Source organism: Lithobates pipiens, unplaced genomic scaffold (assembly GCF_037356315.1).
Source record: "Lithobates pipiens isolate NorthernLeopardFrog02 unplaced genomic scaffold, aLitPip1_a1.2 Scaffold_1, whole genome shotgun sequence".
Lineage (NCBI taxonomy): Eukaryota > Metazoa > Chordata > Amphibia > Anura > Ranidae > Lithobates > Lithobates pipiens.
Window position 1 is genome coordinate 154,595,228 of NW_027507685.1, and position 144,179 is coordinate 154,739,406.

A 144,179-nucleotide genomic window follows, 5' to 3' on the forward strand; every position below is an offset into this window, starting at 1 on the left:
GATCAACATGTTCAAATATATAAGGGGTCCATATAGTGAACTTGGTGTTGAGTTATTCTCTGTACGGTCAACCCAGAGGACATGTGGCACTCTTTACATCTAGAGGAAAAGAGATTTCATCTTCAAATACGGAAAGGTTTCTTCACAGTAAGAGCTGTGAAAATGTGGAATAGACTCCCGCAAAAGGTGGTTCTGGCCAGCTTACATATACATAATATAACTGGGTACTAACATTTATAGGTAAAGTTGATCCAGGCAGAATCCGATTGCCTCTCGGGGGATCAGGAAGGAATTTATTCCCCTGCTGTAGCAAATTGGAGCATGCTCTGCTGGGTTTTTTTTTTTTTTGCCTTCCTCTGGATCAACTGTGGGCATAAAATTGGGTATATTGGATTGTATGATATTTTTTTATTTTTTATTTATTTATTGTTTTTAAGGTTGAACTGGATGGACTTGTGTCTTTTTTTAACCTGACTAACTATGTATGTCATCCGTCGGCTCAGCATAGATCAACGAAGTGGTCTCCCGCTGAGCAAACGGAGCCTGTCAAAAATAGACATTATGTGTGAAAGGGGCCTAAGGCTGGCCATACATTATACAATTTTCCTTTTAGATTTACCAAAACCATCTAATATGAAGTTAAACTTAAACACTATCAATTTGTATGCAATCAAGCAGGCCCTTGCACTACGTAGTTGAAGGTAAATCTAAAGGAAATTGAAACAGAAAATTGTATAATGTATGGCCAGCTTTAGAGTGAGTCTACGTCTCCACTCTTTCTGGGTTGTAATTGGCTGGCTGTCATTTGTCTTATTTAAGGAGGAGAGGTGCACTTTTAGCTTCACAATGATAGCCAAGTGACAACTTATTGCTGGTTCAAAGCAACCTGAAGAAACTGAAATCTGCAGTTGAATATGTTATTTAAAAACATAGATGGCATATCATTCTGCTTATGCTTAGTGTTGTAGAGATTACAATGGCACAATGTTAAAAATGGCAACTATTACTCTGCTGGCAGAGAGATTAAAAGTCACATAGTAAAAATCAGACAGGAGGACTGAAGCCAATCTCATCAACACCAAACAAAATGGAACACGTGCAATAATGTACCTTCAAACAAAATGGAACGTTTTACTATGGGAGCCCATAGTGATTCATTCTTTTTTCCTTGAACAAGCGGGTTGAAGAAAGTGACTCAATTTATCCATCCACACATTCAATGTGGATGGGGTAATCCTCCCGCTGTGCCTTTGTATTCTGACTGAGGGGAGACTTCCCTTAACATCAGAATACACTGATCCGCATTGGCGGCACCGATCGAGCATCAAAAAATCAACAGGGTGGTTGTAGTCGATTGGTAGATCAATTTCTGTACAACCGCTCTGCCCATACATGGATCGAAATTCGGCCGGTCCCTGCTAAACCAGCAGAATTTTGATCCATTTATGGCCAGCCTAAAGCCTTGTACACACAATCTGATTTTCATCCGTGAACTGTGATGACAGACTGTTAAAACCCGACCGTAAGTACGCTCCATCAGACATTTGTTAGCCAACTTTCCGCCAACAAATGTTGGATGACAGGCTAGTAGATTTTCAGCGGACAGCGGTCTCAGATTTTCGTATTATGTGTACACAATTCCGTCACACAAAAGTCAAAAGTACAAACACGCCTGATTGGAATCAATGCTCACCAAACATGACATTAGCAGAAGGTGCCCAAAGGGTGGCGCCCAAGAGCTGAAATTCCAAGTAGTACGTCACTACGTTCGTGTTTGTTGGCCATCAACTGTGTACCGTTTGTATGCAAGACAAGTTCACGGCACGCGCCTGTCTGACGCAAGTCTGATCATGTGTATAAGGCTTTAGATCTCATCCGCTCATGAATGTTAATGGGACAAGTGTGGCTATTTTTCATGGCCGCAGTTGCAGATGTGAGCTTGTCCTAACCATTTCAATACCATGACTTGTAAGACACGTCCTTGGCATTAAAAGGGTACAGCATTTTTACTACTAGAGAGGAATATGCAAACAGTCCGTATCCATAGCGTGGTCACAGTGCTACTTTAAAGCTTATCATGCACATGGCAACAAGCTCACATCTGAGTGGTCCCCTGTTTACTGCTCAGTGTACCTCTGGCTGTGTAGTACATCAGGTTTCTCCTCCTTATTTATACCACATTCAGGGCTTTTTTTACTCAGAGAATAGGTACAGGAACTCCCCCCGTCTGAGTTCCCCCTTGTCTCCGCCCCCTACCCACCTCGAAGCACCGTCCCTTGATTTCACCCCCTGCCCGCCTCCCAGTACTGCCCCAAGTATCATTTGCTAAATAGTTTCTATGAAATTTGGAATGCACTGGAGCCAGCAACAATAGATCCCACCCTAGTAATAATAGATCCTCCCAAGCAACAATAGATTCCCCTCCCACCAATAATAGGCCCTACCCCAACAACAATAGGTCCTCCCAAGCAACAAAAATTCCCCTGCCAGCAACAATAGACCCCACCCCAGCAACAATAGTTCTCCACACAACAATGGACCCCCCACACAGAAACAATGGACCATCCACAACAAAATAACACCCTCAGCAACAAAAGATCCACCCCAGCAACATTAGACCTCCCCAGCAGCATTAACAGGTCTCCCAACGGTCAGCATTAATAGACCCTCCAGCAGCCAGCGACAATAGACCTATCCCCACAAGCAATAATAGACCCTCACACAAAAAACAGATTGCCACCAGTGATCATAAATCTCCCAGCAGACAGCATCAATAGACCCTCCAGCACACCCCTTGCTATAACATACATTTGGTGCTGGAGGTGCCGGAACTGCGTTCCCCCACGTTCCCACTGAAAAAAAGCCCTGACCACATTAGGAGAACAACTGAAACTGCCCAGCTCATTGTCTTCTTATTTGTGATGTGCGTGTCAGTCTGTGATCGTTTTTTCCCCCAAATATGGTAATGGCAAATGGTTCCCCTGTATAACCCCAATTCTATTCTATTTTTTTCTTTAGTAATATTGCCTATACTTCCTACCAAAAAAAAATAATATCTGTTGTCAGGTTGTCACAAAATCCTTCACTGTATCTTTAATTCCTGATGAGCTCATTTATTGTACGTCTATCAAAATTATATCAGAATGGGCTTGCTGCCAGATGTGGAAGATATTCCTGGTAATGCACTTTGTTTGGGTAGTCTGTCCTGTTGACTTATTGATAGCCGGTCCTAAAAGAAGAACACATACATTCATGGTATCTTTTTCTGTATTCAGACTCTCACTAAATGACAGGTTACAATAATAGCTGTAAATACAATAGACTCCGTGCGCCACCACAAAAAACTAAAAAAAGAAAAGAAAAATGCAGAAAAATAATAAACACTAATATTGAGAGGCTGCAGCATACATCAATAATGTGTTACCCACACCCAAGACAACAATTAATACAAAAATGTGTATTGCGCTACTCTCCAATGTACAGTATATATGTAACCGTGCCTATGTACTTTACAATAAATCACTAAATATGCATAATCCTTTTAAAGGAGTTGTAAAGTCTTCTGAAAAACCTTTGGTGCTGCAGCTGCTCCAACCAGAGCCCCCCTTTTTCTTACCTGAACCCGATCGTTCCATCGATAAACAGGAGCCCAGAAGCTCCAGCCGCTGTCTCGGGTCCTCATTGGATAGATTGAGAGCAGCGGTATCCATTGGCTCCCGCTGCTTTCAATCAAATCCAGTGACATGGGAGCCTGAGGTGGGGCTGAGTCCTGCTGTCTGTGTCAATGGATGTAGCAGCAGGACTCGGGAGCGCGCCTGCACATGTGCACCCATGGAAATTGGCTCTCCATGGGGGCACTCCCCAAAGAGGAGGAGCCAGGAGTGCCGCCGGGGGACCCCAGAAACAGAGTATTTGGTCCGCTCTTTGCAAAACCCTTGCACAGAGCAGGTAATGCAGGCCATACATGGTCGAATTTCGAACAAATTTTATTTTCAAAATCAGAAAGTTTGTTTTTTGTGATCCGATGATGCCACTATTGATTTTTGAAATTCGGCCGACCAAGCCTTCAATTTCACCTCATGTTGTTACAGAAAAGAATTTTCGTGACCGGGAATCTTCTTTTCTCTCCGTAAATTTTCTTTTCTTATTACATTTCTCGCACGATTCTCCCATCATTGATTAGAATATCGTTCGTTTTTCCAAAAATTTTCCAGCATGTCAGATTTCTCAAATTTGATTTCCGCATGAAAATCGACTGCTGCTGCAGCCCACTAATGGTGCGAAATTTATACGAAAATTCTTATGCCGGCCATACACGCTTCAAATTTCGAAAATTGTATCTAAGAATTTTCGTATGAATTTCGCACCATTAGTGGACTGCAGCAACAGCCGATTTTCGTGCGGAAATCAAATTTGAGGAATCGGACATGTTGGAATTTTTTTGAAAAATGAACGATATTCTAATCAATGATGGGAGAATCGTGTGAGAATTGTAATCAGAAAAGAAAAATTACAGAGAGAAAAGAAGATTCCCGGTCACGAAAATTATTTTCTGTAGCACCATGAAGTGAATTGAAGGCTTGGTCGGCCGAATTTTGAAAATCAATGGTGGCATCATCGGATCACAAAAAAAAAAACTTTCTGATTTTGAAAAGAAAATTCATTTGAAATTCGACCATGTATGGCCTGTATTAGATACCATTTTCGAAAGAAAATTCTTTCGAAATTCGAACCGTGTATGGCCGGCATTAGTATGACATGTTTGTTATATTTTTTTTTTAAAAGGAACCTTTACAGTCACTTTTTAATTAATATAGAAATGCCTATAATAAATCATCACAAACAAAAAAATTATAAAAATGAATAAATGTCCAATCAAAAAGTTAATTAACAATCTCCGTGCTTAATAAATTCAACTCCTCCATGCTCCACCTGAAGAATGTGTAAAACTCCACAAAACTCCAATCCACAATATAGCACACTCACAGATTCATTTGGAGTCTGAGACTTTTTACCAGCATTGAGAAAACACTCCCTTACGGTTTCGGCTCTGGACCAAAAGTGACGTCACCTGGCTCCGCCCTACACATTACATAACTGCCCACATGGCTTAAACAGGTTTTCTCAATGCTGGTAAAGAGTCTGTGAGCATGCTATATTGCAGATTGTAATTTTAAGTAAATGGTACTGCGCTACTCAAATATATGAGCAGAAGGATGCTGATGAGTTAAAGGGGACCTGTTGGTGATTTAAAGGGAACCTACTCTCTCCTTTACTCAATAGATTAGAGACACCTCCAGATGATGTAATAAGGTGCTTTGTGACCTGTATTTCTATATATATATATATATATATATATATATATATATATATATATATATGTAGGTCCACTATTCAGGTGAGTGGGTCTTCTTACTGCTGGTGGAGTTTTGCACATTCTTCAGGTGAAGCACAGAGTTGAATTTTATTAAGCATGGAGATTGGTAATTAACCTTTTGATTGGACTTTCATTCATTTTTTTTAAATTTTTTTATTTGTGAGGACTTATTTTATGCACCTTTATATTAATTAATGGGATTATGCATGTTTAGTCTGTACAGTACATTGGCACAGTATATAGCCATGGTTATATAAGTTGGAGAGTAGCACAATACACATTTTTGTATTGTTATAACAATTACTGCTACTGTATGTTTACCCTGCGGCTTAAAGCTTTTTGGGGTACAAATTATTCCATAACTGTTTATTTATAATTATACACATGGACTTGGGCAACTAATAGGAAGGTCATATATGGGGTCTTACCTTTCCAGTGCCTGGATATGCTTGTATAGGCCCAAGTCTTGTGGTTCTAGAAAGCATTCCAATTCTGCTGATTACCCCGTCAGAGGTGTCTTGTCTCGGTACTAGTCCCAGATCTCCTATCCGGTAATGAGGAATGACACCCGGGCCTTTCAACGTGGGTGACACAAGATGCCTAGAAGAAACTGCCATGTGTTTACAATCAATGTTCCTATAATGTGTATGAAATACCATCTTTACAGTGAGACCCAGAAAAAGGAATACAACACATGTTTTTAATAAGTGCATGACTCTTAGAAATTCATTCAGCAAAAACGTCAATCAGAGGCAGACCTACAGATCATGAAGCTCTTGCAGATTTGAAATGTCAAAGGTGTTCACTTCAGGATCAGCATCAAAGGGATGCAACTGGGCTTTAAAATCTTTCAGAGCAGCTTGTTTATTGCCTTCTCTTGATGATATACTATACCATGTTGTCCTGAGTCCGGTATGTGGCTTAGTTTAGCTCTACTAACAAGCTGCTTCCACATAGTCAAATCTCGTATTCCGTTTTGGGTTAGTAAACCCAAAATCCCACTGAAAAAAACGTGTTTTCTCGCAGGTTTCCATGACATCAGAGAGGGGCGGGGTCACCCGCTCGTCACTGGGGAAGCCTGAGTTTCCCCTTGCATCAGAGGGGGCGGACCTGAAGGGCCTGGTAATTGAATTTGGGGGAACCCCACGCTTTTTTTTTATCAACGACTTTCAATGACTGTTCTCTTTATTACCGGGGGGGGGGGGGGGGGCAATTCATTACAGCCGCGAGTGCTTTTAAATTACTTTTTTTCCTGCAGAAATTACACTTTGTGCAAGGACAGTTCTAAGCATGGGAAACATGCGCCCCTTTACAGGCATACTATGCACACCCCCCAGGTACAAAATTGAAAGGAATATTACACTTTTATTGTTTCACTTTAAGCATTATTAAAATCGAACGGCAGTTTTTAAAACTCTTTTTTCGCATTGATACATGTCCCCTGGGGCAAGACCCAGGTCCCCAAACACTTTTTAGGACAATAACTTGCATATAAGCCTTTAAAATTAGCACTTTATATTTCTCCCATAGACTTTTACAGGGTGTTCCCCGACTTTTCTAATTTACCGCGACCACCCCAAATTGTTCGCTGTTCGGTCAACAGGCGAACAGGCAATGTTCGAGTCGAACATGAGTTTGACTTGAACTCGAAGCTCATCCCTACTCATAGCCAAGGAGCATATTGAGGATAGGAATGCGCTTATTTTAATAAATTGTACCTGTTGACTTTAGATGTAATGTGAAGGTCCGTAGATTGGTTATCTCTGCTCTGGAAGTCATCTAAGGCTGGACCAAGGCCTAATGTGGCCGCACTGTTGAGTAGCACCAAGAGTTTCTCCAAAAGTTGGTTTTGTGTTACTAATAATGTCGCTTCTGTGTCCTCCCCCTCAATTTTGGGTGTCTCCTGCATAGACATACAGTAAATAGTGAAAATTTGTAAGAATGAAAACCTTTATATCATGCCACCTTTATATCATACCTTGTAACCTTTCCTGGACTGCTGTTATAATTATTACAGCACAGCCACAGGTAATGAAATACGGAGAAATATTATACCAGACTTTAGACTCAAGGGTTGCATGTAACCCCAATATATGTGCTATGCAGCTCCCAGGACGTGACAGGGATGCCAGCAGAGGGACAGTGAGCTTCCAGCAAGGCACTCTCTCATTGACTACCAACCAATCTGCTCTTAGTTGTACACTCCTGCTTCCTTAGATTGCAGCTGCTAGTGAGAAGTGAGAAGCTAGTGAGCCTGTCAGTAGGCTTCTCCACAACCATAAGGAACAGAATGGTACTCACATACTCTGTAAATAATTCAAATTTTCCCAAGTCTGCATATTCTGCAACCCCAGTAAAGCCTCATCTACATGATCTAAGCAGTTTAGAGGAACAGTGCACTATAACATCTATAAGGCAATTTATTGGATCATTCAAAGCTAAGTAGTTACAGTGCCTTGAAAAAGTATTCATACCCCTTGACATTTTCCACATTTTGTCATGTTACAACCAAAAACGTAATTATGTATTTTATTGGGATTTTATGTGATAGACCAACACAAATGCCGTGTACACACGATCAGACTATCTGGTGGACTTGGTCCGCCGGATAGTCTGATTGTGTGTACTCTGCATTTGTGTGTGGGCTCCGGCGGACTTTTTTTCCCCAAAAGTACGGCAGACTTAGAAAGTAGTTTTGACTCAATAATTGTCCGCTGGACTGCGAGTCCGGCCGTCTGTGCGCTAGTCCGCCGGACTTTTGAAATGAACGGACTTTACCGCACACGGAGAAAAGTCAGTTCATTTTGAACGTGGCTCCAGGTAGACGGGACTAGTGAGGGAGGTCAATATCGCCACCTCCATGGGCGAGATTGACACGTCGCTGGCCCGTCACCTGGTATGGACTTAAAGGGGAAGCCCTACGCCGAAAAAACAGCATGGGGGTCCCCCCCAAGGTCCATATCAGACCCTTATCCGAACATGCAGCCTGGCCGGTCAGGAAAGGGGGTGGGGACGGGCGAGCGCCCCCCCCCCTCCTGAGCCGTACCAGGCCACGTGCCCTCAACATGGGGGGGGTGCTTTGGGGAAGGGGGGCCCCACCCCAAAGCACCTTCTCCCCATGTTGATGAGGACAAGGGCCTCTTCCAGACAACCCTGGCCCTTGGTTGTTTAATAAGGGGCCCCCAGATATCGGCCCCCCACCCTGTGTGAATGAGTATAGGGGTAGAATGTACCCCTACCCATTCACCTGGTGAAAAAAATGTAAATAAAACACAACACAAGGTTTCAAAATAATTTATTGCACAGCTCCGGGAGTCTTCTTCCGTCTTGGGGGGTCTTCCCACCGGACTCCTCCGCTATCTTCTGCTAGCTCTTTTACTACCGGAGGAGCCCGGCTTTCTTCTTCGTCGTCGCCCGGGGGTCTTCTTCCAACTTCGGGGGTCTTGTCCCCCTCTTCGGTTCTTCTTGCTGGGCCTCCGATTGCTTCCTTTAGCTCTTTTACTAGCGGTGGCCCGGTCTTCTGTCGCTGCCGCCTTTTCTTCTCTTCCTCTTCTTCTGCATCCTCTGGGACTGTGACATCATAAGGGGCGGGAATATCACCTGGTGTCCCCGCCCATTGTCCTTATATAAGTCGCCGCACACCGCGTCCCTGTCATTGCGGCCAGAGAGAGCGTTGATTCATCTCAAGGAAGAAGAAGGAGAAGAAAAGAAGGTGGCGGCGGCGACAGAAGACCGGGCCACCACTAGTAAAAGAGCTGGAAGGAGCGGAGGCTCGGCAAGAAGAATCGAAGAGGGGGACAAGACCCCCGAAGTCGGAAGAAGACCCCCGGGCGGCGATGAAGAAGAAAGCCGGGCTCCTCCGCTAGTAAAAGAGCTAGCAGAAGATAGCGGAGAAGTCCGGCAGGAAGAGCCCCCAAGATCGAAGATGAAGAAGAGTTGTGCAATAAATTATTTTGAAACCTTGTGTTGTGTTTTATTTACATTTCTTTCACCAGGTGAATGGGTAGGGGTACATTGTACCCCAATACTCATTCACATAGGGTGGGGGGCCGGTATCTGTGGGCCCCTTATTAAAGGGGGCACCCGGATTCCGATAAGCCCCCCGCCCACAGACCACTACAACCAACGGCCATGGTTGTCGGGAAGAGGCCCTTGTCCTCATCAACATGGGGACAAGTGCTTTGGGGTGGGGGGGCCCATGTATGTTAAAGGCAGCAGAGAGGTCTAAAAGTAGGAGTATGGAGTAGTGCCCAGTTTTAGCAATTAGTAGGTCATTGGTGAGTGTTAGTAGGGCAGTTTCAGTAGAATGTTGTGGGTGGAAGTCAGACTGTAGGGGGTCGAGAAGGTTGTTGTCCATGAAGTAGCGACTCATTTGGTCATGGACAAGGCGTTCCATGAGCTTGGAGGCAAACGGGAGCAGGGAAATGGGTCTTAAGTTGTTCAAACAGGTGGGGTCTAGTGAGGGTTTTTTGAGTATGGGGGTAACCAGTGCATGTTTGTGCAGGGAAGGAAAGGTGCCGTAGGAGAATAAAAAAAGAAAGAAAGGTGCTGGAGGAGAGGGAGAGGTTGAAGATGTGGGTTAGGGAGTTGAGGATAAAGGGGGAAGGTGGTAGCTGTAATTGTGAGGGGACAGGGTCCAGGGAACAGGTAGTGAGATGGGCCATGGAGAGGAGTTTATAAACTTCATCTGTGGTAACTGGGCAAAAAGAGGAGAGTATTGAGCGTGGTGTTGGACCTATTGTGTTGGGTAGGGGAGGAAGTTGAATGCTGGAACTCTCCTTGTGAATTGTGTTGATTTTGGTATTGAAATGGTTGGCAATCTGTTGAGCGGTAAGCAAGTTGGTGGGTGGGGGCAGTGGGGGGTGAAGTAAGGAGTTAAGGGTAGAAAAGAGTTGACGAGGTTTGAATGAGAGGGTTTTGATGAGAGTGTTGTAATAGGTTTGTTTAGCAGTGTGGAGGCAGAAGTTGTATTTGAGAAGGGCAGATTTGTAGAGGGTAAAGTCTTGCAGGGACTTGGATTTACACCACGCTCTCTCAAGAGCACGGCTGTGTCTCTTGAGATTTCAGGTGTCGTCTGTTTGCCAGGGTTGTGGCAGACGGGGCTTTGTTCTGTGTGCAGAAAGAGGAGCAAGTACGTCTAGGGAGGATGACAGCGTGTTGTTGTAGATGGAAGTGGTTAGGTCTGGGCAGGACAGGGGTGCGATTTTGTCATAAAGGCCATCAGTAGCAGAGTGAAGAAGGGAAGGTCTGAAGTTGCGAAGGTTTATTAGGTTTGAAGTTGCGGGTATATTAATATCGAATGACACCTCTTTATACTGTATATAAACATATAAGGATGGATCAAGTGTTTTTACAGCTGTCATTTCATATATTACAGAGAACTATTAAGAAAGGCGCAGGTAGGGATGCAGCTAAACTACAACATAATCATGCATGTAGATGTGCTTTTGGGGTGTAGGATTAAGTATATTAAAACATCCATAGGGCTAAAGATATCCATGGCAGCTCCTCAATGAGACTGAAGTAAACACCAGAGGGTGCCAACTAAGTGCAGTATATAAGAATGGACTTTATTAAAAATTGTCACTTGTGACTTCTAATAAAGTCCTTTCTTATATACTGCACTTAGTTGGCGTCCTTTGCCATAATGTAGTCAGCTTACTCTGAAAATTCATACCATAAGCACATCCTTCAGAGACGAGGCAGCCTCCCTCAAGATACTCTCCACTGTTTGCCTTGTTTTCTTCTCATTTTCCAGCTCACCAATCACCTTGTCCTTCTCTGCAATCAGTCTGTGCACCTCTTCTTCCAGATGGACCATTCTCTGTCTAGAGGGAAGGCACCATCATTTTATTGACAATAATATATTAATGATGGGAAAAGTAACTACTGTATGGCCTGGAAGGAAATTGTATTTCAGTCTGGTACTCTTCCTTTCTTTTTTGAAACTACCGACCTCTCTGAGGCTGTCTTCTATACCAAGACATTCTTTGTCACACATCCCAAGAACAAGAGTTTGTTATTACGGCATTTCGTCCCTAACCTTGGTCCATTTGGGGCTACTGTAAAAATGTTTCCAGTATCCGAGTTTCAGAAGGTTTGGCCAAAGCAACCCTTTGTGCCCCCACCTACACTGCTGCTGCTTTGTTTAAGTTATAGGTTCTGTAACTCACAGTGTAATCCAACACTTCCTTCTGCCCACAGTTGGGGTTATTGAGTACATTCCCATCATTTCCAACTTAAAATTACCAATATTCAAGAAGTGTACTCCATAGAGTTCATAAAACTCACATCGTCTGTCCAGGACAGGCTAGCAGCTAAAGGAGACTATACTTATTTTGTATTGGTAAATTAGTAAATTCTTCATTTGAGAAGGCCTCTGTTTAACTTAAAATCCATACAAAACAGCAAGGAAGGTCAATCATTCAGCTATATGATATAAGCTGCAGCTATTTAGCGCAAAAGTCAAAAGTAAATGGGAACTGGATCTTAATAAAATGTTTGCTATGAAGTCCTCCATATGTACCTGCATTCAGGAGACTAATCACAAGTTGCTCACCCAATGGTACTGTACCCCATCAGTGTTGCATCAATACTTCCCTGAGACCTTGGATTGATGCTGGAGATGCCGGGAGGAACGAGGACACTTTTGTACATATTTTGGTCCTGCCTGAAGATAGACCATTACTGGAAAGAGGTGCGGAGATTCACTCAACAATTTACAGACTTCCCACTCCCTCCTCCATTGCACCCCTATCCCTGTTAGGACGTACAAGAAGTTAGTCCAAACCCTGCATTGCTCTACGATGGAAAGACCAAAAACCCCCTTCTATCTTGTTGTGCCTCAACAAGATGGAGGAAATCAACCAGCTGGAAGATTTAGTTCTTACTGCACAGAATCGTCTGGAACAATATACCAAAATATGGTTCTACTGGAACATGTTCATGTACTCTGATGAGGGCAAGGCCCTACTGGAAACCTGTTCTGAGGGTTGACTTCTTTCTGTTCTTCCTTTCAACATGTGCTCCAAGCATAGCACTCTTCCCCTTCCCTCTTTTTTTTCCGTCTCCATGCCCTTTTTTGTAGCCTTCATGCTCTTCTAATTCTCTCTTCTTCCTCCCTGAAAATTGGATATCCGATTGAGCATGTACTGTGGTCAGTAACAGGCAGTATAGTAGTGCAGGAACGCTATTGATTACCACCTCGAACTCTAGGGATACTCTTTCTCCAAGGGCCTATGCGGCTCATGGCCAATACTCAGGATCTAGACTCTTAAAGCTCCAGGCAAAGTTGTATATTATATAGAGCAGGGAAGAGCCACAACCTCTGTAAGGTTTTTATTGCTGAGTCTCCTTGGGAAAAGGTGTGTACATCCCATTGGGGAAATTTCCCTTCAATTTCTCTCCAGGAGATGCAAGAGAAAATAACAAAAAATCTCTACAAAGCCATTCTCTCATAGGTTCACACCTATGCAGTTTTCTTTTGATCTGTTTCTGTAGTGCTTTTTTCAGGTGAATTTTGTGTTTTTTGCACACGTGTTTTTGATGCATTTTTTGCCCGTTTGTGACTTTTTTATGCTTATTTTTTTGGTCAATTTGTTGGGTGGATTAAAAAAATGCAAAACACAGATAGCGGCAAAATCACTGTAAAAATGCACTACGTGCATGTCTGCAGCTTTTCCATTGAAGTCTATTGAAACAAAAATGCACTGTTTTGCTTTTTTAAAAAGTCCCTGACTCTTTCCAGAAACTCAGCAGCTGAAAAAAAGCATAGATGTGAATGTGTCCCATAGGAAACCTTGTTAAATGGACTGTAATGCGTTTCTGCAAAAATCAATTAAAGCGGGAGTCCACCGGGACTCCGCGTTTTTTTTTTTTTTTTTTAAAAGCCAGCAGCTACAAATACTGCAGCTGCTGACTTTTAAATAGTGACACTTACCTGTCCAGCGCGCCCGCGATGTCGGCACCCGAAGCCGATCGCTCGCTCGGCTGCCGGGTCCCGCCGCCATCTTGGGTATGGGAATCAGGAAATGGAGCCTTTCGGCTTCATTTCCCGGTTCCCTACTGCGCATGCGCGAGCCGCGCGGCGCAATCCGGACGGTCCCCGCTGCCTCTGGGAGCTGTGTGTTTCCCAGCAGGCAGCGGGGCACTTGCTGAAGGGGGCGGGGCATTGCGGAACGGGGGCGTAACCTACGCTCGTTCCGCAGACAGCTAGCCCGGAAGTGGGTGCAGTTACCTGGATTATCCAGGTAACTGCACCCCCCTCCCCCCTGAAAGGTGCCGATTGTGGCGCCGGAGGGGGGGAGGGATCAGATGAGCGGAGGTCCATTTTAGGGTGGACCTCCGCTTTAAATTAATGCATAGGCGTGAAATGAGCCTGAGACAGCTATCGACAGAACAGGTGTCCCTCATTGGAAGATTTACTTTACCTGTGACAACCTAAAAATGTTTGATTTTCCATTATATTTTGTACCAATGATAATGGTGACCGGGAAAAATAGAGAGGGTGAATGAAAACAGCAATTTAAACCTGAAGATGTTTCAACACATCCCAAGTCTATTCAACATTTAAAAGAATGTATGCTTTGCTATTTTTATTTATTTTACTTACCTTTTACAAAGGCTTCAGGCTGGTCATGTGATGCTGCAGGGCCCTCACAATCTTTCGCCAGTGCTCTGCGCTGAGTTGCGCTGGGTATTGTTCAACCCGCAAGACTGAGGAGGGCATCTTGTGGTGGAATAGAGGCACTAAGTGGGACAGTGCTGGACTGAAGGTGAGTATTGCAGATTGAGCTGCTTTTCTATTTATTTATTTTTTGCTAATTACCTATTATTATTATTATTATTAATAATAATAACAACATATATTTTTTACGCACTAGCTTATGTACCTCTACACCCTCTATTCCTTTGCACAATGCTGTCTGTATAAATTCTTACAGGAAGGGAGAGCAGATGCTAGACTTCACCTGTGTCCTGTTGCACCCTCTGTGTCTAATCCCTAGGTCGGGCCCTGGACTAGGTTGTACTGTTGTAGTACTTTAAGCCCCTGTACACACGGTCGGAGATTCTGCCAACCAAATCCGTCTGATTTTGTCCGTCGGATTTAGTCCGACGGATTGTGTCCGAAACTGTTGCATACACACGGTTGGACTAAGTTGTCGAAAAATCCGATCTTTCAGAACGTGATGACGTAATTTCGTTACGATGGGACTACATTCAGGCTAGTAGCCAATAGCTTTGATGTAGGAATTTGATCTGAGCATGCGTGGCACTTGGTCCGATCAAAATTCGCTACACATGATCGGAGTATGTCCGATCGAACCAGTTGGTCGGGAAATATTTCCAACATGTTGGAAAATTGGGTCCGACGGATATTCGGATGGAATCAGTCCGATGCATACCACACACAGTCGGATTATCCGACGACACGGTCCGATAGGACACATTCCGACGGATTCTCCGACCGTGTGTACAAGGGCTAAGATGTTGTGGATAATGGGGTATCATGGATGTATCATGTGATACCAATCACAGTTTTCCTTTTATTTTTTTCATTTTAATTAGAAAGATACATTTTTGGAATTTTATTGGTTGCTATGGGGAACGTCTTTGCCTTTGCCAACGCAATGGGTCTTTAGCGAAGCACCAAACATTCCTCATAAAAAGTCACCTGAGGGTTTCTGCCTCCTCCTGCAGGGTCTGATGGTATACGTGCAGCTCAAGTAGCTCCTGTTCCTTCTGGTTGGCTATGTCTAACATCGCCTGTTGTTGATGGCACTTTTCAGTTAACATGCGGATGACCTAGAATATAAAGCAGACATGGGAGAGAAGCAAAATTCTTATTTCAATACACATGCGTGGTGCCCCATCATTATGAATGGGCTGCCAATGCACCAAGCCTGATCAAAAATGCACTTTACCCTTTTTGGCAACATAGCATGGTGCACTTTTTTTTTCGTCATGCATTGCACTTCTTGTAGGGAGCATTGGAGTCTGTTTCACAATGAATGGCACCACAAATGCAGCAGGTGCATTGCTGTGTAATGTGGGAACAAGCAGTAACGCACATGGTAGGCATGGCCCACTGGAAACCTGCCCTGGGAAATACCATGCAGCCATCACTGGAGTGCTTGTGCTTGTAGACAGGAAGTGGCTGCAAAAAAAGCTGCAGGTAATCAGCAGCAATGAGAGACAGCAAATGATAAAATAAGGGGAAAAAAAGTAGTTTATTTTAAAAAAAACATTGTTTTTGATATTTTTAGATCTTCAGTTTTTATTAAAATTGATTCTGCCATGAAGGTCCTTGTTTAAGGAACCTTATGTTATGGGGGTCCCAGTTGTGCTCCTGAGTTGCCACCTATCACATGTACAGGCAGGTGCAGTCTATTTTCTCCACGGCAGGTGGCACTCAACCACAGCGGTATTAGAAAAGGAGAGGAAGTCAGAAGGAACCTAGTTCCTCTATGGCTTCTTGGGTCACAAGGGGGCAGCTATCCAATTGGATGCTGGTGTCCCATGTGACTGTGGTGGCCATCTTCAGTCAGGTAGAGTCTATTTACAGTGAGGGAAAAAAAGTATTTGACCCCTGCTGATTTTGTATGTTTGCCTACTGACAAAGAAATGATCCGGGTCTTCAGGGAGTTCCGTCGGAGATCAGGTGACGTCACGGACATCTACGTCACTGGACTCCTCTGGACCGGTGACGTTGAAGTTCTGATTGAAAGTAACGTGTATGGGGGAGGAGCTACACATGACGTCACCCGCTGCTGCCCTACGGAACTAACATAATTGCCCTACGGAACTAACACGATTAAGCAGTGAGCACTTAGATCTTTTCTTTCTACCCATGACCTGGCATCCTTGCTGAGATCTAAGGAGACGTGAGAGAAGGTTATGGTCCGTGTTAACCCTTTTGATACCCGCTTGCATGACCACCTGTTTGCACAGGGGTCCATGCCATAAGGTGAGAGTGATTAGTTAGACCAGAGGTGGAGGGATTGTCACGCTACTGTGGGAAAAAAATTACTTACTTCACTGCTACAGTTTGAATTTAAAACGTATTTGTCTGAACTGTGAAGTTAAGTCATGGATTGTGGAAAATCACTAGTGTTGGTGATTGTATATAGTGTATACCACATTTACCACTGGCTAATGCAGAGTTGCAATGCAAGGAGATCAGCTAAAAGTAGTTGGATCTGTATGTGCGTTATAATTAATCGAAATTAGTCGATTAATCGAACGCGAAAATTTTAATCGGTAACAGCCCGAATTTTTTTTTTCACTACTAATGGCAGCGATCTGTGATTTTTATCATGATTGTGACATTGCAGCGGACAGATCGGACCCTTTTGACACTATTTTGGGACCATTGACATTTATGAAGCGTTCAGTGCTAAAAAAAAAAGGCGCGCATTCTCCACAATGCCGGGAGCCTAGGCATTATATGACGCCCATTCGGAGGGAGGAAGGGTTTCTGCCGCCATCATTTTACTATACGGCGATAGGGAACTGGTTAAGGAGCCTGTCTATGTTTTTTTGTTTTTTTTTAGGGTGGACCTCTGCTTTAATGACTTGGAGAGGATCTGCAAAGAGGAGTGGGACAAAATCCCTCCTGAGATATCTGCAAACCTGGTGGCCAACTACAAGAAATGTCTGACCTGTGTGATTGACAACAAGGGTTTGGCCACCAAGTACTAAGTCATGTTTTGCGAAGGGGCCAAATAATAGTTTCACAAAAAATGCAAATCAATTTATAACTTTTTTGAAATGTGTTTTTCTGGATATTTTTGTTGTAATTCTGTCTCTCACTGTTAAAATAAACCTACCATTAAAATTATAGATCATTTCTTTGTCAGTGGGCAAATGTACAAAATCAGCAGAGGTTCAAATACTTTTTTCCATTACTGTAAGACCCTGGCTCCTGGGCTTGGTGCTCATTTCATGTTTGGCTACAGTAGGTACATGTAATCTGTCTGTCGGGGACATTGCTTAGCGACAGGAGAGGTTAGGAGAGGTCCTAAGGAGCAGGGAAGGTGTAGGGACATGCCAACCTACCTGGATGGATCCCCACTTGGGTATGGACATTCCACCCCTCAAGACAGATGCTGTTGGCAACCCTGGGACCTTCTGCTACTACTCTTTGCTGTTACATCCTGTGAATGCTCCTGGACGGGTTGCATTCCCTTCTGGCTTGTTGTATTTTGCCGAACTAATTACAATATATCTCTGTTCTCTGGACTCTGAATGCTTTCTGCTGCTGCACCTAACCACATGCCCATGTTGTGGGCAGCACAGTGGTGTAGTGGGCAGCACTCTCGCCTAGCAGCAAAAAGGGTCGCTGGTTCAAATCCCAACACTACCTGCCTGGAGTTTGCATGCTCTCCCTGTCCCCACGTGGGCCTCCCCCAGGCACCCCGGCCTCACCCCAAAGACATGCTGGTAGGCCAATTGGCCCCTGTCCAAAATTGGCCCTAGTATATGAATGGAGACCTTGGACTGGGAGCCCCCTTTGAGGGTAGGGACCAATGTGAGTGTACAATGTACAGGGATAGGGGCAATTGTAGACACTCACTCAGGTTGAACTGGATGGACTGGTGTGTTTATTCAACCTTACTAACTATGTAACTATGTCCATAATGAAGACTATGAGGGACACACATTGCCTAGGCATGGTTCATCTTTGTCATTATCAGGAAGCCGGTTCAATGCTAGTAGACTTGTCATGCTTCCTGATGGCCTGGCACAAGCAACAGATCAGCATCAGATCTGACAACACTTAGCCCCCGTACACACGGTTGGAGAATCCGTCGGAATGTGTCCTATCGGACCGTTTTGTCGGATAATCCGACTATGTGTGGTCTGCATCGGACTGTTTCCGTCAGAATATCCGTCGTACCAAATTTTCCAACTTGCTGGAAATATTTTCCGACAAACTGGTCCGATCGGACATACTCCGATCATGTGTAGAGAATTCCGATCGGACAAAGTGCCACACATGCTCAGATCAAATTCCTACACCAAAGCTATTGGCTACTAGCCTGAACGTAGTACCATCATAACGAAATAATGTCATCACGTTCTGAACGATTGGATTTTCCGACAACTTCGTCCGACCGTGTGTATGCAACAGTTTCAGACAAGATCCGTCGGACAAAATCCGATGGACAGAATCCGTCGGATTTGGTTGTCGGAATCTCCGACCGTGTGTACAAGGGCTTAGAGTATAGTGTATGTATAGCCCAAAATAGATTATTTTTAGTTTTAGATAGTGTAGTGAAGGGTTACATTTCCTATCAGTTTAAACAGTTTGCCTTCACGACCAATCATCTACAGATAATCACTGCATGTCTGATTACATGTGATGACCACAAATGGCTGCATGCGCTGTCCGCTTCTCATTGCTTTACATTGGGCTTCCTGTCTACAGCTGTCCCCTAAAATCCTGCTGAGGAAATCATAGCTGGCCCCTAAACGCACGCGTAAGTGGGCCCTATACTGTGATAATTCAGCGTCCATCTTCGATCGTTGTCTCTAGGATTACACTTCACACAAATGACTCCAGCACTGTTGAGGGTAATAAGTCACCTTTTGGTTGCTGAGACTTTTCTTCACCAGCTCCTTCTCATTCTCCTCCAGCACCACCAGCTGTTTGTGGAGTTCAGATTCTCGCTCTTTCAGAAGGTCGTTCTCATTGATCAGTTCCATGCTCTTATCTGACATCTTGGCCAGCTGGGAACCAATAGCCACATTCTCGCGGATCGCTCGCTTTGTAGTCTCTGCCATCTGGTTGTTGGACACCCGGCGGAATTCAGCTGCCACAGTATTCACCCGCTGGACCATTTCCTTCTTTAACCTGTAGGAAAAAAAATGTAACTTTGGAAACCTTAATGCTGGCCATACACTATATGAAAAATTGGCCAAACCATTTTTCGAAAAACGAACATTGGGGCGTGAGAGCAAACGATAGTGGCATCATGTAATGGCCAATAAATCGTTCAATGGAAATAAATGAATCCATTTTTTGTTTGTTTTTTTTACATATACCTAGTGCAGACAGTTTGAACGAGAAACACATTAACCTTTCAATTTATCGTTTGTTCGGCAGTAACATTTCTAAACTTTTTCCGCCACCCAATAGAGACTTGCTCCATCACGTCCAATGTTTAAAATTTGCCTGCATTGTTTGCACATTTTCTTGCACTAATTTTGCACGTTTTTTTTTGGATTTTCTAATTTTATTTAATTTTTCTGTGTTTCATCATTTTAGCACATTTATGCTTCATGTAGATGGTATTTTAATTTTTAATTTTTATTAATTTTATACTAATTTATGTAAAGCATCACTATCAGACCAGTTTATGCTACCACCGTGATATTTCATATATGTTTATTTATTATAGTTTGGCACCACAGTATACGTAATATACTTTAATATTCTTTTTTCACGACTAATCCACCAGCTATCACAATTAGTCTTCACCTATAGGTCTGTAAGAATTTATTTGCACGCGCACTTTAATAACTGCATATTGCCATTTAGATTAACACTTTAATAACTGCATATTGCTATTTAGATTAATAAGTTATATGGTTTGCTACATTGTAACCTGTTGCCATTGGCGTGCACTTTGAGTTTATTGTATTTTTATTTAATTTTCATTTAATTTTAAAATTTTGGGTTTTGAACCAGCACGCTGGAAAATATATATTACATACACTTTGGCCCAAAATTAGTCAGCACTTTAAGAATTATATATTGCCACACATGTGAAAATTGACCTATACAATACAATACATTTTTATACACCAACACACTACTAGTCCCCACATATAGGTATAAGCGCCATATCTATTACCCCCCTTTGTCTTTGCATCGTTCCACCCGTGGGTGGAAATCAATAGAGGCTGCTCTTACCTTTTAACTTTTCTTTTCTTTTCCTTTCTACATTCACTCTTAAGGATCCATAGCGCAACCCACCCCCCAGTTATACATTTCTAAACTTGTCCTTCGTTTTTTCAACTCAAAAATGATTATCGATTTTGTGCCCATTAACTGGCTGAAAAACAAACGCCCAAAATGACTGAATTTCGGACGATTTTTCATATAGTGTATGGCCAGCATTAGGCTGCATTCACACCCAAGCTTTTCAAAGTCATGCTTTTGCCACGATTTTGTTCAGGTCACCAATGTAAAAGGCAGAAAAATGCCTGTAATCTGTTCCAAAGACGCCAATGTTCTTTTTTGAGCTTAGGGCATTTTTCAAGCGTTTTGCATCAGGTGACAAAATGCTCACATGTGAACAGGTGCCATTAAAATGAATGGGACTTTACTTGGTGGGCATTTTTCAGGATGTTTTACAAGCGTTTTATGAGCTGAATACGCTCAGGTGTGAATGCAGCCTCACTGTGTCATGAATCCATACATAGAATGAGTGTTGTAACCATTATAGCGACCGGGTTGACCAACCAACCAACCTTCAACTAGAAGGGAAGTTCTACTAGTGGGACCAGCACCAAGAATGGCCACCAGCTACTATCCTTGGGATTTGTTTGTGCACCTGACAACAATGTCACTCCTGTGTAGACACTTACTAAGTGTCTACGCAGGACAGCTGTGACAGCTCCAATCTGGGCTCCTGGCTGTGACAGCTTAACTGTGGGCACCTGGCTGTCACAGCCAGGTGCCCACAGTTGAGCTGTCACACCCAGGAGCCTACACTTGAGCTGCCACAGCCAGGAGCCCAGAGTTGAGCTGCCACAGCCGGGAGCCCAGAGTTGAGCTGCCACAGCCGGGAGCCCAGAGTTTAGCTGTCACACCCGGGAGCCTACACTTGAGCTGTCACAGCCAGAAGCCCACAGTTAAGCTGTCACAGCCGGGAGCCCAGAGTTGAGCTGTCACAGCCGGGAGCCCAGAGTTGAGCTGTCACAGCCGGGAGCCCAGAGTTGAGCTGTCACAGCCGGGGGGCCCAGAGTTGACATGCCGGTGTTGGGGAAAAAAGTCAGAGGGAAGGAAGTGCTCATATGAGCACATCGCTGGATCCTAGGACATCTGGCCCCCGGGCCACAGTTTGGAAATCATTGGCCTAGGCGATCCAAGCGGGAGTTCTCTTCCCTTCCTCCCTGCAGTCTTCTGGGACATGTCACAGATCTCAGAAAACTGTGGGACCATTCAAAATGTGCAGCGTGACTCATGCTTGTGCAGTGGGTACTTGGCTGTGAAGTCACAAGTTGTCACAGCCAGGTGCCCAGAGATGAGCTGTCACAGCCAGGTGCCAACAGTTGAGCTGTCACACCCGGGAGCCTACACTTGAGCTGTCACAGCCGGGAGCCCAGAGTTGAGCTCTCACAGCCAGGAGCCCAGCTGAGCTGTCACAGCCAGGAGCCCAGTTGAGCTGTCACAGCCGGGAGCCCACAGTTGAGCTGTCACAGCCAGGTGCCCAGAGATGAACTGTCACAGCCAGGTGTCCACACTTGAGCTGTCACACCCGGGAGCCCAGAGTTGAGCTGCCACAGCTGGGATCCCAGAATTTAGCTGTCACAGCCGCAAGCCCAGAGTTGAGCTGTCACAGTCGGGAGGCCAAAGTTAAGCTGTCACAGCCGGGAGCCAAAAGTTGAGCTGTCACAGCCGGAAGCCCAGAGTTGAGCTGCCACAGCCGGGAGCCCAGAGTTTAGCTGTCACACCCGGGAGCCTACACTTGAGCTGTCACAGCCAGAAGCCCACAGTTAAGCTGTCACAGCCAGGAGCCCAGAGTTGAGCTGTCACAGCCGGGAGCCCAGAGTTGAGCTGTCACAGCCGGGAGCCCAGAGTTGAGCTGTCACAGCCGGGAGCCCAGAGTTGAGCTGTCACAGCCGGGAGCCCAGAGTTGAGCTGTCACAGCCGGGAGCCCAGAGTTGAGCTGTCACAGCCGGGAGCCCAGAGTTAAGCTGTCACAGCCGGGAGCCCAGAGTTGAGCTGTCACAGCCGGGAGCCCAGAGTTGAGCTGTCACAGCCGGGAGCCCAGAGTTGAGCTGTCACAGCCGGGAGCCCAGAGTTGAGCTGTCACAGCCGGGAGCCCAGAGTTGAGCTTTCACAGCCGGGAGCCCACAGTTGAGCTGTCACAGCGGGAAGCCCAGAGTTGAGCTGTCACAGCCGGGAGCCCACAGTTAAGCTGCCACAGCCGGGAGCCCAGAGTTGAGCTGTCACAGCCGGGAGCCCAGAGTTGAGCTGTCACAGCCGGGAGCCCAGTTGAGCTATCACAGCCGGGAGCCCAGTTGAGCTGTCACAGCCAGGTGCCCACAGTTGAGCTATCACACCCGGGAGCCTACACTTGAGCTGTCACAGCCGGGAGCCCAGAGTTGAGCTGCCACAGCCGGGAGCCCACAGTTGAGCTGCCACAGCCGGGAGCCCACAGTTGAGCTGCCACAGCCGGGAGCCCACAGTTGAGCTGTCACAGCTGGGAGCCCACAGTTGAGCTGTCACAGCTGGGAGATCACAGTTGAGCTGTCACAGCTGGGAGCCTACACTTGAGCTGACACAGCCGGGGGCACAGAGTTGAGCTGTCACAGCCGGGAGCCTACACTTGAGCTGACACAGCCGGGTGTCCACAGTTGATATGCTGGTGTTGGGGGAAAAAGTCAGAGGGAAGGAACTGCTCATGTGAGCACATCACTGGATCCTAGGACAGGTGAATGTTTACGAGGCAGCAGCTACAGTTTTTGTAGCTGCTGACTTTTAATAAACACAAATATGACCTAAGCTCCTCTTTAAAGCGGTTCTCCACCCAAAAGGGGAAGTTCCGGTAATCTGATCCCTCCCCCCCTCCGGTGCCACAATCAGCACCTTTCAGGGGGGAGGGGGGTGCAGTTACCTGGATAATCCAGGTAACTGCACCCACTTCTGGGACGGACCGCCGCAGATGCCCCGCTCCCCCCCCCCCATTGTGTTCTGGGAAACACACAGTTCCCAGGACACAGCGGGGACCAAAAGAGACGCGCAGCGCGACTCGTGCATGCGCAGTAGGGAACCGGGCAGTGAAGCCGCAACGCTTCACTTCCCGATTCCCTGACAGAGGATGGTGGCGGGTGCAGCAGAGAGACGAGCTATCGCTCGTCATCTGCCGCCGACATCGCTGGACCCTGGGACAGGTAAGTGTCCATTTATTAAAAGTCAGCAGCTGCAATATTAGTAGCTGCTGGCTTTTAATATTTTTTTTTTTAGGTGCAGAACCGCTTTAAGCTTTCACAATAAAACCTAGAAGCGAATTGGTTACCATGTACATCTGCACCAGATTCTGTGTGACCCAGTTTTACTAAATAACACCCCCCCCTCCCCCTTATCTTAAATAATTACATTTTGGGCAACAATTCACAAAAAGAATGTAATGGAACTTGAAAGAGTGCAGAGAAGAGCGACTAAACTAGGGAATGCTTGGAGGACCTCATCTATAAGGAAATGTTAGCTGAACAGAATGTGTTCCCATACGAGAAGAGAAGACTGGGGGAATATGATCACCTCATGTAAAAAACAGAAAGTGTCCATGATGTAAATTCAAAAGGAAAGTTGTTCACTTTAAAAAGATTGGATGACCTTTAATAACATTTGCCAAAACATCCCTATGCATTACAGCATCCTCAGTACATTATTAGGCTCCATGTTGTAAAACAATGTTTACTTTTAGCCCATGTTCAATTCGGACCGTTGTGACATGCTATTTCCGGCAACGGCACCGTCCAAGTAGTTCCTGCACTACTTTTGGCGACTTCGGGGGTGATTTGAATAGACATGAACCTGCATAAATGTCTGTCAAATCGCCCCCAAAGTTGGACTGAAATGCCAGTTTGAAATCACTTGCAAGATTTTTAACTGGCCCTTAGGGTGAGCGTGAGCTTCGAGTTTATTCCAGTGCTCTCCCCTTTCCATCATGTAGGAAATACTAAGCATTAGATGCACAGCCCATGGAAACTCACAAACCACTGCCCAGCTTCATTCCCTACCCACACATGTGCAGTCTACTCTCTTTCACTGAATGCTGAGCTGTGAGAGCATGGCTGAGTATTCTTTTAAGAGTTGCCAGGGCCGTGTATCCAAAACATGTTGCATCCTGCTAACTTCAGGACAGAGATAATTAATTAAGCATTCTTTTAGATACAAGAAGGGCTGCATAATAATGTATTGAGGAGGCTGGAATGCATGGGGATGTTTTTGACAAATATCATTAAAGGATGAACTAAACCTTAAAAGTAAATTCAAAAGACATACAGGCATTGTTTGTAATTGCAGGTAAAAAGGTTTAACATCCACTTATATGTCTGTATTGTTATTTGCATTGTACTGTTACATGATCGGCCCGCGTGGATACGCCCCGTGTGAAAGGAACCTTAGAAGTAATGAATACCTGTAAGTGCTGCACTATCACCTTAGTTACTATTGTGTACGTAACATAAAAAAAAATGTTAGGTTCCCTTTAAATGCTGGGGAAGGAAAGAAAAGAGCTCTTATCCTTTAGGCTGGGTTCACACTAGGGGTGCAACAGATCGTCACTGATCCGTGATCCAAATGGGTCACCCCGCTCAGATCAGCACACGCTCCGTGGTCACGGCCTTAGGAAAGGCCGCGGCTTCAGCCTAGCTCTGAAGCGGCGGCCATCTTTCTACACCCAGGCCGTTTACAATGTGACCGCTCCGTCAAATGACGGAGTGATCACTTGTAAACAAACCTGCGTCATGTCATGACGCCGGTTCCTCTCTCCCCTCTGTGTATTGATCTGTACAGTGGAGGGGGAGAGATCAGATGGATGCAGCGCTGTGGACTGGATCTGTAGTGCCCACATCGCTGCTCTTTGACAGCCTACTCTGCAGTACCCTGCCAATACCCAGCAATACCCTGCCAATACTCTGCCATACCCTGCCAATATTCTGCCATACCCTGCCAATACTCTGCCAATACCCTGCCAATACTCTGTCATACCCTGCCATACCCTGCCAATACTCTGACATACCCTGCCAATACTCTTACATACCCTGCCAATACTCTTACATACCCTGCCAATACTCTGCCAATACTCTGCCATACCCTGCCAATACTCTTACATACCCTGCCAATACTCTGTAATACTCTGCCATACCCAGCCATACTCTGCCATACCCAGCCAATACTCTGCCATACCCTGCCAATACTCTGCCATACACAGCCATACCCTGCCATACTCTGTAATACTCTGCCATACCCAGCCATACTCTGCCATACCCAACCATACTCTGCCATACCCAGCCATGCTCCGCAATACCCAGCCATGCTCCGCAATACCCAGCCATGCTCTGCAATACCCAGCCATGCTCTGCAATACCCAGCCATGCTCAGCAATACCCAGCCATGCTCAGCTGTACCCAGCCATGCTCAGCCAATATTACAGTGGGGGAGATTGTGGATATTACAGTGGGGACTATATGGCTGTGGAATTTTCACAGGTTTTTGCAAATTCAATTATTATTTGCTGATCCGAAAAATGATCCGATCCGTGACTCTGATCCGAAGAATGATCCGATCCGTGAGTTTTTTGATCCGTTGCACCCCTAGTTCACACTAGAGCATGGAGCGGCTCACAGCAGGGGGTCCAGTGCGTCTCCATTCACCAATTCAGGTCTGATTTCAGCCCAAATTATTTGCTGAATTCAGAGCTGAAACATACCAGAAGACGCACAAGAACACTGTGCAATTCTCATCGGAGCCACTCTGGAGATGTGTGAACCGGCTCCATAGAGAGACAGTCACAATCTCCTGTTGTGTGAATTGGATGGGGGTAAACCCCCAACCGATTTGCAATAGTGTGAACCCCACCTTAAACTATCAAGAGAATGAAGATCAGACAATTATTTGGGGAAACATAAGATGTGCACAAGGCAGAGGAATAATTCCTTATACCCCCAATAGGATACTTTCAATGAAATGAATTGACTTCACAGCGAGCCTAACCTGTCCTTATCCAGCACCGCCTTCTTCTCCAGACCGTACATCATTTGTTTGTGTTCTTCTTCCTGAGATCTTAACTTTTGTTCCAGCGCAGCAAATTTGGCCATCAGCTCCTCTTTCTGTACCCTGAACTCTTCCAAGGAAGCCAATTTACCAGCTGCAAACAAAGCACACCAGTCAGACATCAAGTTTACTTATGTCACAATTTGTCCCATGTGCAGAACTGCCATCTCACTTTATTGTGTTCATTTGCATAGTGCTGGCTCAACCTTTAGTCTCCACCCCTGAGGAGCTTACAGTATAATGCCTCTCCCACAGTCATAAAAAAAGCCCATCTTGCTTATAGTAAATCAGGTTATGACAGATTATTATTCCTTCATGGTTTCCAGAAAAATGAGTGACAAAGAAACAAAGGTAGGTGACTATATGTAGCTACAAGACTCGTATTCCCTGCATGAGCAAAGCAAAGATTCGCTTGAGGGCTAAAACATTAGCAGGGTGTCACTGTACAGCAATACTGTGTATTAGAAATGGTAGCCGGGGCCTAAGCTGTAGAGCGTTGACAATGTTTGAAATAACTGAAGCCCCTTAATAGAATGGATAAATCATATCAGCAATTACCATAAAACTAGATCCTGCAAGTAGATAGGCAACCAATGACCTTATACAGTGCCTTGAAAAAGTACTCATACCCCTTGCAATTTTTCACATTTTGTCATGTTACAACCAAAAACGTAAATGTATTTTATTGGGATTTTATGTGATAGACCAGGGCTCAAAATTTCAAGTCCTGAGCTACTGGCCAGGTCTCAAGGGTTACTCACCACCAGTTGCCCCACCCAACCCCTACCTTGCCCTGCTACTAATTCTGCCCCTAATCACACCTTCATAACTTGTGGCTCTCCTCTTCCTCAATGCTCTCTTCCACCAGGGAGATCACTGGGAGAACGGCTCCCGATCAACCCCACCCGGCGGCGGTGTTCGCCCTCCACTCCCAGGCAGCCCAGCTCGCAAGCCCTCATTTTCCACTCACAAAATGCGAGTGGAGAATTTAAGGGCTGTGATAGACCAACACAAAGGGGCACATAATTGTGAAGTCGAAGGAAAATAATAAATGGTTTTCAATTTTTTTTACAAATAAATATGTGAAAAGTGTGGTGTACATTTGTATGGCGCCCCCCCCGAGTCAATACTTTGTAGAACCTCCTTTCGCTGCCATTACAACTGCAAGTCTTTTTGTGGATGTCTCTACCAGCTTTGCACATCTAGAGAGTGATATTTTTGCCCATTCTACTTTGCAAAATAGCTCAAGCTCTGTCAGATTGGATGGAGAGAGTGTCTGTGAACAGCAATTTTCAAGTCTTGCCACAGATTCTCAATTGGATTTAGGTCTGGACTTTGACTGAGTCATTCTAACACATAAATATGCTTTGCTCTAAACCATTCCATTGTAGCTCTGGCTGTATGTTTAGGGTCGTTGTCCTGCTGGAAGGTGAACCTCCGCCCCAGACTCAATTCTTTTGCAGACAAATGCCGCATATACACGAGCGGAATTTTCGTCTGAAAAATCTTGGATGGTTTTTCCGACAGAATTACGCTCAAGCTTGGCATCTTCTTCCACATGTTTGCTGTGTCCCCCACATGGCTTCTCACAAACGGCAATGAGTCTGTGAGTATTGAGTATTCTTAGGAATAACTCACTCAAATCTGTCCAAACAAGAGTCTAGTAGACATCCCGGCTATTATAAAGTTTGAAACACAAAATCATAAATTCTAATATAATAAATAACTATAAATAATTATAACAAATAATATAATAAAATGTATTCAGTAATGTAATCAAATCAAAAACACTGAAATTTGCTCAGTTGCAGAATTGTCGCTGTCATTACTTTTAGTGTCTGATGACGAATTTCCCCACAAATCATTATCGCTCAATTCTGCGAGTGATTCTAATTTATTATTGCTATTTTCTATCTGGTCTAAAACTGCTTTTGACGTAAAAGGACATAAAGCATTAAAACTCTTACCCAGAAGCATGTTCTCTGAAGTAAGGCGGTCCATTTTCTCCTGGGACTCACTCCGTACCTGCCCCAGCTGGGCCTCGTAGGCTTCTTTCTCGGCATCTTTGGCCTCTTGTAGTCCAGTCAGCTGATCGTTGAGGTCAGCGATTTCATCAATACGCTGGTTGAGGGTTCTCTTGAGGAAAGACACAATCTCCTTCTTGTCACTGGAGAGTTGCTCGAACTGTGCCTGGAACTGGCTCTCCTTTGCACAAATTTCATCCCATTTGTTCTGATACCTGTGTATAAGACAATTGTAAGGCCACATTAACATGTGTGTGTGTCTGTCTGTGTGTGTATGTCTGCATTTGTGTGTGTGTATCCGTGTGTGTGTATGTCTGCATTTGTGTGTGTGTGTCCGCATGTGTGTTTGTCTGCATGTGTGTTTGTGTGTGTATGTCCTGCATTTGTGTGTTTGTGTATCTGCGTGTGTGTGTGTATGTCTAAAAAGTGTGTTTGTGTGTGCATGTCCTGCATTTGTGTGTGTGTGTGTGCGTATGTGTGTGTATGTCTGCATGTGTGTTTGTGTGTGTATGTCCTGCATTTGTGTGTATGTCTGCATGTGTGTTTGTGTGTGTGTTTGGATGTGTATGTCCTGTATGCGTGTGTGTCTGCATTTATGTGTGTGTGTGAGTCTGCATGTGTGTGTGTCTGCATGTATGTGTGTCTGCATGTGTGTTTCTTCCGGGTCTTCAGGGAGTTCCATCGGAGATCCGGTGACATCACGGACTTCGACGGCACCAGACTCCTCCCCCATTCCCCAAGTGCCTCCATCTGCCAACGAAGGGAAGGGGGGAGGACTCCGGTGATGTCAATGTGTGTGACGTCACCGGACAGCCTTGACAGCAATGGTAAATATGGATGTGGTTAACTGGGATCATTCAGTGAGCGAAGTGTAGGCAAATTTGATAACCTCCATTTTTAACATTGTTGTCCTTGGATGCGGATAAGCTGTGATATTTTTGCCGTGTGGATCGGCACTGGTGGAATAACTTGTGGATCTGGCTGTTTATCGTCTCTCTAATTGCCTTCAGATTTATTATTATTTGTTCTGTTGTTATTATTTATTTTATTCATTGTTTTTGCACTGCACTTATATCCATATTTACCATCGCTATTTGAATTCTGTGAAAATTCTTTAGTATCCAGCTTGCATAAGGGGGGTGTATTTTAGTTTAATTAAAAAAATGACTTACGTCAGTGCTACAGTTTGAATTGAAAATGCATTTGCGTGAACTGTGAAGTTAAGTCATGGATTGTGGAAATGAACTAGTGTCAGGTGATTGTATATAGTGTATACCACATTTACCACTGACTAATGCAGAGCTGCAATGCAAGGAGATCAGCTAAAAGTAGTTGGATCTGTATGCGTATCTGAAATTAGTCGATTAATCGATTAAAAAAAAAATTGATTAATCGAACATGAAAATTTGAATCAGTAACAGCCCTACAGATTAGGTAACGGAAGTGACGTTCCATCAGCTGAATCCTTACTGCGCATGCGCAGGTTTGCTAATCTGGCAGAACACCTGCAGTCATAAGGCGCCAGCGGACATCTTACTACACCCAGCGATGTCTTAAATTTCACAGTCGTTTTACTAATAAAGTGATAAATCAATATAGTATATTCAGATCTGTGATGCTGTTTTCATGTTACAAAGTGTAAAGGTTTAGCGCTGAGCAGTGTGGGGTGTACTAAGATGGCCTCCGCCACTTTCCTACTGCTGGCGTCCGGCTTCTTTCAAAATGTAACATTAAAAACAGCATCACAAATGTCAACACACTATATTTATTTCTATACGCTCACTTTATTGCTAAAATGACTGTGAAATTGAAGATGTAGTTGGGTGTAGTAAGATGTCCACTGCCGCTGTTCTATTAGATTACCGCAACCCATCAGAAAATGCAACAGAAGTGACATTCTCATACTTATTGCGCATGTGCAATGCATTCCAACATGCGTTCCGTGGCGCTATGCGTTCCAAATCCTCATGATCTGACGGGTAGCAGTAATCAGATAGAACACCCATCAGACATCTTACTACACCCAGCCATGTCTTGAATTTCAGAGTAATTTTAGCAATAAAGTGAGCTTATAGAAATAAATATAGTGTGTTCACATTTGTGATGCTGTTTGGATGTTACATTTTGAAAGAAGCTGGAGGCCAGCAATAGGAAGGTGGTGGAGGCCATGGTGATTCACCCCGCACTGCTCAGTGCTAAACCTTTAGCCCACGTTCACATCGGGCCGCTTTGGCATACTATTTGACATGTCAAGTCAGTGGTTATTGCCGGCAATGGCACCGTCCGAATTGGTGCGCCACCACACCGATTCCCAAAAGTAGTTCCTGCACTACTTTTGGCGACTTCCAGGGCAATTTAAATAGGCGTCTGTGCATGAGCCCGAACTGATGTCTGTCAAATCGCCCCCGAAGTCAGACTGCATTGCCGGTTAGAAAAAATGATACGTGTTCAGCATGAATTCTAACCCACATCAGTGTGAACCCGGGCTCAGCCTTTCAAAATGAAACATCCAAACAGCATCACAGATCAATAGACTATATTTATATATACATACGCTCACTTTATAGATAAAATTACTATGAAATTCAAGATGTAGCTGGGTGTAGTAAGATGTCTGCTGTTCAATCAGAATACCGCTACCCATCCAATCATGAAGTGCATGGAACGTGTCGCACCGCGGAGCGCATGGTGGAACGCATCGCACATGCGCAGCACATTTTTTTTCGGCGGAATGTAACTTCTGTTGCACAATCTGATGGGTATCGGTAATCTGATAGAATAACACCTTCTGATTTCAGGTATTCCGTCAGATTAGTGAACCCGCTACGCATGCGCAGCTGATGTAACGTCACCTCCGTTACCTAATCTGACAGGCCGCCAGTTCTGACAGAACACTGGTCCTTTTACACCACCAGGGCATGCTGGGAGTTGTAGTACATCTGAGACATGTAGTTCCTCTGATTCCAGTCATGCTGGAACCTGTAGTCCCCCCACAATCACCTCTCCAGGCGGCCTTCCAGGTCCCGGATCTGGAGTTGGTAGAACTCTTTGCTCTCCTCGGTGACGGGCTCCCCTCTGCTCCTCTCCTCCGCCTTCTTCTCCTTCTTCCCGGTCGCGCTCCCTTTCCCTTTCTTCTTCTTGGGCGCCATGGTACCTTCACCCACCGCTCCGCCGTCCACAGCGTCCCGCTGCTAGGCAACCACGGGGGGAGGAGGGGCCGCGGACGGACACACCTACTGGGATGGTAAAATGGGCGGGGTTTTTGTGAACCGAGTGCCATGCTGGCGTAGGCTCTTCCACGTGTAATGGGCGGGGATAGTGGAGTGATTGGAGGCGTGTGTGGGCGGGGCTCAGCTGTCCTCAGGGCTGTGCTGGGGATCAGTAGATGTCAGTGAGCTGCGATCATGTGTCACCTGTCATGTTTTATAATATATAATCGCTAGTGACACTGTCACTTCCTGTAGGGGGGAGGGGTGCTGGGTCATGGAGTTCCCATATTTTCTAGGGGTGTTGGCAAATGAGTCATGCATAGCTCCTAACTGTCACTGATTTCGAGGGACTGTCCCTGATTTGGAGCAATGACCCTCTTTCCTCCTCATTTGTCCCTCATTTTAGTCTGCTCTATTATAGATGTATATAAAATGCACTTTTTATCCAATTTCTAAATCTGTATTTTTCAATTTTAAAAGCCAATATAAAGGAACAGTAGTGGTAAAAAAAAAAATCACCTGTGGATTTAATTAACCTTTTTTTTGTTTTTTTTTTTCCCGTTTAAGGGGGCATGTCCTGTGCCTACATACATTTGCTAGTAGGTGTCCCTCATTCCCATCTTAAAATGTTGGGAGGTATGGAGCTCTGACAGCTGATTGGAGGGAAGAGACACAAACTCCGCCACACAGAAACAGAGCAGAGACTGTCAATCTGCTGGAGGTCCCTCCCCTGTCACCATTTTTCTCTTGGTGTCAGGAAAACTTGTCAGAAGTGATTCATGCTGATCGCAGAGAAAAGAAGCAGCAGACAGAAATTACACTCTGTATTCTAGATAGAGACAAGCACACACTATAGAGGGATATGCTTTGTTCATTTTTCATGTCTGAGGTTTACGACCACTAATGGATTTGAACACAATGCAGTGTTACGGATCTGTACGTCCGGTGTGTACGGACTCATAGGCCTCAAGCACACGGATGTTTATTAGCTGAAACATCTCAAGTGTAAAATCCTTAGCACTTTCCCACGCCTGGACAGTTGCATGCAATTCCCACGCCTGGACAGTTGCGTGCAATTCCCACGCCTGGGGAGCTGCGTGCAATTCCCACGCCTGGGGAGCTGCGTGCAATTCCCACGCCTGGGGAGCTGCGTGCAATTCCCACGCCTGGGGAGCTGCGTGCAATTCCCAAGCCTGGGGAGCTGCGTGCAATTCCCACGCCTGGGGAGCTGCGTGCAATTCCCACGCCTGGGGAGCTGCGTGCAATTCCCACGCCTGGGGAGCTGCGTGCAATTCCCACGCCTGGGGAGCTGCGTGCAATTCCCACGCCTGGGGAGCTGCGTGCAATTCCCACGCCTGGGGAGCTGCAGGTTTTGAGTTTCAACCACCAATACAATTTAAAAGCTGCACTCATTTACACATTGATGGCTTCTGCCTTGATCTTTACACCTGGATTATTCACTTGTATTGGCGGCTGTGCACAGCACCTGCGGCTTCCCGGTAACAGGAAATCACCAAGGATTTAACTTTTCATAATCTTTAAAGGATAAGTTCACCCTTGTTCTGTTACATGCTACCAAAGAGGCAGGTGCAGCTAGCCACTTTGCCACTAGGTGGCTCAATTACTCTGGGAATTGACATTGGGTGTTATGCCCTCTTTTGGGTAGAATCCTCCAATCAGTGATGTCAAGGGTGAGTCAGCACCCAAATACAGTTAGGCTTGGTAGGGAGGGAAACAGTAGACTTGGGGCATGGAAGTCATACACCCCACATCTGTGAGAATGCAATCTACACACGTGGGCCCTAGACAGGGCAGGAGGCCCAGTGGAGTGGGCCTGTATGCAGGAGAAACCAGCTGTAGACATTCTGCCCCTGAAGGAGGTGGGGTAGGGTTGCCACCTTTTCTTCAAGCCAAACCCGAACACTTTAGCGGCACAGGGCACATTTGTTTTCGTCGTATACACAATAGGATTATAAAAGACCTGGGACACCTTTGGGTGCCCCAAGGAGAGTGGTAATGCAGCTCGCTGTGGCAAACAGTGGGTGTAGCCAAACTGCTCTTTCTGACATCATGGCACCCGCCCCCCCAGTTATGCCAAACCTGCCCCCAGACAGCGGCCTGCAGCTCCCGAATGGCAACAGATTTTTGTGTGACTACAGTGGAACCTTGGTTAACGAGTAACGTGGTTAACGAGCGTTTTGAAAGGCGGGGGGCGCCAGGGACAATCGGAACAGTTTGGAACTGTTCGGAGCCATTTGGAAATGCTCTGAATCACTCAGAAATAGTCGGAAACACTCAGTTCCTGAGCCTTTCCAAGGCTTTCCGAGCTCAGCCGACTTGTCCCCGAGTATATCCGGCACCCCCCCCCACCTCTGGCCACATGCGGTATTGCATGCAATAAAAGTCAATGCGGAACGAATTATCTTCATTTCCATTGACTTCTATGGGGAAACTTGCTTTGATATGCAAGTGCTTTGGAATACAAGCATTCTCCTGGAGCGGGTTATGCTCGTAATCCAAGGTTTCTAAGTTACTTGGGCAGCCACAGCCCAGTCTAAATAATGTGTCCGGGTTTCAGGCAGACTGAAACCCAGACACAAGATTCCAAACTCGAACTGTCCGGGTAAATCCTGGACAGGTGGCAACCCTAAGGTGGGGGCTGGGGCGGATTGCCAAAATATCTATTTCATTGGAGATCATTTTTTGAGGCTGCTTCCCAGGAGAGATGTACCCAGCAAGGAGGTGTCTACAGAGGACACAGTCCTGTGAGTACTTATGACCCTGTGCAGAGGAGAGACTGAAGGGAGATGGCTGTGAGTTGCTGCACATGCTTTCACCTGAGACTCATGCGGGTCGTCCACTTTATGTGATATACTGTGTATGTTAAGGCAATGGTCATCAACCCTGTCCTCAGGGCCCAGGTTTTATGTATTACATTGGGGAGATGTAGACTAGAATAGTGCAATCACTGAGGAAGCAAATGATATCATCTGTGATGTATTTCCGGTATCTTGCAAACCTGGCCTGGGCCCTGAGGACAGGGTTGATGACCACTGTGGTAAGGGACTATGGATTGTATGTCCTTGTAATGTGACTGTTTTTCGATTCCCTGAACAACACCAGTAAAGTGCAGGGAAGTTATTTATTGTCGACATTCCTTCTTCGGATATAAAGGTTTATGGCCTGGCATATTATGAGGAGGCCTATGGCAATGAGCAGGGCACAAGATGGTGGAGGGGTGGGTGGGCCTCAACAGGTGGCATTGTGCTTGGGCACCGAAACTAGGTAACCACAAAGCCACTCTTACAACCTGTCCACACCCCCCAACCCCTTAACACAAGTGGCTGCATTTGGTGGGCACAATGGCTGCATTTGATGGGCACAGTGATGCTGCAATTGATGGGGGGGGGTTCAGTGTTTTTAGTTTGTTTGGGCCCCCTCAAAATTTTTGAGCACCAGCCACCACTGTTGCACCTGCAATCTTTCAGAAAACAAACCAAAACCCCCCTACTGTAATAGAAGTCTATGGGAAAGCAAGGGTTACCTGCAGGAAAAGCGCAGTACACCTGCACTGTGGCCAAACCTCAGTGGATTGGTATGAAAGCCGCCTAAATTCAAAATGAAGCTTAAAGTGGAGGGCCACCCTGAAAAACAAAAATACATTAAAATTTAGAAAAAAAAATCCGAAAAAAAAATAAAAAAATAATTATTTTTTAACTTACCAGAAATGCCTGTTGCTAGGCACATCGTCCTAATCTGCCTCTTCCTCCTCCGCGGTGATCTTCTGTCTTCTCTCCTCCGTGCGGCGTCTTCTGGGTAATGGGTCACACAGTTCCCAGAACACAGCGCGCCCCATTCACAAAGCGCTGCGCGACACGCGCATGCGCAGTAGGAAACGGGCAGTAAAGCCGCAAGGCTCCACTGCCTGTTTCCCTTAGCTAAAATGGCGGCGCCGGGACCCGAGAGCCGAGGGACGGGTAAGCCTCGGGCGGCCGACATCGCGGGCGCCCTGGACAGGTAAGTGTGCTTATTAAAAGTCAGCAGCTACAGTGTTTGCAGCTGCTGACTTTTAAAATTTTTTTTTTAAAACCGGCCCTCCTCTTTAAACTGCAAAAGGGGAAGAAAATGGAAACTCTGTTTCAATCAGATTTCAGCTGTAATTGAACAAAATAAAACATTGCTGGTTGTCACAGGCTAAATCATAAATGGAAGTCATTTGAATTCAAGTAAAATACTATGTTTAGATTAAATGGTGCGTTTGGGGTCAGTTTAAAATGAAATAAACATAGAATTCTACTTTAACGCCGGGTTCATCAGTGCAGTGCGGTTTTTTTAAGACGCTTTTTTTTACGTGCGCTGCCCTTAAACACTAAGGCCGCGTACACACGCGCGGACTGTTCGCCCAACTTTGTCCGTCCAACAGTTTCGGCAAACAGTCCGCTCAAAATTAGCATGGACGGACATGGCCACACACGACGAACGAACAGTTTGCTGAAACCGTGCGCGATGACGTGAACGGCACGTACGATGGGACGAAAAATACGACGTCTTATACACTGCATTATAACTTTCGGCGTGAAAATCCTTTCTGAGCATGCGCGCAACTTTGTTTGACGAACAAGCCTACACACGAGCGGACTGTTCGCTGAAACAAGGTTTCAGCGGACAGTTTTACGGAATTTCCGAAAAACCTTGTTCGTCAAACTGTCCGCTGAAACTGTCCGCTGAAAGCCCACACACGAGCGGACTGTCCGCCCAAACACTGTTCAGCGGACAAAGTTGGGCGAACAGTCCGCGCGTGTGTACGCGGCCTCATAGAACATGTTTTATGAAATCATATAAAAGGAGCGACATTGCAGTACTTTGATGGGCTTTCATGAAAATGCGCATTTACTAGAATTTTATGGCAGTGCACCTAAAAATGCTCATAAAAAAGTGACACAGAAAACCGCACTGCGTTGATGTGAACGGGGGGCATAAGACCCAGAGCAGAGCAAGCAGCATCTGTGCCCTTGTCATTCCTTTTATTATCACTAGATGGAGCCCAACCTATTTTTATAATGTCATGCATATACAGACTCCGGTGTTTATTTACTAAAGGCAAATCCACTTTGCACTACAAGTGCACTTGGGAGTGCAGTCGCTGTAGATCCGAGGGGGACATGCAAAGAAAATAAAAAACAGCATTTTAGCTTGCACACGATTGGATGATAAAATCAGCAGAGCTTCCCCTCATTTCAGATCTTCCCCTCAGATCTGCAGCGACTGCACTTCCAAGTGCACTTGAAGTGCAAAGTGAATTTACCTTTAGTAAATAACCCCCATGTGTCATAGCCTATGGCCTCATCCATACCGGACGTCCAAAAGCTGCTTTTACAGCTGTTTGAGGATTAATTTTGCCCTTAAATGCCCCTCTTTTTTAGCCTGTGTCTCCCATGCAGACATTCAGAGGTTGATTATAAAAAAAAACACATAACTCAGAAGAGGAGCATTTGGGAGGAAAAAAGCCAAACACACATAAACGCTAGACGCGTTTAGGAGCGTTAATGCATTCTAATGGTGAGAATAAATGTAATATAATGGTCAATAGAACGGATTAACGCCAAACATGCACATGCAAAACGCAGCTTTAGGCACATTATTAAAGCTGCGTTTACCTCTCCCGAAGGAACAAAGGAATCCAAGAGAGGAATAAAAACCATCCTGTGTGCATGAGGCCTATATGTTAAGCTACTAAACCTCCAGGTGCATGAGGCCATAGAAAACTGCACTGCGTTCAGGTCCATACGCTATACGATTAAAAATACCACATGCAAGGTCCCCAATGAGCGAACATTTCAACTCACATTAAACAATCATGGCCCCCTGTTGTCACCATCTGGAGAAATGATATGCAGCCATCATTGCAGAGGATATAGGCAGGAAGAGACTGCAGGAGATCCGCATTACTGGCTCAGCTGGTCGGTGTTAGAAACCAAGGCGTCCAGCAGGGACACGCTATCTCTCACATCTGTAATTTCAGATGGCAGCATAGCCTGGAGCTCTACAAGGGCTGGTTTACAGGTGTGGCTAATATTGTTGCCCCTCTTAAAAGCAATCCGCAGTCACACTTGGGGGGGGGGGGGGGGGGAGTCCAATCTTCCACCATTTCATTTTATGCCACAAAGCAGCTGCAGCACGTGTACAGCCTTGAGCAGCTGCATGCGGCTCGATCGCCTGATTTTACTACCTCCTGACCATCCATGTGAACAAGCAAGATACCACAGAGCACTCTGCCATCAGGCCCCATTCACATCTGATTGACACGCCTAAGTACATTTCCTTGTACGTTTGCACATGACAGCATCACATGAATGGGTTGCACTATGCGCGGAAAACACACCAAAGTAGCTCCTGCACCTTTTTTGGGTGGTGAACCTTGTGAATTTTTGTTTCTGCAGGTTTGGCAAGCTTCTCAAGTGCTATAGACACCCCAAAATCCTGAGAGCCATTTATGTAAATACTGACCACAATTTGCAAAGCTCTGGTCCACCCCCATCTAATTTTTCTATTGGTTGTTGAGTATAAAAAAACACTCCCTGGACCAATAGTAAGGAGCTAAAGCTTGTATAGCACCTTCTAGTGTGTGTTAGAGGTGAGTGTAGGCAAACCATACCCTGACTCACATTTAAGCTGCTGAGTCTCAATTAGGTCAGGGTTTATTAACGATCAGGGCTGGGTGACTGATCTTGTCAGCTCTCTGGTGCCTTCCCCTGGTCTAGAAGGTTGGAGAATGTTCTAGAACTAGAATGGTGGGGGTTGGAAGCGTTGCCTTGAATATTTATGAGGCCTCAGCCAATCCCCAGAGTTCACCTCATAAAGAGACATGGGCCATACCAGCAGGGGTAGTCACTTGGAAGATGGAGATGCAGTGTTGAGGAGACTGTCAGGGGCCCTGATGGGTACCCCTAGCCTACGAGGGGGTGTCCAGCCTTGGGTCTGGGCTCGGATGCTGGAAGGATCCTTCCAAAAACACAAAGGGAGAAGGCTTTCCTGGAGGCACAGGAGCAAGAGAGGACAGAGTGAGTAGATCAACACAGTTGGGGACTAACAAAGAGGGGAGACTACCACATGTAGACAGATTCCCTTGAAGACAGTGGTGCACTTAAAGTGATTGTAAAGGCAGAAGAATTCTATGCATTCAGATAAAAAGCCTTCTGTGTGCAGCAGCCCCCCCTCAGCCCCCTTAATACTTACCTGGGTTTCATCTAGATCCAGCGATGTTGCTTGAGAGACTTAGCCATCCAGGTTGGCTGAGACACAGCAGAGGCACCATTGGCTCCTGCTGCTGTCAATCAAAATCAGTTAGCCAATCAGGAGAGAGAGAGGGCAGGGCCAAACCGCGGCTCTGTGTCTGAATGAACCCACAGAGCTGCAGCTCGGTTCAGGTGCCCCCATAGCAAGCTGCTTGCTGTGGGGGCACTTAGTAGGAGGGAGGGACCAAGAGCACAGAAGAGGGACCCGAGAAGAGGAGGATCTGGGCTGCTTTATGCAAAACCAACTGCACAGAGGAGGTAAGTATAACATGTTTGCTATTTTTAAATGAAAAACATGACTTTAGTATCACTTTAAGTCTTCAATCCTTTCCTGAGAGATCTCCTGGGAGTCAGCCGAGTAGGCTAATGAAAGATACAGCTGCAGCCAGGTGGGCTGGCAGGACCTGAAGTGGTGGTTCTGGGATCAGTGACCACAAAGGAAGTAGAAGGAAAAGTTACTTGCTGTGTCACTCCACATGTGCTACTGTCAAGGGACTTTGAGTTCCTGCCTGTAAAGGGCTGCTGCTGAACTGACATAGAGACTGTCCAGTTGCCCCAGGAGTAAACCAGCAGAGCATGAGCTGAGAAAGGCCAAGGGTGTGCAGGAGGAAAGTGAAGAGGAGACTGTATAAAGCAAGTGGGCATCCCATAACCTCCCATCCCTATCCAAGTTATTAACCCCCTAATAACAAAAAATAAAACAAAGCTATGGACCGTTTTCAGACTCTGTAATTTGGAAGGATTCTGTGTGCCTGGCTGTGAAGAAGCGGGGGATCCCTTTAATCTGCAGCTCCTATGTGGGGTGTGCTACACTTGTATTTGCATAATTGGGCTCTTGGATTTTGGGGCCCATGGGGCATGATTAAAAACACTGCAGGTCAACTTACTGCATATAGGGGGGCTCAAATGTAGTCCCAACAAGGGCCAAACATGTTTTTTTTTTCCCCTCAAATGTTATACTAAAGAAAGTTACCTGACACCGCAAACATGTTATAGGAATTTATGGAGACATGCTTTAACAGATAGTCATAGACTGCAAACACGTTACATGAGACTGCTAAAGATCACTGCTATTACAGTCCCTTTACAGATCAATACTTTCACTTCTTAACTGCTTTACTTTTCAACCTCTAAAAAGTATTTGGGCCATATTTGTTGCATCAGGATCCATTTAACCACTTCAGCCCAGAAGGTTTTACCCCCTTAATGACCAGGCCATTTTTTGCGATACTGCACTGCGTTATTGTAACTGACAATTGCGCGGTTGTGCAACGCTGTACCCAAATAAAATTGATGTCCTTTTTTCCCCACAAATGAACCTTTGTTTTGGTGGTATTTGATCACCTCTGTGGTTTTTATTTTTTCGCTATAAACAACAAAAAAGGAGAGGCAATTTTTTTACTTCCTGCTATAAAGCATACCCAATAAAATAATTGAAAAAAATCAAGTCTTCATCAGTTTAGGCCAGTATGTATTCTGCTACATATTTTTGGTAAAAAAAAAATCCCAATAAGCGTATATTGATTGGTTTGTGCAAAAGTTATCGTGTCTACAAACAATGGGATATTTTTATGGAATTTATTTTTTTACTAGTAATGGCTGCTATCAGCAATTTTAATCGGGACTGCAACATTGCAGAACACACACTGGACACTTGACACTTTTTTGTGGAGCAGTGACACTAATACAGTGATCAGGGCTAAAAATATGCACTTTCACTGTACTAATGACAATGGCTGGGAAGGGGTTAACATCAGGGGCGATCAAAGGGTAAAGTGTGTCCCTAGGGGGTGCTTGCTAACTGTTGGGAGGTTACTCTGACTGGGTGAAGACAGAGAATGGTGTTCCTTAGCAGGAACACAAGATCTCCATCTTCTCCCCATCAAAATGGCGATCTGCCTTGTTTACATAGGCAGATGGCTGTTCTGCCTCTTTATGATCATGAGTGGCCAGCAGACATCGGGCACCCGTGATGAGATCACTCGAACGTTCGCCCCCCCCCCCCCTCCTTCCCCCATTTCAGAAAATGCAGCGCTCTCCACGTATGCGCAGTAGGAAAGGCTTCACTGCCTGTTTCCCTTACTGCAAAATGGAGGAGGCAGCACCCGAGAGCCAATGGAAAGATGGAGAGCTGCGCTGCCAACATCGCTGGATTCCAGGACAGGCCAGTGTCCTAATATTAAAAGTCAGCAGCTGCAGTATTTGTAGAACTCCATTTTAACCAAGAGTACTTTTGACATCTAGTGGCAGAAAAGAAATGGAACATCTCTGGATTGAAGGCAGTTATTGAAGCAAAAACTTCAATTATCTGATCTGCATGCTTGTTCTGAATCTCAGAAAGTACTGAAGTCACTGGATTACCATGACAGCCTGGGAACACAACCAGCATCTTATGTGACACCAAATGATCCATCTTGGGAGTCACAAGAGAGGGTGACTACATTCCTCCAGTACACACAGTGGGACCATGGAGAACAAAGACAACCACCCACTAACAGGACATCAGATCACAGCAGCAAAAAAAATTGAATATGGAGATCTGGAGGCTGAGAGCGATCGAAGGAACGTTTCTGAGTTAGGAATACATACTTGCATAGAATTTTTATTTTTTTAACCATAGTTTAAAGAGGAAGTAAACCCTTCCAAACAACTTGGACCTATAGGTAAGCCTAGATTAAGGCTTACCTGTAGGTCCAAGCAATATCTCCTAAACCTATATGGTTTAGGAGATATTTGCCCGAAAATGGGCACCGCTGTCTACGGCGCATGCGCCGTAGACAGCGGCGCGCATGCGCACTAAATGCGGCAAATCCAAGAATGGATTTGCCAAATTTGTCGACTCCCGTGCGCATGCGCGGGAGTGACGTCATCGCGGCTTCGCCGAGTGGCAGCGGCGGAGCTGCGAGACGCGACTCCCGTGCGCATGCGCGGGAGTGACGTCATCGCGGCTTCGCCGCTGTCATTGGTCAGAGCTGCGAGACGCCACCAGCAAGATGGACGCGGCGGACTACAGGGATCAGCGGCGACTTCGCTGGCTCCTGTGTCAGGTAAGTGACACATAATGAGCTACTATGCGATGCATAGTAGTCCATTATGCTTTACCTTTGCAGGGAAAAAAAAGAGGAAGTAAACCCATCAGGGTTTACTTCCTCTTTAAAGTCACTTTATAGTTAGCAATGGCAGCGATATACTTCTCACAGGCTTCCTTTAGATGGACACAGTGCTATTGAAGCATTATTACCATTCATCATTGTCAGAATCACACTTCTCACACCCGGCCTGTCTGCCTCTCTGCATGGCCTCCCAATTATTGAACCTTTCCCGTCTGCCCTTGCCATCTCTGTGGACAAATATTGCTCCATATCCAAATATCTTATCTCTCTTTAATTAATGCATAATTAATGTAAAGCCTAATTAACAGTTGTCACAGCAGGGCACTTTATGGGCAGTGGGGTTCCCAAGGAGCCTGCCACTCTGTTCTTTCCTCTTCCATCATTATTGTTATAATTGAAGCCAGCAGATGGTACATTCAGGGTTGCTGGGTCACATGTACATGGCTTTAAAATGTTTGGCTCTAGGTACACAACTCTTAAAGTGTTTGTTACCCTAAAAAAAAGAAAAGAAAAAAAATCCTGTTTCTTTAAAGCATGTTATACAGCGTAGTGCTTGTGCTATGTAATTTGGCCCCCTGTATCGCCTGAAATACCTGTCTGACCCTGCCTGGTTCTACTCTCCCCCCCTGTAAACTGACCACGGTGTATCATGTCTGCTGAGTCCTGACACAGTGTTCAGTTTACGTGATTCTGTCATCTGCAGCTCTCCTGTCCTCCTCTGTCCTCTCTCCTCCCTCCCTGCTTGTCAGCTCCTGTGTCAGTGCCGTCCCCTCCCCTCCTGCTGCTGAAGTTATGAAAAAAAAGTTTTATACCATCCTCTGTGTTTAATAGTCCTATGGGCCCCTGTGTCTGTGCTTTATAAAAATAAGCCGTTCTTTACCTGTTTTCAGAGGGCTTCTGGTTGTCTCTCCTTCTCTCCCCCTGACTGACGAGCTGTCAGACAGGGAGAGCAGAGAGGCGGTGGGTCACGTGAGCGCCGAGAGGCGCAATGAAAACAGGTAAAGAACAGCTTATTTTTATAAAATGCAGACACAGGGGCACACAGGATTATTAAACCAGGGCTCGACAAAACCCGGTCGCCAGGTCGCATTGGCGACTAGAAATAGCGACCTCGCGCCTGGGGCAGCACAGCTGGGGGTATCCTGTGTCTGTGGACCCCCCCCAGCGTGATCGCGTCGGGCCGTTCCGCCGGCGGCCGAAAAATTTAGGCCGCGGCTTTGAGGCCTTCTGCGGTCCTATGATTCCTTATGGAATCTGGCGCCCTCTTGTGGTCGCCGTTGGTATGACAAACCAGCAATGTTAATGAAGATTCCTCTGCCTGTATTATATTACCTGCCTCTTCTTGCCTTTATTTAGAACCCCCTAAACATTATATATATTTTTTATTCTAACACCCTAGAGAATAAAATGGTGGTTGTTGCAATACTGTCTGTCACACTGTATTTGTGCAGCGGACTTACAAGCGCACTTTTGTTGGGAAAAATAATTTAGTTAATAAAAAAATAAGACAACAGTAAAGTTAGCCCAATTATTTTTTATATTGTGAAAGATAATGTTACGCCGAGTAAATTGATACCCAACATGTCACGCTTCAAAATTGCACCTGCTCATGGAATGGCGACAAACTTTTACCCTTTAAAATCTGCATAGGCGACGTTTAAAAAAATTCTACAGGTTGCACGTTTTGAGTTACAGAGGAGGTCTGGGGTAGAATTATTGCTCTCGCTCTACCGATCACGGCGCTACCTCCTATGTGTGGTTCGAACACAGATTTTATATGCGGGCAGGACAGGGCGCGTTTAAAAATTATTATTTTTTCTGCTTTATTTTAACTTTTTTTTTTTCCACTGTTCTTTTAAAAAAAATGTTGTGTCACTTTTTTATTCTTATTACAAGGAATGTAAAAATCCCTTGTAATAGAAAAAGCATGACAGGTCCTCTTAAATATGAGATCTGGGGTCAGAGAGACCTCGGATCTCATATTTACACTAAAATGCAATTGAAAAAAAAATTGTCATTTGAAAAAAAAAAAATAAAATGTCCCTCTAAGAGCTATGGGCAATGACTTGGAGACGGGGGGGGGGCTGCGACGGCGCTGCTATCTTCCCCTCACTCGTCTCCATGTCAGGCCAGGGACAGGTCCGGATCGTCGTCACGGACCTGGCTCCTAACTTTTTAAGCTGGCTCCTAGATTCCAAGCAAATTTGTCAACCCCTGTATTAAACACAGAGGATGGTATAAATTGCATATAGTGGCATAACAACCACTTTAAAGAATCACCCGTGTAATAATCCCTGAGCCCTGGTTCACACTGAATGCGACTTTAAAATGGCACTTCTCCACTTCGAAGCTGCAGTTCAGTGCGATTTCATGTGCAACTTGCCTAAAATCTGTGCAACTTCATGCAAAGATGTCTATGCAAGTCGCACCTGAAATAGCCAAAAATGGTGCAGGAAAACTTTATATCAAATCAATGTGGCACCGCAAACTCAGACTTTCACTGATTTGAACAGTTCCATTACCAACAATAGGGTACTTGTCATGCAATTTGGAACTGTCAAATCGCATGACAAGTCATACCTGTGTGAATGGGGGATAAGTCATCATGTATTAACCACTTCAGCCCCGGAGGATTTTACCTCCTTCCTTACCAGAGCATTTTTTTTTTGCAATTTGGCACTGCGTCACTTTAACTGACAATTGCGCGATCATGCAACGTTGCACCCAAACAAAATTGATGTCCTTTTTTTCCCACAAATAGAGCTTTATTTTGGTGGTATTTGATCACCTCTGCGGTTTTTATTTTTTGCGCTATAAACAAAAGAAGAGCGACAATTTTGAAAAAAAAAAACAGGCAGGGAAGGGGTTAACACTAGGGGGCGCTGTAGGGGTTATGTTCCCTGGGAGTGATTCTAACTGTGGGGGGAGGGGACTCACAAGGGGAGGAGACCGATCAGTGTTTCTCTGTACTGAAAACACACCATCGGTCTCCTCTCCACTGACAGGATGTGAGTGGAGAGGAGAGTGTGTGTGTTTACATACACAGATCCACGGTCCTGCTGTGTTCCCGAGCAACCACGGGTACACGGCAGACATTGGGGGCGCCACGCACGCGCATCAAGTCCCTAGCGATGTCGCGTGCACACGCGCCCCCTAGACGGCCGGGAATGAGAGGACATCATATGATGCCTGCCCAGAATGGGAGATCCCATCTGCGGGCGTCATATTACAATACGCCGGTGCTGAAGTGGTTAAAGAATTCCAGGTATAGATTTTTCACATAGTTATATTGGCCCAGGTTGGATCACATGACTGTATATACCATACCTGGCAGATGCCCCTGGAAGCCAGAAATTACTGAAGTTCACACCGTTACTTTGGTGATCTCCACTTGGTTCCGAGTCCCGAGCTGAGCGGCTGTCCTGCTGCGTTCTAAACACAGGAGGTCGGCTGTTCAGCATGGGCACCTTTCAGAGAATGCTTTGCATTTTCTCAATGAATGCAAAGCATTCTCTGATTGGACGAAGTGGAGAGTGTGACGTCACTGCCCGGCCTCTCCACCACATCCAATCAGAGAAGACTTTGCATTCCTTCAGGAAGCAAGTGGAGATCATGGAAGTAATGGTGTCTACTTCAGTAATTTCCAGCTTCCAGAGGCATCAGCCAGGTATGGTGTATACTAGAGCTGCACGATTAATCCGTAAGAATCAAGATTGCGGTTCTTTCCCCCTCGCAATCTTAAAGCGGAGTTCCGCTTAAAAAATAAATAAAATAAAAATTCAGCAGCTACAGATACTGTAGCTGCTGACTTTTAATATATGGACACTTACCTGTCCAGGAAGTCCACAATGTCAGCACCCCAGCCAATCTTCAGACCGGCTCACGGGTGCTGCCACCGCCATTCCTGGTAAAGGAACCAGGCAGTGAAGATTTTTGGCTTCACTCCTGGATCCCTACTGCACATCCAGGAGTCACGCTGCGTGTTCTGATTGGTCCCTGCTGTCTTCTGGGACCCGTGTGTCTCCCAGAAGACAGCGGGGGAAAGGAGGATTTGCTGGACATTGCACAATGTGTGGCGATTTTCTCCGGAAGTGAGAGCAAATGCCTGGATTTGCTGAAGGGTGCCAAATGTGACACCGGAGGGGGGGAGGATTCAGAACAGTGAAGGTTCCATGTTTCTGGGTGGAACTCTGCTTTAACAAAGCATTTCCCCCAATTATATGCTCAAGTCCACAGCTGTCAAAAAAACAAAAACAAACAGGCAGTCTGCCAAGTTTCACAACATTCCTCAGCTGCTGAGCTAACTATAGACATTTGTTGTTTAGATCAAAGGAATGAACTTCAGTCTGTAAATGAGGGAAGTTTAACCACCTAAAGTCTAAACCTTTTTCAGACACTTGTTGGTTTCAAGTTAAAATCATTATTTTTTGCTAGTAAAATTACTTGGAACCCCAAAACATTATATATTTTTTAGCAGAGACCCTAGAGAATAAAATGGTGGTAGTTGCAATATTTTATGTCACGCTGTATTTGTGCAGCAATCTTTCAAATGCAATTTTTTGGGAAACAAAAACACTTTAATGAATAAAAAATAAACAGTGAAGTCAGCCCAATTTTTTTTGTATAATGTGAAAGATGAGGTTATGCCTCGAGAATTGTGATCTTTAATCTAAGCAAAAAAATTAATGATTCTCATTTTTCCCAGAATCGTGCAGCTCAAGTGTATACATAGTTATGTTATCCAAGCCGGACCAATATGACTACAGTATGTATAAAAATATCTATACCAGGAATTACTATTACAACAGAAAGATTCAACTGAACGCATGGTCTGTTCAATGAGGTCAAATCACCATACTATGGCATTCTAATACAATCCCATTTAGAGCCACACAAATGGCCATCAGAACACTGAGAATGATCTAAACTATGATATTTCAGAAACTGACACAACCAAAATTAAATGAAAAACTCTTAAGCCCCGTACACACGAGAGGACTTATGTCCGACAGACTTCCAAAGGAGTTCCGCCGGAGTTCCGCCGGAGTTCTGACAGACTTTTCGGCCGAAAGGGACTTGGCCACACACGATCACACTAAACTCCGACGGATTCGAACGTGATGACGTACGACCCGACTCGAATAAGGAAGTTCATAGCCAGTAGCCAATAGCTGCCCTAGCGTCGGTTTTAGTCCGTCGGAGTAGCATACACACGAGCGGATTTTTCGAAGGGGACTGGGTCCGGCAGAGTTCCGTCGGGAAAATTTGAAGCATGCTTCATTTCTAAAGTCCGCCAGACTTTTGCGAAGCTAAAGTCCGTTGCAGCCCACACACGATCGGATAGTCTGACGGACTCGGTCTGACGGACTTTGGATGTTGAAAAGTCCGCTCGTGTGTACGGGGCTTTAGGGTCCGTTCACACAGGGGCAACTCCGATCCGACTTCAGGTCGCCCCTAGTCGCCTCAGGTCGGACAACATTTAAAAAGCAATGTAAGTGAATGAGAGCCGTCTTAATGCACGCTACTGAAGTCGCTGCGACTTCAGAAAAGGTTCCTGTACTACTTGAATCCGACTTGTAGGCGACCGGTACCCATTGATTTCAATGGAGGTCGCCTCCAAGTCGGATCTCCGTTTATACGGAGGCGACTGACAGAATTATCAGCTCTCAAGAGGGCACTCCACGCCAAATTTATGAAAAAAATTTGGCGTGGGTTCCCCCTCTGAGAGCATACCAGGCCTTTAGGTCTGGTATGGATTCCAAGGGGAACTCCCTACGCCGAAAAAACGGCGTGGGGGTCCCCCCCAGATTCATACCAGACCCTTATCCGAGCACGCTACCCGGCCGGCCAGGAAAGGGGGTGGGGACGAGCGTGCGGGGCCGGTAGGGTGGGGGGCCGGTATCCGGGGAGGCCCCCTTATTAAAGGGGGCTCCCAGATTCCGATAAGCCCCTCGCCCGCAGACCCCGACAACCAACGGCCAGGGTTGTCGGGAAGAGGCCCTTGTCCTCATCAACATGGGGACAAGGTGCTTTGGGGTGGGGGGCCGCGCAGCCCCCCCTTCCCCAAGGCACCCCCCATGTTGAGGGCACGCGGCCTGGTATGGCTCAGGAGGGGGGGGGGCGCACGCTAGTCCCCACCCCCTTTCCTGGCCGGCCGGGTAGCGTGCTCGGATAAGGGTCTGGTATGAATCTGGGGGGATCCCCACGCCGTTTTTTCGGCGTAGGGGGTTCCCCTTAATATTCATACCAGACCTAAGGGCCTGGTATGCTCTCGGAGGGGGAACCCACGCCAAATTTTTTTCATAATTTGGCGTGGAGTTCCCTCGAGAGCTCATTCTCTGATTGGCCGCGGCAAAAGTCGCCTAGTCTGGGGCGACTTAAAGCCGTGTTGTAAGTCGCCCCAAGTCGTGTTCAGGTCGTGTCCAAGTTGCGTCCAAGTTGCCTCCAAAAGTCGTGTTGAAAGTCGTGTTGCCCCTGTGTGAACGGACCCTTAAAACCACAAAAACAAAAAACAAAAAAACAAAACAAACAAACATACTTGAATAAATAAATAATAATTATGCATACCGCTATCCCAACTATGGGTGAGCTCACTCTCTGTCAATGGATTGCTCTATGATCCATAGCTGGGGACCGCACTTTACACAGGATGGATATATGAACTCCAAGTAGACTATATGACCAGTAGAAAGCAAACCCATGGCTACAGTTCTGTAATGCCAAACGACAAAATCCATTGGATTTTTTCCAACGGATTTTGGCCCAAACTCGTCTTGCATACACACGGTCGCACAAAGTTGTCGGAAAATCTGATCGTTCAGAACGCGGTGACGTAGAACACGTACGACAGGACTATAAAGAGGGCAGTAGCCAATATCTTTCGTCTTGCCATTTATTCTGAGCATGCGTGGCGGTCTACACATGATCGGAATTTAAACGATCGGATTTTGTTGCCGGAAAATTTTAGATCCAGCTCTCAAACTTTGTGTGCCGGAAATTCCAACGGAAAAAGTCAGATGGAGCCCACACACGATCGGAATTTCCGACAACACCGTCCGATCGCACATTTTCTGTTGGAAAGTCCAACCGTGTGTACAAGGCATAATTCTGGAGACCTACTGCTATATACTCACCACTTCCCAGACCACAGAGGGATATGTGGTTTAAAGCATAACTAAACCCATTCAGTAAAATCTCCAAACCTCGACAGGTTTCTGTAAATCCTTTATTTGCCGTCAGTGTTTTCAAATCTGTAGCTTTCATTAAAATCATCCCTGATGGTCATGCCATGAAGGCCATTGCTCAGCACACACTGCTATGGAGTGACAACTGTCTCCTGCATGGTGGCCCCATTATATGCCCACCTGGTACAATCTAAAACCATCTGTGCCCAGACACTTTGTGTAGCCATAAACAACCATCGGGGCAATGCATATAGACAGGAAGTGGTTGGCAAAGTCTACAGGAGATCAGCAGCACTGAGATGCAAACAGGATGAAAAAAAAATGGTGAAAAAAAATGCATTTTTAGAAAAAAAAAAAAACAACACATGGCAATTGTTTATGATACGCAGTACTTTTGCAAACTAATATTACCCAGGCAGGGTTATTTGGACTTTAAGGGCCGGGTCACACGTGTGAGGTCAGAGATCAGATACAATTCACACCGCACTGCAGTGAAAATTACTTGCGATGTCTGTGAGATGCGATTTCAGCCATAAAGATCGTATGGCTGAATTCGCATCAAACTCGTACAGGACCCTTTTTTTTGTCCGCAGCAGAATCGGATCACATGGGTGTTCACACCCATGCGATCCGATTCCTGTCCGAGTTTGAAGATCGCACTGCGATATGTGAACCGATTTGGGGGTGTCATTAACTTTTACCTCCCAGCAGTTCGCATAGGGCCATATGAACTGCCGCCGGGAGACATGCGATGTGGTAACCCACATTTGATTCACAGGGTTCCCGCATCGCAGCAGTGTGAACCCGCCCTAAAGAGTAACTCCACTTTTGTTGAGAAAAAACATTCCCCTCCGGGTGATCTGTGTACTATACAAGGATTTTAACAAACTTAGTTGCAAATTCCTACCGTTTGTTGTTCTGAATAAATCCCGGTTTGTTCCTCTGTGAGTCTAATTGGAGTGGTTTCATAATTATCAGCCCGCTGGTGCAGAATCAGGCCTCTAATGAGGAAAGCTGCTGGGTCTGCATCCCTTTAGATGTGATTTCCTATTGAGAGTATCTCACCAAAAAATGACATTATTGTTGCAGGAGATGCCAAAAATCTGACTTGTATCTTAGTGTAGACTTCTAGAATGTGTACAGAACACCTCCAGGTAGTCATATTGCATTGAACTTTACAGAAAATGACAGAGCGGCAGACTGAAAAGGAAAGATAATTGTTAATAACGTTCAATTACAATATGACTTGTTTCGCAATTGTATATGCTAGATTTTTTTATTTGACATTTTTTATGCATGAAAGTGGAGTTACCCTTTAACTCTCACACATCTACAAAAAACTGAAATCTCATCTTTAGGTGGAGTGACCCTTTAGTCCAACCCTTTTCACAGCATATAAAGCAAAAGTTCACAATGGGAGCTGCTGTAAAATGTTCTTTATTAGTCTAATACAAAACCTGAGATGTTACAGTTATACCAGTGATATATATAGATATATATATATATATATATATATATATATATATATATACACACACATACATATATATACACACACACTAATCCAGACTGCAATAATCTGCCTTCTAGTAGTAGGCTCAGACAGACACGAAATACAACAGAACATCCACCTTCACATCCCAAATGTCTTCCTCCAATGCCGCAAGTTGAGTGTGCCCTGGCCGTCCTCACACACACACAATGCAGGGATATTGGTCCTGCATTGTATATGATGACGACAAGTATCTGACTTTGACTTGGTATCAGGGTTGCCAACCGCCAGTAAATTTACTGACAGTTTGTAAAAATCAGTGAGTTTATTACAACTGCCAGTAAATATCAGGGGCTGATAATTTCACACGGTGTTGACTTTTTAGGTGTAAATAAAGAAAATGACCTTGTTATAGGCATTGTCAGTGTTTCTAAATCATGTTTATACTGTTCAAATATTCACTGTGTTAGATTTCAATAGGAGTTCTGTAGTTTGAGGTTGCCAGTAAAAAAAAAAAAGTGCTCCGCCAGTAAATTTTCCATGTTTTGTCAGTAAAATAATGCCGCAGGAGGTTGGCAACCCTGCTTGGTATCAGCTTCTTGTACAGCAGAGCTCTGACTGGGAGATGGAGGGGCTGGACTGGCAGCCAGAGCACAATGTATAGAATGAACATATAAGGTTTTACCCCTGTACATACATGTATAATTGCAAACAAGTATAAAAAAAGAACCCAAGAATAAATCCATAAAGTTAACACCAATTATAAACATATTTGAAAAAAATGAAAAAAGACTTTGAATATACTGGTTGGGTTTTTGGTTGCTAAGAGCAGCAAAAGGCACTTTCCTTTCCTGGTGTTTCTATAAGTCAAGCATGCCACACCTATGTTATTTAAAGCTGAACTCCAGACAGGTATCCCGAGACATCATTTAATAGAGAAATAAAAGATAATTACATTTATGTTCACATTCACATAGCAACTGTAATGGGGAAGACTAATGCCGCGTACACACGACCGGACTTTCCGGGAGAAATACAGGACTGTTTCCGTCGGATATTGCAATTGTGTGTGGGCTTCATAGGACTTTTTTTCTTCAAAAATTCAGACGGACCTAGAAATAGAACATGTTTCAAATCTGTCCGACGGACTCAATTCCTATCGGGAAAACCGTCAGTCTGTATGCTGGTCCGACAGACCAAATACGACACAAGGGAAGCTATTGGCTACTGGCTATTGAACTTCCTTTTCTAGTCCTGTAGTACATCATCATGTTCAAAACAAACTGACTTTGGTCCGTTTGTGTGTGGGCAAGTCCGTTCGGTCGGAAGTCTGTTGTAATTCAATCGGGAAGAGCGTCGGACCTAGTCTGCCGGAAAGTCCGGTCATGTGTACGCGGTATTACCTTAACATAGGAGGCAGGGGGAATGAAGAGACGGGCCAGTCTCCTCTCCGTTCTCCTCAGGCTAAAAAAGAAGTGTGTCCCAAGTCGTTATTGGCCAGTGTGTCCCGAGATGTTGTTGGCCAGTGTGTCCCGAGACGTTATTGGCCAGTGTGTCCTGAGACGTTATTGGCCAGTGTGTCCCGAGACGTTATTGGCCAGTGTGTCCCGAGACGTTATTGGCCAGTGTGTCCCGAGACGTGATTGGCCAGTGTGTCCCGAGACGTGATTGGTCAGTGTGTCCCGAGACGTGATTGGCCAGTGTGTCCCGAGACGTGATTGGCCAGTGTGTCCCGAGACGTGATTGGCCAGTGTGTCCTGAGACACAATTAGCAACTGTCGAGACACAATTAACAGTCCTAAGACTCCCTGGCCAATTGGGTATCAGGAGCTGCTGCCTGATTGGCTGGGAGGAGAATCAGGAAGACAAGAGCGAATATTAATTCTCTATTGTCACACAAGTGGGTGGGATTGAGGCGCAGTGCTCTGCACCTCAGCCCACCGTTTTTTTTAAGCCAATTAGAGCCTCAGGCTTCATGTGCTTAAAAAAAAACAAAAAAAACCCTCATCTGATACCATGCGTCTGGTGCCCTGCACGTATGGATGGGCCGTCACTGGTCAGCACTAGTCAAACAAGCACTGCCACACTGAACATGTTCCACTCATCTACCAACAGAAGCTTCTAGAAAGCTGGGCAGAGCAGAGTGATGGCATCATGTAGAGGGCAGAACCTGGCTGTTCTGTCTGACAGGGGTGTGCACTTCACATAATTAGCTAAACTGAATTTTAATTTTAATTTTTTGTCGGCAGGTAAGACAGTTTACATACATATATTTGAAATGTGTATTCAGCTATCTGGCTAGAGTTCAGCTTTAAAACATGCCTACAAGGTATTGCATCTTCAGAAACCCCCCCTTTACTACTAAGCCGAGTAAAGCAGAAAAATATTCTAACACAAAGCCCCAAAGATTCCCATAATCCACAGCAAGTCATCGACCCACCAAGAGCTATATATATATATATATTTCACTACATAGACAATAATGCTACATTAGGCATTGTAAACACGTATCCAATGTTTTAAATATACCAAAATAGACTTTTTGTATCTTTGCATGTAATAAAAAAGGAGGTCTGTATCTCTAAAAAAATGTCTTAATTGTAATATTATTATTAGGACTTCTGTAAAAATATACAAGTTTTCGGTTCTGTCCACAGCAATCAGTAAGGCCGCGTACACACGCGGGGACTGTCTGCCGAAACTAAGTTCGTCAAACAGTCCGGACAAATACGGCAAACTTTGTTCGTCGTACTAAGTCCGCGCAACTTTTGAAATGAACGGACTCGCCCACACACGAGGCAACAGTCCGCTCATTTCGAGCGCGTGTGCAGGTAGGCGGGGCCCGCCTGGAATGTACTTAAAGGGGAACCCCAACGCCGAAAAAAAATCGGCATGGGGGTCCCCCCAAAGTCCACAACAGACCCTTGTCCGAGCACGCTACCCGGCCGGCCAGGAAAGGGGGGCGAGCGAGCGCGCCCCCCCTCCCGAGCCGTACCAGGCCGCGTGCCCTCAACATGGGGGGTGCCTTGGGGAAGGGGGGGCCGCGCGACCCCCCCACCCCAAAGCACCTTGTCCCCATGTTGATGAGGACAAGGGCCTCTTCCCGACAACCCTGGCCGTTGGTTGTCGGGGTCTGCGGGCGGGGGGCTTATCGGAATCCGGGAGCCCCCTTTAATAAGGGGGCCCCCGGATACCGGCCCCCCACCCTATGTGAATGAGTATGGGGTACAATGTACCCCTACCCATTCACCTGTAAAATAAAAAGTAATCCAAAAAAAAACACAACACACGAGATAAAATATTTTATTGCACAGCTCCGGGGGTCTTCCGTCTTCGGGGGTCTTCTCGCCGGACTCCTCCGCTATCTTCTTGTAGCTCTTTTGCTAGCGGAGGAGTCCGGCTTTCTTCCTCCCCGCCGCCGGCCTCTTCTCCCGACTTCGGGGGTCTTGTCCCCCTCTTCGGTTCTTCTGCCGGGCCACCGCGCCTTCTTATAGCTCTTTTAGAGGCGGTGGCCCGGTCTTCTGTCGCCGCTGTCGCCTTCCGGTCGCCTTCCGTTCTTCTTCTTGTTCTTCTTCTTCTTCTCCAGGAGATGTTGACACGTCGCTCTCTCCGGCCAGAATGCCAGAGCCGCGCTGTGCGGCCACTTATATAGTGACAATGGGGCGGTGTCACATGGTATATGTCACATGGGTTGGTCACATGGTGACCCCGCCCCCTTACGATGTCCTAGTCCCCATGTGACATCAACCCATGTGACCAACCCATGTGACATATACCATGTGACACCGCCCCATTGTCACTATATAAGTGGCCGCACAGCGCGGCTCTGGCATTCCGGCCGGAGAGAGCGACGTGTCAACATCTCCTGGAGAAGAAGAAGAACAAGAAGAACGGAAGGCGACCGGAAGGCGACAGCGGCGACAGAAGACCGGGCCACCGCCTGTAAAAGAGCTATAAGAAGGCGCGGTGGCCCGGCAGAAGAACCGAAGAGGGGGACAAGACCCCCGAAGTCGGGAGAAGAGGCCGGCGGCGGGGAGGAAGAAAGCCGGACTCCTCCGCTAGCAAAAGAGCTACAAGAAGATAGCGGAGGAGTCCGGCGAGAAGACCCCCGAAGACGGAAGACCCCCGGAGCTGTGCAATAAAATATTTTATCTCGTGTGTTGTGTTTTTTTTTTGGGTACTTTTATTTTACAGGTGAATGGGTAGGGGTACATTGTACCCCATACTCATTCACATAGGGTGGGGGGCCGGTATCCGGGGGCCCCCTTATTAAAGGGGGCTCCCGGATTCCGATAAGCCCCCCGCCCGCAGACCCCGACAACCAACGGCCAGGGTTGTCGGGAAGAGGCCCTTGTCCTCATCAACATGGGGACAAGGTGCTTTGGGGTGGGGGGGCCGCGCGGCCCCCCCTTCCCCAAGGCACCCCCCCATGTTGAGGGCACGCGGCCTGGTACAGCTCGGGAGGGGGGGCGCGCTCGCTCGCCCCCCTTTACTGGCCGGCCGGGTAGCGTGCTCGGACAAGGGTCTGTTGTGGACTTTGGGGGGACGCCCACGCTGATTTTTTCCGGCGTTGGGGTTCCCCTTTAAGTCCATACCAGGCGGCGGGGCCAGCGACGTCTCCTTCGCGGGCCCCGCCTACCTGGAGACGTGCTCGAAATGAGCAGACTTTCCTCCGAGCGGGAACAGTTTGCTCATTTCGAAAGTGGCCTACACAGGGGCGGACTGTCCGCTAAAAACCAAGTTTCAGCGGACAGTTTTTCGGAATTTCCGAAAAACTTTGTTCGTCAAACTCTCCGCTGAAGCCCCACACACGAGCGGACTGTCCGCTGAAACACTGTTCAGCGGACAAAGTTGAGCGAACAGTCCGCCCGTGTGTACGCGGCCTAAAGATTAGGCTGGAAGCTGGAAAGTGGGGGCAGCAAGATTAAGGTCACATTCACACCTGAGCATAGCGTTTTCAGGCAGAAAATGGCACAATTTTACCGCAATTTTGCGGCGTTTTGCGCGATTTTGTGCAGGGCAAAAGGTCCCCAATGTAAAAAGAAGAAAAACGCCCAAATCTGCCCGATTCGAGCGACAAAAAAGGGTCCAGAACTTGTTTGAGCTTCAGGCGACTTGGAGTGGAGATGTGAACCATCTCCATTGAAAATAATAGTTTTTTTTCCCCTCTAGCATTTTGTAGCTTCAGGCTTCAAGCTACAAAATGCCCAGGTTTGAATGGGGCCTTAAGGATAAGGCCGCGTACACACGGGCGGATTGTCTGCCCAACTAAGTTCGTCAGACAATCCGACAGACAGTCCGTTCAACTTTTGAATGAACGGACTTGACCACACACGATGAGCAGACAGTCCGCCGAAAGCTTGCACGATGACGTGTACGGCACGTACGACGGGACTAGAAATTCGACGTCCAATACACTGCAATGCAACCTTCGGCGTGTAAATCCTTTCTGAGCATGCGCCATACTTAGTCCGTCCAACTTGCCTACACACGAGTGGACTGTCCGCTGAAACCAAGTTTGGACGGACAAAATTACGGAAATTCCGAAAGACTTAGTCCGTCAGACTGTCCGCTGAAAAAGTCCGCTGAAGCCCACACACGAGCGGATTGTCCGCTGAAACACGGTTCAGCGGACTAAGTTGGGCAGACAATCCGCCCGTGTGTACGCGGCCTAAGTCTACTTGTCATACCAACCTTGCTTGGTTGGTAGAAGACTTTGACAAGGTACTGGGCAGAAGAGGCCATACCAACCTATTCATGCTTCCACAGATCAAGGGTGCACAGACAACCCTGCAACCTGTCCCAGCTGGTAGTAGCTTCCTCCTCTGCCCATGTGCCACAAAATACGATTCCTGTCTTTGAAAAAGCCACCCGCCACTTGGTGGCACAATAGAGTTCATGGCCTGATTGAAGACTTTTCACCTATGCACAGAAGAAGAAACTACCCGTCGGAACTCCACTGAAAAGTCAGTCGGGAAGACCGTCGGACCTAGTCTGCCGGAAAGTCCGGTCGTGTGTACACGGCATAAGGGTCAAGGTGGTGATTGGTGGTGGTAAGAAGATGCAATTCTTCCAGCCACCAATCCCCAAGACCCGTATGAACAAGGACCTGGACTCTAAACTGTAGTGTTTCAAATACATTCAATTCTCTCTTACACATTACTTGAAACAGCAACAAGAATCTTTATATATATACAAAATATATATTTTAGGGTTACGAATGACCGTCATTTTTTTTGTTGATCCTCAGTCTAAGGAGATGTTTTCCCATAATCTGAATAAGCTACCACATCTGCCTAAATAAATTGAACATTTTCTGGACAAAATCAAATAAGTGAAAAATGGAATGGCTCCTGATAAGTTCATATTTCTTTGTAATGTTTAATGTTTCCAGTACCGTTGGACCTCAGCAAGGATGGACCAACAGGGCAAATCCCTCTGAGAGCAGAGAAGTCACATCAACAGTGAAAGTTTCTTTCCACGCTGCTGACTTCTTTTCCAATGGACGTACCAAGCACCAGTGAAAATTGTTCAGCAAATATCCTAAGATCACAGCTCGTCCCGTAACGGTGACTGCATCCCGCTATGTACATTTCTCCTTATATCCTTCAGTGTCTTCTGTGATCCGCTCCAATCCGTTTGCACGTTGTCATCATCCCAGAGGGTGGAGGTCTCGGTGTCACTCTGCCAGTTGGGTTCTCCGGTGTAATGGATTGGAAAGACGAGTAGCGGCTGGACTGAGAACACTCTTAAGTTTCGGTTGGAAAAATAGCTTTTGTATTCCTCACTGGGGGGAAAAAGTCAGAAAAAAAAGGTCAGAGGTAAATAAAAATATTAATGGGAGGTATTTAGCAGCTAAAATATTACACAAAGTAACAATTTATTTCTGCTGTATGGCCGACTACAAACCTCTATTTGGTTACACCTCTTGGTCCCATTTCTGTCAAGAGCAATGGCACAGCCATCCACCCATCCCCACATGTCAGCATGCTAGGTGTTATCCTGGACTCTGAACTCTCCTTTCAGCCCCACATCCAATCACTTTCCAAAGCTTGCCACCTCAACCTCCGAAACATCTCTAAACTACATCCCTTTCTAACCAATGAAACCACAAAGCTTCCGATTCACTCCCTGGTCATCTCTCGCCTTGACTACTGCAACTCCCTCCTCATTGGCTTACCTGTTAATAGGCTATCCCCCTTCAGTCCATCATGAATGCTGCTGCCAGACTCATCCACCTTACAAGCTGCACAGTCTGCTACCCCTCTCTGCCAATCCCTCCATTGGCTGCCACTTGCCCAACGGATTCAATTCAAAATACTAACATTAAGTTACAAAGCCATCCACAACTCTGCCCCCAGCTACATCGCTAGCCTAGTCTCAAAATACCAACCTAATCGCCCTCTTTGTTCCTCCCAAGACCTCCTGCTCTCTAGCTCCCTCATCACCACCTCCCATATCCGTCTCCAGGACTTTTTCCGAGCATCGCCCATCCTCTGGAATTCACTACCCCAATCTGTCAGAATGTCTCCAAATTTATCCACTTTTAGGCGATCCCTGAAAACTTTCCTCTTCAGAGAAACCTATCCTGCCTCCATCTAACAACTGCACTATTTTCTCCATGAGCTCACCCCCCACAGCTATCACCCTTTTGTATAACTTGACCCTCCCTCCTAGATTGTAAGCTCTAAGGAGCAGTCCCGGAATTCATTGGACTTGCGTGATGTCCAATCATAGTCCAATCATAGTCACTGCCGGGTCCAGGAGGAGGCGGGATAGTGGGCGGGATCATGTGACGTCCTAAGACTTGGGTGTTAGGCACCGCCGCCCACGTGTCTGGACTGGACTTTGTGCTCACTGCTCAGATCGATCCCCGCTAATGCGCAGTGCAATGTCGCACTCTCTGATCATCTGAATGATTCAGAGGAGAACAGGGTGAAAGTGTTGTGGTCAGACCAAAATCAAGCTCTTTGACATCAACTCAACTGACCGTGTTTGCCTATGACCCCAAGAACACCATCCCCATCATCAAATATGGAGGTGGCAACTTTACTGCATCAAAAGTCACGATGGATGGGGCCCATGCACTGTCAAATCTTGGGTGAGAACCTCCTTCCCTCAGCCAAGGCATTGAAAATGTGTCATGGATGGGTATTCCAGCCTGACAATGACCCCAAACACATGGCCAAGGCAACAAAGGAGTGGCTCAAGAAGAAGCACATTAAGGACCTGGAGTGGCCTTAGCCAGTCTCCAGACCTTAATCCCATAAAAAATATGTGGAGGGAGCTGAAGGTTCAAGTTACTAAACGTCAGCCTTGAAACCTTAAAGAGGAGTAGATGAAAAGTCAGCAGCTACAAATACTGCAGCTGCTGACTTTTAATAAATCGGACACTCACCTGTCCCAGGGTCCAGCGATGCGGGGGAACTAAGCCCCGCTTGTCCCCCCCTCCGCTCGGCGGCGACTGTGGGCACCGGCTGTGGCTTCACAGCCGGGCACCCACTGCGCATGCGTGATTGGGCGTGCAGTCATCTGGGACCTGCCACATGTCCCAGGTGACTTACAGGAGGGAGGGGGCAGAGCTGAGCCCTTCCTGCACTGGGGGGAAGTGACATCAGGAGCCCTGGCACTGAAGGAGGCAGACTATGAGGGACCCCCTAGCAACAGGCATTTAGAGGCGAGTTAAAAAAAACCAAATTTTTTTTTTTTTTTAGGAATTTTTATCTTTTTTTTTTTTTTTGTGTGTGTGGAACACAACTTTAATGACTTGGAGAGGATCTGCAAAGAGGAGTTGGACAAAATCCCTCCTTAGATGTCTGCAAACCTGGTGGCCAACTACAAGAAATATCTGACCTCTGTGATTGCCAACAAGGGTTTTGCCACCAAGTACTAAGTCATGTTTTGCCAAGGGGGGTCAAATACTTATTTCACTCATTAAAATGCAAATCAATTCATAACTTTTTTTAAATGTTTTTTTCTGGATATTTTTGTTGTTCTTCTGTCTCTCACTGTTAAAACAAACCTACTATTAAAATTATAGATCATTTCTTTGTCAGCGGGCAAACGTATAAAATCACCAGGGGAGTATGAATCTTATTTCTTTAGCACAGCTTGACATTTATGTTTTATTCTAAGGTCTCCTTTTATAGTTACTTGTAAATTCCCCCAGCTCTACCTGCTGTTAACGATTTTTTAAACCGTTCAATTTCATGTGCCCATCTGATCAGGGTATTGCTGGGGCGCTTGATTTGTACATAGGTTGATGTGACCCTTTTCTTCCTGTTACTTCATCATATTATATGTTTTATGTACTTTACTTGGGTTATAAACCATGCCCTCTTTGAAAAAAAAGGAATTACAAAAAAATAAATAAAAAATCAGCAGGGGATCAAATACTTTTCTTCCTCACTGTATATCATAAAGAATAATCAAATCAAATCCATAATATATATATATATATATATATATATATATATATATATATTACACACACACACATACACACATATACTGTAGAAAAATTCACCAACAATCATATGAAAGTGGCTTACATAAATATATAAAAAGTAGGTGTGCTTTAAAATAAAGCTAATTGCATTTTTTTGCATCAACTAAATAAATGTATATAAAAGTACAGTACGAACATGAATTTTGTACAAGTCTATCCACCAATTTAAAGCTTCTCAAAAAATTTCAGTGACAAAATCACAGCTATCTTAGTTGTACACCCCATTAAAATCTACCACGTGCTCGCAGCTTAATCAGTGGACCCTATACATTAAAGTGTTACTAAATCCACAACAGTGAAATCAGTCTGTATATGCAGTAAGGCATGTTTGTTATACTCACTGTGGAACCTAAGGGGTTAATCCTCTGCATTGTGTAAACAGGCTGTTTAATCCTGTCTTCTCTGATCCACCCCTCTTTACACTGTCCCCAGTATATTTCCTGATAATACAGAGCCAGGGGACAGGCTGCACATGCTCAGTTTGGTGCGTATTGCAAGAGAGTTTTTTTTCCTCTTGGGAGAGTACATGTGATCAGCACAGGGCCAATCAACACTTTCCAGAGAATCAAGGGTCCTGCATCCTGATAGGACAGTTGTAAGGTATATATAAAGCTGCGCCAACCCTCTAATAAATACAATGTGAAATAAAAAATAAATAATAAAATAAGACTGATACAATTATGCAAAAAAAAAACTCAAATAATGTGTAAATAACAAAAAGGGCCAACAAAATGGGAAAAAGAGAGAAAAAAGTCCAATCTAAGAAGAGTTCATAAGTGAATCCAAATAACGGACGTTAGTGTTCTTAAATGACAGCACCACAGTGGTTCAACACTTTCCAAAGCGCGTGAAGTGCCCGTCACCATATGTTGAATGCGAGGTGGGTGCTGCTGCACTGAAGACTCCATCTCCGGGCGATCCCCGATCTCCCTGATCCCATCTCCTCCCTCCCTGCAGCAGCCGGCCAGCTGCTCATCCATTGGGCAGCCAGTGTGATCGATCACTGGGAAGAAGAAGAGGCGATCCCTTGGATCTGTGGTCCCTTTCTTTTCCGTGGGCCTCTGAGTGCTTTTTATCGAGACCACTGAACAGATTACTATCTTGGAAATATCGCTAAGAGATGGAGTGCTGACCCAGCTGAGGAAGGTTAACCTGGATGTTATCCACCGACCATTCATATATGCTTCATTTCATATATTTTCTGGTAAGCGCATTCAACATATGGTGACGGGCACTTCACGCGCTTTGGAAAGTGTTGAACCACTGTGGTGCTGTCATTTAAGAACACTAACGTCCGTTATTTGGATTCACTTATGAACTCTTCTTAGATTGGACTTTTTTCTCTCTTTTTCCCATTTTGTTGGCCCTTTTTGTTATTTACACATTATTTGAGTTTTTTTTTTGCATAATTGTATCAGTCTTATTTTATTATTTATTTTTTATTTCACATTGTATTTTTTAGAGGGTTGGCGCAGCTTTATATATACCTTACTACTGTTGAATGCCATATCGCATTTATTGCTGCTGCCTATTTTGTTAGTTTGTTAATTTTACACTATTTTTCCTAGCGCGGTTTACATTTTTCCTATCCTGATCGGACAGTCAGTGCAGAATGAAAACTCCTCCTGCAAGTTTTAACCAAGCACTTATAGAAGTCACAAGACTGCTATATACTGCTGATGAGAAAAGGTATTTAGCAGTTTATATTTACTAAAATAATTGCATTTCCATGTTCTGTGTACGGTGGGAGACCAGATATAGGGAATGCAGGCTCCTGGGTGTAGCAACACTTTAAAGAGGTCTAATATGGTTTTAAAATAGGGTATCTGTGTTTCCTCCTCAGCAAAGCTTTAAGACAGGATGACACTCTTTTCTCCAAACTCACACCACGGAATCATAGCCTCCATTCCACCAGTGCACTACATTAACACATTTTTAAAACATCACATATGCCAGGCATATGCAACTAGTGGACCTCCAGCTGTTGCAAAACTACAAGTCCCATCATGCCTCTGCCTCTGGGTGTCATGCTTGTGGCTGTCAGAGTCTTGCTATACCTCATGGGAATTGTGCCATGTTGAACTTCCAGTGACCAGTATGAGAGTGTGAGAGCGGTAACATCAAATTTAACACACCTGCTCCCCATTCACACCTGAGACCTTGTAACACTAACGAGTCATATGAAACCGGGGAGGGAAAATGGCTAATTGGGCCCAATTTGGACATTTTCACTTAGGGGTGTAATCACTTTTGTTGCCAGTGGTTTATACAATAATGGCTGTGTGTTGAGTTATATTGAGGGGACAGCAAATTTACACTGTTATAAAAGCTGTACACTCACTACTTTACATTGTAGCAAAGTGTCATTTGTTCAGTGTTGTCACATGAAAAGACAGAATAAATAATTTACAAAAATGTGAGGGGTGTACCCACATTTGTGAGATACTGTATCTCTCTATGTATATATAAATCTTTTTTTTGTGATACAGCAGGGATAAGTGCAGTTAGGAAGTCCATTGAAAAGGGAGAAGCTGGGATTTTGTATTGTAATAAACGTGAATGACATTAACGTTTCAGTGCTGCCTCGTACATCCCCCACCACCTTGCATAGCATAACTCCAAGCCAAGTGGAGGGGGGAGGGGGCTCAGATTCCGCAGAAATAAATGGCAGGCCCCGGAGGCTCATAAGGAGATTAAGGACAGGTAATTGCTTTCAGGTTCTTTCACATGGACAGCGGGCTCTACCACCCCTCTGAAAAGTGATCCGGGGTGATGCATTATAGTCAGTTTACAGGCTTTAAAATACATTTTTCTTTTTTCAATCCCAATGGGGACTTTACATTGAACTACAGCTCTGCAACCACCATAGCTGTCTTTGGCATGCAATTGCAGCATCCCCCTAATTACTTCAATGGCCGATTTTGACTGGCAGGGTCATCTGTCAAACTTGACATGTCGAATTAAAATTAGCGAACCGTAAGGGAAAGCATCGAGGCAGTAGCAATATAAACAGACCTGAGTGCCCTCCATGTCCACTTCAATAAGTCCATACTATACTTTGGTTACTGTCAATATACCAAGTTCTTCATTACTATGGCTAATTAAACCCCTATGAAGGGAGGGGGATTTAATAAAACTGCAGAGTGTAAAATCTGGCGCACAGAAACCAATCAGCTTACAGGTTTTATTGTCAAAGCTTAAAGGGGTTGTAAAGGCAGAATCTTTTTTATCTTAATGCATTCTATGCACCAAGATAAAAACCCTTCTGTGTGTAGCAGCCCTTCTAACACTTACCTGAGCTCCATCTCTGTCCAGCGATGTCCACGATTCCCTTGGCCGTCCGGGACTCTTCTCCTGATTGGCTGAGACACAGCCGCAGCGCCATTGGCTCCCGTGGCTGTCAATCAAAGTCAGTTAGTCAATCAGAGGAGAGAGGGGATGGGGCTGAACGGCAGCTCCATGTCTGAATAGACACACGGAGCTTCAACTTGGCTCAGGTGCCCCCATAGCAAGCCGTTTACTGTGGGGGCACTTGACAGGAGGGAGGGGCTCAGAGCAGTGAGGAGGGACCCGAGAAGAGGCGGATCCAGGCAGCTCTATGCAAAACCAACTGTACATAGGAGGTAAGTATAACATGTTTGTTATTTAAAAAAAAACAAGACTTTACAATCACTTTAAAGCAGGGGTCTCCAAACTATGGCCATCCAGTTGTTCAGGAACTACAATTCCCATCATGCCTAGTCATGTCTGTGAATGTCATTGTTTTACAATGCCTCATGGGACGTGTAGTTCCGCAACAGCTGGAGGGCCGTAGTTTGGAGATCCCTGCTTTAAAGTGTTACTAAACCCAGGATCCAGTCTTGTGACTTCTATCAGTGTCCAGCCAATCACTGGTTAAAGCTTGTAGGAAAAGTTTTCTGATTGTCCTTTGAGACTGTAAGACTCCTGACCCTTTGCCTGGACAGTGCCGATTGGCCCTGTGCTGATCACATGCACCCTCCCAAGAAACAAAAAACCTCTATAGCAATACACGCCAAACTGAGCATGTGCAGCCTGACTCCATAGACTCTGTTATCAGAGATTATTAGGGGACAGTGGAAGGAGGGGAGGATCAGAGAAGCCAGGATCAAACCGACCTTTTTACACAATGCAAAGGATTAACCCCTTAGGTTCCAAAGTGAGTATAACAAGCATGCTTTACTGCATTTACAGACTGCAGTAGGTTTAGTAACACTTTAATTTAACAAGCTTAAAATATAAGCTGATTGGCTACTGTGCACCAGATTCTGAGTGCTCCGGTTTTAAGAAATCTCCTCCTAATATTTAATGCTAGTACTTGAGAAGGTGGGCTTTGTTGTTCTAATGCTGGCAACACACATTCCAACTCTTGTCTTACAATGCAGTCCTCTAATGTTTTAGTTGTTAGATATTTTCAGCAATGTTACTGCCAAATGTTTTTCTTACCCCACAAAACAAAAAAAGTGATTTTACAATACTGATGACTACCACACAATCACACGGCACATGTGTTATACATTTCACGGCTAATCCTTTCCAGCTCATCCATGTTCTTAATTAACTGCATCTTATGCAATCTGGAAATTGTCAACATTTCTGCACAGTTTAAAGGCAAACTTTGCTTCTGAGAATTCCAGATCCCTGATTATCCTCAGCTTTAGCCCTTTCAGAGTTCAGCATGCAGCAAGTAAAGTCAGAATTCTTCATACGAAAATGAATTTAAAGTCAGTGACTCAAAAAAGTCGATGACAGAGGGCAAGCCTGACAGCCAGGGAATCTGCATTTTCAGAAGGAGGTTGGCAATGGCAGGCCATGGTGTTTATGTACAGGTTTTCTATAAACTTGATATCCTGTAAACTCTGAATGTAAAGCACGGGGCTAGCATCAGCTTGATGGAAAATAAATCTATAAGATCTATGAAGTTTGGTGCCATAACAGCCACCAGGCTACCTACTTTGTGTGTGTGTCTGCCATGATAGGCAGGAATTCATCCACTGGGAGCATCTTAGATAAGGGCTCAGCATTCAGCAACTTCTGTGCCCCCTGCAGGGAGATCATATAACAGAGAGTCCAGTAGGAGTAATCTGCCACTACCAAGTTTCGCACATTCTCCACCGCCTTCTCAGGATCTGTAGTGACTTGTTTTCTTCCAATGTATCTGTTAGGAGATGAATGGTTAGCTGGCGTCTTACCAGAAAGTAACATGAGCAAAAGGAATACTGGCAGCCTTAGTAGTAGTATGGCAAGGAATATGAACTCATGGTATCCAATCAGCAGGCAGTGATCTGACAACAGTAAATACTGATTGGTTACTACGGAATGCTGCATATTGCATACCAAAATTGAATAAAGCTGCCTATAGGTGGGTAGAATATTGAACAAAAATTCAATAGAACTGAAACGATTGTTCTATTTTGTAATGGTTAGTGTGCTCAATTTGACTATTGATATACAATTTTTTATGGAAAGCGCAAAAAAAAAAAAAAAAGGGTCATATTAGAAAAATGTTCATTCTAACAACATTCTACAACCTTAACTAGAAAAAGGAAGAGCACCACAACACGGACTATAGCGGTACCTAAACAGGATTTACGCCAAAGGTTAATTTCTAATAATTGTATTATTCATCAAAACATATATTAAATACGTATCAAAGATAAAACTGCAGACATATGTTCATTAACAGCTGAATGATCACAGCTGTATTTCATGTCATATACGATGGTTGACGCGCTTTGCAGTTAGCTTCTTCAGAACCACACATGTATGACCAAAGAACCTTAAATGTAGGTCTTGTATGTATGCAAAATCATCCACCCTACTCCCTATGTTCATTCTTGGGGGAATACACCGCTACGGTCTGATTTGGCCTGTTTGGTCTTTTAGGGGGCTGTACATATGTAAGTCATGGTGCTTCCAGCCTTATTAAATCCAAATTAACATTTTATATGTAAATACTGAAGTAAGGCATATGCGTGTCTGTGCAATAAGGCATATTATGCTGTTTAATGACTTTGCTTACCTTCTGTTTCTCCCATATTACTTCTACATTTAAGGTTCTTTGGTCATACATGTGTGGTTCTCAAGATGCTAACTGCGAAATGCGTCAACCATCGTATATGACATGAAGTACAACTGTGATCACTCAGCTGATGTCACCGGCTGCATGCACTTGAAATATCTCCTAAACTGTAGAGGTTTAGGAGATATTGTCACTACCTATAGGTAAGCCTTATTATAGGCTCATCTATAGGTAAAAGTTTGCAGAGGAAGTTTACTTCCTGTTTAATGAAACATTGAAAATAAAAATATATACAGATGATAGGTGGAAAATCTTTGATACAGTATTACACTACTGAATGATCATGTACATTTTAACTATTTTTCTGACCATCTATGGCCAGCTTTAACTTGTATATATTTGTGACACCTTACATCAAGTCCCAGTCCAGCTGGGCTGTGCGAACTTCACTCAAAAGACGGATCATCTTTCGCTTGAAAAACGGTTCAAAACGCACATCATCTTCAAACACTAGGGTCACTTCCAGCTGTTTATCTACAATCTAATATAAAAAACAAAGTCAGATTTAACAAAAAAAAAAAAAAAAAAAAAAAAGAGTTACATTTTTTTTTCCATCCATATGACTACAATAAAGTGTATTTATAACTAACATTCCTCCTTATAACCTTCCTCGCCACTCTTCTCATCCTAGTACACACCTCAGTGTAAGTCTTCCCCCGATTGATCCTGCCACTGCTTGTTGGTGGTCCAGCAGTGTTTATGGCTTGTTTTCTGATGGGGACCTAAATGTTTCTAAAAATATGTGGGTGTCAGAGGCCATTCATCACATAGTAGGTAAGGTTGAAAAAAGACACAAGTCCATCCTATGTGTGTGATTATATGTCAGTATTACATTGTATATGCCTGTATGTTGTGGTCGTTCAGGTGCTTATCTAATCTTTTTTGAAAGTATCAATGCCCCCCCCCCCCCCCCCCGAGATCACCGCCTGTGGAAGGGAATTCCACATCCTTGCCGTTCTTACAGTAAAGAACCATCTATGTAGTTTAAGGTTAAACCTCTTTTCTTCTCATTTTAAATGAGTGGCCACAAGTCTTGTTAAACTCCCCTGGCTGTCTGCATATATGTGGTTGTTGATTGTAAGTATATACGCAGGGGTAAAACATAGTGATTTCCATACCAATCAATTAATTAGAAACAAACTTTCATTAGTAACTTACAGGACAGGTGACTATGGACATTATTTTTTTCGGAGGACTCGCTTTAAACTATAAGGTACACTAGCCTTGAGATCAGCACTGGCAGTTTCTGGGACACAATCCTTCTAGTAGTTCTGACCGCAACACCAACCCTCCCTATATATCTAATCTTATTGATAACCCTCCCTATATATCTAATCTTATTGATAATCCCTACAACTTTAACTCTCCCAATTAATCTAACACTAACCTTCCCTGGTTCAAACACTAACCCTTCCTGTAACTCTCTAACCTTCTGTATAATCACCAACCTGAAATGACCCCCCCATTACACTAAACCCCAACACTAATCCTCCCTATAAATCCAATATCAATGATAACCCTGCCTATAACTAACTCTCTCAATAAAACTAACCCTACTATTAACCTTCCCTGTACCCCCAGCACTAACCCCTTCCTGTGACCCTCACATTAACCTTCTATATAATCCCCAACCTGAAAAGTAATGCCCCGTACACACGATCCAAAAATTGGACAGATCGACTTTTTTCTCTTACTAGTGGCCAGTAGAAATTGAATAGGTTACTAAAGTAACAAAAATTCTTATACAACAGAAAAAAAAATTGAGAGTGATGTAATGTGTTGTAGTGTATTTGTATTGTATTGTATTTTCGGATGACAACTGTACTGACTAAATGAAAATCGTACGATCTGGCATCATACGAGGAAAATTTTCACGTTTGTCCGAATAAACAATATCGGATGAACTGTCGTGATCGGCTCTCAAAAGCTCTGTACCAATGATCCGATTATGGTACGATCGCATCGAAAAGCGTTATTTTCCATACGATTTCCAGGTCGTGCATTCAAGCCAAAACCCTCCCAGCCATGACTAAGTACTAACGTCTGAAATGCATAGATTGTTTTTACAGCTTTGGACATGTATTTTCAATAAAGGAATACCATTTTTTGCATGTCATCCTGAGTGCCGACCATCCCTTTCCTAACCCTCCCTATAAGTCTGACCCTAACACTATTCCAAATATCATCCTACCTGTAACTCTATCACTATCTGTGACCTTTACACTTACTTACTTTACACTTACCCTCCCCTATAACCCGCAAACCCAAAAACTAACCTTCCCTATAAATCTAACCCCAACACTAATATATGTTCACATAAGTTGGACTTGATGGACTTGTGTCTTTTTTCGACCACGAGTATGCAGAGCACCAGAGGATGTAAATACTGCATAGGGGCCTTACAAGCTGAGCAGTTTCTAACATGCTTAGTAAAAGAGATCTACTGTCATATTTAGCATTTTTTTCAGCGCCACATCTGTCTATTTCAAGAATGGAATGTCTTCATAAACTATACTTTACAGAACTGACAACTTACAAACCTCTTCTACTGCAGCTGACCGAAATTTCTTTTTTTATTGCATCTATATACTTTGAAGTAAGCTGGTCATAAAACAAACACATATGGGTTGCTACTACAGACTGCTTTCTGGAAAAATATACTGCCTGGCTGTCTCTGGCTTCAATATCTTCAGGAGCAACTGATCTATGCAGATCAGGAAAGGCATAAGACTTTATGTTTGTTCCAGTGACTCAAAGTGTTGAAGCCAGATTATCTGCACGACAGCCAGGCAACTAGCATTTTCAGAAGGAAAGGTCCACATTGGCAGCCTTTGTATCTCCCATAAGATACTTTTAAAAGTGAAGTATGGCCAACATCTCTTGTGGGTCACAGGAGTGCACTTACTGTTTGCTGCACTCTTATGACGCAGAATCGGCTGACAGCACACTAAAGCCTGCTGTCAGCTGACGTCACAGACTCTGAAAGGATCCTAACCATATTGTCGGGATTCACCCAGCTGCCTGATTGGCATCTGGCTCCAGCTCTGAACGTGTGGCTGATGGCCAAAGCCAGCTATTCCAACCCCCCTCTCTGGTGAGTGCTGGAGGGGCAGAGTGAAGAGCGCTGACTAACAGTCAGTCACTTTTCTCCTCTTCAAGAAGGCTGAGAATTGAGTGATCAGAGATCGTGTGACCTCTCAGTTCTAATGCCCTGTACACACGATAGGCTTTTCAGACAACAAAATCCATGGGATTTTTTCAGAAGATGTTGGCTCAATTTGTCTTGCATACACACGGTCACACAAAGTTGGTCGGAAATTCTGAACGCCAAGAGCGCGGTGCCGTACAACACGTACGACGAGCCGAGAAAAATGAAGTAGCCAGCTCTGCTCTTCTGCTTAATTCCGAGCATGCGTGGAAATTTGTGCGCCAGAATTGTGTACAACAAAACGGATTTTGTTGTCGGAATATTTGAGATCCAGATCTCAAATTTTGTATGGCTCCCAAACAAAATTGACATCCTTTTTTTACCCACAAATAGAGCTTTCTTTTGGTGGTATTTGATCACCCCTGCGGTTTTTATTTTTTGCGCTATAAGCAAAAAAAGAGCAACAATTTTGAAAAAAAAAATTATTTTTAACATTTTGCTATAATAAATATCCCCCAAAAATATATATAAATTTTTTTCCCTCAGTTTAGGCCAATACGTATTCTTCTACATATTTTTGGTAAAAAAATAAAAATAAAAACTTGCAATAAGCTTATTGATTGGTTTGTGCAAAAGTTATAGCATTTACAAAATAGGGGATCGTTTTATGGCATTTTTATTAATAATTTTTTTTTTTTACTAGTAATGGCGGCGATCAGAGATTTTTATTGTGACAGCGCCATTAAGGCGGACACATCGGACAGTTCTGACACATTTTTGAGACTAATGTCATTTATACAGCAATCAGTGCTATACAAATGCACTGATTCCTGTGTAAATGACACTGGCAGTGAAGGGGTTAACCACTAGGGGGCAGTGTAAGGATTAAGTATGTCCTGGGGCATGTTTCTAACTGTGGGGGGGGGGGGGGGGGGGGGGCGTGGCTACGTGTGCCACATCACTGATTTCTGCTCCCAATCACAGGGAGCAGAGATCAGTGACACTGTCATTAGGCAGAATGGGGAGATGCTTGTTTACATTAGTGACTCCCCGTTCTTCCTCTCCGTGAGGCGATCACGGGTATCCCCGTGGCGATCAAGTCTGTGGGACCCGCGACCCGACTCACGGAGGTCCTGGTCGGCGTGCACGTGATGGCATGGCGGCAAATTTAAAGGGACATACAGGTATGCCCATTTGCCCAGCCATGCCATTCTACCGACGTACATCGGCATGCGCCGGTCGGGAACCGGTAAATATACAGTACATGCAATGTTTTTTTTTTCCCCCCATTTGGTTTTAAAGTTTATAATTAAAAAAACAAAAAAACTGGGCATTGCAGCACGAGGTGCGTTGTAAGCTTGTTCTAGCATCACATATGCATTCATGATTAATGTAGGTGTGAAGCCAACAATACAAGGAAAACGTTTGTGTCTTATTGGTCCCTATCCGGCTTAAGGTTATAAGATGACCACTTCTGTAGATGATGGAGAAGAAAATGTGTGGCCAATAACTATCCAGAGAAAAGCTCTCTCTCTATACCTCTACTGATACTAATGGTGAATCCTGCCCTAGCTACAATACGACATGAACTCTATTATATGCTTATACGGATTTGTTTAAACAGAATAAAACAGCAAACCTTACCTCTTGCCAGATCTTGTAATGGCTCAGAAAACAGCCCACCTCCCCTTTGGTAAGAGTCCGACCAGAAAATGGATCATAAAATCCCGGCAGTAGATTTACTCCCATACGTTTGATGTGACTGCTGTTCAAAGCACTGGAAGAAATTGAGAAACAGATTTTAAATACTACAATGGGACAGTAATAGATACTTTCAATGTCAATGACTGGTTACTTCCAGACACTAGGGTTGCACCGATACTAGTATTGGTGACAATACTGAGTATTTGCACAAGTATTGGTACTCGTGCAAATGCACCGATACCTGAAACCGATATGCCCCATACACACATACATACAGAAATTCCAAAGGAAAAAGTCAGATTGGATTATGTTGTCGGAAAATCCGATCGTGTGGGGGCTCCATTGGACTTTTTCTGTCAGAATTTCCGACGGAAAAAGTTTGAGAGCTGGATCTAAAATTTTCCAACAACAAAATCCGATCAGACTTTTTCCAATCATGTGTAGAGAATCCCGACGCACAAAGTGTCGCACATGCTCAGAAAAAAATTTGGAGACGAAAGCTATTGGCTACTATGTAGTCCCGTTGTACGTTATGAACGTCACCTCGTTCCGAACGATCGGATTTTCCGACAACCGTGTGTATGCAAGACAAGTTTCAGCCAAAATCCATTGGAAAAAATCTGACGGATTTTGTGGTCGGAATGTGTATGGGGGGATTACTTTCAGGCTATGCTCTTTGAGCTGTCAGTGGGTCTCCCTAGTGTTAAAGAAGTCCGGTAATTGGAGCTGTCAAAAAAAAAAAAAAAAAAAGCATGTAACAATGTTTATTAACAACATTGATCAGCCCTGAAACATCAAAATAAAAAGTAACATTGTTTCTTTTTGTATATTTCTGTTTCTTCATCTGCAGATCAAATGGGATGAGCAAATGTTCTTCTGTTTAAACCCTTAATATACTGTAATCAGCCTTAATTAACTCCCTATTCTCCTCCATTTAAATTATTATTTACTTGCTTTTTTTCTTTTGTTCACGTCTATTTTATAAACGATAAACAATTAAAACTTTTTTTTTTTGTTTGCTTTGTTAGTGAATATTTTTACACATATATATTAACATACATTTATACATTTCATATTGAAAAAGCGCTCAATTTAAAAAAAAATCTATTTAATTTGTAAATAACTTTTCAATGCTTTGTACCATTGCTGACAGCTGAATTTAAAACAAAACAGTTGCGGTAGATATTGGTAATTGGTATCGGCGAGTACTTAAAAAAAAAAAAAAAAAAGTATCGGTACTTGTACTCATTGTTAAAAAAAAATGATATTGGTGCATCCCTACCAGACACAGTTATATATGGTACAAAATATTGACACACAAACTGGGAGATGTATAAAAAATTTGAGACTAAAAAATAAAAAAGCTACAACCTCTACTACAGCCAAATAGTAGAAATCTTTCCCCAGGATCTGCCCGGATGCCCTCTAGTCTTTACTCATCAGTCCCGCTGTCTAAGCCCTTGTACACACGGTCGGACATTCTGACAACCAAATACGTTGGATTTTGTCCGAAACTGTTGCATACACACAGTCGGACAAAGTTGTCGGAAAATCCAAATGTACATAACGTGATGACGTTATTTCGTTACGACAGGACTACGTTCAGTCTAGTAGCCAATAGCTTTGGTCTAGGAATTTGATCTGAGCATGCCGTCGGAGTAGGCTACACATGATCGGAGTATGTCCGATCGGAGCATTTTGTCGGAAAATTTTACGGACAAGTTGGAAAACTTGGTCCGACGGAAACAGTCCAATGGAGACCACACAGTCAGATTATCCGACAAAACGGTCTGATAGGACACATTCCATCGGAATATCCGACCGTGTGTACAAGGGCTTAAAGGTGCCCGCCAATCCAACATTAAAGCAGACCTGTCATAAATCTAGGTAACCCTGAGTATATGATGTAAAATGCATAAGCAGAGGCCCCTTACATCAGTCCGTATATCCACAGATGCATGCAGCTGAGGAAATAATATGCAATCTCAACTTTTCCTTTAAAAGCTGAACATGGCAACACCCCAAACAGAATAGAGCTCCATTATTGGTCAGTGAGATAGCCCATAATTAAAGGACAAACAGAAATGATCAAGAGGTAGTAGGGGCTGACCTCAAAAGAGAATGGCAGCATAACCTGAATTCTCCAGCTGACAGAGACTTATCTGACGAAAACTGAGGTTTCTTCAATCCTCCCGCGCACCATGGGTACCTCCTTACCGTAGCTCCTCTGCCTGCTGCTTTAGGTCTCCCGGAGACATAGCTGGCCGACTCAGCCAGAATATTCCGGAAATGTTCCGGACACAAGCCGGCAATCTGGCGTCATCACGGGGCCCACCTCAATCAATAGGCCAGTCTCATGGTTCCAGCCCGCAGACCCCTCTGGATAATGCAGGGATAATCCTTACTCCTCAGATACAACCCAGTCTCCAGGATCTCTGTTCTGTGGCAACAGATTAAGGACACCCTCATGACAGCCCTCACAGCAGCGATCTCGGACCTCAAGATTGAAATCCAAGCAATGGCGGGCAGAGTCCAAGAAGTGGAAAAAGTGACGGCGACTCACTCCTCCATACTCCGCTGCTACTGTCAAGTCATAGACACTCACACCATGCAGCGGCGAGACCTCAATCGCCACATGGAGGACTTGGACAATCGCGGCAGGAGCCATAACCTCCGGATAAGAGGAGTGCTGGAATCGATTGCTGCAGAACATCTCCTAACAGAAGTGACAAGCTTATTTAATACCCTGTTGGACAGACCACCCGCTACACCAATAGGTATGGAAGGCATACACCGGGCCCTTCGTCCAAGAGAGATTCTGATCCTCCCCGTGATGTGATATGCTGTGTGATTGACTACCAGCTGAAGGAAGAAATCTTACAGAGCACACACACTACTTCCCCCGTTGACACACAACGGAACAGACATCCATCTCTTCCAAGACCTTTCGAACATCACACCTCAACGCAGCAGAGAGCTGCGCCCTCTTCTGGAAGTCCTACGTCTCAAGGGGATTCCATACAGGTGGAAGTTCCCCTTCAGCTTGTCTGCATCCACCGAGGGCCGGTCCGCACTGCTCAGAGTGTGAGAGGACTTACAACAAAAACCCCCCTTTTTTTTTCTTTTTTTTGTTCTAAACGTGCATGTGAACATGTAGGTAATATGTACACATGTATGTGAACCATCCAGCTTGCCTTAACTTCATATGGTTGGGGCGGTGATCTGTGTGGGTACAAATCCCTATCCAAACTGGGATAGATCCCCACCCGTAGGTTCAAACACTCAGTTCTAACAAGCATTTACAAACATTTTACCACACCTCCTGTGGGGATGCATGTTCATGGCTAACACACCACGCTAGACGCTTACGGTATAACAAGACGCCTCCCATTTCACCACCGAATTACACACCATCCACGCTTATCGCTTCTGGGAGTTGATAGCATGGAAGGATAGCCTCAATGGATCACTGCCTCACCAACTAAAAGACCAAGGGGGCCAAGAGACGCATGCCCCCTAAAGTAAGGTATGCTTTGGCTTTATCGCTCCCTTTTCCCACAAATTAGTGTCCTTCCTATTGATCCCCTCCTCAATAACACAGCTACCACTCTGAAATGGCCTCACGACATCCTACTTTAATATGTATACTTCACACAAAACAGATTTGAGCTTGGTTGATGAAACCGACATGTCTCCACTATGTATGAGCCTCCCGTCCTCTGATACTCCTACTGAGGCCCCTCACACAAAAATAGGAACTCACATAATTATCAAGACGCGAGGTTACTCATACAGAACCAATAGGATCTCGAGCTCTGTTGAGCTAGCTTGGAAGAAAGGCACTCTTAATATATCATCGGAACTAAACATTCACACTAGGTTGACACACTACATACAGGAAGAGTCACGATGACCAAGGAACGCGATTGAAAACCCCCCATACATTACTCATACATGTAATTTGTCACTTCTCGCACGGGTAACCCTACGCACTCTTACAGCCAGACAGATAATTGGTCCTCATGCAGCCGCTGATTTCTTCAGCCACACTAACCAAGCCCCTAGGTCTTCACACAAAACACACAAACCCTGGCCAACTCACTCGAGGCCTCCTAACTTGACTTACTTCCCCCCCTTAGGCTAGCGAGCGATAGGCATATTCAGACCTAGACGATTTACAAAGTACACAAAGACTCCGACACGAAGCCCGGAAGTGGGCCTTGATTCGTTCTCTGACCAACCCAGATCACATTATAGCAAGTGGTACAGAATAGACAGACACACCTTTTACCAATCCAAGGGGGCAGATAACTTGTTATCTTGTTTGTTTTTGAATTGTTTACCTCTCACAATATACCATATTGGGTTTCTCACAGCTCAATGTTATTACCTGTTGTTTCAGTTAAATTGTTTAAGGCGACACTCCGTTCTGCCTACTTAAAACCCCAAGAGAACTTTAACATCGCAGATGCACCCCACACACATTCCTCTAATAGCTATATCCTACCTCTGATGAGGATCACCATTCCACTCCTTTCCTACACTCTCTCGAGCTATTATGGCTTACCAAGCGCTCACCCATCCACTTGACCCCATATCTCGATTTCTCTGTATCTCCAACCTCCTCTTTCCATATCATATTATATCTCTCTCTGTTCGGCGGGTGATATCTCATACCTAAATCCCACCACTCTCCGCCGGTTCTAGTAACTCCCCAACCAGCGGTACCTACCTAATCTCTCTTGATCGATACCCCTGTCTTCGTCCCTCACCAATGTCCCTCATCCTTGGACTAACGAGCAGGTTCTTGCTAGTCAACAAAAACATCCACTTTTTTCCATAAGCTCTCCTAGCACTCGCTCTCACGGACTCCCTCAGACCTCAATACCCCCTAGACACTTTTCGCCATCCATTCCCTTAACTTCCCCCCTTTTCCCAAAATGAACACACACCCCGGCATTACTCGCCAATTCTTTATCACCTGGTCCTTCCCTCCGCAGTCTCTGTACTTCACCAATACCAATATACACCCTTGCTTCTTCATTATTTGGGAATTGATGCGCCCACAAACAATGCCACAAGCACACAACAAATCCAAGACAAAAATTGTCTCTTTAAATGTACACGGACTTAATCTCTCATCCTTCTTTGCTCACAGACAATGCCATTGCTTCCAACATAAACGAAGGCTTAACACTATACTTTCGGGAGAATAACTCCCCTGACGTCTCATCCATGTTGAGATGGGAGGCGCACAAATGTACTATACGTGGTGAAATCATGGCAATATCGGCCAAACTAAGAAAAGAAAGAAATGCATAGATCGCAAAATTGACCACCCGAATACCAAAGTTAGAACGTGCTCATAAAAACTCCCAAGCACTAGAGATCCTCTCGGAACTGCTCCAACCTAGAAAAGATCTATTGGAGACACTAAACAAACACATAAAAAAGAAACTATGTACTCTCCCAAAAAACTTTATACGAATACGGCAACAAATCCAGCAAGTTTCTGGCTAGAGTGCTTCGAGCAAAGAGGGCATCCATGACATTCCACTCCCTAACTGACACACAGGGCAATAAAATAACATCTAATGACCAAATAGCAGACCAGTTTCTTTACTATTATTCTTGCCTATACAATTTACACCCTGAAGGCTCCCAGAGTGACGATTCCTGCAGACTACAATTAATTTGAGACTTCCTCAGCAAATACAGCCCGGGCCCCTTGTCGAATGAAGCGGCCAGTGACCTAGAACAACCTATTTCACCCACAGAAATCGACATGGTACTTAAACAACTGAAACCCGGTAAAAGCCCTGGTCCAGACAGGCTGACAACGGGTTATTATAAAACCTTCATAAACACGCTTAAACCTAATTTCTTGTCCAAATTTGATTCCCTATCCTCAGACAACCTCCCCCCCCCGCCCTCAAGATCTACTAACAGTACATATCACAGTGATCCCTAAGCCGAACAAAGACATGTCGTTGGTGACTAATTACCGCCCAATTTCTCTATTAAATGTTGACCTAAAAATATACGCCAAAGTCTTGGCCAATCGTCTCTTGCCTCTACTGCCTAATCTCATCTCACTGGACCAACTAGGCTTTATACCAGGCAGAGAGGCAAGGGACAATACGATCAAGGCCATTAACATTTATAAATGGTTATCCTCCTCTCACCAACAAGGGTTTTTTCTTTCCCTGGATGTGGAGAAGGCTTTCGACATGGTGCCCTAGGACTACATGTCGGAAGTACTCAAAACAATTGGAATACGAGACCGCATGCTTCAATTCATTATGGCCCTTTATGCCTCTCCAACCATGAGGATCCGAGTCAATGGGCACCTGTCGGATGCCTTCTCCGTATCTAATGGGACTCGTCAGGGATGTCTGCTTTCCCCCCTAATATTTGTCCTCACCCTAGAACCATTTCTCCAATGCCTAAGGTCCAAACCAGACATAAAGGGAGTGACAATGTCGAATAGTACATACAAGCTCTCTGCCTTCACAGACTACATCCTCTTATTCCTGACAGACCCACATGTCACTCTAACTAACCTACTTACAGACTTCAAAATGTTTAACACCCTCTCTAACTTACAAATCAATTTCACAAAATCGAAGGCCCTGAACATCTCTTTACAGAAAGAGGTGCTTACACTCTGCCAAAAATGTTTCCCGTTCAGATGGAATCGAGATGCAATCACCTATCTAGGGATCAATCTACCCTCCCATTTATCGGACCTGTATTCTAAAAACTATCTCCCAATCCTGCAACGCATTCAGAAAGATCTTAAGGCTTGGCTGACTGGAATTTTTTGCTGGTTTTGAAGGGCTTCAATAATCAAAATGAATATTCTCCCGAGAATATTGTACATCTTACAAACAATCACCATAAAGCTACCGCAAGCCTTTTACGCTTCATACTGTAGAGCCTGTAGCGACTTCCTATGGGGCAAGGACCACCCTAGGCTTAGCTTCGAAAGATTAACCCTACCCAAGCTAAAAGGTGGTATCGGCCTCCCGGATATCGCCAAATACCAATGGGCTTGTCAACTGACGAGAATAGTGGACTGGAATGTCCACAACCACTCGAAAGCCTGGACACACCTTGAATACGAGTTAACCTCAATCCCGGTCCGACAGTTACCCTGGATTAACCCAAACAATATCCCTTTGGTCTGCAAACAACACCCCTTAATTAGTAGCACTCTACAAACCTTTCAGAAGGCTTGCCAATCTCACCGTATCTCCTCCACACAAGGTCCACTGACGACCATACGTCACAACCCGGAATTCCCAGCGGACCTATCGAACACAATCCTAGAAGATGTTTGGCCTTATGCTGACATACGGGCAGAACACTTCTTCTCGGGAGACACCTCCTTACCCATTACCAACCTACCCTCGCGAACGACTGACCTGTCCATCCCGCAATGGACATACTTTCAAATTAGACACCATCTCAACCACCCTAACAAACGTTCAGACTATTCCAGAAGACTCACACCCTTCGAAAAAACATTGTGTACCAAAACAGAACCACAAAGACATGTGATCTCAGAAATATATTCACTCCTATTCTCTGACCACAACCCTAAATCCAACAAAGCAACTCGTAGTTGGGAAAGAGACTTAGCGATTGACCTGTCAGAGGAAAAATGGGAAACTATATACACATACATTCATAAGGGGTCCATTAATGTATCAGTACAAGAAAATGGCTTCAAAGTCTTTTCTAAGTGGTACAAAACCCCTACCAGACTGCACAAAATCTCCCCCACAATATCCTCCAACTGATGGAGATGTTCTGATGGGGAAGGATCTCTATTACACATATGGTGGTCTTGCCCATTTATCCAACCTTTTTGGAAGGAAGTCCAATGCATCACTACCAAAATCACCACCTATCCAATAGAATTTACACCTGCACAAATGCACATTCACCACTCCTCTATCCCGAAAAGAGACTATCACCGTTCTCTTGCGTTACATCTACTAAACGCTGCAAAATTGTGCATCCCAACTCTCTGGAAATCCTCCAACCCCCCCACCACCGCTGACTGGCTCAAACGTATATCTAAAATTGCAAAAATGGAGGAATTAATCCAAGAAATCCAAAGACACACCCACTAAATTCAGGAACGTCTGGTCTTGTTGGCAACACTTCAAGAAGACAGATGAATACACAAACTTACTCTCTCAAGCATAGGCTCTGGCCCAAGTGGCCTATTAAATGGACAGGAAGAGAAAGTATAACTCTTCCATCTACCAGTTTCTTCCCTCCCCATCCCCCCTCACGTCCGGATCAAATATTGACACAGAATAGTTAGAGCGGCTGCACACTCCTATAAACTGCAGTATCACCTCCCTCTCCCTTCACCCCCCCCTTTCTCTCTAAATCCTACACGCACACCATACTTACGAAATTTGCCTACCAGATGAACCCTGCCCATGGATTGCTAGTGGTCCGGTGACCACAATCCTGACAGCTAATGATACAATATGCGTGAGTAGGCAAATGGCAGCTGACAATCTCATATAGTTACACTACAGCCCCAATTGAATAACCCCCAAAGTTGCTTTTCCAGTAATGAGTCTATACACTCACGATATTGTAGCCACACCTCCCAATGACTTTTGATCCCTACATACCTTGATATTGCGGAATCGCCATAAGAGGCGTGGTCTCTCACCGAGATCCTGGTAGGCTCCCCAAAACATGCCAGGGTATTGGGATACAGACAATACATATACCAATCGGGAAACCTGTGATGACTATTCACCCTCTTATATTATTAAAGGGCTAATTGCCCCTGCCGAGTTAGGAGTAGTGCTTATTAGTTTAAGAGTTCTTCCAGTTTCAATAGCCTTCATATCAGTGTACAAGGCTTTGAGAAAATATCCGTTAAATGTACCCCATATCTGTACTAACATGTTAACATTCTCCATCATTTTCTTTATGTACCGACATAGTGTATTTTATTATGTATTCACAATAAACTTTGACTTGGAAAAAAAAAAATACATGGGACCCTCCTGGTGCTGACACTGTGTGAAAATACAATGGAGAGCTACTATCTGCAAATTGTTAATTTTTAAAAGTGGCATATGACCGCTGTCAACATTTATCTGGGGCAAATTCACCTTATTATCAATAAGCTGAACGCGGGCTAAACCTGCCAGGGAATGGAGGGCAAATGCTAAAAGGGAGGAATGTTATAAAAGGTTCATGAAATAATTTGATGGCAAATAATTTATAAATTGACTGTACCCTATAGTCTTAGCACCCCTCTAAACACTTAAGGCTGTAGTAAACCCATAAATTTGATTGTTTCAAAAAGAAAAAAAAAACAGTTAACATGGCAGCTTCCTTGGCTGAAAATGATCAGAGGGTTTACTTCCACTCTAAATGACTTGTGGATGATTAAAAGAGGTATACAGTGCAAAAAACCTTTTCATGTAAGACGGCAGCTTGTTCATTGGATTGGGTGACTGTGAATTTATATCAAAATATAACATAGGTAGACCCATGAAAAAAAAACAACTTTACCAAGCCTGACAAAAAAAAAAAAAAGAGCTTTCATCAGAACATAGCTCTTAACATAATCTGTAACGGTAACCTTCAAAACCCATATCACCTGAAAAAAAAAAAATCTGCAACCAAAATTCTTCAACAAATAAATAATGCAAGATACACACACACAAATAGATTTTTGAATCTATTTCACAATTTCTTTTCCTCGCACATAATGAACAACAGAAAAAAGATGTGGAAAATATGTGAGTTACAATAACTCTGAGCTTAGCTGTCTAAAGTAAAATATCCACTGACAATAGTCTGGGTTTGCCAAGATCTGTATGAGATATGCCGCGTACACACGAGTGGACTGTATGGCGTACTTAGTCCGTCGAAACACATTTCAGCGAACAGTCCGCTCGTGTGTGGGCTTCAGCTGACTTTTTCAGCGTGCAGTCCGGCGTACTAAGAATTTCGGATTTTTCGAAATTCTGTCTGTCGTACTTTGGTTTCAGCGGACAATCCGCTCGTCAGTATGCTAGTTCGACGGACTAAGAATGGCGCATGCCCAGAAAGGATTTACACGGCGGAAGGGTGCTTTGCTGTGTATTGGACTTCCTATTTCTAGTCCCGTCATACGTGCTGTACACGTCATCGCGCAAGCTTTCGACGGACTGTTTGGGTATCCGTGTGTGGTCAAGTCCGTTCAGTGGAAAGTACGACGGACTGTCCGTCGGATTGTATGACGAACTAAGTACGCCATACAGTCCGCTCGTTTGTACGCGGCATTAGTATGCTAGTTGAATAGCAAGAGGTTGAAGTTCAAGAAAAAAACTGTTAATATGTATGTAAAATGCAATACTATAAATATCTATACCGTTGCCCTTGGAAAAAAAATAAAAAAATAAAAAGGAAGAGGTGGTAGGGGTGTGGCTAATCTTGGCTCTGACAGACAAAGGTTAAAATGTCAATTGAAATTAAGTATCAATCTCTGACATTGTGTGTATTGTTTCTGGCGATTAGATGGACCTGCTACTGTGCATCAGCCGGTCAAGTTTCCTCTTAATACTTATTTTTTTTAAACAATACATTTTTATTGAAAGTTATTATTACTCCCAGTTTTTTATATGCCAGCAGTTGTACTTTTTATACAACTTTAAAACCCAACAAAATTTTTCGTGAAATAAATTAAATATCAATCTCTATGGATCTAATAATGTTTTCCAATACACGTTTTTTTTTAAAGGGTAACCCTAGCTTTAGCAACATGTTGTACCCGTATATAGAATGTAACATGTTGCTAAGCAGACCCCAGCCATGACAGCATTTCCTTTCCTTCGGCAGCCAATGTCACTTTTGAATTTCTTCCAGAGACCTGTGAACCATCTTTCACCATGGCAGACGGACGTGTAGTTCTCAATGAAACACAAGAGTGATAATCAGCATACATATAGTCCATTAATACTTCCACCAACAATCCAATGCAAAGCTTGCAGAGAGGTACGGGCAGGGAACTGGAGGAAGAGCATGTATGAGCCTGACATTGAGCCTGTCATCCTCTGAGATTGTAATATTTTGCAAAAATAAATTCTAATTTTTCCTGTGAAAGTTTTTATTTATTAATTTTTTTAGGTGAACTTGGTCTTTAAAGAAACCTCTGTGAATGCATTTTGCCACTGAATGCTCAACCTGTTTAGGGAACACATTGGTTGTGTCATGTTTACTAAGGGTATATTCAGAATCTGGGTGTGTAAGGGTATTAGTTCATGTTCACACTGACAGTGGGAATGAAATTGTGCGACTTCAGCTGATTTCATTTCCGCATGCCAGTCCCAACTTCAGGGGCGATTTCAGAGACATCTGTGCGGGTTGCTGCACAGATGTCTATGGAAATCAAACCCCGAAATTGCCAAAAGTAGTACAGAAACGACTTTTTGGAATCAATGTGGCATCGCACTGATTCGGATGAAGCTACTGCCAGCAATTGGCGCCGATCTGGCATGTGATCTGACATGTTAAATCACATGCCAAATTTCTCCCATGTAAACCTAGGCTTAATGTGATTATTCTCCTTCACTTCAAATAAGATGACTGGGGGCAGTGACCAGGCTGAACTGTTTAAAGTCTCTTGCACACTGCTGCCTTTTTTTAATGATCTAAATGCAGCTCATTGTTTTCAATGTACCTGTACAAGCAGGCACGTAAACATGCACTGCGTATAGATGAGTAAAAAAAATAAAAGTACAGAAATCTGTGTCACTGGTCAGTATTGTACAAGTGTAAGCACGTAAAAATGTTAATTTGAAGAGGTTATAATTGCATTCTGGGAGATGTACAATAAATTATTTGTGTATAAATAAATGCCTGAAATTTTGGCCAGGAATACTGATGTCCAAACATTAGTACTGTGTGCAAGTACCCTTACAATGGAAAAAAAAAGTCGGGTCAGCGATTTGGCTGTGCTGTCTGGCAGGGCCAGGAAGACAACACTAGCTGTACAGAATTACATATTGTTTTTATAGGTATTCATTCCAGCTGTCTGCCTGATGTTACGCTTTTAATGTTCCTGTTGCACATAGTGGAACTAACAATTTTGTGAGCTTCAAGAGGAATTTCTGCTTATTCCATGCTGATTTCAAACAGTGCAGAAGTGCCAAAATGACAATGATGTAAAATAAATACTGTAAGTATAAGAAGCAAGATACACTACACACCTGACATCTTCCCATTATCTACAACCTGGCATGGTTCTACCCCAGGGACAGGGAGGACAAGATCAAAAACTAATTTTGTCACAAATTGCTCACCTTCCATCAACAGCATCTATTACACGGCAGGATATCTCCTGTTCATATAGGGAGCGCAGCATTCTTTCCCGACGCTCGGGACGACGGAGCAGATTAATCAGAAACACCTGAAGGGAAAAAAGGCTTGGGTGTTAGTCCAGACAAAAAGTGATGGGAAAACTCTCAAAAAGAGACAAAGAAAAAGAACTGCATAGCACTGCGACATCATGCAAAAAAAAACCGCATAGTTGCCAATGCGTGGGGGTGCCATTATGAACTAATGTCACTCCCACACATCTGCTAAAGAACAGTGTGTTTCTGTGCTCGAAGGGAACGTGAACGATTACGCACATGTTCCTGACTCATACATATAAGAACCTAGCCATAAAGTGGATGTAAACCCTCACATATACCCAATGAAGTGAACAGCCTCAGATGATACACAGAGATGAAACAAATGTCCCTATATAACTTTTACATGCATATCTGCTGTCTTCATCTATATTTATCCTTTTGAAAGTGCTCTATGTGTTACAGATTTTTCTCTTCCTGTTTAACACTGCAGTGAAGCTTGGGTATACAGCCAAGACAGCTGACTGGTGGAAAGGCACACACCCCCTCTCCTCATTGGCAAAGGAAGAAAGGAATGTGCAGATCTCTGCTCTTAGACAGCAAGCTGACTGCTAATCTATTTATAGCAACCTCCTGGACACACAGTTCAGGCTCCTGTCTTGGAGGACTTGTCAAAAGTTATCAGGCTGATAACAGAAGGGAGCAGGAGACAGCTACAGGACTAAGAGCTTTGAAGAGAGAAAAGAAAACACTACAGATATATGTGCTCAGCCCAAATTTCATGAATTGTCTTTACATCCAATTTAAAATACAGTATAGTAGCTACCGGTGTGCTGCTGGACTAAAAAAGATAGCTGTAGTGCAGCTAGTCAGATAAATGTGTATTCCAACATACAGAACCAAGGATCTATATTTCAAAACAGAATTAGGTTATTCTCACACTGAGATTGTTAACTGAGACATACAGGAATTAAAGCTCCATCCCTGAGCTAATATTTTGCCCCCTCCAACCCATTCTCACTTTGCTTAAAACCCTCCAAACACTGTTTTATGGTTAACTGGATCCCCCATCGCATATCCCTAGCTGGCACCTCTTCTGGCTGCAGAGAGTGCTAAAGATCCAGTGCCATAGTCTGTGTCTGCCAGTGTATAGTCCCCTTGTGGTAATGCCATACTGCCACTTCCATCTATTGAACCCTGAGAGGAACCTGCCATTGGACAACCAATGAAATGTAGCAAAAAAACTGAATTGAAGCTCCCTTTGTCCCTCTGACCCTTACTGGGATAATAAAAAGAGTAGCCATTGTTGCCAAACAAGCTGCTGATAAGACCCCTGCAGACGATCGCACTGGAAGAAATACCCATTAACCGGTTCCCGACTGGCTCCTGCACATATACGTCAGCAGAATGGCACGGCTGGGCAAAGTAACGTACCCGTATGTCACTTTGAACTCCCCGCCATGCGCATGCGCCTGCTGAGAGCTCCGTGACCGTGGGTCCCGCGGACTCGACCGCCGTGAGGATACCCACAATCGTGTCGCGGAGCCACGCCCCCATACAGTTAGAAACACGCCCCTAGGAACACTTAACCCCTACACTGCCACCTAGTGGTTAACCCCTTTACTGCCAGTAATATTTTTACAGTAATCAATGCAATTTTATATCACTGATCGCTGTATTAATGCCAATGGTCCCAAAAATGTGTCAAAATTGTCCGATGTGTCCACAATAATGTCGCAGTCATGATCGCCGCCATTTCTAGTAAAAGTAAATAATTAATAAAAATGCCATAAAACTATCCCCTATTTTGTAAACGCTATAACTTTTGCGCAAACCAATCAGTAAACGCTTATTACGTATTCTTCTATATATTTTTCGTAGAAAAAAATCGCATCAGCCTAAACTGAGGGAAAACATTTTTTTTTATATATTTTTGGGGTATATTTATTATAGCAAAAAGAAAAACATAATGTGTTTTTTTAAAGATTGCCTCTCTTTTTTTGTTTACAGCGCAAAAAATAAAAACCGCAGAGGTGATCAAATACCACCAAAAGAAAGCTCTATTTGTGGGAAAAAAAGGAATTTTGAAGGGGGTAAATCCTTCCGGGGCTGAAGTGGTTAAAGGTCCAGTTAACATCTAGACCAGGGATATGCAATTAGCGGACCACCAGCTGTTGCAAAACTACAAGTCCCATCATGCCTCTGCCTCTGGGTGTCATGCTTGTGGCTGTCAGAGTCTTGCTATGTCTCATGGGAATTGTAGTTCTGCAACAGCTGGAGGTCCGCTAATTGCATATCCCTGATCTAGACCATATAACGTGTTACTACTCTTGATTGTCCCCTCTTACTAAAACAAACAGAGTCGTATCTGGACCTTTTAGGAGTTTTGTGGAGCTTCAATTCTCATTTTTTCTACATTACACCACAAGCCAAGGAGTCTGTGGAAATCCCCTGGGCTGTAGAAGCCACCTGCCTGCAAAGCAGATCACAGACAACAACATATTTACAATAATGCCCTGTACACATGGTTGGACTCTTTTACTATGTGAAACCTTTGGGTTACCTAAAAAGGAAATATTTCGTTATTAAAAATTTCTATGAACCACTTCTTAATATGGGATCAACCCTTAACCAATTGACTCAATTTGAGCATATCTGTGTAAGTGACCCACATGTTAGAGGACTTATCTCATTATTATATCATCAACTAAATGAGATCTCTAATGGATCTTTACCCTCATACGCCACTAAATGGGCACAGGACATGAATCGAGAAATAGGTAACAAGGATTGGTCTAATATATGGTTAGCCACCAAATCATCTTCTTCAAATTGTTTTGCAGTAGAACCAAATTACAAAGTTTTAGCACGATGGTACCTAGTACCAGCTAGCATAGCCAAATTCAGTTCCACATATTCACCAAATTGCTTCAGAGGATGTGACACTCCTGGTATGCATTTCCACATATGGTGGCAATGTCCAATTGCCAAAGAATTCTGGGAGAACATATTTCTTATGGCCTCCAAATCTCTGGAAACTAAAATTTCTCCAGATCCGGCTATGGCACTTCTGAATCTTAAACCCACTACTCTTTCCCATATACACTTTCAATTGTTTATTCAACTAAGCACTGCAGCCAAACAAACGATTGCTAAGGCATGGAAGTCTCAAACTCTTATTGTGGCCAAAGCTAAGCACAGAATGAACAAAGCACTCATATACGCTAAGATGACGGCTATTGAAGAAAACAAAATCAAATTCTGTAGGATTTGGCAACCATGGATTAAACACTTCTTCCCCACCGATTTTGACCAATCCTTGTTACTACCACACTAGGTTTATACTGTATATCCTTCAATTAATTATACATGACTGTTACGAGCCAGGATGCCTCCCCGAGCAACTCCCTCCTATCTTTCCTATCTGTTCTTTCTCCCCCTTTTTGTCATTTTCCTTTATAAATACATTGTAGGTAATAAGGATACTTACTCTTTTTTCTTTTATGTTTTCCTTACATCTAGGCAATTATATTCAGTTTGACTATTTTATTATTGTCTTTATTCATACAACCAATTAATTATTAAGCATATTATGTAAACATAGCTGTAAGATATTTAGACCATACTATTATATTGTACTAAATTTTTCCTTTTGTGAAAACTAAAAAATATATTGAAGAACAAGCCGAAGTTAGAAGCTGATTGGCTACCATGCAGAGCTGCACCAGAGTCTGACTGCATCAGTTTTATTAGATCAAACCCAGTGCGTCCACTGACCATGGATTTGGTTAAAGCGGAACTAAAAGGTATCAATTACTTACCTTTCCAAATGGTCCCTTGTCGGCATCATTTACTGTGTGCCAGTTGTTCGCCATCTTCATTGGCCAGCGAGGGGTGATGTTACTCCTGTGCATGTGCAGAAGCTATTCCTTCCAACATACAGGGATTGGGTCAGCCGCTGTAAGCTGAGTATGCGCAGCTCAGTTTACAGTCCAGGGACTGCAGTGAGCAGGCACGACAGTGTATTTTATTGCAGAGGAGGCATTGCAATAAAAAGCCTGCCTGCTCACAGTATGTAACAGCGGAACTTTAGTTCTGTTTTAAGCAACAGCAAAAGCAGAGAGTATTCTGTGTGCTTTACATTACCTCATCAAACCCCATTTTGTCAGGATGCTTTGGTAGAGGAGACACATATTGAGAAGAAATAAATGGATATCCTTCCACTGCAAGAAAGAAGAGAGGGAGTGATAGTTACAACATGGTTCTAGCATGCCCCCCATCTTAAAAGTGTATCTATAGCAAAAAGTGTTGTTTTTTAATTGCCGTTTTTGTCTCTGCTAGGATAATTTACCCCCTCTATTGGTCCTGGTGACCTTCATCAGAAAAGGATGGGAAATCCAACTGTTGTCAGAAGAACAGGAATAGAGAGGAAATGTAATGGGGACACGTGTTCTGCTAACAATTAAATAGGGAATGTCATATTACTTAAAAGATATTTTCTCTTACTTGTTGTGTCTCTAGGACAGGACGTTAAAGTATTACTAAACCCAGGACCCTGCATTCACTATATCTGGTCTCCCACAGTACACAGAACATGGAAATTTAATTATTTTAGTAAATATAAACTGCTAAATACCTTTTCTCATCAACAGTATATAGCAGTCTTGTGACTTCTATTAGTGTCCAGCCAAGCACTGATTAACCACTTCAGATCCGCGCTATTGCCAAATGACGGCATTAGCGCGGACCTACATTTTCAGGACTACGTCTATTGACGTCGTCCTGGTTACGAGCGGCCTGCGCGCCCCCTGAGGGGCGCGCGCGGCGCGCTCTGTGATCGGCGAGTCCGTGAGACTCGCCTGATCACCGATCCGTGTAAGGGGTCGATCCCGACCCCTTATCACGTGATCAGCTGTCAGCCAATGACAGCTGATCATGTGATAGAACGGAGCCGGTAATCGGCTATTATTCCTCCTCGCGCTGACAGCGCGAGGAGAGAAAAAAAAAGCCGATCACCGGCGGCCGTGATCGGGACATCAGTCCCGATCACGGCCATCAATACATGTGCCCACCTGCCACCTGCCTGTGCCCACCTGCCTCCCGCAGTGCCATCCTGAAGTAAAATAAAAGAAAAAGTAAGTGCCCCCCGTCAGTGCCCCCTGTCAGTGCCCATAGTGCCCACAGTGCCACCCACAGTGCCACCCACAGTGCCACCCACAGTGCCACCCCATCTGCCTCAAAGGTGCTGCACCCCAGTGCCGCCCATCAGTGCCCAGCAGTGCCGCCCATCAGTGCCCAGCAGTGCCGCCCATCAGTGCCCAGCAGTGCCACCTATCAGAGCCACCTATCAGTGCCACCTATCAGTGCCCATCAGTCCCATCTATCTGTGGTACCTATCAGTGCCCATCCGTGCCACCCATCCGTGCCACTTATCCGTGCCACCCATCCGTGCCATCTTATCTGTGCCCATCTTTGCCCATCAGTGCCGCCTTATCTGTGCCCATCGGTGCCGCCTTATCTGTGCCTATTAGTGCCGCCTTAACTATGCCTATCAGTGCCCACCAGTGCAGCCCATCAGTGCCCACCAATGCAGCCCATCAGTGCCCACCAATGCAGCCCATCAGTGCCCACCAATGCAGCCTATCAGTGCCGCCTAATCAGCGCACTTCAATGAAGGAGAAAAATGACCCGTTTGCAAAATTTTATAACAAACTATTAAAACATGATTTTTTTATTTTTTTTTTTTGCATCTTTTTTTGTTTGTTTAGCAAAAAATAAAACTCCGAGCTGTAACTAAATACCACCAAAAGAAAGCTCTATTTGTGGGAAAAAAATGATAAAAATTTCATTTGGGTACAGTGTTGTATGCCCGCGCAATTGTCACTCAAAGTGCATCAGCGCTGAAAGCTGAAAATTGGTCTGGGACTGAGGGGGGTTTAAGTGCCCAGTAAGCAAGTGGTTAAAGCTTGTAGGAGGAGTCTGACTGTCCTATGAGACTGCATGAAACATGACCCTCTGTCTGGACAGTGCTGATGGCCCATTGCTGATCACATGCACCCTCCCAAAAAACAAAACAAAAAAAAACAACTCTTTAGCAATACACGACTTGGTGTCCAGTTATTCATTTTACAGTCAACAAAGAGGACAAGGGGGCACTCTTTACGTCTAGAGGAAAAGAGATTTCATTTCCAAATACGGAAAGGTTTCTTCACAGTAAGAGCTGTGAAAATGTGGAATAGACTCCCTGCAGAGGTGGTTCTGGCCAGCTCAGTGGATTGCTTTAAGAAGGGCCTGGATTATTTCCTAAGTGTACATAATATAACTGGGTACTAACATTTATAGGTAAAGTTGATCCGGGGAAAACCCGATTGCCTCTCGGGGATCAGGAAGGAATTTTTTCCCCTGCTTTAGCAAATTGGATCATGCTCTGCTGTTTTTTTTTGCCTTCCTCTGGATCAACTGTGGGTATAGAATTGGGTACATGGGATTGTATGATATTATTATTATTATTTTTTTTTGTGGTTGAACTAGATGGACTTGTGTCTTTTTTAAACCTGACTAACTATGTAACTATGTAACACCAAACTGAGCATGTGCAGCCTGACTCCAAAGACTCTGTGTTATAAGGAAATGATCAGGGGACCATGGAAGGAGGGGATGATCAGAGAAGCCAGGATCAAACAGCCTTTTTACACAATGCAGAGGATTAACCCCTTAGGTTCCACAGTGAGTATAACAAAAATGCTTTACTGCATATACACACTGATTTTACTGTTGTGGGTTTAGTAACAATTTAAAGGAAATTTCCACAACAGGACACACAGAGCTGAAAAAAAAAAAAACTGCAGGATTTTCATCAGTAACTAACCTAAAAAAATTAAACTGGCCTACAGATACACTTGAAATAGAAGTCAGTTTGATGGACTTACCATTCCTTCATCCCACAATTCTATTGGGGTGTCCCAGTGACTGCATTGTGGGTTGCAGAGTAATGTGCTTAAAGCATATCTGTACTGAGGAAAACAGGTAAGCTGACCTCCTTCTTTTTTTTTTTTTTTTTTTTTTTTTAATTAATGTTTATTAAAGAAGAGAAGCGTGTACAGAGCATAACAATCAATATAGAAACCAATAGCAAGATCTACAACATTATAACGTTAGTTACATGGGCACATAAATATACACCCTCCTCTTCTATCATAAAAGAGGAAATATAGTAGACAGAATTAGAAGGGGAGTAAAGGAAAAGGAAAATAAACAGAAAGAGAGAGAGAAAGAAAAAGAAGGTAGAGGGGGGGGGGGGGGGGGCGGGGAGGGGGCAGACCACCGTCAGACAACCTATTGCAAAATAACAGTAGATGTAGTAAAAACCAACGTCATGTTCACTTCACTCTGGTTGAGACATTATGGCTGCATAACTCGAGGAATATTTGAAGGCAACCCAACAGGCCCAGATCTTTGTTGACAACTCAGATTTACCCCGGAGGGAAAGGGTCATATCCTCCATGTAATATGTGGTATCCACAGTGAGCAACCAAGGCCGGAGGGTGGGGATCGTCTTCATCTTCCAAAACTGAGGAATGAGGGTTTTAGTAGCGTTTAAGAGATGTGGTGTAATCGACCTCTTGTAAGAGCCTGTCGGCCTTCCCGTGCAATGGAACAGGACATACCACGGGTCATTAGGTACCTCCCATCCCTGGATTTCTTTAATTGTGTATATGATCGCCAGCCAGAATGGGCGGATCCTCGGGCAGTGCCACCAGATATGGGCATGAGTGGCTACCTCCCCGCACTCCCGCCAACAGAGTGGGGAGGACTGGGGAGAGAACCTATGTAGGACAACCGGTGTGTAGTGCCATCTGGTCAAAAGTTTATACGCCATTTCTGATGTCTTAGAGGATCCCGAGGAGGCATGAGCCAGTGTTAGGATTTGTGACTGCTGGGACGGAGACAGCTCCATCTGTAGTTCCCTTTCCCAGTACCGTAGAAAGGAGGGGGTACCCGTAGAGGTGAGGGACAGCAAGGCCTGATAGAAGTACGAAACTGGCCGCTCAATCGGGTCAGGTTCAGCAAATGCGGTTTCCACAGGTGTAAGCTCCGCCAGGGTGCGCAGGGGTTTTGGGAGCATGCGAACAAAGTTCAACAGTTGATGATGTTTCCAGCGATCCATGTAGGAAATGGAGGAGTCACCCATGATGGAAACAAGAGGTAGCACCCCGGATGGGCCGGTGAACTGATGGAGATAGGTGTTAGTGCCCAGCCGCCACGGGTGAATCTGAGGGTCCATGTTACCCGGTGGGAAAAAGTTGTGACCCACCAAGGGCATCAGGGGGGAGTTATGCAGCCAGCCATTTCTCTTACAGATAGAGTCCCATACCATCAAGGAGGAGTGTGTAAGTGGGGACGTGGTAGGCAAAAGGGTTCGGAACTTCCTCGGTATCCACATCAGCGTGGAAGGTTCAGCTCCACAAAGGTCTGTTTCCACATTTACCCAGAGTTTCGTGTCCTTGCAATACTTTAAGTCAGAGAGTCTGGTCAGCACAACGGCCCTATAGTAGAGTTTGAAATCTGGTACCGCTAAACCCCCGCTACACTTAGGGCGGATGAGGAGCGTTCTTTTCAGCCTGGGCCTTCTCCTATTCCATATGTACCGGTATACCATAGATGTCAAAATTGTAAAAAACCCCACCGGTATTCCAAACGGGACCATCTGCAACATGAAGAGCACCCTGGGCAGCAAGTTCATCTTAACCAGGCCTATTCTTCCCAGCCAAGAATGTCGTAGCTGTGACCACTTTTGGATATCGGATCTAAGAGTGTTGAGTAAAGGCAGAAAGTTAGCGCGGAAAAGGGACGATAATGAGGGCGTTAGGTAAATGCCCAAATATTTCATGGAGCTCAGCTGCCAGTTAAAGGGATAGTTCTTTTTCAGGTGGGATACTTGTTTGGCGGGTACAGAGATGTTTAACATTTCCGATTTGGACATATTGATTTTAAAGTTCGACATCGCGCCGTAGGCCGCAAACTCGGACATAAGATTTGGAAGGGTGATCAGAGGCTGTTGCACGTAGAACAAAATATCGTCCGCGTAAGCCGCGTATTTGTGTTCCGTCGTACCAATGGTAACACCACGTATATTCGGATTTTGTCTAACAAGGGATAAAAATGGTTCTAGGGATATCGCGAATAAAATCGGCGAGAGCGGGCACCCCTGACGAGTGCCGTTGTATAGGGTGAAGGGGTCACTAAGGGTTCCGTTGATCCGTATCTGGGCTGTGGGGCAGTGGTACAACGCCGCTATTTGGGAGCGCAGAGTGGGACCTATGCCCAGGTGCGCCAGCGTAGCCATAAGGAAGTCCCAGTCCACCCTGTCAAACGCCTTCTCAGCATCCGTGGAGAGTAACAGGGTGGGCTGGGCAGTCCGCCGCACATATGCCATCAAGGAGAGTGTGCGGAGAGAGTTATCCCGCGCTTCCCTCCCGGGGATGAATCCTGTCTGATCCCGTGAAATCCATTGTGGCACCAGGGGGAGCAGCCTATTCGCTATAGCTTTAGCATAAATCTTCGCATCTATATTCAAGAGCGAGATAGGGCGGTAGCTCGCGCAGTCACTAGGGTCCTTGCCCTCCTTGGGTAATACCGTGATATGTGCATGAGTGGTCTCCGGGCGAAGGTCCCCGCCGTCCGAGGTCACGTTAGCATATCTGGTCAAGTACGGCATCAGTATGTCAGCGTACGCTCTATAATACGATACCGTGAGGCCGTCTGGACCCGGTGCCTTACCGCGCGCCATAGCTTTCATGGCGCCCAGAAGCTCCGCAGTCATCAACTCCCCCTCCAAGGAAGCCAAAACCTCCTCGGAGAGTTTCGGGAGAGCGGCGCGGGCCAGATAGTCCCCAATAAAGCGTCTCCGAGCCTCTCTATCATGGTCCCCCTGGTGCACCCGATACAGGCGCTGGTAAAAGTCCCGGAATGTCTTGGCTATACGGGGTGTCTCGAACACCAAGTCTCCCGAGGGGGTCTTAACTTTGGCAATAAACGCTGCATTCTTCCGCTGTCGCACCGAATTAGCCAGCAGTCTACTGGGCCTATCGCCCCACTCATAAAAACGGTGAGCCACCAACCGCGCGCGACGTTTGTGGTCTAAATGAAGGAGAGACTTCAGGGTCTCCCGTTTTTCCGTTAAGGCGTGGAAAAGGGCTGGAGTCTGGTTCAACTTATGTCGGCGTTCTAAGTCAGTAATGTCCCGCAACAAGTTGGCCTGTTGAGTTAAGCGCTCCCTCTTTTTCCTAGAACCCAATTCTATGAACTTTCCCCTAATATAGACCTTGTGGGCCTCCCAAAGCACTCCCGGTGAAACTTCAGGACTGACATTAGTCTTAAAATAAAACTCCAAACTTTCACCCATCACCTTTTTATCCGCTTCTTCGGCTATAAGGTCCTCGTTCAATTTCCAATTAGTGGCCTTCAGGGGTATGGACGCCACGCTAATGGTTAAGGATATCGGAGCATGGTCCGAAATGGGGGAGGAGTCAATGCTTGACTTCACTACGAGCGGAAGATGTTGGTGGTCAATGAAGCATAAATCTATTCTAGAGTAGGTTTGGTGCACCGGGGAAAAATAGGTAAAGTCCCTTTCCCGTGGGTGAGCAATTCTCCAGACATCCATCAATTGTAGGTCATGGAGTCGAGAACGTATATACCTTATTCCCCTGCCGGAAAGCGAGGAACCCCCCCTAGAGGTGTCCAGAGTAGGTTCCAAGGGAACATTAAAATCGCCTGCTAGGAGGATGCATCCACGTGCAAAGTTCCGCAGGGAGCTAAGTGTGGAAGCCAAGAAACGCACCTGGTTTTTGTTAGGGGAGTATAAGGTGGCCAAAGTACACTGCATGCTGCCCAAGGTGCCCCGTAGAAACAGAAAACGTCCCGCAGGATCACACAACATTTCCTCAAACGTGAACGCGGTTCCCCTACGAAGCCCGATGGCCACACCCTTGGCTTTAGAGATGTCCGAGAGGCTGTAGTACCACGTGGGGTACTGTGGTGAGTGTAACCTAACTCGAGTCGTCTGTGTGAGGTGGGTCTCCTGGAGGAAGACCACGTCCCCCCGCAAACGGTCCAGTTCCCTATATAAATTGTGTCTCTTCCCTGGGGCGTATAGGCCCCGTACATTAAAAGATACAATGTTCACAGTAGCCATGGGGTTTCAGGAGGAGGAACCGCGATCATCACAACATTATCAATACAATACCAAGGCAGTCTGCCGCCAGAGAGGGGGGAGGGGAACAGAGGAGGTGGAGGCAGTAGACAGAAAAGGTGAGAGAGAAGAGGACAGGAGAGAGAAAGGCAATAAAAAAAATACAAGGCCCCACCTTAGTGGGAAAAACAAATTAAACCAAAAAAGGTGCTGTCGAGAAACAGCCATTAGTGTACGCATTACTATGCCGTGCAAGAGCGGGCTGCGTGACCGCCACAGGGCCCCCACGCCCGCCACCCCAACGGGGGAACGGACGCCGAGGCCCCGCGCCGGGCAGCCCCCGCTCAAAAAGGGGGAGGCGGGACGCAGACAGCCGGGCGCAAACCACACCATAAAGGTCCAAGGCAGCGCCCCGCGGTCCGGTGCCGACACCCAGGCAAAAAAATCTATGAATAACATCATCCAAAACCTAAAGCGCCTGTACAGAACAATATTGGTATAAAACTGAGGCGGTAGGGTACCCAATGGGGGGGGGAGAGAGGAACCAAGAGTCAAATACGCTCCAGAGGCACAGCGAGGAAAATAAAGAAATGTCACGCCAATAAAAAGACAAAGGGCAAAAGTGCAGCGATGTTCATATCCAGACTGAGGGCCCCCTAGGGGTGCTCAGCCCTGGCCTGCAAAAACACGTTGTCGCCAAAGGCGGTCAGCTTCCTCGCACAAACTTAGTAAAGGAAACATTCAGACGGTATGCCCCACAGATGCAAGTACACGTCCTGAACAGGTAACCAAGCTGAACAAGTTGGTGGGCAGGATGCCCTTTCAAGGGCGGCAATCAGGTGCAGAAGTACGGCGGGCACGGCTCACTCTCTGCCAGCCCTGGTCAGTCCCAGCGGGCAGGGGCGGGATGCCTTCATGCCATCCAGGTAGTTCTGGGGTAGGAACGGACATATCCGTGCAGAATTTGGACAGCTCCTCCGGAAATCGAAGTATTGCGGTTTTGCCATCTCTAGATGCGATCAAGGCCGCAGGGAAGCCCCACCTATATTTAATGGACGCCGCCCGGAGCAGTTCCGTGAGGGGCCTTAAAGCCCTGCGTCGATCCAAGGTTTCTTTAGCGAGATCCGGGAAAAAGGATAGCATCGCCCCATGAAAATCAAACGGATTAGCTCCCTTAGCTTTCTGCATAATCAGTCAGTTCCTTTTCAGGATAATGGTGGACCCGGCAAATAATGTCCCGTGGGACGTCTGTAGCAAGATTGCGTGGGCGGAGTGCCCTGTGCACCCGGTCAATCTTCAAAGGGGCGTCAGGTGCTCGTCCCAGAAGGCTATTAAAAATGCCCCGAACGGATGGTAACAGATCGTCGTCTCCAGTCGCTTCGGGAAGTCCCCGAATCCGAACGTTATTACGTCTGTTACGATTCTCTTGATCTTCGATCTTGTAGACGGTCGTACGATGCGAAATGGCAAGTTGACGTGTAGTCGCCTGGAGGGATCGAATAGCGTTCGCGTGGCGATCGAGACGTTGCTCCGACTCTTCAACACGAGCCAATACTTGCGAGAGATCCGAACGAACTGCGGAGACCTCCTTCCTGATGACCCGCTCGAGGTTCAGAAGCATGGCGGCGAGATCGGAGGTAGTAGGGAGATCGCTCACTCTCGGCGCCGCTCCGGCGGAAGGATGTGACTCACCCTCGGCCCCCGAGCCCGCCGAGGACTCGGGCGAGCGCGACCTCCGGTCCGGCCCATCGCGGGATGCGGAATCCACTCTACTCCGCGGCTTGCGGCCTAGGTCGTCCTGCTCTTCCACCTCGTCCGGTTCCACGGAAAGGAATCGCTTAATCGACCCCGTTGAGGCTCCTTTCTTGGGCAGAGACTTGCCCGTCCGCCGGCCCATCACTCAGGTAGGAAAAATATGAGTTTTTGGATGATTTTATGTATATTTCTCGGTGTCGGCCTCGGAGCTCACAGAGCACACGTCTGCTCTAGCACATCACCAGGCCACACCTCCAGCTGACCTCCTTCTGAAGCACAGTAGGCAGGAGTGAAGTAAAACTGGATTTTTGTACTCACCGTAAAATGTTTTTTCTTGGAGTCCATTGAGGGACACAGGAAGTCTTTATCCTTCAGGGTATACTGCTGTCTACATAAGAAATGGGCACTGGCGAAGATAAAACTTTAGGCCATCCCTGTTTTGTAGAAAAGTAGGACTGAGAACATGATCATAAACACAGGGGGTTGGACCAGTGTTCCTCAAAGGACTCCAAGAAAAGGATTTTATGGTGAGTGCAAAAAAGGGACACGTGAGGTCTTTACCCTCTGGGACATTCAACTGAAAAGGGAGCAACACAGCAGCTCAAACAGCCACCTAAAATACCTTATTCATAATGCTTACATCAGATAAGGCTGAAAAAATATCCACCTAGTAGACCTTGGGAGGAACGAGCTACCTACCACGGTGCTTCCAAGCTCTTTAGAGAACAATTTGGAAAAGTGGGTGAAAAGGCAAAGTCTCTGCGACCCTAGGAGTTTTCAACGAGCCAAGACTATAAACAGTACTGGTAGAAGCAACAGGCTGCATTAATAAGAGCTGAATTCATTTAGGCCACTTCCATCCAAGAGGGTCTGGATGCAGTACTCCAAAGCCAGGCTGTGAATGATCACACTGAAAAGCTGCTGATCAGAGGGGAAACCTCCAGCAATGGTGTAGAGAAGAGTCTTGATTGAAGAAAAAAACTATTGTAAAAGAAAAGAGTGGTAGCTAAATAATAAGTTAGTCTTTATAGCAGCAGCGATGGAGAAAAGATGACTTATGCTCTTAGGTAAAAAACAAAACAAAAAAACACAGGAATGCAGGACAGGTTATACCCCAGACCGGCCTACCGCTTATTTTTAAATGTTTGCCAGTGTCCAGTCCGCCTGTGGGGAGCGATAGTGTACCAAAAGTACAAAAGTGTAAAGACTTCCTGTGTCTCTCAATGGACGAAAAAGAAAACTTCATGTTCTGCATGCTTTTTCCTGGTCAGCATTTCCGAATGCACTAAAGCCAATAGATCCGCACGACAGCCAGGTTACTAGCATTTTCAGAAGGAGGTTAGCAATGACAGCCCCTATATGGAATTGAATACAGGTGTCATTTAACGTAAACCTTTCCTAAGAGAAACATGGAGGCTGTCCAGGATCATCCCAGTGAAGACATTGGTATTATGTTTGGGATGTCACACTGGGAGTGGCAACTGTATCCATGCAGCCGCTGCGTCCCAATAGACAGCAATGGAACTGCTGGCACAAGGATGCATGTACACCTTTGCACCCCTGTGCCGATATAACATGGCCCTGCATGAAGCACAGATTGGAAAGCCTGTGTCAATCAGGCCCAACAATTAACTTTTCTTATTTGGCCCATTTTGGTCTGTTAAATAATTCAACACGGAAAGTGTTTTGTTATATATGTTCGAAGAGTTCTAAAAAGGGAAAAAAAAAAAAAAAAAAAAAAAAAGGGACCTGTTGACCCTCCCAGAAATCAAGTGCTCTCATGTGCATTCTGCAGCGTTATGTAAAATGCCAAGCAGTGTTATTAGTCTTGCACAAGTTACCACTGTGGATTACAGCAGTGGTCCCCAACCTTCCCGAAAGCAGGGATAGCCTCGCGGAAGACAACCCCATGGACTGGGGTTGAGGGGGGTTTGCAGCCTGTCATCTGAAGCTCAGTATGAAGGCCCCTAGGACATAGTGATCTCTCTCCTATAGACCGTAGTTGTATATGGGTCTCATGAGTGCTCTATGACGATCATGTCCCCAGAATTCTCCCCTCCCCTTCGCCTCATCTCTCTTCCCCTTCTTCCAAAGTCATAACCACAGAGAGGGAAGGGAGTAGTGGTGCCGAGAGAAGGGGAGCAGGTGCCCTCTGGTGGTTGGAGGATGGCAGTTCAGGTTGTGTTGGCTCGCTTACTCACTGCCCAATCCCAAGCTAGCCAAGGACCAGCACCGGTCCATTCCCCGGGGATTGTAGACCTCTGAATTACAGGGCACCGCTCCACCTGCATTTTACAATGAAAAGAGGTGCTGTTCTGTAGTCTTTTCCTAGGATACAGGACAGATACACTACCAACACAGAATTGTCACTTTAGGACAGGAAGTGTGCTACTGGCAGGATCACCAAGTTTAAATAAAGGGGAAAAAAAAAAGCATAAAAAGGTAAACTTATGCAGATACCACATTGAAGGACTAATAAACAAACAAAAAGTTATTTTTTATATATATATATATATATATATATATATATATATATATATATATATATATATATATATATATATATATATATATATATATATATATATACACACACACACACACACACACATATACATACACATACACACACACACACATATAAATAACATTTTTCTGCATGGTTCAGATACACTTCATTGTCTTCCAGGTTATTGCTCACCCATGGATTCCAGTATCAGGTGGGCGAAATTCAGCTTGTCATCTTCAATTTCTTGATGCGGTAAAGCTGGTATGTTGACATAACCATAGCGGTGTTGGTTACATATGTAGCCCTGTACTCCTAAAAGAAACACAATGGTTAAGGTCTTTTAAAGAAAAACTGTACAGAAAGAAACATCTAGAACATCAGTGCTTCACTCATTCATAGGTATCTGGCAGTCATGCTAATCCAATGGTTTCAACATTAAGTCAGAGGCTGGAAAAAGCATGCAATTCCAAATGTCATGCTTGTTTGAGGGTCAAACTCTCACAAGGTTTTGAAAACAGGGACTGACAAGCAACTTGTATTTTCAGCTGCTGAATTATCATGCTGTTCCAATGGCTTCAATACTTTTTGGAACACTGGCCAGAACAATATGGAAATTAAGACTCTCAATGTGTCAACAGTTTTTATTGTTTTAGAAAACAAGTGTAAAAGATCATTTAATGGGAGAAGAGAACAATCCTTGCCTGCTCCAAGCATGTAACAGAGGGAACATACTGACTTTCTAATCTGCTTGCTTGTCCTATGTCAGTGACTCAAACATATTGAAGCTTCAGACATCCAGGCAATCGTCAATTTCAGAAAAAGCAGCCAATATATTTCTAGATAATCTAATTCTCTAATTTTCTAGAGAACAAGAGCGAGATGGAACAAAAATAGTCAGCACAGAACACACAAAAGTACGTACTTGAAGCCAGGTAGGAAAAGGCGAACACAATGATGTCATCATAGGACCAGGTGTAATTAGGATGGGGAGGATAGAAGGCCAGTTTGTGGGTCTCTTCTTTACGAAGGTCGAGGAGGAAAGTAGAATGGACCATGGGAACTGGGAAACAGCCAGTTCTTTGCCGGTTTTTGGTTGGGAAGTAATCTGGTGTCCGACGATAAAATCCCTTAAAACAAAATGCAGAATTCATAAATCAGCTTACAGGTAGCAAAACCTCAAGTCCAAAAATACGATCTGACTCCAGCAACATTTTTTTTCAGTTTTTAATAAAAAGAGGGAGGCGGTACAACCTCTGCCAGGTTATTACTGCTGCCTGGAGCTCTGTTGAGAAGATTGCTCTCACTTCCTGGCCCAGGGACAAAGTTGTCACCAGCACAGTAAATGAGAGGAAATCTCCAACAGGGACCCATGCAGCAAGGAATAAAAACTTGACAAAGGTTCTACATTTTCGAAAACTAAATAGAAAAAGATAACGAACTAGAATAACAATTTGAATTGAAAAGTAATATTCCATTTGGACCCCACTTTCCACAGTTCACATCCTTGATGAATGAGACCAAAACCTAACCCATTAGACGCAAGGGTGCTCATAAAGAACTTCAATTTTTGATGGTCATACTACAATGCCAGATATTACCAGCAGATGGTGCAGTATGCAAAATGTGTAACTACAACTAAATGTGCTGGCAAAACCAAGAAGAGCATGGGGATACCTTAAAGGAAAACTTTAGTGAAAAATATATAGGTAGACATTTCTGGTTTGTAAAATTTCACATTGCCTGGCTGTCGCTAGTTTCAATACCTTCTGAGTCACTAGCCCAGAACTTATGGTTGGCAGCACTGATCAGTGTATTCTGATGGCGGGGAAGTCTCCCTGCTTTTAGAATAACACAGCGGGAGGATTCCCTCACCCACACAGTGTGTAGATGGGGGAATTGAGTCATTTTTATTTAGTTCAGCCCACTAGTTGAACAAAGAAAATTACTATGTATGGGCTGCCTAAATTAGCAGATTACTACATTTCTGTCAGATCAGTAGGTATTTGTTAGAACTTATTAAAACAGATTACAAAATACTTTCAACAATATACTTAACCCCTTCATGAACACCTGGGGGAGGAGGAAGGAGCAGCGCTCATGAGACCAGTGTCACAGTGGTTACATGACTGCAAGCTGGCTCTATCACTTACAGATCTGTAGCCAGGACCGAGAACTACTTGAGACAGCTTGGTCTTTGTGCTGAGTGTGCACAGCAAATGCACTCTCAGCACAAGAACAACAGCCCCCCAGTGATGCATATGTGTGGCGCACAAGCATTAAAGTCCACACATATGTGTCAGGTGGTCGTATAAATGAGGTCAACAGACCACAAGGGGTGCAAATAGGAGAAATTCATTGTTAGGGTATACATAACTTTGGGTCTCATGGGGCTCCAGCATTTAGTTGCAGGTGGAAGGTACAGGCCCACCATCCAGCCCCACTGCCGGCAAACTGAAAGCAGCTTGTGTTCCTGGCATTGGTCCCTGAACTTATACCGCACTAAACACAAGTATGGCTCTGTACACCGTCTAGGCCAGCCATTCTCAACCAGTGTTCCGTGGAACCCTAGGGTTCCTCCAGAGGTGTCTAGGGGTTCCTTGAGCTGTGGCTGATTTACCTCCTGTTTGATGGTGCCTACATACTTCTGAGACAATGGCACTTGGAGGAGCCAGTGGTATGACACCATTGATCTTTATAGCTCTCTGTAAGAGGGCCATTCTTACCACCACTATAAAAAAGGGCATTCTTCTCACTGATCACCAAAGTAAGGGGCATGGTTCCCACAGACTCCCAATGAATGGGTTTTATCAGGGGTTCCCCCGAGACCTGAAAGCAATTTTAAGGGTTCCCCTGGGGTAAAAAGGTTGAGAAAGGCTGGCCTAGGCAAAGCAGTTGTAAGCCTCTCGGAGTCTGCCAGGCTTTGGTTTATCGGGTCGCAGTGCCTGTACCTTTAACCCAAATCAAATGTCAGAGCCTCGTCTACCAGGACTAAACGCCCAATGTGCATGCAGCCTTAACTGGAAACCCCCTTTGTAGGAATTCAGCAGTTATTGTTTACTACTTTCTATATGCCTTACCATCAGGTGTTACTGTTACCTGTCATACCTGGGGTGTTATTTCGCACCAAAAGTTAGAGTACCCTGTCTGGGAGTCCAACATGGGGGCGACCAGGGTTTTATTCTCTGCCATAAGAAGCTGGATTGTTTGGTCATTGGTCAGCACGTTATCTGCATCAGTAAACTGTAAAACAAACATCAATATATATATATATGTATCCAGACATTCTTTAAGCTTACCTCTGTCATATGTATATATAAAATTTAAAAGGTTAACGTTCCCTTTTAACCACTTGACCGCCGGAAGATTTACCCACCCGCCCCCCCTTCATGACCAGGCCACTTTTTGCACTTTTACTGACAATTGCACAGTCATGCAATGCTGTAAACAAATAAAATTAATGTAATTTTGTTTTCCACAAATAGAGCTTTCTTTTGGTGGCATTTGATCACCTCTGCCTTTTTTATTTTTTGTGCTATAAACAAAAAAAAAAGACACACAATAGAAAAAAAAAAAAAAAAAAAAAAAAAAAAAAAAACTTTGTTTTACTTTCTGCTATAAACCATATTCAATAAAAAATATAAAAGATCAAACTTCTTCATAAATTTAGGCCAATCTGTATTCTGTGACATGATTTTGGTAAACAAAAACCCAATAAGCATATATTGATTGATTTACACGCATGTTATAGCATTTATAAACTATGGGGTATATACCGAAATTTATTTATTTTTTATACTAGTAATGGCAGCGATAATGGCAGTGATTAACGACTTATAGCAGGACTGCAATATTGCGGTGGACGATTGGACACTTTTGACACTAATGCAGTAATCAGTGATAAAAATATGTCACTGTATTGACACTGGCTAGGTTCATATGACAATCAGTGGGTGCCAGTGAGCATCGAGTGCCCGGCACCCACAGATCGGCTTCTGCTGTGCATAATCACAGCAGAAGCAACCGGCTGGTGGCACGCACACCCCCCCCTGCAGGCCAAAGTGCGGGATCATGTATATATATATATGTGATCCAGCACACAACTGGCGCCCTGTAGCAGTAAAACTATAATAGGGCACTCAGCAAGGGGTTAATTTTCTTTGCATGTACAGGCCGTAGTATGGCACACGCTCATTGGTATCCCTAGAAATCCCTTTTATATCATCACCCTCTTTCCAGGATCAGCCCAGTCTTACCAGAATGAAGTCGGCTTTGCTCTCCCTTGCGTAGTTTAAGGCCTTCTGTCGTAGCTTCATAACGTGCTCATAGCGCTCTGCAGGCCAGTGCTTAGGGGTTGTCTCCTGAGCATACCACCTGCCAGGACAAAATACTACAATCAGCATAGATTAATTGTACAGGAAAACGTCAGTCCTTCCTTCCAGGTGACAGGCGGAGAGGACAGGCAAAAGCAACAGACATGTCACCTGGGCATCCGCTGTGCCGTCCACACCACAGAGTGATAGAATGGCCGCACTGCCTCCACCCAGTTCTGCAGAACATCGATGGTTGTGTCTTCATTGTGGTCACTGACACACCTGAGGAATGACAGAACACAACACAGTGAGACTTCACAAAACAAAACATGCTCACTTCCTGTTCCTGTAATAAGAGTTTCACCGGAACACATGAAGGGAAATTTCTCTCACTGGGACACAATAGCAATATAAAGGCTTTTAGAGCTCTTGCACATAGGAATATATGGCTGTACAATGAAAAACACAGCTATATTTTGGCCCCTGGGAGCCACAAATGTAGCCTACAGCTGCCTGTACAAATGAATTATGGGATATGACTGCACAGGGGTATACGTCGGTCCAAGTGTAAACATAGGAATGTAGGCCCTGGATACAGCCTGTCTGTGCACAGGGCATACATCCATACACTTATATGTGGTTATGCTAGGACTGGTGTATATACCCCCTGTACAGCCATATCTTGTAATTCATTTGTACAGGTGGCCATATGATACATCTGGTGTCAAAAGACAACTGGATTTTATGGTGTAAGGCCGTATACGCCCATGTGCATATACATATATGGGGAGGTTAGAACCTCCATTAGCTTTATGTTGCTGTAGAAGTCCAGTCTGGAGATTTCCCCTCTCAGACTTCCTGTCTGAGAGAAAACATTGTCACCTGGACAGGAAGTGAGGAGAAATCTACACAATACTGTATATCACAGACAGCAAAAAAAAAACTGAGGAATTCTAATATTATCCCTGTTCTGTCAGAATAGTAGCCATCAGATTAGGTAAAGGAAGTGACGTTCCATCAGCTGCGCATGCGTTCCACCGCTACCAGGTTTGCTAATCTGACAGAACACCTGCAGTCAGAAGGCAGCAGCAGACATTTTACTAAACCCAGCTAAGTCTTGAATTTCACAGTAATTTTACCAATAAAGTGAGCTTATAGAAATAAATATAGTGCGTTGACATGTGTGATGCTGTTTGGATGTTACATTTTTGAAAGAAGCTGGACGCCAGCAATAGGAAGGTGGCGGAGGCCATGTTGGTACACCCGGCACTGCTCAGCACTAAACTTTTAGGCTTTCAAAGTTAAACATCCAAACAGTATCATGTATGTCAATATACAGTTGTGCTCATAGGTTTATATACCCTGGCATAATTTATGATTTCTTGGCCAAATTCCAGAGAATATAAATGATAACACAAATAGATTTCTTTCACTCATGGTTAGTGTTTAGTTGAAGCCATTTATTATCAATCAACTGTGTTTACTCTTTTTAAATCATAATGGCAACAGAAACTACCCAAATGACCCTGATCAAAAGTTTACATACCCTGGTGATTTTGGCCTGATAACATGCACACAAGTTGACACAAAGGGGCTTGAATGGCTATTAAAGGTAACCGTCCTCACCTGTGATCTGTTTGCTTATAATTAGTGTGTGTATAAAAGGTCAATGAGTTTCTGGAATCCTGACTGTATAAAAACAGTAAAGGGATATAAAAAAATATCCAAGGGATTGAGAATGCCTATCAGCAGTGTTCAAACTCTAATCAAGAAGTGTAAAATAAGGGGTGCTGTTGAAGACAAACCATGGTAAGGTAGACCAACTAAAATTTCAGCCACAACTGCCAGGAAACTTGTTTGGGATGCAAAGAAAAACCCACAAATAACTTCAGGTGAAATACAGGACTCTCTGAAAACATGTGGTGTGGCTGTTCCAAGATGCACAATAAGGAGGCACTTGAAGAAAGATGGGCTGCATGGTGGAGTCGCCAGAAGAAAGCCACAAAGTATCCCGCTTACAATACGCCAAACAGCACAGAGCCTCAAACCTTCTGGTACAAAGTCATTTGGAGTGATGAGACCAAAATTTAGCTTTTTGGCCGCAACCATAAATACAACATTTGGAGAGGAGTCAACAAGGCCTATGATGAAAGGTACGCCATTCCTACTGTGAAACACTGAGGTGGATCGCTGATGTTTTGGGGATGTGTGAGCTACAAAGGCACAGGAAATTTGGTCACAATTGATGGCAAGATAAAAGCAGTAGGTTCTCAAAAAATATTAGAGGACCATTTGCATTCATCAGCCAGAAAGCTGCGCATGGGACATACTTGGACATTCCAACATGACAATGATCCAAAACACAAGGCCAAGTCCACCTGTCATTGGCTACAGCAGAATAAAGTGAAGGATCTGGAGTGGCCATCTCAGTCTCCTGACCTCAATATCATTGAGCCACTCTGGGGAGATCTCAAACGTGCAGTTCATGCAAGACAGCCCAAGAATTTCCAGGAACTGGAAGTTTTTTGGCAAGATGAATGGGCAGCTTTACCATCTGAGAAGATAAAGAGCCTCATCCACAAATGCCACAAAATATTTCAGGCTGTCATTGATGTTAAAGGGAGCAATACATGGTATTAACAACTGGGGTATGTAAACTTTTGATCAGGGTCACTTGGGTAGTTTCTGTTGCCATTACGATTTAAAAAGAGTAAACACAGTTGATTGATAATAAATGGCTTCAGCCAAACACTAACCATGAGTGAAAGAAACGTTTTTGTGTTATCATTCATATTCTCAGAAAAATGGCCAAGAAATCATAAATTCTGCCAGGATATATAAACTTATGAGCACAACTGTATGTGTGTGTGTGTTTATAGTAAGATGTCCACTGCCTTCTTCTGACTACAGGTCTTCTTTCAGATGAGCAAACCTGGTAGCGGTGGAATGCATGCGCAGCTGACGGAACGTCACCTCCATTACATTATCTGATGGGTTCGCTAATCTGATAGAACACGCCTAAAAATACAGGTTTTGGCAAGAGACCAACTTTTAAATCCAATCCTTCCAGTGTACAATGCTTTCATTAATATTGCTAAAATGAAAAAAAATCTATAAAAATAAAACGCTAACGGTCCATTCATACAGATACAGTTGGATGTATTTTTGAACACATCAGACAGCCCAAAATCCAGGTTATCCTATGTACAGCAAGCTGCATTTTCCCATAATGTGTGCAAACAAATGGAAATGCATGGAAATACACTACGACTCAGTCACTCAGCCCACATAAAAGCTCAAAGCAGAAGCCCTTAGGAAAAACTCTTAGGAAACACTTAGGAAAAACGCATTGCAAACGCATGTAAATGTTTGTAAAAACAAGTGTCAAATGCATGTCAATGCATCTGCAAAAATGTGCAGTGTGACTAGGTCCTAAAAGACGGCACACGCCTCCTACAGTGAGCGTGGTATGTATAGAGCATTCTTCTGTCATCTTATTAACCTCCCTGACACATTGAGCCTCAGAGCAATTCCAAGTCCCACAACCTGTCTATACTTGCTGCCTATGTCCCTGTGTGCCATACCGGACCAGAAGGCAAGTTTATCAATTATTCCCCCCACCAGAAGACCACTGACAGCTTCTCATTTATACCCCCCACCAGAAGACCACTGACAGCTTCTCATTTATACCCCCCACCAGAAGACCACTGACAGCTTCTCATTTATTCCCCCCACCAGAAGACCACTGACAGCTTCTCATTTATACCCCCCACCAGAAGACCACTGACAGCTTCTCATTTATTCCCCCCACCAGAAGACCACTGACAGCTTCTCATTTATACCCCCCACCAGAAGACCACTGACAGCTTCTCATTTATTCCCCCCACCAGAAGACCACTGACAGCTTCTCATTTATTCCCCCCCCCATTATTCCTCCCACCAGAAGACCACTGGCCGCTTTTCATTTATTCCCCCCCCCCCATTATTCCTCCCACCAGAAGACCACTAACAGCTTCTCATTTATCCCCCCCCCCCACATTATTCCTCCCATCAGAAGACCCCTGACAGCTTCTTATCTATTCCCCCCAATTATTCCCCCCACCAGAAGACCACTGACAGCTTCTCATCTTTGCCCCCCCCCCCAAATATTCATCCCACCAGAAGACCACTGACAGCTTCTCATCTTTGCCCCCCCCCCAATTGTTCATCCCACCAGAAGACCACTGACAGCTTCTCATCTTTGCCCCCCCCCCAATTATTCATCCCACCAGAAGACCACTGACAGCTTCTCATCTTTGCCCCCCCCCCCCCAATTATTCATCCCACCAGAAGACCACTGACAGCTTCTCATCTTTGCCCCCCCCCCAATTGTTCATCCCACCAGAAGACCACTGACAGCTTCTCATCTTTGCCCCCCCCCCCAATTATTCATCCCACCAGAAGACCACTGACAGCTTCTCATCTTTGCCCCCCCCCCAATTGTTCATCCCACCAGAAGACCACTGACAGCTTCTCATCTTTGCCCCCCCCCCCCAATTATTCATCCCACCAGAAGACCACTGACAGCTTCTCATCTTTGCCCCCCCCCAATTATTCATCCCACCAGAAGACCACTGACAGCTTCTCATCTATGCCCCCCCCCCAATTATTCATCCCACCAGAAGACCACTGACAGCTTCTCATCTATGCCCCCCCCCCCAATTATTCATCCCACCAGAAGACCACAGACAACTTCTCATTTATTTCCCCCCCCCCATTATTCCTCCCACCATAAGACCACTGACCGCTTCTCATTTATCCCCCCCCCCATTATTTCTCCCACCAGAAGACCACTGACCGCTTCTCATCTATTCCCCCCCCCCCCAATTATTGATCCCACCAGAACAGAAGATGACTGACAGCTTCTCATCTATTCCCCTCCCCCCCGCCCCCCAATTATTGATCCCACCAGAAGATCACTGACAGCTTCTCATCTATTCCCCTCACCCCCCCGCCCCCCCAATTATTGATCCCACCAGAAGATCACTGACAGCTTCTCATCTATTCCCCCCCCCCCCCCAATTATTCATCCCACCAGAAGATCACTGACAACTTCTCATCTATTTCCTCCCCCCTCAAATTTTACATCCCACCAGAAGACCACTGACAGCTTCTTGTCTATTCCCCCCCCCACCCTAAAATTATACATCCCACCAGAAGACCACTGACAGCTTCTCATCTATCCCCCCCCAGGTGTAACTTATAAACCCTCCCCCACTTCATGCAACCTCCAACTTATACCCCCCCCCCCCCCCCAGGGTACAACCAATCCCCCCACAAGGTATAACTCTTCTCCCCACTTGATAAAGCCCCCCCCCCCCCACAACCCCCATCCCCAGGGTTTTATTAAAGCCCTCCCCTCCATGCACACAGCCCCTCACCAGACAGAGATCCTCTCCTTGGGGTAGTCCAGTCTCTCTAGCGCCCCCAGGCTGTAGGGCAGAGCATGCGCCGCATTGCGGGCGAGGAAGGCGATGACCAGGGAGGGATGGGAAGGATCGGCGGCCAGAAGCGGGCCGGGAAGGAGGAGAAGCAGCAGCAGGAGAGCGGAGGAGGCCATCCGTGTACACCGGGAGGGACGTGTCAGAGGGGCGTGTGATCGGGAGGAGGGGAGGAGAGTGCAGCCTCAACACCCACCCTGGGAGGAGGGCACTGCCCCGTCCATCCATCCACCCCCGGTACTGGACGCTATGGGGGCCTCTCTGTCATGTGGACCTCTGTAGGACCTTCTTCTAGGACTGGGCAGTGATGACATGGGATGGAGGAGAATTCCAGCTGCATAGATTGCCTGAACTCATCCAAAGGCAGATCTCCCTGTGTATTGAGGAGAGGGGGAGCCCCTCTGTGTGGGGGGTCCCCTCCTCTGTTTATCATGGTGACGACTTCTCCCCACAATATATGCAGAAATCTTCCAATGGGGACACGTGTCCCGGTGACAACAGATTAAAGGGATGGTTCATCTTTACATCACCTTTCCTCCAAAAAGAAAGTCCTATCCATCAACCACTAAAGGTCATTTTTTTTGCTATTTATCACTGCACTACTTTAACCACTTCAGCCCCATTTTTTGCGATATGGCCCTGTGTTGGCCTCTTTCACACGGGGCGGATCAGTAATGATCCGCCCCGTGAAGATCCGCTCGCTCAGCGGGGATCGCTCCGTTGTCCCCGCTGAGCCGGCTGCGGACAGGGCGGTCTCCGCACACTGTGCGGGGACCGCCCTGTCAGCTCTCCGCTCTCCGCTCTCCTCTATGGGGATCGGACGAGCACGGACCGTCTGTCTGTGTTCATCCGATCCGCTCTGCAGACGGATAGAAAAATAGGATTTTCCTCCGTTTGCAGAATCGGACTGTTGCGGAGGCGGACGAAATCGGGTGTCTGCGGATGTTCATCCGCAGACACCCGCTATCCCATAGGGATGAATGTATGTCCGTATTTCATCCGCAAACGGATGGATGAAATACGGACATATCGTCCGCATGTGTGAAAGGGGCCTAACTGACAATTGCAATTGTGCCACTGCACCCAAATAAAATGTATGTTTTGTTCCCCCACAAATAGAGCTTTCTTTTGGTGGTATTTGATCACCTCTGCTGTTTTTATTTTTTGCGCTATAAACAACAACAAAAAAAGAGTAACAATTTTGAAAAAACAAACAAACAATATTTTGCTTTCTGCTCTAAAACATTCCCAATCAAATTTTTTTTTAGAAAAATCTAATTTCTTCATAAACCTAGGCCAATTTGTATTCTGCCAGCTTCTCTAACTGTATATTGATTGGTTTGCGTAAAAATTATAACTACAAACTATGGGATAGATTTATGGACTTTTCATTTCTTTTTACTAGTAATGGTGGCGATCAGCGATTTTTAACAGGACTGCGACATTGTGGCAGGCAAATTGGACACCTAACCAACACTTTTGACACTTTTTTGGGGACCATCGACACCAATACAGAGATCAGTGATAAAAAAAATGCACTGTCACTGTATAAATGACACTGGCAGGGAAGGGGTTAACAGGGGTGATCAAAGGGTTCAATATGTTCCCTGGGAGGGTTTTCTAACTGTGTGGGGGATGGTTTAACTGGAGGAAGACAGCAATCTTTGTATCTGTTTAGCAGAAACACAAGATCTCTGTCTTCCTTACATAGGCAGACCGCCATTCTGCCTCAGAACGATCACCAGGTATTCCTGCCTGACCCGCTGATTGACTTCTGCTGTGTCCAATCATAGCAGGAGCGGGGCTCAGGTGGCCCAGAGCCAAAGAAAAAAAATCCACATACACGTACGTGATTTTGCATTTAAGGGTCCCCCGCCACATTAAATATGTACATGGGGCGGTCCTTAAGCGGTTAACTTACAAGTGTGCGGTCATGTAACGCTGTACCCAAATGAAATTTATATCATTTTTCATGGTGTAAATAGAGCTTTCTTTTGGTGATATTTGATCACTGCTAGTTTGGTTTATTTTTTGTGCAATAAACTTAAAAGACCAAACATTTTGAAAAAAATAAATAATTTTTATCAAAATTGTCAGTCAATATTTGTTTCTAGCACAAAAAATAAAAATCTCAGAGGTTATAAAATACCACCAAACCAAAGCTCTATTTGTGGGAAAAAAAGGACATCAATTTTATTTGTGTACAGCGTAGCACAACGGCGCAATTGTCAGTTAAAGCAACGCAGTGCTTTAGCGCAAAAAATGGCCTGGTCATGAAGAGGGTAAAACTTTCCAGGGCTGAAGTGGTTAAGCAAAACCATGTGGCAGAATACAGTTTGGCCAACATTATTGGTTGAACTGGATGGACTTTTTTCAATCAGATTTTGTAACATATAGGAAAAAAATGTATTTGTATTCAAATTTATTGGATATTTTATAGAAAAAAGTAAAAAATAATGATTTTTACTTTTTGCTATAAAACATATTTGCGGCAGACAAATTGAACACTAGTGGCACTTCTTGGGGACCAGTGACACTAATACAGTAATCAGTTTGGCCGCTGGACCCGCTGATTGGCTCCCACTTGTGTCCAATCAGGTTTGTGATTTTGCACAGTCGAGCCGCCCTGCCACAGTACATATGCGCTGGGGGGTCCAGAAACGGTTAAAAAATAATTCCAATAAGTATATATTGATTGATTTGCATTAAAGTTATAGCACGTCGCTTTGCCGACAGGCAGGAAGCAGTTAAAACTTTTTTGCCTTCTAAGAGTTCATTTACACAGGACATACAGTATGCACAGTGCCTTGTGTGAAGGCTGTTCACGTATTCCACACATCCCTATGCAGGCAGTTCTAGACATGTCAATTGGGTGACAGTGGTTCCACGGACACAGCCTCTGTTCCCAATGTGACATCCGTGTGGGTGCATGTCCCCAAACTCTCTCTGGGTGCCTTCAGGACCAGGCCCCTGCACACGTCACATTGGGAGCAGAGGCTCACAACCCCTCCAGCCTCAGCTAGGCTTAGCTGGAGCCATCCTGGAAGCCAAGGGTGGGACCTGTTCAGCAGGAGGTCTGTGCAAGAGCCGATTCAGCTTCAGGAATCTCTGAAGAGACTGAGTGAGTAACTTCAACCACTACACCCCCAAGTCTGATAGAGGAGGAGCAGCAAGGTGCAATACCCTGCCTGCTTACTACCAAGGGACAGTTTAGTGACACTTAAGCCCCATACACACTATCAGATTATCTGCTGACTTTTTCCTTCAGATTTACCAAAACCATATAATATGAGGACAAACCTTAGGAGTTTCAATGTGTATGCAATCAGGCAGGCCCTTCTACTACATGGTTTTGGTAAATCTGAAGGAAAAACTCAGCAGATAATCTGATAGTGTGTATGGGGCTTTAAAGCCAGTAAAGTCACCCCACACCACCTGGAGACAAATCTATCCAGTTTGTTGTATCTGGAGACTGGGAGATCCACATTTGGCATTCCCCACCTGGTCTAGATACCGTCAGCTAAGATAGCCTGCCTTCTAATTGTCCGTGCTTTGGAAGTGAATAGCTGGAAAGGCTAGAAGATAATGTTCTGCCCAGGACAGAATCCTTAACTTTAACTTCTCCTGCCATGGCAAAAGGTCTGGGACCTCCCTGATGGCTGAGGTCTGCCACTACCATGCAATTGTCTGACTGAATACTGATTGGAATACCCTCCAGTTGAGATGTCCAGTTTAGTAGAGAAAACGAAATCACTCCAGAATGTCAGTAAGAATTCGGGATTCCTCCAGTGACCAAGACCCCTGCATTGACAGGATGTCTAAACTCCTGGTTGTTCAAGAAATCAGAAAGTTGGATATTCTCAACTCCATAGGAAGAGGTGACAAGGTAGCTAGAGAGAAGTAGATCTTGTTATGCCGCGTACACACGGACGAACTGTTTGACGTACTTAGTCCGTTGAAACACATTTCAGCGGACAATCCGCTCGTGTGTGGACTTCAGCGGACTTTTTCAGCGTGCAGTCCGGAGTACTAAGAATTTCGGATTTTCCAAAAATCTGTCCGTCGTACTTTGGTTTCAGCGGACAATACGGTCGTCAGTATGCTAGTTCGGCGGACTAAGAATGGCGCATGCCCAGAAAGGATTTCCACGGCGGAAGGGTGCTTTGCTGTGTCTTGGACTTCCTATTTCTAGTCCCGTCGTACGTGCTGTACACGTCATCGCGCAAGCTTTCGACGGACTGTTTGTGCATCCGTGTGTGGTCAAGTCCGTTCAGTGGAAAGTACGACGGATTGTCCGTCGGATTGTATGACGGACTAAGTACGTCAAACAGTTCGACCGTGTGTACGCGGCATTAGGGGCAAAAAGGACAGTTTCCTTGATTATATTGAGATGGAGTAGGTAATGTAGCTGAGGGCAGAGTTGTGGATGGCTTTGTAGTTTGTTGTTCGTATTTTGAATTGTATTTGTTGGGTGAGCTGAAGCCATGGGGGATTGGCAGAGAGGGCTGGCATACACTGAGTAGTTGGTATGGTGGATAAGTCTTGTGGCAGCACTCATGATGGATTTAAAGAGGAAGTAAACCCTGATGGGTTTACTTCCTCTTTGATTCCCTGCAAAGGTAAAGCATAATGGACTACTATGCATCGCATAGTAGTCCATTATGTGTCAATTACCTGACACAGGAGCTTACCCAGTGCGCCTGCGGTGGCTGTCTTCAGGTAAATATCTCCTAAACCGTATATATTTCTTGGACCTACATGTAAGCCATAATCTAGGTTTACCTGTAGGTCAAAGTGGTTTGTAAGGGTTTACAACCAATTTAATAAATATAATAAAATTATGATGACTTCAGAATTCACCTGTAATTACTTGCTGTGTGCCACGCATGCTCATAATAAATTACGAGACAAAAGCTATTGGCTACTGGCTATTGAGCTTCCTCTTTATAGTCCCGTTGTACGCGTTGTACGTCATCTCGTTCTTAACGATTGAAATTTCCGACAACTTTGTGCGACCGTGTGTATGCAAGACAAGTTTGAGCAAACATCCGACGGATTTTGTTGTCGGAATGTTCGATCATGTGTTAGGCTTTCTAAGGAAAGGAAGCAACACCAACTAATGACGTCACGCCACCGCACTGTAATCTCTTAAACAATGGCAAAATGCAAAAGGGGACATTTGGAAGCTGTGTTGTCTACACAATAAAGGAAGCTGACAAGCTGGAGGGGGAGCAGGTACATTTCTCTATTGAAGCCCCATACACACTATCAGATTTTCTGCTGATTTTTTTTCCTTCACATTTACCAATGTGAAGAGCTCCATCTGCAGCAGTCAGCCATAGGGTCCACTACTTTAGCGGTGCACTCCTGACCTCAACAGTGTGCATCTTTCACCTTGCCTCAGGTGACCTGACCATAGGCGGACTGAATGTGAGCAGAGTGGGTGGAGCCTTGGTGTGTCTTCTAAGTTGATTGACACACTAATGCCCTGTACACACGATTGGACTTTCGATGGAACATGTGCGATCAGAGTGTGTTGTCGGAAATTCCGACCGTGTGTAGGCTCCACCTGACTTCTTCCATCGGAATTTCCGACACACAAAGTTTGAGATCTGGATATAAAATTTTCCGACAACAAAATACAATCGTTTAAATTCCGATCGGGTGCAGACAATTTCCGATGCACGATTCATGGAAGAGAGAGGGGGTGACGCTCCTGCTCCCTTTATGGATGCACGTCACTGATATATATATATATATATATATATATATATATATATATATATATATATATATAAACAAAAATTGAGACTATCACTTTAAGCCCTTGTAGACAATCCCGACAACAAAATCCGTCGGATTTTGTCCGAAACTGGTGTTGCATACACACGGTCGGACAAAGTTGTCGGAAAATCAGATCGTTCGGAACGTGATGACGTTATTTTTGTTACGACGGGACTACGTTCAGGCTAGTAGCCAATAGCTTTGGTCTAGGAATTTGATCTGAGCATGCATGGCACTTTGTCCGATCGGAATTCTCTACAAATCATGTTGTCGGAAAATTTTATAGCCCAGCTCTAAATGGAAACAGTCTGATGGAGCACACACACGGTCGGATTATCCGACAGCACGGTCCGATCGGACATTTTCCGTCGGAATGTCTAACCGTGTGTACAAGGGCTAAGAGTTTTCAGTCCATGATGACCTTCACCGACAGATAAGAAGTAATAGTTTACTCCCTTTTTGCTCCAAGAAATATCTAGCTGGTCTTATCGAGTACCGTTATGGGGCGCCCATGTTTTCTTTCACTTTCTATGGATCAATGATGTAACCACCTACTTAACTGTTCCCTTGCTGTTAAGATATGAATACTGATTAGACTAAACTATACGGTCACTAGTGATGGACGAACTTCCGACGGGACGTTTCGCGAACGCGGACCGCGAACGCGGACGATAGTTCGCGAACTGTAACGTTCGCGGCGGGCCCCATTGACTTCAATGGGAGGCGAACTTTGCAAACCTACAGGTCAAATTTGCAGCCACAAAATAATTACTAGCTGTGCAAACATAGTCCCACCACATGGCCAATGACATAACACATGTATGAGGTGAATCTGGGATCGACAACTACAAGCATTCTTTTTTTATATGTGAAATTGTGACAATTCAGGACTGTGGAGCGCATGAAGGCAATGGAGGAGAGGGAAGTTCAGGGTAGGCAAAGAAGAGGGTGCAGGAGATGATCACCAGCAGCGTGACATACAGCAATGACACCTGCACCGTGATAGAGTGATCTGACACCAGCACCGTGATAGAGAGCACTGAAATCAGCAGCGTGACATAAAGCACTGACACCAGCACCGTGATATACAGCACTGACACCAGCACCGTGATAGAGAGCACTGACATCAGCAGCATGACATACAGCAATGACACCTGCACCGTGATAGAGTGATCTGACACCAGCACCGTGATAGAGAGCACTGACATCAGCAGCGTGACATAAAGCACTGACACCAGCACCGTGATAGAGAGCACTGACATCAGCAGCGTGACATACAGCAATGACACCTGCACCATGATAGAGTGATCTGACACTAGCACCCTGATAGAGAGCACTGACATCAGCAGCGTGACATAAAGCACTTTCACCAGCACCGTGATATACAGCACTGACACCAGCACCGTGATAGAGAGCACTGACACCTGCACCGTAAGCAGCCCCAGGAGGAAGTCAGCATAGCACAGGGATGGTGGGAGCCCCTCATAATGAGCATAGCACAGGGATGGTGGGAGCCCCTCATAATATGCACAGCAGAGGTACAGCCCCAGGAGGAAGTCAGCACAGGGATGGTGGGAGCCCCTCATAATAAGCAGCCCCAGGAGGATGTCAGCATAGCACAGGGATGGTGGGAGCCCCTCATAATAAACAGCCCCAGGAGGAAGTCAGCACAGCACAGGGATGGTGGGAGCCCCTCATAATGAGCATAGCACAGGAATGGTGGGAGCCCCTCATAATGAGCATAGCACAGGGATGGTGGGAGCACCTCATAATATGCACAGCAGAGGTACAGCCCCAGGAGGAAGTCAGCACAGCACAAGGATGGTGGGAGCCCCTCATAATAAGCAGCCCCAGGAGGAAGTCAGCACAGCACAGGGATGGTGGGAGCCCCTCATAATAAGCAGCCCCAGTAGAAATATGACACCGCTCAACCTCTTCAAACAGGAGGGTACGGGCATATATTACGGTGTGCTTTTTTTGGACAAGGAAGTGAGCCAAATGAAGAAAGAAGGTCTGTGTGCTCGAATAAAAAAATCGTTTATAGACATATACATGGTCTACTGGTCACATGTGTTGAATTCCTCCGAGATCCATGCCTCATTCATTTTTAGAAATGTGAGGTAGTTAACACTGTCGTGAGCTAGGCGATTACGCTTATCGGTCACGATCCCCCCTGCTACGCTGAACGTCCTTTCGTACAGGACACTGGTAAGCCAACAGTTTGATTGCAAATTGGGCAAGCTCTGGCCAGAGGTCAAGCCTGCCCACCCAGTAGTCCAGGGGTTCATCACTCCTCAGAGCGTCCACATCGGCCGTTAACCCGATGTAGTCGGACACCTGACGGTCTAGGCGTTCCCTGATGCTGGATCTGGATGACACCTGTCGATGGGTCAGCTGAAAGAATGACCTCATATCAGAAGTCACCAACACATCTTCAAACCGCCCTCTTGTTGCAGGCGCTGTTGGATTGGTACCGGCAACTCCTTCTCTGGGAGTGGGAATTGCTCCTCTGCCAGCGCACGCAAAAGCAGAATGCAGCATTTCTCGAAGCAAGACCTGGAAGTGCTCCATTCTGACAGCCCTCTGTGACGGCGGTAACATTTCCGCCATTTTGTGTTTGTACCGGGGGTCTAAGTACGTTGCCACCCAGTACTGGTCCTTGACCCTTATGCTATTAAAACACTGGAGCATGAAGGCCCCCATTTGCACTAAACTGGAAGCGGTGTGGTGGCCTGGCTCCTGCTCATCATCCAGGATAATGTCGTCCTCTTCATTCTCCTCTCCCCATCCACGCACAACAACAGGGATCCCAGAAAGGTTTAAAGCATGCTCTTCTTGCTCCTCCTCATCCGCCCCGGCACCATCCTCCTCTGACTCCTCTTCAGACTCCTGTTGTTGACTTGTCTCAGATAGAGTAGCCCCCCTGGGAATTCATCCAGCATTGCGACTTCCTCATCTTCCCGGTCCTGCTCCTCCACAGCTTGATCAATGACACGACGCAATGCATGCTCCATAAAGAAGGCATAAGGTACCATGTCACTGATGGCGCCATGGCTGCGACTGACCAGTTTGGTTATCTCCTCAAATGGCCGCAGAAGTCTGCATGCGTCGCGCATGAGCAGCCACTGGTGCGGTGAAAAAAAACCCAGCTCCCCAGAACCTGTTCTTCGGCAGAGTTCATACAGGTAGACGTTAACTGCACATTTCTGCTGGAGCAGCCTATCAAGCATATAGAAGGTTGAGTTCCATCGCGTCAGGCAATCGCAAATAAGACGTCTGACCGGCAGATTGTGTCGCCGCTGAATGTCAGCAAGGCGAGCCATGGCCGTGTAAGATCTTCTGAAATGGGCCGAAATTTTTCTTGCCTGCCGCAAGATGTCCTGGACCCCAGGGTATTTGACAAGGAATCGCTGCACGACCAAGTTTAAGACGTGTGCCATGCATGGCACGTGCGTCATTTTGCCCTGTTTTAATGCGCTAAGCAGATTGGCACCGTTGTCACACACCACTTTACCAACTGTCAAATTGAGCGGTGTTAGCCACTGATCTGCCTGTGAACGCAAAGCTGAAAGGAGTGCCGGGCCAGTGTGGCTCTTGGCTTCCAGGCACAACAGACGCAGCACGGCATGGCAACGTCTCACCTGGCATGTCGAATAGGTTCTGGGGAGCTTGGGCGGCGCAGCGGAAGAGACGCTAGCAGCGGAAAAGGAGGAGTCAGCCGAGGAGGAGAGGGAGGAGGATGGAGTAGGAGGAGGAGGAGAAGAAGAGCCAGGCCTGCATGCAATCCGTGGCGGTAAAACCAAATCTACACGGGTGCCACGGGTTACATGCTTGACGGCCGTCAGAAGGTTCACCCAGTGGGCAGTAAAAGTGATATACCTTCCCTGCCTGTGTTTGCTAGACCACGTGTCTGTGGTCAGATCTATCTTGGCACCGACACTGTGTGCCAGAGATACATTCACTTGCCGCTGAACATGGCCATATAGCTCTGGGATGCCCTTCTCTGAGAAATACTTCCTTCCTGAGACCTTCCATTGTGGTGTTCCAATGGCTACAAATTTTTGAAAGGCCTTCGAGTCCACCAGTTTATATGGCAGTAGTTGGCGGGCTATCAGTTCTGACAAGCCAGCCGTCAACCGTTGGGCAAGAGGGTTATCCGGCGTCATCATTTTTTTACGCTCGAACATTAGGCCCACGGAAGCCTGCCTTTTTGCAGAAAAACGTGAGCTTGGCGTGATGGAAGGTGGAGTGGAGGACAATTGTGAGGAGAGAGGAGAAGGAGAAGTAGAAGACGAGGCTGGACGGTGAGAGCCTGGAGTGTGGCTTTGTGTATTCCGTTGCTCCCACTGGGCTCGGTGATGGCTGCTCATGTGCCTTCTTAAGGCGGTCGTCCCTAGGTGAGTGTTGGGCTTACCGCGACTAATGCGTTGACTGCAAAGATTGCACCGTGATATACAGCACTGACACCTGCACCATGATAGAGTGATCTGACACCAACACCATGATAGAGAGCACTGACATCAGCAGCGTGACATAAAGCACTGACACCAGCACCGCGATATACAGCACTGACACCTGCACCGTAAGCAGCCCCAGGAGGAAGTCAGCATAGCACAGGGATGGTGGGAGCCCCTCATAATAAGCAGCCCCAGGAGGAAGTCAGCACAGCACAGGGATGGTGAACTTTGATGATTAAACTGACTGTCCCTCACTGCCACACACAGCTTCCTGCCTGTCCCTATTTAAACTGACAAAACACAGGCTCCTGCAACAAGAACTTGAATAGCACTCAACTATATCCTGTACTACTTTACCATACCAGTCCTGAAAAGGACTTTTGTGGACCTAATAGTAACAGCTAATGATTAAACTGACTGTCCCTGCTGCACACAGTGTCCTGTCCCTCTCTCTACACTGACAAAAGACAGGCTGCTGCAACAATGACTTGAATAGCAGTGCCTCAAACCTATATCCTGAACTACACCTAACACCTATACCATACCAGTCCTTAAAAGAACGTTTGTGGACCTAATAGTAACAGCTACTTATTAAACTGACTGTCCCTCACTGCCACACACAGCTTCCTGCCTGTCCCTATTTAAACTGACAAAACACAGGCTCCTGCAACAAGAACTTGAATAGCACTCAACTATATCCTGTACTACTTTACCATACCAGTCCTGAAAAGGACTTTTGTGGACCTAATAGTAACAGCTAATGATTAAACTGACTGTCCCTGCTGCACACAGCGTCCTGTCCCTCTCTCTACACTGACAAAAGACAGGCTGCTGCAACAATGACTTGAATAGCAGTGCCTCAAACCTATATCCTGAACTACACCTAACACCTATACCATACCAGTCCTGAAAAGAACCTTTGTGGACCTAATAGTAACAGCTACTGATTAAACTGACTGTCCCTCACTGCCACACACAGCTTCCTGCCTGTCCCTATTTAAACTGACAAAACACAGGCTCCTGCAACAAGAACTTGAATAGCACTCAACTATATCCTGTACTACTTTACCATACCAGTCCTGAAAAGAACCTTTGTGGACCTAATAGTAACAGCTGATGATTAAACTGACTGTCCCTGCTGCACACAGCGTCCTGTCCCTCTCTCTACACTGACAAAAGACAGGCTGCTGCAACAATGACTTGAATAGCAGTGCCTCAAACCTTTATCCTGAACTACACCTAACACCTATACCATACCAGTCCTTAAAAGAACTTTTGTGGACCTAATAGCTAGCGATTTGGGTCACTGCAGTCTCTCCCTGCTCCACACAGCAACCTCTCCCTATAGTGACATACGAAAGAATGTAAAATGGCCGTCGGATCGGGTCTATTTATAAGTTAGGGGGAATGTCCAAGTGTCCATGTGCTGTAATGTCTCAATTGGCTGTCCTGTACCACATGATGGATGTGTCATCATAGGTCAAAGTTCTTTTACACAGTAAACACGGAAGTCCGCCGGGCGAACAGCGGCAATAGTCCGCCGATCGGGCGGACCGCGAACAGCCGAAATTCGCCGCGAAACGACCGCCGGGCGAACCGTTCGGCCATCCCTAACGGTCACACCTATGGCATGCCTAGAACTTATGCATATTCATATGTATATATTGTTAAACATGATGTTTGTAAGTCAGAAACACGTTTACTTGCTTATGTTGCCCAGAACTGTGTTGTGTCTCACCACGGCAGTGTATGGAATAAACAGCACCGTTTCCTTTTTATCTGATGTGGGCTCACTGTCTTATCTGAATGTCTTACTTGGAGACTCCCTAACCTGATTTAACAGTTCATATATATTTTTATCACAATCTTTTCTAAAAAATCAACGATTTTACACTATGGGAGCCTCCCTTTGTCATTGCTCTCTCCCTATTCATGGAGGACTATTCTAAGAATCGCTGATCTGGATTACACCATCTAGGAGTCTCATTATCACCACAAAGTGCAAGTGACCACTCTAGCGATAGATGGTCAATTCATAAGGGTGAGTGCACATCCATGTGGGGCACCTGTGTCTGCACACCTAATTGGAGCACTTTTCACTTGACCAATGCACGAGCACTTTACCTCACAATGAAGTGGGACTGGGACTGTTAATATATTATTGTGAATTATATTGTGTTTTTTTCACTTGTTCATGTTTATACGCTTGTAATTTATATTGGCTTAGTGCGATGTTCAACCCTTTTCTTTTTTTTCAGTGTGACGCCAGGTGGTTCACATTCACACTGTTGCTGACACCCATTTGATTTTTATTTCGTACATTGGTGCAAAGTTTTTTTCCTTGTTTAGATTTTACATCCTACTTACTTTGATCACATATTGATTTTTAGTTTTTGACCTTATTTCTACTTTAAAGTTGAGTTCCACCTATAATATAATGTTTACATCAATCAGCTGCTTTCTGCACGAACAACAACATTTGGGCCAAAATCCAATTTTTTTTATTGTCTGCATTGTTGCCATTGGATCCCTTCTAATTAGCCACTTCCGGGCCGCTGCAATTTACTTCATATCCCGTGGAGCCTGGGAGATGTGTGTCCTCGTTTCCCAGGAGTCAGTGGGCAGCGCCGAAGGATAGCTTTGCTTTCTTTTAAAACAGGAAATTACGCAATCAAAAGCGGATCACACTGCCAGCGCTACACCCAGCTTACAATGCGCATGCGCGAGATTGGGAGGTGCATGCACCTTATTCCAGGAAGAGAGTCCTGGTGGGCTTCACATGCCCACAATCAAGATGGAATCGCTCAGGAAGACAAAAATAAGGTAAGTAAATTATAAAAAAAGGTACTGGGAAATATATACATGCATTAATGTATATTATCGCATACAAGCAGATAATATACAAGCAGAGGGGATGCCGAAAAGAAAAAAAAAATGTGGGCGTAAATCTTTAACCGGTTCCCGACCAGCGCACAACGATGTACGTCGACAGAATGGCATGGGCAGGCATATTGGCGTACAGGTACGTCCAATATTCAATGCCGCCCTGCCATCGGGAGCGCGCCGCCGGCGGCGCGCTCCCGCGCTGGTCGGGACCCCCGTGAGTCCGGTCGCGGGACCCGCGGACTCGATCGCCGCGGGCATCCCCGCGATCGTCTCACGGGACGGCTGAATGGAGGAAATGCCGTGTAAACAGCATTTCTCCATTCTGCCTAGCAACTAGTGACGCTGATCTCTGCTCCATGTGATTGGAGCAGAGATCAGTGTTCACTAAATGAAAGCCCAACCCCCCCACAGTTAGTAACACACCCCTAGGAACACTTAACCCCTACACTGCCACCCACTGGTTAACCCCTTCACTGCCAGTGTCATTTACACAGGAATCACTGCATTTATATAGCAGTGATTACTGTATAAATGACAATGGTCCCAAAAATGTGTCAAAAATGTCCGATGGGTCCCCCACAATGTCGCAGTCACAATAAAAATCGCTGATCGCCGCCATTACTAGTAAAAAAAAATAATAATAAAAAATTATTAATAAAAATGCTATAAAACTATCCCTATTTTGTAAACGCTTTAAATTTTGCGCAAACCAATCAATAATCGCTTATTATTATTTTTTTTACCAAAAATATGTAGAAGAATACGTATCGGCCTAAACTGAGGGAAAAAAATGTTTTTTTATATATTTTTGGGGGATATTTATTATAACAAAAAGTAAAAAATAATGCGTTTTTTTCAAAATTGTCGCTCTATTTTTGTTTATAGCGCAAAAAATAAAAACCGCAGGGGTGATCAAATACCACCAAAAGAAAGCTCTATTTGTGGGAAAAAAAGGACGTCAATTTTGTTTGGGAGCCATGTCGCACGACCGCGCAATTGTCAGTTAAAGCGACGCAGTGCCGAATCGCAAAAAGTGGTCTGGTCTTTGACCAGCAAAATGGTCCGGTCTGTAAGTGGTTAAGGATGTGTCACTGAAAACGTATGGATAGTCAGCATGATTTCTTCCTTTCTCTATAGAAGTATGGACAAAAATACCCTAGTATGGACAGTATGGACAAAAATACCCTAACCCTAAGCTCCCCAGCAGTGCGTCTGCAGGAGGTAAGTCCCAAGTAAGAGCAGGCTTTTTATGCCAGTTGGTTGTTAGGGAGATCAGATTACAGACCGCTGGATGGTTTGTAAGAGGGACATACCCCCCTCTGTTTCTTCTACAGACTGGAGCTTTCAGCTTGTATTCCTATACATACTTTGCCATGGATGCACCCTATATTAAATGTTCATTTGTAATATATAGGTTTTATATTTATTTTTTAGAAAGCATATGAAGCATTCATTTATGAATCTGTAAAATTAAAAAAATCTAAACAAAATTGACAATTTGTATTCCCTTTTAAGGCCCTCGTGGCCCAAGGGTTGCATGCTGCCTTTTTTTAAATGATCTGAGGCCATGGGCGTCTACAGGTAGGGGCAGGGGGGGGGGGGCAAGCGCCCCCCCCCCCCCCCCCCCCGGAATCAGGGATTGAATCAGGTGTTCCCCACTCGGTCATTATCCTAGCGCCGGCGGCTGGTCCTGCTCACACCTGTACACAGTTTAGCAGTGCCGGTGATAGCTGGTGTGAGGAGTGGGACAGCGAAGGCCTCGAGGGGTGGGCAGGATGACATCACCTGGTCTACATAGTGCGAGCGAGACGGAAGCCACAGGAAAGGAGAGCAGCAAGACGCCAGGAACAGTGGGTACAACGTCCCCGACGCCTCCCAGAGCCTGGAAGACTGACCAGTGGGTTCAGAGAACAAGGACGGGCATGAAATGCAAGCAGCCAGGGACCGCTCCATGTCACATCATAGATCTGATGGAAGGAACAGAGCACCTCCTGTCCTCACCCAGAATGAAAACGGGTCTTGCCAGCTGCTGGCCATCATGGACATCCTACTGGCATCCAAGGTACCGTACTAAACATTACACACACCACTGGGACATAGGGGCACTTGAGGGACTCTGACCCCCCCATCACCCCTCTATGTCACCCCTCTATGTCACCCCCTCTCTCTCTCTGTCACCCCTCTGTCTTTTTCACCCCCCCCTCTGTCATGCCCCTATGTCTCTCTCTGTCACACTCCTCTCTCTCTGTCACACCCTCTGTCTCTTTCTGTCACCTCCTCTGTCTCTTTCTGTCACCCCCTCTGTCTCTTTCTGTCACCCCTCTCTCTCTGTCACCCCTGTCTCTCTCTGTCACCCCCCACATGTCCGCAGTCTCTTATAGTCTCTTGGGCCATGTATGCCATCTCTGGTCATCTCTTGTGCCATGTCTGCAGTCTCGTATAGTCTCTTGAGCCATGTATGCAGTTTCTGACAGTCTCTTGGGCCATGTATGCCGTCTCTGGTCATCTCTTGTGCCATGTATGCAGTCGCTGACAGTCTCTTGTGCCATGTCCGCAGTCTGTGACAGTCTCTTGTGCCATGTTTGCAGTCTCTGACCATCTCCTGTACTACGTCTGCAGTCTCCGACCGAGATAATGTGATAATGACATTGTTGAAAAGGGTCAGAGCATGGTGGGTAAATAGGTTCCCCTTGGGGTTTTCAGGCAGCAACAAGAAGCAGAAATACATTTGTAAAATGTACCGATATATGTACCGATATATAAAAGAAAGCATCAATCCATATGGATTGAGGGTTCAAATTTTTCCCAATTTGGAACAAATTAGTGATGAGTGTAAGGAGTGGGAAAACTATTTGCAAAGCTGTTCACAGACTATGATGACCATATTGATCAAAGAGTATACAAAACAAACAGCTCTCATCGATCTGGAAATTATTATCCTGGAAACACAGCTGGCACAATTCAAAGGCCATATGCTGTACTTGAAGCTATATACACAATTGAAGGAACATCTTTCTTTATATAACAAAACTATTTTACAAAACAAGGAAACTAAATTCTGGAGGGATAAAATATCCTTCTCAGAGGGTAAGGCATATAAATGGTCAACCCACACCACCTCGGTATTTAGAGGGCGCCCATGAGATCGGCCTCAAAATCACAAAAGATATGACCACTCTCGATCATCCTCTCCTCAGCCAAATCTGAATTCAAACCAAAGGGGGCGGGGACGCCAGAAAAGGAGCAGGAACAATAGAAGCTCCATTGAACAGGACCATAAAAAACGTACCATGGACATGACTAATGAAAACTTTCCACTGCCACCCCGAGAGGGTGGTTCTTCGCAAACAGGGTTAGGTGAATCGGATTCGTCTTTATCAGATGCTACTTTCGTAAGGAATCGCCCCCTTAACACTTCTGAACGTGCAACCACACACACAACTTTAAACTTCACCCGGGGAGTGCACTCCCTACTAAATAATCAATTAGGAAGAGGGATGGAAACTCATTTGAGTCATCCTTAACCCAATCACAAAATGTAATTTATCATCTCAGACGATTACACAAGCGGAGACGAGACTATTGTGTAAAGGTCTCAGCTTTTGTCCTGAACAAAACTTTGACGTTTTTGAGCTTGTCACAGATTTGCACCTTTTTGCAAGAAAATTACTGTTAAAATGCCAATATACACCTCAACAATGTAAGGAAATTGATCAGGAAGATTGGTCTAAATATTCCATGCGAAAATTCAAAGCTCTTCGTGATTTGACACTATTATATAATGAGAACAATACAATAGATCTCATTGATCAGGTGGATTTAGAAGCCCTATTAGCCGAGACAAATCAACACAGTTTGAATCCCAGATTGAGTTTTAAAAAACCTTCATCTAAATTTCCTCCTTTAAACACCAACTCTAGTCTACATATCTTTGTTAAACAAGTGTTAAGAGACATTGCGAAAATCCAGCGCAGTCTTTGTACAGTAAGGAATCTACCTGACAAAATAAGACATTACTCACACTACAATCTAAGAAGACCGTTACAATGAAACCATCGGACAAGGGTGGGAATGTGGTGCTGATGGACAACACCGCATATAGCTCTATGTGCCGACGAATTCTCGACAACAAAGAATGGTACAAAATGACACAAGTAAGATACATAGAAAAATCATACTGTATTTTCTATGATTTAATAGATACAGCGTATAAAGAGGCAATTATTGATAAACAATTGTATGAATATATTAGAACACGATATCCAAAAATGCCAGTTTTCTATAGTATTCCTAAGGTACACAAGGGTCTGGGCGATCTCACGGGACGCCCCATAGTGTCAGGCAATGGAAGTATTTCCGAAAATTTGAGCAGAGTCATAGACGCATACTTGCAACCCTATGTAAGAGCCCTACCATCCTTTGTTAAGGACACTATTCACTTCTTGCAATAATTAAAACACTCAAACTACCGGCTCAGTTACTCAGGTCACCATTGATGTGGAATCCCTATACTGTTCCATCCCGCAGAATATGGGCCTTTCTTCCATTCATGATGTTTTGATCCGCAATTCTCACCTGGTTAGGTCATTCAATACATTCATTTTGAATGGCTTAGATTATATTTTAAATAATAATTACTTTTCCTTTGACAGTTCCCACTTCCTCCAGGTGTAGGGCGTAGTTATGGGGACATGCTGTGCCCCATCCTATGCCAATCTGTACCTGGGGGAGTAGGAAAGATCTCTCCCGACGATGAGGGCCTCGTCGGGTACCTGTGCCAGGTGTTTATCTGGCTCAGGTACATCGATGACATCTTCATCGTCTGGGGAGGCTCAAAGGAAACTCTTATTGAGTTTTTTGACTTACTTAATACCAACAAGTTTAATTTGAAATTTACTTTAAACTATGATGTCAAATCAGTGACATTCTTGGATGTCAAGGTAGAATTGGACTCGTCAGGTAATCTCCTAACTACCCTATACAGAAAAAACACTGCTGGCAACACAGTATTGCATGCAGACAGTTTCCACCCCCGCCCCTTAATAAACTCTATACCGTATGGACAATACCCTCGCCTGAGAAGAAATCGTTCCAGTGAGATATAGTTTTAAAATTGAAGCAGGTAATCTTCAAAGTCGTTTACTTAATCGCGACTACAGCCGCAGATGCCTTCGTTGGGCATATAATTCAACCATTGGGCAAACCAGAGATTCCTTACTATTGAAGACTAAAAGTGGCAAAAATCAAGAAGATGGGAAGACTCGTATCATAACACATTTTTCCGCACAGCATAAAGAGATTAACACTATTATCAAAAGACATTGGCCGATCCTAAGAGATGATGAGATGGTGAGGCACTTCGTGTCTCCATTTCCCTCAATCACGTATAAACGAGCCACGTCCATAAAGGACAGGCTGGTAAGGAGTGAGTTTATGGATTCGAATAATAAAAAACACTGTACAATCTTGGGCACTTTCCCATGTGGCAGTTGTGCACACTGTCCATTAATAAGAAAAGATTGAATATTTAAGCTACCCAATGGTCGAATTTATCGACCTAAACATTTTGTAAATTGTCAGACCTGTGGGGTCGTATACTTGATGACTTGTGAGTGTGGGGCCTACTATGTAGGAAAGATCAAACAAAAATTCTGGTGCAGAATTTCTAAGCACGCATACAGCATGCAAATTGGAAACATCTACCTTCCCCTTGGTAGACATGCGGTCACAAATCACGATTATATCATGCCAAAAATTCTCTTCACTGCCCTAGATAGGGTACATATTCCCAAACGAGGCGGTGATTGGAACAAGACACTGTTACAAATTGAACAAAAGTGGATATATTCACTTCAGGCCACACAATATCCGGGCCTAAATGAGGCAATCCCAGGAAGTTAGCGTGCGAACGAGTTAGCAATCTCGTTCGCACCTTTCCTAAAAGGTTATACCTCAGGAAAAACGAGCTAAGACATTAAGATGAGAGATTAGAAAGAAAACGGAAATAATACTAGTGAATGCAAAGAAATATATTCTTTGGTTGAATCTCAACATGGAGCCACAGTGTGGGCTCAGCCATTATCCTTCTGTCTTCCTTCTATTTCCCCTTCTCCCCTCCTCTGTTTTTGTCCTCCTCTCTCCCCGCTCTCCCTTTTCCCAGGATCATCATCATAAAAATACCATGGAAGAAGCAGTGGAACAACAGTGGTGGTATTCATTACTCTGACAATATTATGCATTACTAGCGACATTTGTATTGTATTTATTGGTGCATTGTCACTTTATGTGATTCCTCTTGGGCATTAAGGATCTGTTGAAATTATTGAGGTTGGACTATATCGGGGGTTTCGCTAACCCGGATTCCCTCGGCTAGATTTGGCTGGGGGGAGTAAGTCCCGTCCCGGCAGCATTCCGTGATCGGCGCTGGACGTTGCAGGTTGCGTAGTGCGCTTGCACAGGCTTTCCCCGGGTTTCATGGGGAGTATTGCATTGCGCATGAGTGTGCGCATCATCGCGACGTCACGTGGGTTGAGTCGGAGATGACGGGGCTTCCGGGGAATTGTTTGCCTTCCGGAATGCCGAGGAACTGACAGGAGCCATAATTATGGCTCTGGGCGCTGAGGGGAACAGCAGAGGGGCGGAGAACAGGCACATGCTTAGAAAGGAGGAGGAGAAACCCACCTATACTCAATCAAATAATTAAGTAAGTGATATAAATAAGGTGCAGTAGTCAGGACTCTTTTACCTGATTCCTGGAACACCACACCACACAAATCATTGAAACAGGTATGGAGGATGTTGACGAGAGATATCTCCTCTTCCTTTGTTTTTCTCCGTTGACATAATGTGAAGTTTTGTAACTATATCATTTTATATTTAGTTGTAGGGCTGTTGCGGTACTGTGGGCTCTTTCGTTACTCGCTATAAGGGGCTAATTTATTTATCTGCAGGCTACAAAATAAGTGCAGCAGATAGAGTATACAGGTAATACATTATTAATCACTAATGTTACTAACATTTTCTCAGTTTTCACTGCACTCTCTATCACCAACACTATCACACTCACAGTTATACCACTACACGCAGATGGGGTCAGTGGTCTAAGCACACACACCTATGTTAGTCTTTTTAGCCTTTTTAATTTCTTTTCACACACAACCTACACATCTTGGTTTGCTTGCACTATTTGCTAATCATTCATGAACAATATTAACACTATTTCATAATAACGACAATCATCATAGTGGTGATTCCACACCTGTTTATCATATTGCCTTTGTATAAATATATATTATTTGGGCAACTAAGCATTACTCCCTTTCCATTTTTTATTTCTCATTCATATACGCACTTGTACACTAGCACAATATTGTAACACAATATTTATATACTCAGTCAGAATATATTTACGTGAAATATTTACTCTATATCTTATTATATTTCATTATTTTTAGGTGCGGCCACCTTGGGTGTGCCAAGAACCTCTTCTTCTGTTCCTCTGGTTCCCCTGAGGAAACTCCAGATACTGTCAATTCTTGCAAGTTGGCGATCAATGCCCCCCGTGAAGTCGTTTTCCTCTCCCCCCCCCCTCTTTCCCCCAGTTTGGTGGGTGGATGAAGTGGGCTAGAACAGCAGGACAGTGGACCCAGGATGACCCTTTGAGAGAAGGCACAAATTTATTTTTCAGATTTTAATAAAAGTCTCTGGTTGAACAGTAACGGTTCGGTGGAACTGGTAAATATTACTACAATAAGTTAAAAGTCTTTTTTCCTTTGATTATTTGCAGAATACACAATATAATCACCCCTTCTGCTTGGGCTTTGTTTCCCCCCCCTCCCCCGAAGAAGACCCTGACTCCCTGAAGGTCGAAATGCATTGGGGTGGCATGGGTATCATTTGCAGTTTTTGAAAAATTGATGTATTTGTAAATTGTTCCTGTAACTATTTCTGTACCAAGTGTTGCATATATCTTTTATCCACTGATATGCTGTAATAACATATACCAGAGTCCGTATTTTAAATTTATGATGGCGATTAAGCCTTTGAACTAATAAAACAAATATTTTTGAAAATTTATTTCTGCTTCTTGTTGCTGCTTGAAAACCCCAAGGGGAACCTATCCTTTTATTCTCTCTAGAATATTTAGGGGTGTGCAGCCAGCTCGTTATTTATTTTCATGCACTTTCTTCTTTTTTACATTTAGAGCATGGTGGGTGACCTTAAAGTTATGCCCCCCCCCCCAAAAAACGTTCTGCAGACGCCCATGTCTGCGGCCCTTAGACTTCAGCAGTCTGTAGTGGAAATATTGATTTGGATAATAGCATTGATCTCTAATAGTCTCATGTAACGTGTTCCCAGTTTCCTATTGTCTTCTGCAGCATATCGCAAACCCTAAAAATGTAGCATGTCTGCACTCTCTGTCCCTAATTTTTTCTATTAGGTCTGCAGTCTCTGACAGTCCGCTCTAGCATTACATATAATAACCACTAGAGATCCGCGCTATAGCCGAATGATGGCTACAGCGCGGACCTGCTTTGCGGGGACTACGTCTATTGCCGTCGTCCCGTGCACGAGCGGCCTGCGTCTATGAGACTCGCCTGATCACGGATCCCGACCCCTTACCACGTGATCAGCTGTCAGCCAATGACAGCTGATCATGTGACACAACAGAGCCGGTAATCGGCTATTTTTCCTCCTTGCGCTGACAGCGTGAGGAGAAAAAAAAAACAATCACCGGCGGCCGTGATCGGGACATCAGTCCCGATCACGGTCAGCTTATCAGTGCCCACCTGCCCCCTGCCAGTGCCACCCAAATAATAAAAGAGTGCCCCCCATCAGTGCCACCCATCAGTGCCCACAGTGCCACCCATCAGTGCCCACAGTGCCACCCATCAGTACCCACAGTGCCACCTATCAGTGCCCACAGTGCCACCTATCAGTGCCCACAATCTGCCTCAACAATAGTGCTGCACCCCAGTGCCACATATCCGTGCCCATCAGTGTCATCTACCAGTGCCCAGCAGTGCCACCTATCAGTGCCCATCAGTCCCATCTATCAGTGGTACCTATCAGTGCCACCCATACGTGCCACCCATCTGTGCCAACCATCAGTGCCACCCATCAGTGCCATCTTATCTGTGCCCATCTTTGCCCATCAGTGACGCCTTATCTGTGCCCATCAGTACTGCCTTATCTGTGCCTATCGGTGCCACCTTATCTGTGCCTATTAGTGCCACCTTAACTGTGCCTATCAGTGCCCACCAGTGCAGCCTATCAGTGCCCACCAGTGCCGCCTCATCAGCGCATTTTCAAGGAGAAAAATGACCTGTTTGCAAAATGTTATAACAAACTATGAAACATGATTTTTAATTTTTTTTTATTTTGCATCTTTTTTTGTTTTGTTTAGCAAAAAATAAAACTCCCAGCTGTAATTAAATACCACCAAAAGAAAGCTCTATTTCTGGGAAAAAAATTATAAAAATTTAATTTGGGTACAGTGTTATATGGCCGCGCAATTGTCATTCAAGGTGCATCAGCGCTGAAAGCTGAAAATTGGTCTGGGCAGGAGGGGGGTTTAAGTGCCCAGTAAGCAAGTGGTTAAACATTATGTGCGGTCCTTTGATGATGTCCGGGGCCTCAGTTACAACCCCTATAGCTCATAAGTGGACAACTGCTGCTTTAAGAAAAGCAATGATGTGGCAGGGCTGCAGTACTTCATTACAACCTGGAGATGGCACAATGTGCCCTTGCTTGGAGATGTACAGAGGGACCACTGTTCTTTATAACTGAGATTAACTATATATATTTTTTATGCAGCCATCCTCCAGTCTGAACAGAAGGGGATCTGTGAACAGATCCTTTGCTAAGGTGGAGCAGAACAGGACAGCTTTCAGTTTTGTGATATCTGTGCATGTTTTTTTTTTTTTTTTGCATTTTGCAACCATACCTTTGAAGACCTTTATTTATGGGCTGAAAGAAAATAAACTTCTATACGTTTACATTGGGCCACCAATCTCGCAGTGCTTTCCATTTTTTGTCTGGACCTGGACAGACCCGGAAGTAAAGCTACGAATAGACTTACATGGAGCTTCCATGGAGATTTGCTTTAAAAAAAACGACCAAAAAAGTATAGTTTAGAGTTAAACCATTAAATTCTATTTTCTATTTCAAGATCAATTACATAGTTACATAGTTAGTCAGGTTGAAAAAAGACACAAGTCCATCCAGTTCAACCATTAAAAATAAATAAATAAAATAAAAAATATCGTACAATCCAGTATACCCAATTTTATACCCACAGTTGATCTAGAGGAAGACAAAAACCCCAGCAGAGCATGCTCCAATTTGCTACAGCAGGGGAAAAATGTCTTCCTGATCCCCCAAGAAGCAATTGGATTTTCCCTGGATCAACTTTACCTATAAATGTTAGTACCCAGTTATATTATGTACATTCAGGAAAGTATCCAGGCCTTTCTTAAAGCAATCTACTGAGCTGGCCAGAACCACCACTTGCGGGAGTCTATTCCACATTTTCACAGCTCTTACTGTGAAGAAACCTTTCCTTTATTTGGAGATGAAATCTCCTTTCCTCTAGATGTAAAGAGTGCTCCCGTGTCCTCTGTGTTGACCGTAAAGAGAATAACTCAACACCATGTTCACTATATGTACCCCTTATATATTTGAACATGTTGATCATATCCCCCCTTAATCTCCTCTTCTCAAGAGTGAATAAATTCAGTTCCTCTAATCTTTCCTCATAGATGAGCTCCTCCATGCCTCTTCAGTTTTGTTGCCCTTCTCTGCACTTTCTCCAGTTCCCCGATATCCTTTTTGAGAACTGGTGCTCAAAACTGAACTGCATATTCCAGATGAGGTCTTACTAATGATTTTATAAAAGGGGCAAAATTCTCTCTCTCTCTCTCTCTCTCTCTCTCTCTCTGGAGTCCATACCTCTCTTAATACAAGAAAAGACTTTGCTCGCTTTGGAAACCGCAGCTTGACATTGCATGATATTATTGAACTTATGATCTATCAAAACCACCAGATCCTTCTCCACTATGGATTCCCCCAGTTGTACTCCCCCTAGCATGTATGATGCATGCATATTCTTAGCCCCCAAGTGCATAACCTTACATTTCTCAACATTAAACCTCATCTTCTGCATAGTCGCCAAATTAGACAGAGCATTGAGGTCGGCTTTAAATTGGAGACATCCTGTAAGGACGTTATTCCACTGCATAGCTTGGTGTCATCTGCAAAGACAGAAATGTTACCTTTGATACCAGACCCAATATAATTTATAAAGATGTTAAAAAGTAAGGGTCCCAGCACTGAACCTTGGGGTATACCACGGATAACCTTAGACCATTCAGAGTAAGAATCATTAACCATTACTCTCTGAATTCTGTCTTTTTGCCAGTTTTCTATCCATTTACAAACTGATATTTCCAAACCTGTAGACTTTACCTTACACACAAGCCGTGTGTGCGGAACTGCATCAAATGATTTTGCAAAATCCAAGTATACCACGTCCACCACCACCCCTCTGTCCAAGGTTTTACTTATCTCCTCATAAAAAGAAATCAGGTTTGTCTGACAACTTCTGTCTTTCATGAATCCATGCTGTCTGTTGCTTAAAAAGTTTTTTTTTTTTTCAAGCAAGAACTCATCTATGTGGTCTTTTATTAATCTCTCCAGTATCTTCCCAACTATAGAAGTTAAACTAACAGGTCTATAGTTACTTGGTAAAGACTTTTATCCCTTTTTAAATAGGCACCACATTCGCCCTGCGCCAATCCAGTGGTACTATTTCCATCATTAATGAGTCCCTAAAAATTTGATAGAATGGCTTTGAAATTACAGAGCTCAATTCTTTTAGGATCTGTGGGTGGATGTCATCGGGTCCAGGTGCTTTATCCACCTTTATTCTGTCAAAATATTTCTGGACCATATCACTTTTGAACCATTGTGGATCATTCGGGGCTGTGTCAATACTACCCCCATTATGGACATGAGCTCCCCCGTGCTCCTTTGTATACACAGAGCTGAATAAAGTATTTAATAAATTAGCCTTCTCTTTGTCCCCAGTCACCCACTCTAGATTATTTTGTAAAGGGCCTACATGCTCACACCGGGCCTTTTTACTATTAATATATTTGAAGAATTTTGTGGGGTTTGTCCTACTATCTTTTGCAATCTGTCATTCGTTTTTTAATTTTTGCATCCTTGATTTCCTTTTTACATATGCTATTAAATTCTTTGTAACATTTAAACTACACTAGTGTTCCTTCATTTTTATATTTTTTAAAAGCTCTTCTCTTATTGTTTATAGTTTTTTTAACTTTGACCGTGAGCCACATAGGTTTTATTTTTTGCCTTTTAAACTTATTGCCCATGGAAATATACTTTGCAGTGAGGTCCCAAACAGTCTTTTTGAAGAATTCCCATTTCTGTTCTGTGTTTATCAATGCCAATATTCCCCCCCCAGTCTAAATCCCGGAGAGCAGTCCTCATCCTTGGAAAATTTGCTCTCTTGAAGTTAAGAGTTTTTATCCTTCCCGTATGTATTTCTTGTTTGCAGCTAACATCAAATTAAATCATGTTATGATCACTGTTACCCAGGTGTTCCTTTAGCTGAACATTAGTAATATGTTCTGCATGGTTTGAGATTACCAGGTCCAACAGAGCTTCATTCCTAGTTGGGGCCTCAATAAACTGGACCATAAAATTGTCCTGTAATGGTTTAGGTTTATAAATGTATGTCCTTTAACTGTCCCAACAGTGCCATTACTCCAGTCAATTCCTGGGTAGTTAAAATCCCCCATTATTATCACTGTCCCAGCCCTTGCAGCCCTTTCCATCTGTGCAAGGAGCTCAGTCTCCACCTCCTCATTGGGTGGTCTATAACAAACTCCAATGATTAACTTTGAACTACGCACATCTATATGCAGTTCCACCCATAATGCTTCAGACTCATCACACTCTCCATCAACCAGGTCCTCTTTCATACTCGCTTTGAGATCACTTCTCACATAGAGACAGACCCTGCCAACTTTCCTTTTTACCCTGTCCCTCAGAGTACATAGCCAGGAATATTAATAGCCCAGTCATGTGAGGATTGAAGCCAATTTTCAGCAATACCGATTACATCATAGCTCTCCTAATACACCAGAGCTTCCAACTCGCCTATTTTGCTTGTCAGACTTCTGGCACTGGTGAACAAACACTTTAATGCATTATTACATGTTGCTCTGGTGTTTTTCATATCCTTATCAGAGCAGTTATTTGTGATTACCTCCTCTGACTGGGCCTGGACACAGTTTGGGCTTGATTTACTAAAACTGGAGAGTGCAAAGTCTGAAGCAACTCTGCATAGAAACCAATCAGCTTACACTTTTTTTTTTTTTGGTCAAAGCTTTTTTTTTTTTTGGTCAAAGCTTAAAGCTGAGTTCCACCCAAAAGTGGAACTTCTGCTTATCTGATTCCTCCCTCCTGCCACACAGTCTAGGTGCACATAACCACCCATGGAAGTTAAGCCTTATGTTCACCTTTGTGACCATGTCTCATGAAACATGATTACATTCCTCCACCTTCAAACCAGAGCGCAACTAAGCAGCTACTGTCAGGCATTCAGGAGGCAATCCTGCTTCCTGGATATCTGTTTTTATTTGGTGGAACTAATGAACTAATGCACTGCAGCCACGAACCAAACCTTTGGCTCACAGTTGCAGTGTGGCCATATTAACTTGAATGGTAAAGTTTAACAGGCAATGCTGATTATCAACTTGTCATTGCAGATATATGTTGGACTTTTGGTGGGCAGCTGGAGGGAGGTCAACTCTCTGTTTTACCACTCCCAGGCCTCCTATGTGAAAGAGGTCTAGCTCAAAACTCTCAGCTATAGGACATATATAGTAATGCATACATTGAAATCAGGTTATGAGGAGGCAGCCCCATTCTCCTTAAAAGTACACCAAGACACCAGAAGCCCAACATTGCTCAAGGCAGCTGATAAGCCCCAGTGTGTGTCTGCACCAAACCCAACAAATCAACAATGGCAACCACTCAGATCAATATAAAAACGGTGGGTTTACTGGGGGAAAAGTGTACACAACGCAAGGAAATATACAGAGCAATACAAAAATTCCCCAGCACACTTTGTAGCTGGCCAGCAAAAACATAGCTAAATGTTTTCAACTGCTCCAGTTAAGCCACAGGTCATGCTGCAATGATGGGCACAGGTCGCGCTGCATTGATGGGCACTGACATGGCTGTATTTATGGGCATAGGTGAACCTGCATTGATGGGCACTGATGAGGCTGTGCTAATGAGCACTGGTGAGGCAGCACTGATGAGCACAGGTGAAGCTGCCTTGATGGGCACTGATAAAGTTGTTGTTAATATTTATTTTTGTAACTTAATTCTGCATAAAACATTTAAGTGTCATTTAATAGGATAATTTATGAGGGCGTGTTTAGGGTTGGAATTAGGGTCGGTGCAGGGTAGGGATTGGGTGGTGGCGAGTAACCCTTAAGGCCTGGCTACTATCTCAGGACTTGAAATTTTGAGCCCTGCAATATAGTATATGTTTTATAACTCTGACATTGGTGGGCATGGGTCGGATCTACTTTATCGCTATATGGTCATATTAACAACTTTGTATCAGAACATATATCAGCTACAAATCTCAGGACTTGTTTTCCCTGTTGATATGAAGCTGGATCCAGAGTTGCTGCTCTAGCTGCAAATCAGTGGTGTGCCATGATAGCTGGATAACAATAGATGTGTTAGCAGGGCCATCTTAATGCAAGGGCACTCCTGGGCACTGCCCAGAGGCCCCAGGTACATGGGGGCCCCACAATAATCTTGGATTACACCATACTTGCTAACTGCCCCAGATTTGCTACGACTTTTTACTAAACTGTCTTGATATGGTCATGTCCCGGGAAGTGTCCCAGAACCTATACTGTGCCTTCCTGATCCCAGCATTGTGCCCCCCCCCCCCCCCCCCCATACTGTGCCCATCTGCATTCCCCCCTGTGCTGTGCCCTTTCTGTTGACTAGTCTTTGATTTATGGAATGTTTTCCTTTTGTAAAACCGATTTTATTGAAAGTACTAATGAATATATGTTTAATTCTATCAACTACTTATACTTTATTTCTTTGAAAGTAGGTGGGTAAATTGGGGCAAGCTGGTAGGTGGCCCAGGGCATTACTTTGCCCAGGGGTCCATGATGCTATTAAGACGACCCTGTGTGTTAGTAGAACACTAAACACAAACCAGGAGTGAGAAGACTGTCAATCCAAATTTTAGAGGCAGCTCTCTGTCAGAAGGGCAGGGCCATCTTTAATATTGATTGGACCCTGGGCAAAAATTTCTTGGCCCCCCTCCATGCAGTTTCGCTCTCCACCTGCTCTGAGACATACAATAAATAGCAGCTAGACTCATAATCACTTTACTGAATCAGATAAGGCAGCGATTGTGATTGGTTGCCAGAGATTACAGTGTATCATTACCGTTCACTGACTGGTTGCTAGAGGTTATAGCACACATTACAGGCTCACTGATTAGTTGCTAGAGGTTACAGCAAATGATTTCTGCTTGTTGATTGGTTGTTTTTTTTACCGACTACCAATATAAAGAGGAGTTTCAACACTGGCCACCAAAGAAATAGGGGTTTACACTGACCACTAATGTAATAAGGGTTTACACTGACCACTTATGTAATAGAATCATTCACAGTAACCACCAATGTAAGGAGGGATTTACACTGCCCACCAATGGGGAACTTTCACACTGGCCACTAGTGTGAATGAAAGGATTCTACACCAAGCGCCAATGTAATGAGAAGATTTACACTGACCAATGTAACTGAGACATTTAGCCTGCGTTCACATTTATGTGTTGGGAACGCATGCAAAATTGCTTTCTTGACACCACAGAAACGTTCTGCCCTTTAGCAGATACACAGCAGTTCCCTTAATTGTTAATGATGCCCTCACACATCTGCTGACATGTGCTTTGGCACTGTGTAATTTTGAAAAAGGGTTTGGGGCTTTTTTGTGCATTTGTAGCACATAGAGCAGCCCATTGAAATGAATGGGCTGCCCTACACATGACCTACATCTTTATCCACCCTGTCAGTACACCTTTGCATCCTAAAACTCCTGCTAACCTCTGCACCCCAAACCTCCCCCATCTTCTCCACTCCAACCCTCCTCCCCTTTAACTCTACCTGCCTCCTCTGCTCATCTTTGCACCCACCTTTCTTACCTCCATACATCCATGCACCCTCCTTGCTCACCTGTGCACCCAAACTGTAATTTCTTCTTTGCCTACATCTGCACATCCGCACTACCCCCCCCCCCCCCCCACTAATTTGCTTACCTTTTCAGAACAGGCTGATGGTAGGCTTAATGACCACAGTTTTAAGCAGGACATTCAAGCCCCTTTATCTCCCCATAGGCATCATTCAGTATAGGCGATGGTGGATATGACCTCCGGGGGGGGGGGCATGATATACATATGAATACTGCATCTATTTACATATGAATGCTGCCGGTCCGCTGCTATTTACATATGAATGCTGCCACTATTTACATATCAATTGTGGTATTTCCATGTAAACACAGGGTCTGCGGGTGAGTCATCTGTACACAATAGGGCAGAGCTGGGGAGCATTAGTAACAGAACTTCACACTGAGATATCAGGACACAGCACGGGACTAAAACCTCAAGGGGCAAGGGAATTTAAACTGGCATAGTTGGCCAGTATGAAGCAGCTGCTTTGGGCCCCACAACAATGACAGGACCCAGGGCAGGTGCCCCTTTTGCCTTAACCACTTGCCGCCCGCCCTATTACAAAATGACGGCGGCAAAGTGGTTTCATAATCCTGACCGGACGTCATATGACGTCCTCAGGATTATGAGCCGCTGCACGCCCCCGGGGGCGCGCATCGTGGCGATCGTTGTTGCGGGGTGTCAGTCTGACACCCGGCAACTACGATCTTGGTAAAGAGTCTCCGACGGAGACTCTTTACCACGTGATCAGCCGTGTCCAATCACGGCTGATCACAGTGTAAATAGGAAGAGCCGGTGATCGGCTTTTCCTCACTCGCGTCTGTCAGACGCGAGTAGAGGAGAGCCGATCGGCTGCTCCTCTGACAGGGGGGGCCTGTGCTGATCTATTATCAGCACAGCCCCCCCGAGGATGCCCACACTGGACCACCAGGGACGCCACCAGACCACCAGGGATGCCCAGGATAAGGTATGCCACCCTAGACCACCAGGGATTTCAGTCAGTGCCACAATGGATGCCAATCAGTGCCCATAATGGATGCCAATCAGTTCCCACAATGGGCATCACTGATTGGCATGCCTTTCGTTATTTTTTTATTTGTTTAGCAAAAAATAAAAACCGCAGAGGTGATCAAATACCACCATAAGAAAGCTCTATTAGTGGGAAAAAAATGATAAAAATTTCATTTGGGTACAGTGTACCACGACCGCGCAATTGTCATTCAAAGTGCGACAGCGCTGAAAGCTCAAAATTGGTCTGGGCAGGAAGGTGTTTAAGTGCCCGGTATTGAAGTGGTTAAGGACAGCCCTGCAGACGGGGTGTCCTTAAGGGTCCCAGGGACAATCTAAAGAGTGTGAGATGGATGAGAGTGCCAAAAATATGATGTCTAGTAAATCCTTATTGTACATAAAAAGAGGTCACAAGAAAACGCTGACAAATTTCAGGGCCTCCATGCTCTCCCCTCATCAGGGAACATGGTGCTTATTCAGGTCGCCAGTTGGGCAGCCTGACTAGCGACAGGAAGGATAATCATAGATAATAGGATTGTTACTGAAGGTGGAAATTCTGTATCTAGCTTCAAGTGCTGTAAAAAATGAATCCCTCAGCGACTGAACTACAAATCACCTTGAATTTCAGTGGCACAGACCTTTCATTGATTGCAATTTATTTTATCCTGACAACAAAAATGCTAATAGAGAGGAATACTATAGCTGCTGCAAATCACTGATTCAATACTGCTAGTGTGACCTAAGAGAGCGCTGGCCTCATGCACACAGCCTGCTACTCAAATCAGAGTTTTTTTTTATGGAGCTCCACAGTGCAATGTTGTCATGTCCTAGCGAACAAAAAAAGGTGAACCATGAAATCACAGTATGTGAAAAAGGATACAGAAAAAGTCCAACCTCTAAAGAGGTTAGAAGAGGAGGGGCCAACATCCCTGAACCCCCGGGGCACAAGGCTCCTGACAGGGGCTCATGTACTCTGGTGTACCTAGGCTGAAGCCAGATGGACTCTGCTCCTTAGGGACCTGCTGAAGTCAGTACACCAAGTATTGGTGAGGGCATTTCCTGAGAGAGGAAAAAGACCTGACATCAGAGAAGGCCCCTGAAAAACCTGTATCCTCCATCTCTGTGAGTATAAGAAAAATGGACCAAACATGCAACGTAATTGTTTATTACAAATATGTGCAATAAGTAAAAAATAAAAAAGTGGCAAATGCAATATACTAGGCAGTAGACGTGCGCTGTCAATAAATTTGTTTAGTTTTGTTCCGTTCCATTTTGTATTAGATATTAATTCGTATTTCGTAATTCATGTCCGAAATTCAATTTGGATTTGTACTAAATATGAATTTTCGTTAGGTTCGTTAACTTTTCGTAACAATTACAAACGTTCATTATGAAAGCAAAAGATACTTTTCTCAATATGGCAGTCATCGACTCATTATGAGGGGTTCCCACCATCCTGTGCTGTGCTGACTTCCTCCTGGGGCTGTACCCCTGCTGTGCTCATTATGAGGGGCCCCCACCATCTCTGTGCTGTGCTGACTTCCTGGGTCTGTACCCTGCTGTGATCATTATGGGGGGCTCCCACCATCTCTGTGCTGTGCTGACTACCTCCTGGGGTTGTCCCCCTACTGTGCTCATTATGAGGGGCTCCCACCATCCCTGTGCTGTGCTGACTTTCTCCTGGGGCTGTACCCCTGCTGTGCTCATTATGAGGGGCTTCCACCATCCCTGTGCTGTGCTGACTTCCTGGGTTTTTAACGCTGGCTATACTGCGACATGTTCCAGTTCTCGGATGAATATTTGACATGCAGCTCCCTTCATTAGATTTTGACGCAAAGTGCCATCGACCCCGCCAAAGCTCTTCACCCTTCCTCATCTCTTACTACTTTCCTACTTTTACCTCTCCTTGTTGCTTCCTTCCTAGACACCTAGGGTGTCGTCCTTTTTCCCTACTACACAGAAAAAATCTCTCGGTATGCGTTGATCATTAGGTGCTGTTACTGTGAGAATGGGGCTGAGAGACATATTTCGTGCATCATCCACATTTTGCTCTCTACCTCACAGTGGTTCGGTACCTGCTCTTTAGTGTTTTTCTTTTTTTTATCCCGATATGTTCATGACAAATAAACCATCTATTGGTCTTCCACCACACTACAGGCTTTAAAACACAATATATTTGTTGTAGAGGCTACTGCCCATAGTTTACTGATACTTTATATTGCTGTCAGGGCTACTGATAAAGGGAAACCACCAGCCCTGCTGTACTGGGCCTGGGCCTGCAGGGGGGCCCGGAGGCAGAGAGGGGACTCGCAAATTATAGGTATGGATATACTATACCTGCGCTCTGCAGCTGTTTAAAAAAGCACTTCCCTGAGTCCCATGCCTTACTGTGTACGGCGCGGGGCTGGGTCTAATAATGCAGAAAGAACTTTTTAACCACTTTCGGGAAGTGATCTGCAGCCGCATGTCCAGATGATTACATTAACCACTTTCAGACCGGACCATTTTGCTGGTAAATGACCAGAGGTCTTTTTACACTTTGGCACTGCGCTGCTTTAACTGGTAATTGCGCGGTCATGCAATGTTGTACCCAAACAAAATTTGCGTCCTTTTCTTCCCACAAATAGAGCTTTCTTTTGATGGTATTTGATTGCCTCTGCGATTTTTATTTTTTGCGATATAAACGTAAAAAGACCGCAAATTTTGAAAAAAAATGATATTTTCTACTTTTTGTTATTAGAAAAATCCAATAAACTCAATTTTAGTCATACATTTAGGCCAAAATGTATTCAGCCACATGTCTTTGGTAAAAAAAAAGTCAATAATTGTATATTTATTGGTTTGCGCAAAAGTTGTCACATCTACAAACTAAGGTACGTTTTCTGGAATTTACGCAGCTTTTAGTTTACGACTGCCTATCTCATTTCTTGAGGTGCTAAAATGGCAGGGCAGTACAAAACCCCCCCAAATGACCCCATTTTGGAAAGTAGACCCCCTAAGGAAATTGATAAGAGGCATGTTGAGCCCATTGAATATTTTATTTTTTTGCCTCAAGCGATTGAATAATGACAAAAAAAAAATTTTTTTTTTTTTTTTACACAAAGTTGTCACTAAATGATATATTGCTCACACATGCTATGGGCATATGTGAAATGACACCCCAAAATAAATTCTGCTGCTTCTCCTGAGTACGGGGATACCACATATGTGGGACTTTTTGGGAGCCTAGCCGCGTACGGGGCCCCGAAAACCAAGCACCGCCTTCAGGCTTTCTAAGGGCGTAAATTTTTGAGTTCACTTCTCACTACCTATTACAGTTTTGAAGGCCATAAAATGCCAAGATGGCACAAAACCCCCACAAATGACCCCATTTTAGAAAGTAGACACCCCAAGCTATTTGCTGAGAGGCATGTTGAGTTCATGGAATATTTTATATTTTGCCACAAGTTGCGGGAAAATTACAAACTTTTTTTTTTTTTTTTTTTTACACAAAGTTGTCACTAAATGATATATTGCTCACACATGCTATGGGCATATGTGAAATGACACCCCAAAATAAATTCTGCTGCTTCTCCTGAGTACGGGGATACCACATATGTGGGACTTTTTGGGAGCCTAGCCGCGTACGGGGCCCCGAAAACCAAGCACCGCCTTCAGGCTTTCTAAGGGCGTAAATTTTTGAGTTCACTTCTCACTACCTATTACAGTTTTGAAGGCCATAAAATGCCAAGATGGCACAAAACCCCCACAAATGACCCCATTTTAGAAAGTAGACACCCCAAGCTATTTGCTGAGAGGCATGTTGAGTCCATGGAATATTTTATATTTTGCCACAAGTTGCGGGAAAATTACAAACTTTTTTTTTTTTTTTTTTTTTCACAAAGTTGTCACTAAATGATATATTGCTCACGCATGCCATGGGCATATGTGAAATGACACCCCAAAATAAATTCTGCTGCTTCTCCTGAGTACGGGGATACCACATATGTGGGACTTTTTGGGAGCCTAGCCGCGTACGGGGCCCCGAAAACCAAGCACCGCCTTCAGGCTTTCTAAGGGCGTTACAGTTTTGAAGGCCATAAAATGCCAAGATGGCACAAACCCCCCCCAAATGACCCCATTTTGGAAAGTAGACACCCCTAAATTTATGGGTACACTAGTGAGACTAGGTAATAAATGGCGGGTGCCCTGAAACTATAAAAAAATAACTAACCAACCAGCGTCACCTGTAACAGTTATATGGTGATCACTGGTGAAAGGGTTAACTAGGGGGCAATCAGGGGGCTTTATGCGGTAGTATATGGGGGTCCCTGGCGCTATAAAAAGCTGCGGCGAACCTAAATACCTACCTGCCTAACTAGCGTCACCTGTGACACGAATACAGCGATCAGAAAAACGATCGCTTATTAGGCTGGGTTCACACTGGAGCGATGCGGGAACGCCACGAATGCGCGGCGGGTTCCCGCATCGCATGCCTCCCGGCGGCAGTTCACACTGCCCTATGCGAACTGCTGGGAGTGTCAGTGAAATGTTAATGACACCCCCAGATCAGTTCACATATCGCAGTGCGATCTGCAAACTTGGATCGCATGGTGTGAACACCCATGCGATCCGATTCTGCTGCGGACCAAAAAAAGGGTCCCGTGCGAGTTTGCGGCGGGTGCGGCGGGTGCGACACGAATTCAGCCATACTATCTGTATAGCTGAACTCGAATCGCACAGAGATCGGATGTGATTTGCACTGCAGTGCGGTGCGAATCACATCCGTTCTCATAAACCGCTGCAATGTGAACCCAGCCTTAGTGACACTGGCGACGGGGGGTGATCACGGGGTTAAACCTTTATTGGGGGGGTTAGGGGGGTACCTTAGAACTAAAGGGGGCTAACCCTAACTGCCCTAACAGTTATTAGTCACAAATGACACCCGCCGGGTGATCAGGGGGTTA

General features: G+C 44.8%; 2 protein-coding genes across 2 annotated transcripts; both read right to left on the reverse strand.

The window, feature by feature from the left end:
• Positions 1-403: 403 nt before the first annotated feature.
• Positions 404-31,628, reverse strand: CFAP157 (cilia and flagella associated protein 157). Its single transcript, XM_077478729.1, has 9 exons — positions 31,415-31,628; positions 28,358-28,629; positions 26,331-26,484; positions 18,965-19,232; positions 15,051-15,181; positions 11,055-11,205; positions 7,096-7,280; positions 5,806-5,977; positions 404-3,229 (listed from the first exon to the last, which is right to left on the reverse strand). Exons 1-9 carry the CDS (start codon positions 31,561-31,563, stop codon positions 3,134-3,136), a joined length of 1,578 nt encoding a protein of 525 aa, XP_077334855.1. The 5' UTR covers positions 31,564-31,628; the 3' UTR covers positions 404-3,133.
• A 25,242-nt stretch (positions 31,629-56,870) lies between these two features.
• Positions 56,871-108,990, reverse strand: CERCAM (cerebral endothelial cell adhesion molecule). The gene is made up of 12 exons (XM_077478730.1): positions 108,739-108,990; positions 103,490-103,600; positions 103,262-103,379; positions 102,114-102,248; positions 99,931-100,135; positions 99,201-99,320; positions 87,697-87,773; positions 83,500-83,606; positions 71,108-71,240; positions 66,669-66,796; positions 65,188-65,391; positions 56,871-57,494 (listed from the first exon to the last, which is right to left on the reverse strand). Exons 1-12 carry the CDS (start codon positions 108,915-108,917, stop codon positions 57,257-57,259), a joined length of 1,755 nt encoding a protein of 584 aa, XP_077334856.1. The 5' UTR covers positions 108,918-108,990; the 3' UTR covers positions 56,871-57,256.
• Between the last annotated feature and the right edge of the window lie 35,189 nt (positions 108,991-144,179).

Excerpts from the sequence above, each read along its gene's own strand:
- CFAP157 (XM_077478729.1), bottom strand. The coding sequence starts at position 31,563 with ATGGCGCCCAAGAAGAAGAAAGGGAAAGGGAGCGCGACCGGGAAGAAG. Across the intron at positions 26,485-28,357 it reads TTCAGAGAACATGCTTCTGG|CTGGTAAATTGGCTTCCTTG; the intron begins GTAAGAGTTTTA and ends CTTTGTTTGCAG. Across the intron at positions 3,230-5,805 it reads CATATCCAGGCACTGGAAAG|GACCGGCTATCAATAAGTCA; the intron begins GTAAGACCCCAT and ends TTCTTCTTTTAG.
- CERCAM (XM_077478730.1), bottom strand. The coding sequence starts at position 108,917 with ATGGCCTCCTCCGCTCTCCTGCTGCTGCTTCTCCTCCTTCCCGGCCCG. Across the intron at positions 103,601-108,738 it reads AAGGAGAGGATCTCTGTCTG|GTGTGTCAGTGACCACAATG; the intron begins GTGAGGGGCTGT and ends GTCATTCCTCAG. Across the intron at positions 71,241-83,499 it reads ATAGATGCTGTTGATGGAAG|TGCTTTGAACAGCAGTCACA; the intron begins GTGAGCAATTTG and ends AATTTCTTCCAG.